Genomic DNA, 125,890 nt, shown 5'->3' with positions numbered 1-125,890 from the left:
CCGCAACTGGCCAAACACCACTGTACTTAACAGCTAACAAACAGCTCTTTTCTATAATCTAGCACCAGAGACGTTCATTCACACAGAGTCATTCGTCAGAGTATAGCTGTCAGTTTGTTCATTTTTTTATATGGGTTTAGGTTTTTATTTTGTTGTTTTTGGCGAGAATACTAAAGATGATTAAGACTTGCGATTCAACATGTGCAAGAAAAATCGATCCAGGGGTAGGTTGCATCTCATATTCACTTATCAATTTTAGAGCCTGTATTAGTTCTATGACTATTCAATCATATAGTGATTTATGCATTAAGACCTAATATAAACTGACTGTAATGTTTAGATTGGTATATATGCCTACCATCATATGTATATGTTCGGTATACTATAACAGCCTTGGTTATGATAGGTTTGCCTGGGACATTTGCTATTAGATTTTTGGAATTCACTGAGTATCGGTCTTACCTATGAAAAAATATAAAGTTAATAAAATAAAGTTAACATTTGAATAAGAACATGAATAAAACCCTTTTTCACTGATTTGCAGCTATTAACATTGAGAAACGCTGAGCGGTGGAAAATACGCTGCAAGCAACGTGTGACTGTGCTATTTGTTTTACCAGATCATAAAAAGTTGGCTTCTATCCAGCTCCTCAATAACATTTTACAAACAAAACTTATGTACAAGCATAGAAAGTCACTGTATAAATATTGAAAAAATAAATATTAACCACCAATATAATATCACAGCAATGTGCCCAGTTCCAATCACATAGTATGGGGACCTTTGAGCTTAGATTCTTTTTTACAATTGACATTAAAAACTATTATTAATTCCCTATTCTGATCCACTGACTTGTTTGAAATTTGAAACAAATACTGTGCGACTGCAGATTATTATTTTGCATCATTGGCATGTTAATTTGCTTACTACTATATCATAATAAAAGAAGAAAGGAGGAAAGACACAGAGGCTGTCTGTGCTAGGTTTTTTTCTGTTTGCCTCAGAGCTTTGCTGTGGGTGACCCAAATTCAAGATTGACGGGTGTTGGCTTGCAGTGCACAGAAAAAGTAAATAAGGGCAGCAACAGTATCCGAACTCTAGTGAGTATTAAAACACTACCTATATCAGTCAGAGTACTGAATAGTGAAAGTGATGAAACACTCACTTGTTGTGGCACGTTATTGGAGATATCAGCACTGGGGAATGGACAGCTCCCTACACACAGGCCAGGCCTGTCTTGCTTATTTGCTGTTGTGTGTGTGTGTGTGTGTATGTGTGTGTGTGTGTGTGTGTGTGTTGTGTGTATGTGTGTTGTGTGTGTGTGTGAGCTGAGTGAGTGACGAGAGAGTGATCAAACCTGACCTGTTTCCATCTGTTTGTGTGTGTGCATGGCTATGAGCTGATCAGCCCACACTTTGTGCGCAACTTGCTGTTATGTGTTGTACCTTTGCATGTTCATTGTAGTGTGTGTGAAAGAGAGTGAAAGAAGAGAAAACTTGTTGAGCACTATGTATATGAAATTTTTTCCAAGGTTTACTTGAAGATATTATGAAAATTCACAGTAAAGCTCCTTGGAGGAGAATTCAGCAAACATAAAACCCATGCTGGTTGGACACTGTACAGTACCATAAATAAGGCAACCCCCTGTCTCCATAGAGGACATTTATACAAAAAATTAGATATGAATAAATAACTATATTATATATTGTATAAATGGTAATTTCTCACTAAAGTAAATATTCACAGATAATGTATCAGATTAAACACATATTTTTAAAATACATCACTACATAAAAATATCCAATCTTTGCAGTACAATATTTCATTTGCTTACAGCATTTATTAAACTTTGTCATGGTTATGTTTAGGCACTCACAGCACTTGGGTAAGGTTAGAGAAAGATTGTGCTGGTTTAATGTTTCCTATGTGGACTGTTTCCATAATTTATGACAATAAGTTGATAAAATGCTTATGCAAAAAAGTAAAAGCAAGAAAACCACACCAAAGAATTAGAGCTGAGATGATTAGTCGATTATCAATTAGTCATTCAGCAAAAAATGAATCTTTACTACCTTAATACTAGATTAATTGTTCTATAGTCAATAAATTGCAGAAATGCCAATTCCACCTTCTCAAATGTGACAGTATGCCTATATGTATTTTCACGGTTTCACTATGATTCTGCTGATCTTTGTCTGGATTGCTGGTTGGACAAAAGGCAATTTGAAAGATGTCACCCTCTGCGTAATTTAATACACGTTTTCTGTTTTAAAAAACAAAGCAATTATTCATTGATTCATTGAAAAAATAATCTGCAGATTTATCATAGTAATCGTTAGTGGCAGGCCTATTCATAGTCTTTACAATACTGATCGTACATTTCACTCAGCTGTTTGCTGTCAAACTGCATTTTGACAATTGGACATCTGATCAGTTGAGTCTGAAGCAGGGAGTCCGTGCTCCGAGTCAAGAGTTGTTTAGATAGTTGTGTGCCGAGCGTGAAGCAGAGGAGGGGAGATTTTCTTCATCTCTCTCCGTAGCTTTAAAGTAGTGAATATCAAAGTTTTATCACCAGACATTCTCCTAATCAACAGCAAGCAAAGTGACAACATAATCAGAAGAAGACAGATGTCTAGATACAGCTGAGTAGAACATCCTTCAGTTCAACCTGATCAAACTGTCATCTCTCACAGCCTGAGTTAATCTGTGTGGGCTGAGAACATCTGTTCACCAGTGGTGTGACTCTATCTCTCCCTCTCTCATTATACATAGAGTATCACAGTAGAAGTCACATAGAGTAGACAGGAAATGTACTATATGGCAGTGCGGTGCTGATGAATAGGTGGAGCGCAGTGAGAGGATTGTCGTACCTAAGCTTTGGGTGTTTAAGATGACATATCATATTATCCCCCTGTCCCCCTTAATGTGCTTTTCTATTTTAATTCCTGTCATCATCACAGCTCAGAACATCAAATAAAAGCGTGTCTGCGTGTGTGCGCACATTCATGCCAGTGTGTTTGAGTACGCAGACCAGGTGTGCGTAAGCTCATTTCTGTGCATATTTGTGCGAGTATATGCATGTGTTTAAGTGTCTTGCTCTCATGGTGTGTGTGTGTGTGTGTGTGTGTGTGTGTGTGTGTGTGTGTGTGTGTGTGTGTGTGTGTGTGTGTTTGTGCGATGCTGTCGCTCAGTCTGACAGGTATACTGTAGTGTTGAGGAGGAGAGGCTGGCACACACTGACATGCAGCAGCGCTCTCTTCCACCGCGTCCTTGCCCATTCAACCCAGGCTGACAGTGAGCTGCCTCACACATGGCCTGGGCCTCATGCATATGGAGGAGGGCAGTGAGAGGGAAAACAAGAATAACAACTACCCATGTTTGTGTGTATATGTGTGTGCATTTCACACAGGTGTATGTTCGTAGTACATATCAGAGCCAACCACTTGATAGAATATGGTTGTTTATCTTCATATGCCTCTCTGGTCTGGGATTAATGCATTCCTCCCTCTCTCCTCTCCTCTCCTCAGTTAATCCCTCAATTTTTCTTCACGACTCTGGGCCTCACAGGGGCCTTCCTCTACCTGATCCGCCTGGCAAGGGGGCCTCATGTCACGTAAGTCTTTCTGTTGTTACTACACTTGTAGCCATTGTAATAATCTTCCATCTTGCTTTTGACAATATGTGCATTTACAGAATGTGTAGCTGAATCCAAACATTGAACGATTGAAGCCATTCATCATTTGATCATAAAACTTTCAATATAGCCAAAAAGGTTGGGTTCTGATAGCTGGGTCCATTTTGGATCTGGGTCCATGTTGGCAATGAAACTGGACTCACTGAGCTTAGAGGCAAATGATTAGAAAAAGCACAGGCAGAACATGTTACTATTCTGTGATGCACAGTGCACAAACATTTCTTTACTGCAATTTATTTCTTATTTATTGCCCAACACAGCCAACAAATATATCTGTGATGAGTTCAAATGCGCAGATAATTTCAGCCTGCTGACTTAATAGTTCATTCCACTTCAATCCATTACAAATGTTGAAAGTGAAACCCTACAGATACGGGATTCAGATTTGATAAAAATGCTGTCCATCACCCATACACACAAGTGCACTGAATTTGATACTGTCATCAAAATAAAGCTTTTTTTTGACAGCTACATGTTGAATTAAAGTTTACAACAAAACGCAGCTGGCTGTATGTAAATGTCATAATTGAGAATGACAATTTGCACCAACACCACTGAACTCAGTGAACTCACATACAGTAAATGTGCACTGCTCATGTCCTATTTTGGGCCACATAGAACCACTTGTTCTAAGGGTCAGCCATAAAGCCTGACCTCATCACCAGCTGGTGATGAGTGCTGTGGTCAGTGGCTGCCTCTCTCTCTCAGACACTGTCTAGTGTTTGTGGTAATGGAGAGAGAGAGAGAGAGAGAGAGAGAGAGGGGAGGTGGGGGACGTGCTCGCTCTGCCATCAGTCTCTCGGTCTCTTTGTTTGTGCTTTGGCGGCGAGACGCGCTGCCACAGGGGGAAGAGGAGGAGGGAAGGACAGTCGCTGTGGAGCGCTGTGAAATCCAGACTTTGGTTAATGAACACAGGAGCACTGCCAAGTCACTGGGCTGAGTTCACCTCATCTCATAATCACCTCTCTTTTTCCCATCTTTTGTCTCCATCCAGCATTGATGTATTTATCTCCTTTTGTCTCCGTCCTTCTGTTCCTTTCGCCTCCTACTTGTTTACATATCGGCCCGTTTTTCTCCATATCTCTTTTTTCTCTGCATCTGCTCTTTGACGTCATCACGTATGCCTCTCTCATATGTGTCCTTGTCTTTTCTCTTCCCTCATTCGTCTCCTCTTTATTCTCCATGCCCTGAATCTTTCCACTTTTGCAGCTTCTGGGACAAGAAGAATAACCCAGAGCCCTGGAACAAGCTCGACCCAACCTACCAGTACAAGGTGACTATTCCCGCCACACAGTGTATGGCCGCCCTCCCTGCTCACATCAATCAAGTTTGTCAGAAAACTTCTCTAGATGAGAATGACATAATTTCACTGAAAACCTCACATTCATCATGAGCTTAAAATATAAAAGATTTAGACAAACCAGTGCTGGCAAACTAATGTCAGATCAAAATGGTAGCTTTCTGGCTTTCTCCACATCTGTTCAAACAAAGGAAAACAAAGTGTCTTTCAAAAACAAATTAAGGCAGATGGAACCAGGAGCTTTTAGTGGTGGGTGGTAATTTGCCTTACCTCTTGAACAAGGCCAGAGCCCCAGACAAACTAATGAAAATATTAATAACAACCCTGACCCAAAATAGAGGAGAAAAACAACCAACTGACAGGCCCCAGTAGAGGAGATCTGGATGATGTGTTTTTCAGAGAAAAGAGCGTTTTCTGAGGGTTTCAAGGCTGTGTTGCTTGCCAGTGGAATGAAAGTCGCTGCAGACAAAAGGTCAGGACATGGCATGTTTAATTCTCGATAGCAAGGCAAAGGTCTCACATCGAAATTCCACTGAAGTCCAAACAACGATCATAATGAGGAGGGGGAAGCGGGAGAGAGAGAGAGAGGAAAGAGAGAAGGGGGTAGGCGAGAGTTTTAATGGCAGACCAATCAAGGAGAATACATGAGGAGAAAATAATCACTGCCAGTGCAAAAAATGTGTGTTTTTCATGGTTGGAGGGCTGTGATGTATGCAGAACACATGCATGCAGTCACATAATGTATTTATTATCCATGACATATGCAAACTGTTGTCCTAAAAGACTCACAAGACAAAAATCTGCAAAATAAATCAGCTAGAAAGAATCAAGTGAGTCTGTGTTTGCACATCCTCACCCATTTTTTTTTTTTTTTTTTTTTTTTTTTTTCAGCGTGCTCTCCTAAAGACAGCACTGATGAATTTAATTTAAGCAAAACAGATTTAAATGTATTCCTCCTGCCTTCTACAGTTTGTGGCCATCAACACAGACTACAAGAACCTGAAGAAAGAGGGCCCTGACTTCTAAAGGTCCTCCAGGTAACTCCAGGGGCACCAAGTTTGGCAGGACCTCCTGCTGTCGCCTCGCTGATGTGAAATGACTTCCTGTACATTTCTTCAGTCTCACCTCATGCCCCGCTACAGCAACTCTGAATTAATACTATGAATAAAAACAATTAAAAATCATAAAAGAGAGTGTTGTTTATATGCTTCTTATTTTCTAGTCATCACAAAACATGTTCCCTTGGGCTGCAGTAATACAGTGATAATGATGATCATCTGTGTTAATATTTTCTGTTCTTTCTTGTATGAAGCCCTCAGCTGGAAGGTCAAAGGGTGGGGTGTGACATTGAAAATCAACTTTAAAGCTAATGGTGATCCACGGCTTCTTTCTTAAAATCTGCACTAATCAATATTTTATTTTGGCAATGGATCAAATTTCTACAGTGATGTGAAAGGAGTCTCTCACAGTGATGAACCCAGAGGATTATTACCTGTTTTTGCCATTCCCCTGAACTCTACAGACTTGTTTAAGCGTCTTTCAGATTATTGTTTTGCTTTTCAAACCTGAAACTTTGCTGTTTCGATTCATTCTCTTTTCTCTCATCAACCTCATTTCCAGTTGCAGGAGGCAGTTTTTTTTTTTGAAAAAAAAAAAAAAAAAAAAAAAAAAAGGGTCTGATAAACTCATTGTACACCACCTGCCACAAGTGGCAGATAGACAATGTGAGCTGGTAAAACACAGTGAATAATTCAACTTGGTTGAGCAGATGTGTCATCACGTCGCATCAAAATGGACTATTACAACAAAAACTGTAGAATAAAAAACATTTACTACCACATCTGCAACAACAACTGCTATCCTAACGAAAAAGAAGTCAATGTGTACGTCAGGCAAAGACTATGTAAGTGTTTGGAGAGAACTGGGATGGTACAGTAAAACAATCCAGGGAAAGGATTAAGATAAAATAAGGACCTCAACACATACAGCAGAGCAAACTGCAAAACAACACAAAGATGCAACACACTTCATGGTGTGCCAGGTCACCGTCCAGGACATACTTGCCCAGGCTTGTCAAATACAAGGGAGACGTGAAGGAAAATCTCACACCAAAGTCTCACAAGTTCTTAACAATGAAGGTTATGGGTTGTGGTTAGAGAAAGTGTCAGGTCAGGGGTTGTTAAGTTCATGTATTGGATGAAACAGTAGAGGACACAGGCATCCGGGTTAAGGACAACCTCTCTACTTATTATGCCACCCATGTTGCTACACTAAAAAAAAAAAAAAAAAAGTGCGTGACATTACTATGCATATGATGAAAAGCCAATATTTGTGGGTGACTGTGTTAATGAACTCATGAACGCTCAACAAAACCAAACTCTTGCTTTTAATTTCCAAGGGAGAAACATTATTTACTGAGCTCATCACATCACAAATCCAGCACTGCTGGGACAAGTAAGTCACACATGCACACATGCTGAGACATGAAGATGAAGAGGACCAAAATAGAAATTAATCATAAGAGATGAATATTTGTGTGGGTCATAAAGTTCTTTTCAACCAGTTTTCAGGCCCAGAAAGATGTGGTCCAAGGAGACATATCACTCAACTGTTTGATCACTGCTCGTTTGGAAAGACCAAAACATTATTTTCACTTAGGTGTGGAGCGGGAAAATGACAGACTCAGAAGCAGTAGTTCCTCCAAATATACCTCCTACTGGCATAATTTTCCCATGTTGGAGCATTCATTGAATGATGAATGTTTGTGTCTGTGTGCACCTGTGTGTGTATATATCTCTGCTTTCACTCAGTATCACTAGACACCCGACAACAACATAATATCCCACACTAATGGCACACAAACTGTCTGAATGTCGGACCCCTGAGTTCTCCTAATATACTCCTTAATAGACAATCTAGGTTCCAGACCCTGCATGGGTCCATTTATGTGTGTGTGCGTTTGCTCCCCTTAAACAGCAATATGCTTCCTGCAACACTGTGGTGACCTGCCCAGTGGGTATTGTCTGTTGCTGGGTGGTGATTTGTGTGTATGTGTATGTGTGTGTGTGTGTGTGTGTGTGTGTGTGTGTGTGTGTGTGTGTGTGTGTGTGTGTGTGTGTGTGTGTGTGTGTGTGTGTGTGTGTGTGTGTGTGTGTGTGTGTCAGATGCGCAAAACCTGCTGACAGGTAATCAGCCGGGCCAAAGCATCACACTGGGGCATAATCACAAGGTCACACACACACGTACGCACACAGAGGAGGTTATTATAGAACCTGAACAGCTTCACAGGTCGTTGTGATTGCACTGCCTCAGTGTGTTAGTATCAGTACAAAACTTTAAGGCCGAGGGTGACACACGCTAGAAGATCACCGTCAAACAATTTACCAATTAGGATAAAAGCTTCTACAATGTAGCGAGATTTTGTTTCTTATGTTGTCTCTTTTTTTATGCCATTCACATTCTGCCCATTTTTTTCCAACACTTCAAATATGACTGTTTTCTAAAACCTGAACACGCTGTCCCTTCTCAAATTTCTTTATCCAATAACATGTTGTCGTTGCCTGCTTTTAGTAATCTTTCCAACTGTACAAGAACAGTAAAATAGACCTATAAAGCTATAAATTACTACATTCATGACTTCAGCAATTAGTGACTGTGTAAGTCTCCTCCAAAATGAAACATAAAAGCAGACATCCAATCCCAATCAAGCCTCAGTAGGCAACAAAGTATGGCAGTGTGTGATTAAGAATTTTCACAAACACAGGCTGGTTTGTTGTTTTTCTACCTCAGAAGTTGAAGTGAGACAACTTTCTCAACAAACAGATACTTGAGCGCTTGTCGTTAAGAGGCTGAAGGAGGGAGGGAGATTGAGAGAGACCATCTCCTCCTCGATTACATCCTCTCTGATGAGCAAGAGTAGATATTTTTAGATGAGGATTAATTTTAATGGGTGAGATAAGAAGTGAATCGTGGGTGGAGGAGGGACGAATAAATAAGTAAATAGGACATGCCGCAAAACAGGAGGCAACGGTGGCAGCGCGAGGGTAGAGTGGCTGTTGTTGCGAGGCCCTGGGCAGATCCACTGATCCAGTGGAGATAGTGAGGCCTTTCATCCTTTAATGTTTTCTGCCTGAGCTGGAACGTCAAAATCAGAAGAGCAAACCAGTGTTTGTCCACATCTTCAAATGGAGCGACCTTTCACAAGGGTGAGGTTGTTAGGTTAGATGGTGCCCTCCACCCCCCTACTTTTACTAGTTTTAGTCGTTCCCAACTAAATTTTGTATGAAAAACATGAAATCCATGTGCTGATCAACTGATGACAGATTCACAGCAAGAAAAGCTGCAGTAAAGGTAATAGTACCTGGGTTGAGTATGTTTCAGGGTTAAAAAAAGAAAGATAAAAAAAGAGTTAATTTGATAAGCATGATATCTACATAATTCTTCCGACATTATCTCAGATGTTTCCCAACAGACAGTAGAGTGGTTCACAAATGAGTCCTAAAACCCAGAAATAAGTTAAATGTTTGCAACTTCAGTTCCCGAAGTCAATAGGTTTTTTGGTTAGATGCCTGAAATAAGGTCTGTGGTTAACACAAGCTCAAGAGGTTTTCACATTTTATTCTACAACATTAAATACATCAGTAACCAGTTGTGATTTTTTTAAGCTTTAATGTCTCTTTAAAAAAGCCATTTGCTAACAAGTGGCTAATTGAGACTACAGAGGTTGTCAGGGACATGCTTTTGCAAACCATTACTAACTTTGTTCTTTTACTTTTTTTTTTTTTTTGTAGAAGTAAGCACACTAAAACAAACTACAAGTTGGAAGCTTAGAGGTGGTAACGTTGAATTCATGCGACCCTGGTGTAATTCGTTTATAGCCCAACAGCTTTTTACTTCTGGTGATTGTATTTAGGCTTCAAAAATCCAAAAAAAAAAAAAGTGGTGTTCATTTGGGAAGATTATCATGCTGAACATGCACTTTTGTTCGTCACAGATTTTATTTTCTACAATGATTCAAAGACCAATGGAAAATTTTAATTGGCTTTTTGTCGAGGGAACCAGGGTGATGCTAACATCATCAGCAGCACTCTGTTGTGAAGAATTAAGTTTCATTTTCACAATGTAAGAGAACTCCTTTTTTTAAAACATCAAAGGGACATCTTGGTGGCTAGGGATTTACATATGGGCGTAATGGATGTAATCGCAACATCCTCTACAGAGAGCCAAACTGAGAGCAGAGTTCAGGGTTTCTGTTCCAGAAGGGGTTGGGCCAGCTCATATATATATGTATATAAAATAATAAATAGAGTATAGGCATACAGGTTGCACAACATAATGACAAGGAGATCTTCTATTCTCAACTTTCTAATTAATCTGTAAATATTGACACAGGCAGGTTCTTGCAAAAGTTTTCTGTTGACGAGGCACAGAAATAACTTGATTTGTGATGCTTCCCTGCCAGGGATAGACACCCCAGCAGCAATTTCTGTTTACACTGTCCCATTGCAGATGTTCTGAATATTATTTTGCGGGTTAGTCTAGAGAGAATTCATAGTGAAGTTTATTTCAAAAAATTCTGCATCTTTGAAGTGAGACATCAGCTAATTTAACAAACTTTTGGTGTTAAAATAGTTTAACAACACAAAGTATTCTGTAGTTGTAAAATCAATTTAAACATGAAACTAATAGATAAGAACATATTAATTAAAAGATTAGTTAAAATACAGCTGGTGTAGCCATTGGCTACATGTTTTTGTATTCTAGTCTTTCTGTGTTATAAGAATGTTGACAAGTTTTAGTTGAGTAGTTTTATTTAAAATTTAAAAAGGAATGCTGAGGTGACCAATACAGATTGCTAAACCACGCCACAAGCGAATGAGAAAACAGACAACAGCACACATCCCACTAAAAATATGACAATGTACAAGGCAACATCCTGCCTATATGAATTCCTAAATATGCCAGCGGCATGTTTATAATATACAGCATGAGAATAGCTCGCACTGTGTGAAAAGCAGGACAAAGAATTATGCTGCATTGGCAGTCTGGTTCCTAGAATCCCTCATCGCTTCAGGAGCAAGGAGAGTTTCCATTGAGTTAGAGCAGGTGAAAAAAAAATACAGGTTTCAGTTATTGGTTCCCTGCTGCAGGTTTACTGCAGCTGTGGAAAAAAAATGTTTGTTTACTCAAGGTGCAGTTAAAAGAAGAAAATATGTGTAGAAAATAGGTATAACTGACTCTTTCAGACACACATGCACAGTCTCACTGCCTACATCTCTCTCTCTCACACACACACCTTCCTGGATTGCAGATCTGGGACACTGTTTAGGACAATTAATTGATGATGAAAAGATTTGGTTGTCCTCCTGAGTATCATGAGTGTCATTAATTCAGCTAATAGAAACAAAGAGAGGAACACATCCTCTCTGTCAAATAAAAACTGTCTTGCTTTGGCAGCTAAAATGATGCTAATATAGTTTTTGATTCGATGAAAATGTAATACATACAGACGTAAAGAAAATGTATTAAACTGACCCAAATATTACATACATTGGGTCAATTAAATGGACCGAACCCCACAACATTACGCAAAATAAAAGCTAAAGCTGCAACAACGTTAAATTAAAGAAAGTAACAAAACAGACTTTTATTCACAGCAGGTATTTTACTTGTCAACACAGGTGTCTATAGCATTAAGGGCCCTGTTCTATTCAAGTGTTGCACAAAGCCCCAACAGTGTGACCTGAAACTGAAACAGCTAAATGGGATGCAGCCATCATTCATTTGCTTTTCATACCGTGACATGTCAAAATGTCTTCTGTGAGAAAGGCCTGTTGAAAACACGATGGTATTGCTTTCAGTTGTTTAGCAGGTATGCACTTCCTTTTTTTGATGACATCTAGCTGCTCTTACGATGAAGTTTGGATTCACTTATGAATGTAATTTATCAATGGTATAAATAAAGTTTACATTTTTGCTTGGAACACTCAAATCTATTCAAAGAAGAAATAAAACATTCTTCCTGTTCTAAATAAAACGTTGATTTAATAAAGCACACCCTTTCTCACTTCAGTACGTTCACAGGTTTTGCTGCTACAGCCTTACTTGGTCCGGTATGACCACTAGCTTATGGAGGCTAATTCGATATTTAAGCAAAAACCACTATTGTGGCCACAGTGGCCACTGGAAGATATACAGTAGTTACAAAGGCTCACTTTAACTACTGCACACACAGAACCACAACCAACACAGGTGATTTTAATTTGGGCTAATTATATCTCTTGGACTGTGTGGGCGTGTGCAGACAGTTCTGTTCTTCTGATTGACATCTCCCTAATTTGTTTATGTTAGATAATGTTAGATTTGTTGCACCTGGTAGGACATGAGATATTACACCATTATCTTTCTTATTACCTAATGGAGTAACAGCATCACAGCTTCACCACTCTCAAAACCAAACAGCCAGACAAGGTGACACACATGCAGGTGTGCATGGACGTTAATATGTAAATGTTAACGTTTTCGTGCACCCTCAGAATTTGTGTTTCATTTGAATCATTGCTTTATTTTTGGTATGCCTCACTGTGCAGGTTTGGCCAACCTTACAGTAGATAGTGTTACATTTTATTATTGTTATTAGCAGTAGAAGTGGCAGCAGGTGCAGTAGTATGAAAGGATTAGGAGTGGGGTTAGGATTATTGTACAGACAGACAACAGCCATACACACTGAAGTGATGTCTCTTAGACTGAGGAACACTCATGTTTCATTATGGGGTAATTACAGCGCATTAGTGTGGCTTGGATGTCTCAATATGACTTGGTACATCATTACATCCAGACAGACAGTTCCTCCTGTCTATATTTAGATGTTTTTACTATCATATCAACTTCTGCCAGGTTTAATTATGTCAGGTATTGAAGTGACAGAGGTACATGCATGCACACTGTATCCACACACACACACAACACACTCAAGAATGCACGCACACACACACACACTGATATACACACGCACACACAGATAAGACAGACTGAAGATACATTTCTAATTAATTGCTGACATTGTCATTTATCCCTCTCCTCATTAAATAGACATGATTTATTGTCAGATCAGCTACCAAGGGAACTGAATTTTATCATCTTTTTCATTTGAAACAGTGTGTGTGTGTGTGTGTGTGTGTGTGTGTGTGTGTGTGTGTGTGTGTGTGTGTGTGTGTGTGTGTGTGTGTGTGTGTGTGTGTGTGTGTGTGTGTGTCTGCTACAGCACAGGGCAGATCAGAGGGGAGTTTTAAGGCTTTGATATATGACCAGCATTATGAGGAAATGTACCAGATGGGTAATACTGTGTACAATTATGACAATTATAACTGAAGAGTACTTTTTCATTGCACTTTTTCTTGCTTATGGACCCATTCATTCTACAGAGTGATTTTACAATCCGTTCTGCTACTAAAAGATATCGTTCATCTGTGTTGCTTCTGAGGAATGGAAACAAAATTGTGTTAACACCGCCACAGGGTAAAGAGAAAGCTCCATTATATAAATGACCGGCAAAAAAAACTAGCAAGGGATCCTTAAAATTCCACATTCTGATGCATCTCCAACTGCGCTGCTCATGAACGTTGCTCACATGTTCATTCACATATGTAGCTTCTCAAAGCAGTTTCCATTATCAGCGTTATTCAAGGAAGCGTCATTGTCTTCTGCTTGAGTGTTGTGCCCAGCCGGATATGAAATTCAATTAAACTTTTGCATAGTGTTCAGTGACAACAAATTCACAGTGGGAATAATTCAATAATGCTGCACAATCACCCAGTGGCAGAAGGGGCTTTGGGGTGCATATCCACACAGACTTCATCACCCTGAGCCTGTCAGATCTATATTTACTGCAGGACAGCAACTTCAAGATTAATCTGTCCTTTTTTACACCATTACATGCATCATCTGAAGCCCAGTATAGTGACAGAGTGTAGGGATAATTTGCTTTACTTAAAATGACCACTGAGGGGCTTCTACTGAACTATAGGCACTGATGCGAGCTTACAATAAAAAGGTCCGGCTTTTCCAGTAAACAATAGAGCTGCAACGTTTAGTCAATTAATCAATTAGTGGACTGACAGAAAGTTAAGCAACTGCTCAAATTCATGATTACATTTTATTAACAAAATAATTAATCAAGAAAATAATTGGCAGCTTAATCAGTAATGAAAATAATCATTAGCTGCAGCCCTTAACAGTATCTCCAAATTATTTTCAGCTCACCAAACATTATTGCTGCATAGGCCGTTGATCCACTTTCATTTTAAACACCACCAAAATATGGCATATATAACAGACTGCATAATTCCACAGAGGGAAACATCTAAACCCAGTTACCATTAGTCTCTTAAAATAAGTCTCTTTAGCTATGCCCTGGCGATACATAGATGAATGCTCCACCTAGTGCTCAAAGGTGTTAATGCACACAAATTTCACACAAATATATTCATACAACTGAAATGGCTCCAACAAAGGGTAAGTACAGATTTGATGTTTAGCATGTAGGCTCTGACTGCAAGCATGCAGGGTTGACAGAGATGTAAATGTCCAGGCATGCCACTAATAAACTTAAATCTATGACTACTGCCATGTGGCCATTCCTCAATACAGCACCTTCATTATATACTACTTGTCTAGTATTTAGTGAATTGAGTTGGATACATTTAAACAGCAATACACCTGATATTTCAGCAGCATGGCAAAACATTGCAACAGATAATCATTTATTTATGCATGTTAAATTGAAAAAAAAAAAAAAATTGGAGCAACCCTCTTATGAAATGTTATGTGGCATTGATGAGCAGCAGAAAAACAGCAGTAGTTAAGGTTCAGGATGAATGTGTCTGCAGCAGCAACATAGACCACAGCGAAATAAGCGTTAGATTCAAGTATGACATAAAGAAGACAACACCAAAGCAAGCGATCGCATAAAACACAATGCTTTCAGTTGAAATATTTCTCAAGAGATGCCCCATGAAGCCAATATTGCAGAGTACATGCATGGTCTGTTTGCAAGAAAAAGTCATGTTTGAAAGGCTAAGGTCTATATTACTTGACATATGGTTTACAGTAAGCCCACACAATGAAACTCAACAAAATAAGTGCAACAGCAGCAGCACCATGGGGAATTATGCCACAATTCAGCCTATTAACACTCTGTACTGCAACATTAAACTAGGTACCAACCAACAAAGGAAACAACCTCTACTTCACCCAGAGAGTATGTCGAAATGAACACAAAGGCAAATACTGCACATGCATTTGTCAGCTGCAGATCAAACATACAACCAGCAAACATCACTGACAGCAGATCACTCTCAGGAATAAAACAGCCAGAAAGGTAGACGGCAGATGAAACCAAGCATACAAAGACAAAATGGACAGAGCCAAGACATGACCATGACAGGTATGTAAGCACAGGTAGCAATCACTTACCCTGTTGAAGCAGTGATCTCTGACATCTTAGCAGACAGTGAATCCGTTAGAAGGAGTCGCATCCGTCTTAAGTTGTCCAGTGCAACTCTTTTGAGCGACAGCTGAATCCCATTATCCATCTGAAAGTAATTGAACAGAGCCACTGGTTAGCAGCGGTTAGCAGCAGCTAGCAGCAACATACAACCAGCAAACATCACTGACAGCAGATCTATCAGCAATAAAGCAGCCAGAAAGGTAGACAGCAGATGAAACCAAGCACACCAAACTAAATGGACAGAGCCAAGACATGATCGTGATAGGTGTGTTAGCACAGGTAGCAATCGCTTACCAAGTTGAAGCAATGATCTCTGACATTTTAGCAGACAGTAATTACTTTAGAAAGAGTCGCATTCGTCTTAAATTGTCCAGTGCAAGGACACTGTAAGCGGCAGCTGAATCCTATTATCCATCTAAAAGTAATTGAGCAGAGTCACTGATTAGCAGCAGCAGCTAGCAACGCTATGTATGCGCTCACGAGGCCGTCACCATTATACATTATACTGTATTATCTGACTGTTGGTAGGTTAGCCTGTTTATGAAATGCTGCATGTGCAAGTGTTGGCGGTGGTAGTATATGAAGAAGTGCTGCAGCAGTAACCTAACAGATACTGTGAGGCAGCAGTCAAACAGAGGCAAGTAGTGAGCAGGGGGTTTAAATATCCCGCCCAGATCAGAAAGGGTGCGTTGGATTTGGGTTGCAGCTATAGGAGTAAGTCACGTGTGAATGCAGCGCCAACAAGAACTAGCTCTGAACTAGCTTGCAGGGCTCATTGTGTTTTTATACGGACCTGCAAGGACAATTGATGCAAGCACTGGACCCTGTAAAGAAAATATGACTTAATTTGGATAATGATTTCTAAATCCTTTATTGGCTTTATTTTAACTACTTGTTCCTTCACTTGCCAGTAGGACACATTTTGTTTTCCAAACCCTGACAGATGAACTAGAACCCCACTACTAAATCCATTGAAAGCAAAGGTAATCCTTATCAATATTGTACATATCTAGTTAAATGATTTGTTACTACTCACAATTTCAAAAAATATAACAAACGTGTCCCCACAGTCCAGATAACCATTTTGACAGAATGAGATCTTCTGACTGACTTTGTTTTTTAAAACTTTGCTGGTTAAGACAGTATGTGAGAGGTGATGTATTAATGATATCACTTACACAACATAAATTAATGGATTTTATTAGGATTCAGCTAGTAAAATAAAAATGTTATGTAAAAGACAGTTAGTTCAAACTTGATGTACAATAGCTGGCAACATATCAGAGATGAAAACAGACAGACAGTGGATTTATGAACACTGGTAAAATACTTAATGGTTTATTTTAGCAAAGTCTACTTTATTGGCTGTCAAAAAACTTACTTTAGAAGCAATGTTCTGTGCAAAGTAATAAAGTATCACACCATTTCTAACATCCTTTTTCTCCATTGTGCTGCAAGACCATTTCACAAACAGAAATCTTCCTCACTGATGCAGTGATAATGACAACAGTACCAATTGGTGAACCAGGTACACAACAAAATGCAGTGAAAATGTTTTATCAAATCTAGCTGCTTCACAGTTTCCATCACTGAACACTTGGGTGAAATAAATGACACTTAAATCAGACAGACTGCAATTCAAATCATCTTTCTTCCAGAGCAATATATTATATTGATACTAGTATTGGACACCTTAACATGTAAAATGATGGCAGTTACATAGTTAACTCTTTTTAAATAATATATAGAAAAGTATATACTCTTTGTAAACACACATAAAGTGAAGTATGAAATCATCCAAGCTGATATTTCTGATATCAATCCAGTTGGTTATTCATCTGTCATAACAAAATACAGAGCAATTAAAATCAGACATCTATGATATACTGGAAGAAAAAAGGATGATGCAATCACAATAGTGTCAAAAGACAACATAGCTAGATTTTCACATGGGTTAGGCATATTATATTGAATGAAGCTGAAGATATTTGGTTCTTGTTTATACACGGTGTGAAATGTGTTTTTAAACAATTTATGTGACCACAGTTTATAGTGTTGCTATATTAGACTATAGTATATCAAAAGATGTTGAGATTACTTGTATAATCAGACTTGGACCCTTACCCTTTGGAGATAAGCTCCACAAATCTATACAAAGTTAAAGAGGTTAACTTTCAGAAATTACATTTTGAGTGAATTTCTGATGTTCAACAAAATTCCCCCCACAACACTGTCAGAACAACCCTTCACATCATGAAGTTTCCTTGTGTACCTGGTTTCATAAACAGAGAATGTAAGTAGAAAAACTATCATGCACACATCTTCATGTGAATATAATAATCTCCATTAGTGACTTTAGTTAAGACTCTTTACAGCATTAAGACTCTTCAGCGTAACTTATTATAATAACTAATTATACATCAATCAAATCACACAGTCTGTGACACCAATGACAGTTGGTGGTGTTACATTTGACGAGTTATTTCTTCCTCCCACACACCCACATTAAAGAAATGGTATATCTTTACACATACGATAGAAAATAAGATCTTCGGCTCTAAAGAAAAACTGTATCATATTTCATTGTTTCTTTACCTCAATATGGAGGCCTGTTTTTACAAGAATATATTGACTGATGATTGCAAAGAAGTAGAAAAAATGTAGTTTCCCAGATCTGATTGGAAAAAAGGGAACTCAAGATATATCCCAATGTACAGGCACCAACCACATGAGATTTTTTCCCTCTCCTTACACACTTCTGCTAGCCGGCTTTCTACCACCTGGCTTTCAGCCCCCTGACTCCATACTGACTGGCTTAATGATCATGGAAGCCTGGCATAGGAAAGGGCCTGGCATAAGCTTCAACTCTGTGCCGAAGTTCAGCGATGCGAGCAACAGTCTCTGGGTCCTGAAGAAGGAAGTTCTTGAAGTCCTGGAGCTTTGCTGGAGAAGACAATGGAAAAGAGAGGAAGAATGCTCAGTTCTCCATTTTTAGCTTTGTATGTTTGATCACCACAGGGCCTTTTCACTTCTTATTTTTCCATATCCAACATTTTAACATACAACATATTGTACCTTTCTAATAAATACATAGTTTAAAACTGAACAAAAAGACCAAAAAATTGGGACGCATGTTCTTGCCAACCACCTGGCTACATTTTAATCCGTATCCCCTCTCACATAAGGCTTACCTGTCTTTTTCTTGACATCCAAGGCAATCTTGAAGCCCTCATCCATGAACTCAACAACTTGCACAAAGTCTGCTTCTTTGAACTGTCTGGAGGTCAGGGCTGGAGCACCTGGGACACAGAAGAACACAAATCCCACAGCTTGAAATAAAAGTAAAGTAAAGATCTGCAATTTCTTCCTTTTACTTTTACATTTCATCTGATTGTTATTCATTTTCTTGCTTTTTTTTTTCTACTAAGGAACCATATGGTCTTTGGAAAAAAGCCCAACCCTGGAGCGTCTTGAAATTTAAGTAATGAATCTACACAGACTCCAGATGTGTCAAACCTACACAGATGCTGATAACCGATGGGTCACAAAGGTGCAGTCCAAATGAGAACGTAATAAGCGCAGAGCATTGTACTGTAGGTAAAATATCTCGCAGAGCATTGTACTGTAGGTAAAATATCTCGCCTTAAGATAAAGCTAAAAACGTGGCAGTGTAGATGTGGAGCTCTTGAACTTCCTGGAAGATGATTAAAAAGCCAAACATGCTTAATTAATCATGATTTGCTCAGTGCTTGTGGCTTAATTGGTGGCTGACTAATTTCCATATGCAGAACTACATTTTGAAAAACTAAGTAAAACTGATCAAGTGAAGAGGATGTTAACTGCAAAGTAAATTTAACAAAAAAAAAAAAAACCTTCACCTTGTACTTAGAACACAAAATGCTGAGCAACTGACCAACATACTAAGACTAATTACCCCAACAGAGTGTAAATATCTGTTAGTTTTTGTTTTTTTTAAGATTTAAAAGTGGTTAAATATACAAATCCACACAATTTTCCAGTTTTTTATGTGGTTTCTGATCATACCCTTAATAAGTATGACAGGAAGTCAAGCAAAATGTAGTATAATATGAAGCTGGTCCTTACCTAGCCTGAGGCCACCTGGAGTCAGGGCGCTCTTGTCCCCAGGGCAGGTGTTCTTATTGGCAGTGATTGACACAAGCTCCAGCACCCTTTCAGCTCGAGCTCCATCAATGCCCTTAGGCCGCAGGTCCACCAGGACCAGGTGGTTGTCGGTTCCACCTGAAATATTCAGCATTCCTAGTAAAAACTTTTGAAGAGCAGGAAAGTCCGAGGCTTCGTGGACACCAACTTCACTTTTAAATCTTTGATCAGACAATCTCAGCTTTAGTTCAACATGGCTGAGGTAATGTTTCTAGATTTGATAACTTTCTGATATGAAATGAATATGATATGTATTGTCAGGGCCTCAAATGCTTCACATCTTCACCTTTCTCATACATTTGTCCATTTTTAGCTAAAACTAACAGTCAAATGCAACATTCCTGCAGTTCATGGTCTGTTGTACTGTATTGCATTATACAGGTGTTTCTATCATTTTGTCCACCCTTTTTACATCAGTGAGGGAAGGCTAAATAACAGAAACACATCTCTGCATAATGCAGTGCAGTTCAACAATATCACAAACTATATACTCCAAAATTATCACACAGTTGAATTAACACCTCTCTGAAACAGTTTCAATAAAAACTAAACATTACAACCTTCATGACGTTAGCATTTATTGCAGGAGTGTTGTATTAGACTGCATTAATTTTAGTCTATAAATTTAGATGGCTGAAAATGCTTAAGTCTTCCTTTAGCACACATATTTTTACAAGTGTTTTATTTGACTGTAACATTAGAAAACACTCTTTTCCTGTTTTCTTTTCAGAGAAATCTACAAAAGGATTAAAAAACAGGGAGTATGCGCACAATGCAGTGTAAGCAAAGGACAAGTCTATCTTTTTTAGAGTATCAAGTGAATACTACATACATTAAAAAAAAAAAAAAAAAAAGCTTAGGCCAGCGTATTAAATGCAGAACAAGATTCAAGTATTCACTCACAACCAGAAAGTGACCATTTTCATCTGGTTTCATTTTCTTGACTGACGAGGCAGTTACACTGACATTACCCAATTTGCACATCATGAATTTAAATGCATTTCTCTTTTTTTTCTCTTTTTTTTCCTGCCATGTAATTTGCATTTTGTGACAGGACATTTCTCTTTATTGACGTATGTTTCTCCGCTGTTTATACTAGTGACTTAAAAAAAAGAAAGCTTGAATACAAGTTAATATACCTGATACCAAGGTGTAGCCTTTACTGAGAAGAGCTGCAGCCATAGCCCTGGCATTCTTTAGTACCTGGTTGATATACTCCTTGAACATGGGAGACTGTGCCTGGTGACACACAAATGATAGAGTGCTGAGCTGGATACAAGCATTGATGTTAGAGTTAGCTTTTTTGTCAAGAAATGAGCCAAGAGATATCAAGAAAACAATTTACTACAATATAAACATCATGGTATTTCTTTAAATTCAAAAGTCTATTTCATTTGCATCTTAGGAAAGAAATGTTGAATAATTTCCTTTGATAACTGATCAAATAACCTGAAAAAATGATTGACCATTGGTTAGAAGTACAGTAGGCACAGCCCCATTATAGTGATTAAAAGCTACGTAAGTTGGTAAAAGTGAAACACATCGCAGTTCCATCCTCTTGAACAGATTACATTTCAGTAGCCGTCTAGCACAGCATTAAGATCCACACGGTTCACACTGGGTCAAGTTGTGCCAAAGCATCTCCTTGGTAAGATTTTGTTCCACTGTAAAATTTGATTCACCACTTGTCAGGTTCTTATTAGAAAATAACCAGGGTAATAAGTGTTACGTCAATATGAATAAACTGAATTACTTTTACATTGAAATTGGGTATTAGCGTGTTGTGCTGACCTGTCTGAGTGCTACAGCCACACCAGCGATGGCATGGTTATGAGGTCCACCCTGCAGAGAGGGGAAGACAGAGAAGTTGACCTTGTCTTCGAGGTCGTACATGATCTCCTTCCCCTTCTTGTCCACTGAGCGAACACCCTTACGGTAGAAGATGAGGCCAGCCCTGGACAAAATACAATAATTTACTGACACAGCATTTTTACCATTTTATTTTTCTTGAAACCCAAACAAGGTTTCATCCCTGGTAATGTAATTTGTCCCTGCCGGGTCTGTCCTTCTTACCTGGCTCCTCGGAGCGATTTGTGCGTGGTAGAGGTGACCAGGTCAGCGTGTTCAAAGGGAGAGGGGATGGCTTGGGCTGCCACCAGGCCACTGATATGGGCCATGTCAGCGAGCATGTAGGCCTTAATGTCAGTGCACAGCTGAGAGACAAAGGAAGCAAACACAAAATTAGGATTCAAATTTATACCTTATGGGAGGAAATTTTAAATAACTTTTCAGTACGAGACCCAAAATTATGACATTACTCTGCGATATCTGTGAACTGCAGCGGTGAGACATTTTTTTTGTAAGCTGGACTCTATGATTGTAAGGTTAAAGTGCTGTCTGAGATTAATTTGAAGATGTCTGCATCAATAAAAGTTCGGTGAAGTTATTCTTTATATTTGGTTACAAATCCTTTGCAGTCATGACCTGCCTGAAGTCTACAACCTCTACCAGAACATTTCAGCCCTCTTCACTTCCAGCTTGCTTCAGGAGATTTTCTGCCTTAAGTTTGATCTTCAGCAAGTGAGACATAAGCTCAGTTGGACTGAAGCCAGGTGACTGACTTGGCAAGCCAAGAACATTCCACTGTTTGGCCATGAAAACCTCTTCAATTACCTTTTCAGTTTACTCAGTATTTTTTAAAGTGGGAGACTATGTACAAAAAGAGACAAGTCCTACACTGTTAATCCAATATAGATATGAACACAATGAACCGCCCAGCTGAAAGTCAGCACTTTAGCCTTTGTCACTATCTAATTTCAAACATAATGTCCTGGAATAGAGTGGAAATGTGTCACTGCAAATATTTATGAACTGCACTGTATTTGCATAAGCAGTGTTTTGATATACAGATTTCTACCACAAACTACTACAGTTACAAATAAATCTAAACTATGTGATTGAACTTGCCTCAATCTGTGTCATCAGTGACCCTACTTTGCTTTTCATGTGACTGTGCTAAGTATATGTTCAAATGTGAGTAATACATTTACAACCCCTCTACAGTTAAGTTGATAACTAACTCTACATCTGTTAGCAGTACCTATCTTCTCAAAAGGCAGATATTTCAAATGTGAGCTTGTGTAATTATTCCTCTGCAGTCTTCAGAGGCCAGAAATATTACAGCATAATTCAATAAATCCTTGATGCGTCTTGCCAGCATCTATTGAAAAAGGTGCAAACAATAAATAGCTTGCTAACATGCAAATGACTCGCTGGCGAATGATCAGAGCGGTAAACAATCTTTTTAGTGCTCCAATTAATATGCATTATCATGACAATCTCCCTTCCTCTATCTAAACTGGATCAGCACATGTTTATTAGATTAAAACGCAGGGGAGATGGCAGGGTTACTGGAGGGGGTAAAGAACACAAGAGGGTGACGTGCAGTAGCCAATCAATACCGATAGTAAATCAAGTTTCTGACGTGGGGGAAGAAAAAGAAGCCTGCTTCAATCTAGGTAACACAACATTGAAAATCTGGAGTGAAGCCCGGCCCAGCAGATTCTGCCATAAAACAGTGAACAGTTCCACAGAGACATGCCAGGGGGAAAATATGGCCCCACTTCAGGCCTAGTGGCAAAGTCGTTATGGTGCTTAATAAAAACACAGCTCTGTAATGGTGGGACACTCCATCTGATGGTACTAGCTAAAGTGGGGCTCTGCAACAAAGGGAAGCAGTCATGGAGTGAATGAAGTGAGTCAGCGGGTGGGTATAACAAAACAGATAAAGAGGCCTCTTGTGCACTGTCAAAGAGAGCAGTGAAGTGTGCGGTTAAAAGTTGGTGCTGTGTATGTGTGAGTCAGAGCGAGTGTCCATGTTTCGTTTGGTTGAGTAGGCAAGAGAGGAAGACAGCATCTGTGTTGTCGTGTGTGAGGGTGAAAGACCCTATAAAAATTGGCTCGTGTTTTTGGAAATGTTGAAGTTGAATGCTAGGTATTTAGACAGACATCACTACTCAGGGACAGAAATTAGAAGAGATATGTTTGGAAGTAATCCTGGCCAGGTCTGACTATGGGAAGCAGGTGACATTTGAAATGGAAAAGGTTGACTGAGTTTTGAATAAGAGAACAAAGCTGGTCTGTCCTTCCTAATGTACGATGAGAAGTAGAGAAGACAGGCTGCAGATAGAATTGAATATACAGAGTTCTCCATGCACCTTCTTGACGCGGCCGTAGTCAATGAGGCGGGCATAGGCGCTGGTGCCAGCAATGATGAGCTTGGGCCGGAACAGCTTGGCCGTCATCTCCATCTGGTCGTAGTCTATGAGTCCTGTTGCAGTCTGCAGAGAGGGAGACAGATTGAGGAGAGAGAAAAGAGGCAGAGCGAGAGGAATGAATAAAGAGGAAATGGAGAAGGAATATGAGAATATTAGAGGGAGAGTAAGGGTCAGGAGGAAAAAAAAGGAACACGAGAGGATGAAAAAAAAAATTGTCATATCTTGAGGATCAAGAGAAAACATATCAGTACGGAAGAGAGATTTTTTCCATTTGAAACTCATTTGAAGTAGCAGCATTTGAAGTACTTTGGCTACCTTAAAAGGGGACGGAATTTATCTAAAGGAGACATTGCAACCTATCATATCATGGAGGAATATGGAGCAATTGCAGTAATTGCAATTGCACCCCTACTTATCCTAATTCAACCTTTCAGGGGATCTACTTGACTGGTGTGATGAGGCCGGACAGATTAGAGGTTGGTTTGGAGACTTTTCCTGCTCTTTCCATTGAACTGAGCAATTTGAGAGACATGTTAGCCAATCCATTGTTCAGTGAATGCACTTCAGAGTCGCATGAAATGGAGTCAAGCTGGACCAGTCAAATGACCAGTCCGTCCCTGTGCCTGAATTTCAAGTTGTATAACCCTTCCTCCTCCAAGCATCAGAAAACAGACACAATGCAGGAAAGGGAAAAAGCAAGATGGAGCAGAAAAACAAAGTGAGAGACAAAAGGGATGGATAATAAGGAAGACGCCGACGTGAAAAAGAAGAGAGAAAAGGAGGAGGCAAAGCTTTATTTAGACAACCTGATAATCTCCCATCTCCAGAGCACATCTATGGATGGCCCCTCACTCCATCAAGCTGCTCATTGTGAAGACAGAGCCAGTGGTGCTGGCCAGCCTGTCGATTTCCCATTATCTCTCTCGCAGAGGGGTCCTGCCAGCCCATACATCAGCAGGTCTGGACATGCAGAATCTCATGGCCATCCATCAGCCGCTACCCACACTACCACACAACTATGACCCAAGAAATAAAATACTACACACTCGTGTACAATGACGATCTTATCTACATGTTAACCTGAAAAATTACTTGTCACATCTGAGTGGCTCGGGAAGCAACGATCTTCATGCAGGTGGAAAGCAACACTTCAGTTGTTTTACGTGGTTTACTAACGGGACTGTATGATTACATTGTGAGAAGAGAGGCCATACATCAGCCAAAACCCTTGACTTTAAGTCTTTCTGTTGTCAAGGACCTGCAAGCAAGCATCTGATGGGCTGATGTTTCCTTGAGTTAGACACTGAATCCCTACCTACACTGCTTTGTGTCCTCCCTCTGGGGGCAGGAATGGAAACAGGATTTCCTACTATGGGATCACAGTTACTTTTTCATCTTTTTTTATGTTCATTTCAATGAATATACTGTTATTAATTTGTTATTGCGGATGAAGGACAAGGTCAAAAATATTTGTCCTTTAAATTTAGATATTTGTGCTTGTTGAAGAAGAGTTCTTACTCGTTATTTTACTCAATGCCTGCTACAGTAGGTTTCAAAAACTTGCACAATTTGATAAAAAATAACCAATTTTGCTCAAGGTCTTCACATTTGATATCTACTGAATAAGCTGGCTGAAACTGTTGTGTAATCTATGACCAACATAATGTATATATACATACACACACATACATATATATTGTGGTAGTGTGGCTACACACTGTTCTTCATCCAATCTAACAGTTTTCTCCCATTCACTATTACAGTAAAGAGTCTTAGGAAAATTCCACCTGCAGCATCAGACACCACTTACACAGCATACTGTACAATATATTATTGTGCAAACATTCACACAATGTGACACAATTGCTGGTCACAGAGAACAACTGACCCTGAAAACCTCTCATCTGACATTAGAGGAAAATCTAAAATGTATGAGTATACATAACATTTATTAGGTACCAGCATCTGCTGCACAGCTTTCATAACACTATGACATACTTTTATTGCTGTTGTCCTTTTCCCGTCAATTTTCTTCATCATTTCTAAGAAACCTGATGGTGTATTGCTGGTATTGGAGTGTCCTCTTGTTAGTTGTTAGTAGTAGATATCAGCAGTAGGGGTCTCTACTTACATTTAGTTTGTAGGGCATGGACTCAAAATAGATCGAGGTTGCCGAGATCCTCTTTACATCAGACATGTAGCCATGGGTCAGACTGCGTTGACAAAAAGGAACAGAAAAACAGGCAAGCACAAACAGTCAGTTAAATTACTTTGCAAACACCCTGATTTAGAAATGTGCAGGAAAAGAAAAATTATGTCGTTTTTTAAAATTAATTTTTCAGGTCCAAGTGATACACTTGCGTTGACCAACAAAGAAACTGGAGCAGCACAGAAAAGTGGGAGGGGAGACAAAATAAGTGACAGGGCGATGATTAAGAATAAAACATAAGCTGCATTGACTACTGACTGTCCTCCGTCGGGCAGGTCCAGGCCCATGATGCGGTCGTGGGGGTTGAGCACAGCGGTGTAAACAGCAAAGTTGGCAGGTGAGCCAGAGTAAGGCTGGACATTGACGCCCCACAGAGCTGGGTCAAGGTCAAAAGCCTCCAAGGCTCGCTTCTGACACAGGAGCTCAATTTGGTCAACCACTTCTGCTCCACCGTAGTATCTGTGGATGTGTGGGTCAGGGGGGTTTCAGAAAAAGAATGAATGGAAACAAAAACTCCTATGAATGAAAATACACCCCAAGGCCATTATTAACAGATGCATCACTCCTCCAATTTACCTGCTAGAATAACCATAGGATTTCAGTTTAGGTCAATCTCAACAATGCCTGTTACCTTTCATACATTTGATAGAAATGGCAGTGTATCTAGGGTCAAGATAAATGTTGAGACCGACATCAGATCTGGGACATCTAGGTGAAAAGCTCATCAAAGCTTTTCAGAAGAATTACAGATGAAGGAGCAACAGATGGCTACTGTGCAAGCCACTCATTCTGTGAGATAATCCTTTTTGGATCATTACATTAAAGAGTAAAACGGCACTTGAGTAGGATGTGGGAAGAAAATAAAAATTAAACATATTCACAGGGAGGGAGATTTATAGTAGGCTTGTATTTCAGGCATCAAATGCATCAAATGAGAGGCATTAAAAAACATATCAGCTCTCTGTTTGCTGCTGATAAATGTGAATTATCTGAGGGAAATAATAGAAAACAGGAAAACTGAAAATAGAAAACGTGCAACTATCAGCCTGGCACCAAATTCTTCCAATGTATCCCCTCAGGAATTTTCTTTGGCAAGGCAAAGCGTGTGGATTATTAGCTGTGTGGTTGGCATGTACTTTACAGTAATAGGGCAAGCTAGAGAACACAGGATATATCAGTGTATGTCTATGTGTGTTCATTTGTGCCCATTTGTGACAAATATCCTAAAGCAGAGAATATCAACCACATTAATAAGCTGGGGTGTGGCTGAATAAACACTCACCTTCTCCCTGGGTAGCCCTCAGAGTATTTGTTGTTCAAACAGGAGCCCTGAGCTTCCAGAGCTGCTCGACTGCAGAAATTCTGTGGTGGGAACACACACACACACACACACGAGCAAACACACACTCAGATCAATGGCGTGAGTGGACAGAAGGGACAAGGACGGCAAATTAAAGTCTGTTAAGTGATAGTGAGAAATCCCCCTCCAGCTAAAGGCAATCATTACAGTATTGAACCTCTGGACTTCCATAGACTAACAGTCTGCACTTCACAATGCTTATCGCCTTGCTGCTGGAGGATACAAGATAATGTAATAAACTTTTCTGCACATGCTGAGATAGATTGGTGTGGCCTTTTTTTAATCATTTTGTAATGTGTTTTTGAAGAAAAACAAATTTCTGTGTGTATGCTTTCTTGCAAAAGAGTAAAATTATCCCCAAAAAGTTTTATATCTTGCCCATGTGCTGGAAGATGAAAAAGAGATGTTAAAAAATAATTCTGTTTATTAACAATACCAATAACTGATATAGGACTCAGTCACCAACACATTTTATTATGCTGATTTCAGTAGGCTCGTTCCTTTGATTTATTTTACTGGATTTACTCTGCTATATTACCAATTACGGACCAATTACAATCTGACCACTGAATCTTGATCACATTTCTGTATTTCCACTAGAGCTACAACAATTAGTTGATCAATCGATAAGTAGGACAATTGTAACATATATTTTGATAAACCACTTTGTCACAAAGTCCCTTTTAGCACAAGTACTAAACATTCTCTTGTACTAGCTTTTCAAATGTGATGATTTTCAGTTTATGTCCACCTTATGTGAAAGTAAACCTCAACACCTTTGGGTTTTAGACTGGTGGTTGGAAAAAACAAGAAATTTGAAGACAACTCTTATTTCAACTAATACCTTACAACTTTCTGTTCATCTAGTACTTGCCATTTTCCCACCTACAGCTTTGATGGTATCCCCCTGATTAAAACAATACCTTTCTTTAAATTTCCTCTGAGGTTTTATCTTTTTCTTTTTGGGGAAGTTAAGTGTTTCTGTTGGTTGAAAATTTTAAAGGCTTTTATGGGTATTTATCCTGGAGATGAAGAGAGGTTGTCCAGCTGGTGTCCAAACCTTCCAGCCACACTGACACTCCTCTCTTCATAGATTTTATACAAACAATAATAGGACATTGTACAGAATATCATAATAAAGAATGGAAGGAAAGGCTATCTTAAAACTGCAGTTTTTCATTCAGATTTTAAAGTAAGCCTTCTCTTGGCAATGTGTTAATGTTTAGATACACATGCACTCTACGGGGAAAAAAGATTAAAATACGATTAAAAAAAATTACCATATTAGATAATCACAGATTCTGATTGGGATCGGGGGAAATGTGTTTGGGACTGCGGGTTTGTAAAGCCTGATACAGTGTAAGTGTAACTTGAAACAACAACCTGTTACATATACAAATGTGTGCAGCCCCAACTGCGTAGCTGACAATGGATGCCACTTTTGGTATGACCTCCTGACATAACACTGTACTGTATATTATCACACTGGCCAGTAATAGGGTCTTACAGATAGCACACACAAACACCTACAGTCTCCACTCTCTCCCTCGTTGGAGTGGTGGTGTTTGTGTGTGTGTGTGTTGTGTGTGTAGTTATGCTAATGCTTCACCTGGGAGCCAAGAGAAGATCAAGGGAGATAACAGCTCCAGTAACAGCTTTCTGCCGCGTCCGTCTGTCATGCTGACGACTGTGCATATATTAGAAAAGGAAATGCATTTGCCTCTCAGTGTCTTGAAGTGTGTATGTTCGCGAGTGTGTGTGCGTACGTGTGGGAAAATGTATGTCTGCCTGCCTGAGCTGTACTGTGATGTGCCTTGCAGAGTGAGGTGGGGAGGAGGCAGAATGAAGATATCAGCTTTATCTCACACTAGAGTGGTCAGGCTTTGTGCTGAGAGGGGGCTGATATACTCCACTGAACAACTACTGTGGCAAAGAAGAAAAAGGAGGAGAGAGAAAGAACAATGCAAGATAAAACCTTGTCTGCTCTTTTGAATAGTAAAATTTCGCATTTCACACCATCCAGCCTTGGAGTGAAAACAAAGAGTTACACAAATGTGCTGCAAGTCATTCAAGCCAAAAATAACTTACAGCACACTGTGCACAGTTGGTCAGTGGCTGAATAATGAATGAATAGTGAGGTTGATTTGAACTTGTTCTTTTTTAAAGCAACTATTTTACCTTAAAATAACAGCTTCAAAATCATTTCGATGGTACACTGATTTGTAATAGGGAAAATTGCACCCCTTTCATCTACACTCCCCCTGAACATGAGTTCTATATGTAACTTGGGTTAAGTGGGTACAACAACCTGCCAGAAATATGTAACACTTTACGGCACTACAATACACACCACCAACTATGGGCCTTCAGCTATCTAAGCTAGCTCAATATTCTCAGTACAGACATCATGGCAGAGGTGAAGAGACTATAGCGCCTAGCATCTACATTTTAGCACATAACTGCTATGGGCTCAGATGTTTTCAGATGAGCTGAATGCTGACTTGAAATGAGTGGACAGCGTGACTGCTGGTTTGTACTGAGATGATGATTTTGCTTTTGCTGCCTGAGCAATTTTGGTTAGGTTTGGGTTTCTGTACATGAGTTGATAGCTTCTAAGAGTACACTGCTTCCAGTACCCTTAACCACTTGGACTCAGAGCCCAACAGAATTTAATGTATAAAGTGTTCTGTAATTGCCACTTGTGGCTGCAGAGGCCGCTGTTGCCGCTGCTTCTCAAAAGTTACACAGTGTTGCTTTTGTCTAAGTTAATTATATCTGTTTTATGATTTGTATGTTTGAGCCACAAAGAAACAGTTTTACTTAAAAAAAAAAAAAAAAAAAAAGGGAATTTACTGCTATAAACCACTGAAACATATAGCCAGATGTTTTAGGAAAAGATATGACCAAAATAGTAATTCATATTTTCAGCATATGATTCTTAACTGCAACACCTATATCCTTCATTGTACTTGATGTGCTGTACATGTGTCTGTATTTATCTACAGTATGAATGCTAATAAACCACTGATAAAGGCAAATGGCAAATAATACAAGAATAATAGATATCCATCAGGCTAGCAGGTCTATTTATTCATCCATTGGAATTAGTGTTTACATTAATTGTCTTTCCTTAAAAATAAGCCGACTCCATAAATACAAAATGCTTTAAGATAGGTCAATATATTCTGGTAAAGGCTGACTGAATGAAAAAAATCTTTCATTTTTTAAATCAAAGTATCTGCCACTATGGCCTGACTGAAATCAGACTTAATAAATCTGGATTCCCCATTTCTTTTGCAGCCCACTCTTCCTCTCTCTCCACTGTAAATTGTTAAATTAAGCACAATGACTGCAAAAACAGTAAAAAAAACAAAACAACAAAAAAAAAACACAGTGATTAAAAAAAGAACAAAATCAATTGTAGATTTGAAAGATGTTTTACCTCAGATGCAATTAGTTCTAAGCCACGGCACTGCCTGTCCTTCTCTTTCAGCAGCAGATCCCACATCTCGGGGTCGTCCTGAGCCAGGCTCTCCTGGCCTGTCCAAGGACGGTCTTCATCCACTGTACGTGTAGCAGCATGAGACTGTTGCCCACGTACACTGAGACGAACTGGGGCTCTCTGGCACAGTGGCTGTGGTCGGAAGAGAAATCGAGAGGGTTAGGTTGGGGTTTGATGAAAGAAGGGGGGAATACAGAAAAAGGAACACTGGGTCATTGCATCATATGTGGGGTAATTTTTTTTTTTCAGACAAACCTGCAGATTGTGCTTTGACCAAACTCTTGCTACTGTAATGCAAATTACCACAGCTTTAATAAAAAAAATATACCATAAAATACCATGAAATTAGTTGGACTACAGTAAATGTTGCATCTGCAAGATTTTTGGTGCCATCAGTAACATTAAGGGAGGAAGAAATGAACACAATGTGTGTCATGTGAATGTGAAGATGAAAGTAGTTGGGGCTCTTCCCTTAAAAGAGGGATGGGCACATAAAAGACAGGTTACACTAAAAATAATTTATCTACATAATGTATCTGATCATTTTACATACTTGAAGTGACACCCTGATTTTTCCTATATAAATAAAGGCACATTTTTTAGTCTCTTACCCTTCTCTGTTGCTCACACACTGCAATATGTAGCCTGGTATAATTAGAAGCTGGCGTGTTTGCATGATATCAATAATCAGCATGGTTGTTCAATTATGCCTCTATCAGCACTTCTACAAACTGGGGGACTGACTTTTACAGCCTCAGTGTACCAAAGGAGGCATATAGAGAACAGATTCAGCACTTCCTGCTTATCTAATCTGGACTAGTGCTGGCAAGTTCTTCTGCTGCTGCCGCTGCTGCTGCAATGTGTGATCATGTGAGTGTGCAGAGTCCATATAATTTTCACTGGCTCTTTTTTTTGTCCAAGTTAAATATGAATCCTACCTTATACTGGAATCAGTCAACCCTATGTCTATGTGGCTTAGTATTACATCGTGAAGATGCTTAGCATAGACAATAATAAAATCTTAAAACTGCATGTGGGCCCTTCAGAGCACAAGTCCCAATCAACAGAGCACTGTGTGGGAGAAAACTCAGAGGTTAAAAAAATCCTTGACAGGTTGATTGCACTTAGAACAAATTTGCTCACTGCCGTCATTTAATCAACAATGATGATGACTTTGTGTTGAGATCAATCCCTTCTCAGCCAACCTATAGTTATCATCTGTACAGGTGTGCTGGGGTGTGAGGGACAACCTCCCTTTAATAGCACCATTAAAAAGCAATTAACACAATGCTCAGGACTGGCTGAGGACACCCATAAGACAAAAAAAAAATGCAATTCACACTTGTTCCATGTGGTATAAAAAATGTTTGGGCACTTAATCTTTTGAAGTGGCTTAATTGCACTGCAAATCTAATAAAGAAACTAAACATGAAATTTTAAGACAAAAGCAATGAATGTTAATGTTGGGCAGAATAATAAATGCTACACTAGATGGGGAATATTCTCTGCAAGCAAAAATGGCCAACCAGTCTTTTTATTTTACATCCACTGTTAAAAAACAGTTTAGAAGACCCCTTATTCTCAGAAGCAGCTTGAGGATAGTTTATCTACTCCATCGCTGTTTCTCCCGTCCTCTCTACTCTTCCTCTGGTCCTGGGAGTGGCAGAGGGGACATTGGCAGAGGGGACACTGGTGACACACCCGGGGAGGCGACTGGCACATTAATGGCCGATTTCTAACAATCTCTTCCTTGGCCTTCTGTCACCAGTGGCAGTGGTGATGGTGGAGAAAGGGAGAGGCCCCCACCCCCAGGGTTCTGGAAGAGATGAGAGCCTGGGGAGACAGGTCGGGCTGCCTCTGAGGACACGTTTCTCGCTGAGAAATCATACGGGTCATTAAATCTTGACGGGAACTGTCCTTCGCTGTCTGGGATTCTGCTGGGACACACCAGGGCCAGGGAAAGCAGCCACAGAAAAATCCAACATAAGACAACGCTGCCATAGTTATAGCGCAACTGATGACTGCAAAACAGACAAGGGTGCCGCTCCCTCCCTCTCCTCCGTGCCTCCACCCTGCTTTCCTTTTCCCATCCTCCTGTCCCTATCTTGTCACCCTACGCCACTAAGCACACTCAGCCAAGTAGCGCTCATGTGGCACTTTTATTAGTTCCTATTGCTATCCATATCACTTCCATGGCATCAAAATGGGACAGCTCTGGGCTTAAACAAACACCACACAGGTCGGTCCCTGTGGTCTACCTCTCCGCTTTCCTGCCTCATTTTGCAGCCCTGATCATTACAGGAGATTAATTAATAAACACAAGATAAACTGATCCAAGAAAAGTAAGAGCCAAGATACAAGCACCAAATATGTCACAGTGGGACTATTTTTAGGCGACAGATTACGCTGTCGTTTGAAGGTGAACTTGATGAAAACTCTGCTGTGAGAAAAGGGGCGGGATAGGCCACATCAACCTAGGTGCTGAGCACAAAATGATGGCAGAGTCACAGATGCGCTGTATCTGCGTGACAATAATAAGTTAATTGTTGGCAGTTTGCCTTTCCTGTCAAACATCTGTGCCCAAAGAACAATGGCAGAGAAGAAGAAACGGGAAGACAGAAAATCATTTCATTAATCCTAGTTCTGTATTATTTTTGCCCATTTCCTGAAGCAGCTCCCGAAGCGAGTCAATTTTACAGATGACTGCTGTCCATCAGTGGCTATACCCAACAACAATCAGCCTGGTAACACGAGGAAAACAGCAGGCTCTAGAGAGGAGACACAGTGAAGAAAAAAAAATATATGTAAGGTAGAAGAGAAGAAGTGTCAACAGGGCAACAGCATCCGTCAGTCTGACACGAAGTTGGCTCTTTCCCTGTCGCTGACTAATGGCAGGGCTGTCCGTTACAAATTGCCCTGTGATTCAGTCTGGATGACACTAGACTGAGAAATCTGGATAGGGTGAAGAGGCGTGAAGGGAAGGAGGCAGAGTCCAAAGCGACTCCACTCTATTCGGGTCAAAGGGTTGTCAGGGTGACAATCAGAGACTTAAGCGATGCCAGCAACAGAGCCAATCTTCAAGAGATGTAGGCAGTGGAACGATACATTTATGCTATAATTTTTCCACAACACTCGTGTGGTGAAGAAGAAGATGGTGAAAGAGCTCTACACTGGGCTTCCTGATGCCTCAGTAAGTCTCGATGCATGCTCTGGATTGTACTTGTCACACTGTCGAGGTAAAGCCTGGCTCAGGGCCTTTTTTGCGCATGGGCCCACAACCCACTCGCTGTCCCTGTCAAGTGCACAGTCTGTTAAATGAAAAGCAGAAATACATAACTGGATTTTACTTCAGTGTAATACCTTGCTAGGGTCACATAAAGGCACATTTGAGCCTAAATACAGTTAAGCTATTTTATTAAGTGTCTATTTGTGAGAACGAAAATCAATATATCTAGGTTATTAATTATATTATTCAATTATCACCAGTAAAAGGACAGAAAATCAGTTTATGTTGGTTTTCAATCCACTTTAACTCAGACAAAGATGGACAGGCCTGCAGCTGATGGTTGATTTCTTCAATTAAATTATTTTATTATTAATAATAAATAATTTTCTTCATTATTCAAGTAATAATTTTTCTAAAATGCCAGAAACTACTGAAAAACGCCCTGCATGATTCTCCATAGCCCAATGTCACATTCCAAACAATAAATATTCAATTTATAGCGACATAAAACAAAGATTAACAATACATCCTCACATTTGCAAACCTGGAACCTGCATGTGTTTGGCATTTATTTAAGTAAAATGATAATTTGTTAAATGCGGTTAAAAGGCTTGGAACATCCACAAGGTACATGCACTAGTAGTGTGAGGTGTCCCAAGACAATGGCAGATGTTTGTTTGATTGTTTGTTTGATGTGCGTTCAGGCTTGTCTTGACATGGGGAACACTTGAAATTTTAAAGATAGTGGCTGCCATGTTTCACCGAGTCAGGGTAGCTCCAAGCAACTTATAAACTTCACTCCTGAGAAAAAAAATGAAGCCATGAATCAGCGCTGACAAAGCTGTCTGTTCTGCTCCTGTTAAATGAATAAAACTGAACTTAAAAAGCTAAAGAATTCCTCTGCTGGGACATTGTTAGGTTAGTCTATGTCAAAAGTTGGGGTCTTTAAGCATTAAATTAAGTCTTTTGTGGTTTTGGTGTGGGAGGTGATGAAGCCAGACAGGCTGTCTTCAGGGTGTCATCTAAACCAGCTAAAGAGGTACATAAAAACAAAATGAAAACTTATCTCTGGGTGATATTGAACGTGCCAATGCCACTCTGTTGGTTGATGTTGGCAACATAGATAAAAAACATAAATCAGTTTCTCTCTTTGTGAGGGGAAATTTCGGGAAACAAAATGCACTTTCCACATTTAAAACCAAACTTTTTGTCCAGCATTGATACGTGGTAAAAAGCATACAATAACTGTCTCAATAGGCTAATAAGTTTCTCTCAGTGTAAATTTTTGCCAGTTTCCTAGTTAGATCACTGGCATGTTGACTTTCCACCTTGTCCAGTTGTGACAGGCCAAGACTTGACAGGCAATACCAGTGATACTCATTAAGTAGAAGCAGAAGGCTAAGAAACAGGTTAAAGCAGGGGAACCTCATCTCTCAATGTTGTAGCTTTTCTACATGCTTACAATGAAAAGGACTTGGAACTGACAATTCAACATTTTTAAGTGTTCAGAACAGTAAGAACTTCAATGTAAGGATGTTTGAACACTACTTCAGTTTTCTGTATGACCTCTGCCCTCCAGTTCTCCTAAACACAAGTGGTTTAAAAAAAAAGAAAAAAAAAAAGTTTGTGATGGATGTACAGATGTACTGCAGTCTGTGGAAATAGCAGTGGGCCATATGCTCTCCAATGTTTTCATGCTGCTGGACTGAATCTTAGCCCGTTCCCCATTCCTTTATTCCCCAGATGTTTCACTCAACTGTCAAATATAAAATCTGCTAAAAAATGTGAAATTACAAACGCTACATTCTGTGATAGCCACACTCAGTTTGCTGCACTGTTGTATTACAATTTAAATATGCCTTTATGAATTCAGGGGTTCTTCAAATGTTCAAAGGGGTGTGTTATACATTGAATCTAAGACTAAACACCTCCAAAAGACCTGTATTTGGAGAGAAGTTATCCTTATCTATTGGACTCTACAGGAGCAATAAACATCCATGCAATTCAAACATAATCTGCACCAGAACTAAGTTCTTCCCATAAAACAGGGCCTGATAAAAAATAGCTTACAGAAAAGTAGAGGAATTATTGAGAAATAAATGTTCTCATTCATAACTGAAAAACAATGTACTGTGAAATAACAGCTGAAAAGCAGCCTTGGTTCATTGCCCTTTGCACTGGGAGAAAGGTTTTCATAATGGGATTAGAAATGACTCTGAATTCTTAAATTGACTTAACTGGAATCTTAGGAATCTAATACCTGCAGGAACTGACCCATTTTATTGCAAACATCTCCATAATGACCAATGCAATCTGTTTTCCACAGATATTAATATCAACAGCAACAGATGAACGGCTGAACAGAAGTCACAAAAGCTGAGTTTTCCTGATAGCAAGCCATCTTGATGGACCAATCCTAAAACTGTCCTCTAAAGAAATTGAGGTCAACAGCAACAAGAAATGCACAGGGACTGAAATTGTTCTTTCACATACACAGAACATATGAGGACACCACATGTCTTGACTCAAAAGATGACAGTCTTGTGAGTCCTTCAGAAATTCAATGAAGATGCACAGTTAACCAATTAGCATCAATAGGAAAAGCATGCAAGCATGTGAACCACTCAGTTTAATGGGAAACTTCAAACACACTGACAGTGACTTATGAAACTAGGTCTGAATACATGCCACAAGATTTTTGGCACACACTTAGCATAGCCTAGTTGTTTCAGAGAAACGGCACAAAATTCACACCATCTCAAAAATGGGTCACTTAATTATGTTCAAAATCAGGCTATTAATAGCTCTCAACACCCCCTCCAAACACCTCCATCATCCTGATGTCTCCACTAATCGAACAACTTGTTTAATAAAAACGCTGACTAATTATGAAACTTTGGACTATGAAACTGAACTGAAATAATTGGGCAACTATTCAGTCATTCAAAATAAATGTGTCTTACAATCACTGTCACAGAGACACAGTAATTTCAAAAACATTCAAACATTTATTATAACAGATCCCATGCAATGTACAGTAATTATATCCTGAAATTAAATTACAACTTTGTAAAGCTTAAAATATTACTGACACCATGGCACAAGTATCAATTGAATTGTAAGGTATTATTTGAGGCTGTAGTCTGAGGTGGTCTTTATCATAATGTAATTGCATTTACTATTGAATTGTTACATGCTATACTGAAAGGTGTTTCAAATATTTTGCCCACCCCTTTAAAAGAAAGAGTAGACTTAATATGACAGTTTCAGCATTAGTTTTGTAGCTAATAAACTGACAGCTGAGAGTAAAAGGTATGTGGAATATGTAATATCTCTTATCTTAATAAAAAATTAAGATTACATTATCCTGCAGCTAACCCACAGTAATAAATACTTCAGCAGTCAAGGAGCTGCTGACACTGCAAAAACATGAGCTATTACTTCCAAAGTCTGGCAAAAATACAGCCTTATCTGTTACATAATTATCTGAAAGTTGGGAGTTAATATTTGCTTGGTGCTCATTTATGCCTCGTTTCGCACTTTGGACGTTATTGGGGGCAGGACTAGTCATTTCCAGTTAATATATCATTGTCTATTAACCTTCTCCTCCATTATCTACATAGGATCAAGACTGAGTGTGAAATGAAACCCCTGTTCAAAAGCAGCGTGTGTACAGTTGAGTAACTGTAACATTACTTAAACTGCGATTTTAGAGATGCAATGCTGTTTTATTACTACTTAAACAATCTGAGACCGATAGCTACATTGAAAGTGTTTCGTGATGCAGAAAAACGTAAATCATGTGTGTTGCTTCTTGCTATTTCCCCACATGATGAAACTGAGCAGTCGCGGTTGCATCATTGCGTGGACACAGCTGCAGCTGTGTAACGTGTGCTGACACCTAGCCTGCTAGCTTATCGGCTAGCTAACAACTACTGTCAATGTTTCACAGATTGACAGGACAGAAAACACAGCTAGCGACGAACTGCTGCAAATTGTCTTCTATTTAGTGACAACTGCACAGCTTGCTTAAGCACAAGTGGGCAACTTCACCCCCACGACTGTAGTAGAGGCTACTGACCAACATTAACGTTAAGCTAGCTAACAGTTCAACTGCAGAGAAACGTCACCTAAATTACCCAACTGAAAAAGACCGTGAAGAAAACAATGACTCAAAATTGTACCTAATGATATACCTACCCGTGTGAGTTGTCTCAGAGCGAAGGACAGCATGTTTCCAGTTCTCAGGCCAGAAGAAGGAGCAGCACAGACAAGAGAGACACACAGCTGACGAGGTCTGAGAGCGCTGTTTGAAGTTGTTGGCAACGGCTGGTTACGCTTATCCTGCCGAAAGGATTGATGGGAATCGTAGGCAGTTGAGAGGAAATTACACAAGCCAGGAGTGTACATACAATATCCATTACTACTGCCTCAGTTATTCATTTACTCACTCATCTTCTTACAGACTACAGTGAGAGACTGCAGCTTTCAGTGATCCATTATTATTATTAGTTTCTGAAATCATCCAACATCTCCATTTTCAAAATGATCAGCGAGTTTACAGTGGGTGTTGTGAATACAGACCATACCTCTCAACTTTAATAAAGCAAAAATATGCCAAATTTTATTTAATTTACTAATGTTAAACTGATCTATCTAGGACATGCATTCTATTTCAATGGATTAAATCCAGACCTCCAACTGTTAACCAGTGGTATGGAGAAATCTTTAAAGTTCTGTCACTAGAGCGTTTGAGTTCAGTTTTAAAGGGGAATGAGAGGTCTTTTGATAAGTTGTGGGTGCCTTTCCTAAACCTGTACAACAGACTTAGTACGCAGAGGATGTTGCAATGTAGACTGTTTCATTGATTTTGTTTCATTGCCCTAGCTGTGTATTCCCTGATTCATGTGAAATTTCTAAACTGTGAACAATCCAAGAATTGTCCATGTAAGGTCCCATGCTGCCCCATGCTTTTTTTCTCTCTCTCTCTCTCTCTTCTCTTCTCGTCTTCTTTTTCTTATCTCATTTGGTATATGTGATTTGCTCATATCTGCCATTTCTGTCACGTGTGTTCAGTGTTCTCTGTCTGTTCTAAAGACTTAATAAATATATATATATCTATATATATATAGATATATATATATATATATTTTTTTTTAAACTCATCTATAAATGCCTTAATAATCAGGCTCCAAAAGCAAAGTTACCACGTGGTTCCTCTCAGCTGTCTCAGCAACATGAGGTGTGTGCACCGGTGATTGTAAAGTGTCCTTTCATAAATCCTCATTCGGACAGACAGCTTTTTTTCTGTTTCTTTTACATGAGGAACTCTTTGCCCCCAGAAGTCAAACTGGATCATGACTGGGATCATTTTAATCTCTGATTGAAACAGTTTTTAAAGACGGATCAGTCATGTCGTCATGAATGATCTAGTGCTTGTTGTATTATGGTATTTTTATTGTATCATTGTTTGTTTGTGTTTTGTGCTGCTCTGTATGTATTTTAAAAGCCCATGTAGGTACAGGTATAGCAAATTAGCCTAGACTATAAACGCTGTGGTTTGTGTTATTGGTTCATTCTATATATTTGTCCCTATACAAATAATGTTAAAAAAATAAATAAAAATAGAGGAGCAATTGTTTGTCATGGATGATATACTGTGTGTTTAGTACAAACAAATAATAAATTGTTCATGGACACATAAAACTGCACTCTAATAGCCTTGCAGGGAAATCTTGAGGAGGAAAGTTAGTGAGTACTTTGCTTAGTAGTCAATTTGAACAGATTTAGTAAGAAGGTTAAGTGTCACTGTCAGCTCCTGGTGATTTGTTTGGGGACTTTGAATGTTAAATAGATATTTGCAATGCGAATAGACTGTAAATAAAGATGGACGTAGCCTTCGTGACGTCACCCATAGGTTTCTGAAGAACGGTTTTAAAGTTCAGAGTGGGCCGCTCCATCATCGCCAGTGCCCAACTCCACCTAAGTCCTGGCCAATCCAAAAATGGGCAAAGAGGGGGGGTGTGTGTGGAGCCAAGACTTAGGTGAATGCTGGTTTGTGGCAAGCATACGCTCTCCTGCCTGCCACTCAAAGCGGCATGATCTCAATTATGCATAACTTTATGCCTTAATAAAATTTAAAGGGGTTTGTTGTATACAAATTCAACCCAGTACAGTTGACACAAAGGAGGAATTAGCTCTAGAGACCAACGCTGTTTTTTTTACCAAGCTGTAAACATGTTTATTTCTGCTGTAAAGTTGGGAATTTTAACATGGGACTCTTTGGGTAAAGTGGCCATTCGAAGAACTGCAGTCTATAGCACTTCCATGGCTTCATTTTAGCCCTGGAGTTTGTCGCTTGGTAGCACCTGATCAATGCGTCAAGTGATCCTATATTGCCATGTAATATACAATCTTTAATATGAGCATTGTCTCTGTGTAGTTTATTTCTTAGTTTATTAGATGTTTTTGTTGAAATTCTGGGAAACATACCTGGACAAACAGGCACAGACAGATAATCATAATCACACACACATAAACAAACATGCAATCACATTTAGGGTCACGCACAAAGGATCCACAAAAACTTGTCTGGTGATTCTTCACCGAACAGCTGTAGAGCATCTGTGTAACAAAGAGGGGAACTCCAGTGAATCTGGGTTGCAGCAACTCCATCAATCTCCGTGGCGCGACTTTCCACAGCAACTTGTGTAAGATACATGGACATCCCTGGACCTTCATCTGAATGTCATTGATCAAGAGCATAATAGGGTATTGAGCCAGAGTGAGATGAAGATTCAGTCAGCATTGACTGTGTATTATCTAATGAAATTCTGAGCACCGTTATCTTTAGAAAAAGTGGGCAGAGCAAAGAGCCAAAGACTCTGTGCTGGAAGAGGAAAAAGGGAGTCTGTGATCAAGGAAGAAAAAGAGTTAGTCTGAGATAGTCTGAAGCTGAGGTGGGCGATTCGAGGTGTGTTTGTTTAATTCAATCAAAGAGAAGATTGGTGAGTTAATTGAACTGATTAAATACTAGCTGAATATTTTTTTAGCAATGGTGTCACTATCCTGCATTATCCGTCCATAAGCTCATATTTTTAGTATGAAGAAAGCTAAAATAAAGTAAATATTATTACGTGGCTGAGATTATAACAGTGGCAGCAGTGATACAGCAGTCAATAAAATGTGAGGAAGCCTCTTGGAGGTTTAGGTGCAGCTGAAAAAATGTTTGCTCAGGTGTGCAATACTTCCTTTGCTTGCATGATCACACAAACAGAAATCTGTCAGTCACATTACTTCTAATACAAGAGTTATTTTTCTTTTCAGTTTCAGGGTATATGTAATTAAAATCATATCAGATACCTCCTTAGGATTCTATTACTGTACATACCAACTCCCTCAAAAAGCGTCAAACATTATCATCATCATAAGAATGTTTCACAGTTAGTTTTTCATGTTGAAATTCAATACATACCCAACTTTCCTTCAATATTTCAGAAAATTAAAATTACATATCTTCACAGAAAGCTTGGGCATCCATTCCTAATCAGAGTGAAATGTAACTTAATTCATAATAGTGTCCTTGCTGAGTTAGATAATGTGAATATGCTGCACAGCTTGTGCCTTGCAATTGTGCTCCTAGCTCTGAACGAACACAGTCACCCAGTAAAAGACAGACAGACAGTTTAAGAGATTTTAATGTGCTTTTTCATACAGTATATTGTATGCATATCCAGCATAGCATTTCTCATACATATAACTCTCTTATATCCAGGGTTTGAAACGTAGAGCTGAGAGGATGATTAACAGTCAGTCTACCATAACATTACATATGCCATACATTGATGGCACAGCACAGCTGCCTCAGAGGTTCACTTTGTACTCAGAGGGCATAATACTGATTCCAGCTGTCTTCAACCGAATTCTCCAACTGCAAAAAGTAATAACACTGAGAAACAAATATCTAAAAACAATAAGTGTGCTGAGGTTGAGTACATTATTTACAGAAAAAAACAAACAAAACAAATACAAAGTTGGAAAATAAGTCAGAGAAATCAGCCATATCCTAACCATCCATAACTCTGATTATACTTGATTTAAATCCACAATTCACAGCAGTTTAGAGGCAAAAAAAACTGTCCCCTGCATCTTCACCGTAATCAATATGACTATGACTTCCATCAATATCATTATTATCATCATCATTGTCATTAACATTGTCTCTTTATTCTCTTCTCGGTTCAGTCTCACTTATTTACCCAAAGTAAGGGTGCTCACTTTGGAAGTTGTAGTCCGGACACACTTTTTGAACCAGCTTGTAATCGATGCTAAAGAAAGAGATGAAAATGCAGATCACCTTGAAGGGTTTGGCACAGAGCCAGGCAGCGTGGGACTGGGTGTGCTCCGTGAAGCAGGTCTGAGACGGATCGTACAGGCAGGGTTTGGGCTTCTTGGATCTGTTGGTTTTCTCATACTCCACTCGACAGTTAAATGTCTTTGACTCTTTGGGGTCGATGGTGGACTGCTGGGTCTCCTGGATCTGGACGTCCTGCTGGGTGTGGGGGTGCAGTTGCTGCTGCTGGAGGACCTCAAACTCCACCACTTTGGTCGGTGGCACGATACTGACCGAAACATTCCCCAGGCTGGACGAGTTGTGGCGGAAGTAAACAGTGAACGTACCATTGATGTGGTCCACGATCTTCCCCGTCACCAACAAGCTGAACTTCATGGTCTTAACGTTGAAGTAGAAGTCTCCCCAGCCGAAGATCTTCTTGGTCTTCATGGCTGTCTTTAGTGAGGGCTTGCGCTTAGAGCGGTAGCCTGTCTGGTCCAGAAGCAGGGACTGGTTCCGGCTCGAGTCGTACGGGTTAAAGAAACTGTAAGTGGGTGGCTTGGATTTCATGGGTGTCTGGTCGATGGAGGTGGAGAAGATACGGGTTTGGTACGGAGGCTTAACTACTCCTCCTGTCGTTCCTCCAACTGTACCTCCATGCCCCATGCCATATGGAAGAGTCTTCATCACCGACCCCACTGGGCCAAGGTCTGAGAAGTCCACCTGCTTCTCCAACCCTTGGACCTGAGGAAGAGAGAAACAGGAAGAGGAAGAGGGAAACTTAATTGACAACATGCCAAAGGCTATTAAATTTGTCAGCATCATCATTTCGGTAAATGCCAAAAAACCCCACATAAAATCAGGTGTAAGTGATGAATTCACGTGTCCATCAGAAGCAAATGAGGAAACAGTATGATATTGTTATAGAGTAAAAAATGTCCTTGTATGGAGGAGGGTCAGGGTGGATAGATAGGTCAACAAAACTTTAAACTTTGCCAAGGGAAACCCCATGTTTGTTTTCCATCTCCTACTCACAGTTAATGTTGGTTTGTTTTAACTTTGAGACAACGGCAGAACTTTAATCATCCACTGACCATAACCATTATTGTAATAATGACAACACAGGATCCCTAACCTTGCCAATATGGTCATTTTCACCCAAATCGTGATCTTTGCCTTTCTGTAACCATGTTGTTTTTGTGCTGAAACCTAACCAAACCTTATCCATAGCATTGTAAAATCATAAAATGGATTTATTGTTACAGTGATTTGTAACAGTTTTGGAAGGCACTGACAAATGATGTTATCCTGTCTGAATGGGGCATCATTCTGGAGGGCTTCATCCAGAGGACTTGTTGTCTTCTACAGTTACATCTAATCTTAACTCAATACATTTTTCCTGGGGGCAAAACACAATGTAAAGCTGGGCAAACAGTGCACGTTTTTTATTAATCTTGCATGTTACGTTAAATTGCACTGTATGTTTTAATTCTGCCTTTCTGCACAAACATGACTTCTATACTTTGTCAAGACAGTTAGCCACAACATGTAAAATCCAACATTTATAACATTAAAATAAGCTCCAAGTCCAATCCAATACTGCAACAGTCGGGACAAAACCTAATATGCAGAGAAAATTCCATTATGTCCCATTTAATTTCACACACGTTGTTATAATTTTAAATGCTGTATAGGTCACTCTTCTGCAGAGATCTTTTTTACCTCACATGATTTTTATTTCCGCGAGCATCCAAGTTGTTAGATGTTGCCATGTTTCATCTCTTGAATTCAGGAAAACAAAACCATCTATTTTTATTAACACACTTTAATTTTGTTGTCACTGTTGCTTTGGAGAGAAAAACAACTCTGCATGTAAGGTAATGGATGCAAGCCTTTGTTTGTTCAGACAGCTTTCTGCCTTTAATCCACAGCCTAGGTGGTTATTCACAGGGCTGATTGACTGGAAATCTTCCTCTCCTCTCTTTCATGTCTCATCAATCACATCACAGCCATGCTTCCATCCATATGCATATATGTGCACACACACTTTAAAACAGACACACACTCAAGTGCACAGACACATCCGCACATGCAGACTTCAAGCTTGAAACTGTCATGAAGTGACAGGAAGAAGTATTACAACCATTCGCAGGGGTTACATGTGCTTCCCCTGAGGATGCTTTTGGATGGAGTTTAAAACTATTCTCCAAGTGGATAAACAAGCCAAAAAAAATAAATAAATAAAAAAATAAAACCTAAATGAAAAGCATTTCAAAACAAGAACAGGATCAGATTTTTGTGTCTACTCATACAAGGACAGTTTCTGTCTCCTTTCATTCCTATCCAGGGCAGTGGAACGGACAGGTTTGTGCCAAAGCTCTCCTCATCTTTCATCAATCACTGAACCTAATAACAACTCCACATTGCTATTCGCAGAGGCAACAGTGCACTCAATACAGCTCCTAGTCATTCAATTAATGTACCTATTTCTGTTGGCCATTCATTAACATGCCCGTAGAGCTGATTTCTAAGTAGATTGATTGAGGAGAAAATAACTTAAAATTTATTGACCACTGGAGGAATAAATTACCAAAAAAAGCACAGAAGGTGTTGATAAATGACTAACGACTAGAATAATGACCAATGAAGATTTTTAACAGACAATGACTCCCTTTGTTTTGGTGACAGAAGGCCTATGCAGTGGTCTTGCAATTTTGAGCCCAAGAATTGGTGATGCGAGCTGACTTTGACAGGTAGGAATAAGCCACAGAAAAACATGAGAATACGTACAGCAACAAACAGAGTGCACAGTGCATGCAAGATGGGGACTTCCTGTGAATGCGCTGTCAGCAGTGCTGTCAGCTAGCTCCATGTGTTGCCATCTGTCAGGCTAACACTCTGCTGGTGCAGTCCTAATCACTTCTCAAGCTGATGGCACGGAGCTCGAACTAGCACCATCATCATAATCCTTAACCATCTTCAGCAGCAACATCACGCCATGAACCTCAATCTAACCTTCAGGGTCAACTGTATGAAGCTCAAAAATGATTTTGTGTTGGGGTCTGAGGTCGACACGAGTCTTTTCGAAGGGGGGGGGGGCAACTGTACACAGTCAGCAACTTTAAAAACCATTGATTGAGTGGAAAAAGATGAGTGTGGAGAGAGGGCTTCTTCTTCTGTAGTGCGAAAGTAATAAAATGCCAACAGAAACCAATAAATAGATGGACTTTCTATTAGCATAAATATGAAATTTTTTCTGCTTGACAGTAAATCCATTTAAAGGGTGAGGATTTGTTAGAAGAAATATCAGATATTTTCTCTTGACATGAAATCCATAAGCTATAGACTTTTTGCAAAACAGCGGATGTTCGCTATAAGGTCATATCAGGCTGCTGCAACCAGCGACAGATTGACGGTTTGAAAAATACAGCTTCACCCTTTTCTTCCTCCTCAGCCTCTATTCAGGTAGGTTACAATGAGTGAGAGGTAAGTTTTGCTGGAATAGCCAGGGGGATGTTGTCGGGGCAACGGAGAGGTAATGAAATACACACTGGAGCATGCACACAAACAAACATAGTAGACTCAATACATTCACACAGTGAGTAACTCAATTACAGAAGCTTGTAGGTTTACAGTTGAAAGGAACTTACACACTAAAATGTGGCAATTGCAATTCATCAGTCAGCCTCAAATTAAAATTTCAATACTACCATGATCATAAGTTCAAGAATAACAGTAAAAGACATTATGTCTTTTGGTCAATGGTATTAACCAAAGCATATTTTAGTCCCATACGGGCATACATCGGTGACTTTAGTGTAAGAGACTAAAAAGATACTGTATGCTGTGTCTATAAGCCCTGGACTCAAACTCCCAAAACGCCACGACTGTGAGGGAATAATTGTGGTGTAGGTGGTTCAGTTTAACCAGTTAAAGTATCAACAGAGTATTTATCACTTTGAAACACAGATTACAGAGGCTGCAAGGCTGCAGACTTCAGAATCAGCAACACCCGAATCCTTACTGGTAAATACAGAGGGATTGGATGGCAGTCAGAGCTCTCTAACCTTTGCACTGACAGCTGTCTGGGAGATGAGTATCACATTTTAAGAATGCAAGGATAATTAAAAATAAGGGTAAAATAAAGCACCCAATTTTTGTTATCACAGTGGCATGAACCAAAAGTTATCTATAAATTGGGTGCCTTCTTGAAACACCTTTTACATTGGATTCAGTCGTTTTTGTTCCATGTCATTCCTGCAGTGTGCCATTATCTTGTCGTTATTGTATGTTGCTTGCAGTCCATGCCATGAAATTGCTGACTCGAGTCATTTACAAGACTCAGAGTCTGCAGCCATGCTAGAAACTGTACTGTGAGGTTATAGTCAGGCACAGCTGTGTTTTGCGGTAAATGCTGACATCGGCATCAGGGCGATCCATCCCAATAATTGTTGAGAGACATTTTACTCAAAACCACAAATGTCAACCTCACGGTACCGCAGGAAGAAAAGTCAGGGGATCACCATCATTGTCTGGGAAACATCTATTTCTGCACAGAATAGTTAGCGGATAGGGAAGATGCTAAGATATTTAACAGGATGAGTGAAAAATTTGACCTGCTGGTGGCGCTGGGGAAGAAATCAGGGGATCACCAAAGTCATTACGATTCATCCCCTGGAGACAACAAGTGACTGTACAAAATTTCATGCAATCTATCGCTGAGGTATTTCGGCTTGGATCAAAGTGGTGAACCAACCAACCAACTGACATTTCCCTCCCTATCGAGCCACACAGTTAACATGGCTAAAAATCAGACTCTGAATACGATGTGGTAAAATCAGCCATGAGAGTATGAAATTGCTGGTGAAAATCTGTTTTATACAAAGCACTTTACAAACCACTGAAGTTACACACCACAAGGCTCTACCGTTCCACTGTCTACTATTCATTAAATGTGAACCAGTCATGCCGAGGAAAACACCTTTTGAAATGTTTTTCTCATAACGCAGGAAACCAGGTTGAATTCGCTTTTCAACCCATTCAGCCGAAAATAAATGACTTAAAAGTAAATGTCAGTAGAAACTTGACTTGAGGGGATGTTAAAAGTTCCCCTGTTGTGTCAATAAAGTGCTTCCAGCCTGCAAAGGTCTACTGCAAAGCTTTACGCATGTCAACATGGCATTAATGTTTCCTCCATTCAGAAATGAGATTCCTGTCTGGTAGGATGCTGGAAGAAATCATAGAGGGGGATAGAATAAGTATTGTGGTGGACTTATACATATGTATGATAACAGGCAACTCAATAACAGCACAATCATAGAAAGAACAATCAGATTACAGAGCTTGGGAGATAGAGGGAGATAGTGAGGAAAATGTTATTAGTGGAGAAGTGAGATGAAGGGAGGAGAGAGTAAGGAGATCTTGTACATTTTCTAGGAAAGGGGAACATGAATCATTCTTAACTTCATTTTGAGATTCATATGAGCAAAAAGCATCCTTAGTTGCTCCTTAGATGGGAGGCCTATAACCTATCTGGAAGTACATACAAGAATGAAATGTAGGGATTGTTCAATGAGGAGATTATGAGTGCAGCTCAGACTTGGAGAGAAAAGTGAAAGAAAAAAAAGAAAGAAGATGAGACACACATACAGGCAGATAGGGAGGGGTTTAAAGAGAGAAAGTGGAAGACAAGACTGAGCGGTGAGGGGCTTCACACTAACTTAATAAATAAGAGAAGGTCAGATGAGCTGTAGAATTGACTGCTGAAACCTGATATATCACATGCCACCACAATTAAGATCTCTTTTCATCATTAAGGAGGCTCTTGGATCAATGGTAGCACCACTGCCTCTGCTCTCTCTTGTCTTTCACACCCTCTCCGTCTATCGGGTATCTGGTCTTCCGTCTACAGTTCACTCGCTCTCACATTCATCCACAACTTCCACACCTCCTTCATAGCGATAGTATTTGAAAGGAGATGGAACTCGCTCTCCAGCCCACATCTGACTCCTGACTCCTGCCTCCTGTGTCTTGCCTCCTGCCCTCCCATCCCTCCCCCTCCAGGACTGATGAGAAGATGAGAGCTCCTTGTCTTGGAGCTCTCTCCCAGGCTTGTTCCTTTGTTTAATTGGAGTTTTATTGGTGACAATCAATCCATTTCTATCTGCGCTCCAGGCTGCATTGATCTGCTGTCACAGAGAAGAGTCAAATGTACAGTTCCACTCCCACTGCACTACTGATACCAGCTACTGATAGTTTTTCTTTCAACTTTCTGTTTCTACTACTTTAGAGCTTGTTGTGATTAGAAGCCGGCTCACCTCATATTTCCTCTAGAAGAGTAAGAGATCCTGCAAAGTACACTAATTCGGGCTAAGATGTTGTGAAGCTGAATACACATCAGTTTTTACTTTCAAGTCCGTGTTTACTTTAAATGCTCCTTCACCATTTCTGAGAGAGGTAAATGTCATGAATCTCCTCGAGGTGCTTTTGGAATGCTGAACATCTTAAGGGTAAAATGTTGTCTCATTGTGGTACTGAACATCAAAGATTAATTTGTAAAAGAAATACAGCCACAGCATTTATACTGCAGTATGAGTTGTGTTGAAAATCCTTTCATTTCAACTATCCATTTCACTTCCATATCAGGTGTTTAAATGACCCTCAAATCCATGAATAACTTACAATAACTGAGCAAGTGAAAGCGAGAGTTTTATTTAGGCTAGTGAAATTTCCACAATTTCCATGATGTAGTTTCTGTTCATTGGGTTGTGATGACCAGTGCACACTATTGCTCCTTTTTGCAGATAAGTGTGAAGTGGATGTGATGAGGGTCACTGCAGTTTGCTGCTGGAAAACAATGGAACTATCCCATCAGGTTTGGAGAGGGTTGCTCCCACAAGTGAAGGGGTCTTTGGTGACATTTGAGAGTAAGATGGAGATAAAAGACCAACAGGTAGACTGCGGTGATTATGATCTACATTTCTGGTCATGAGCTGTAGGAACTGAATGAAAGGAGAATGTATTTATGGATAAAAATCTGCTGAAATCACACAGTAAAACTTCTGGTGGACAGAGTGCTGGACCCAAAAGCAGACTCAAGATGCAGAACAGGTAGGTTTGAAAAGGATCTTTACTTGGGGATCAGCAAAGAGCAATCAGAATCAGCAGGCAGCAGGACACTAGCAACAGGTCGTCTAATCAAGGAAACAGGTTTCAGGTAGGTAACAGGTACAGGCAAGAGGCAGAAAGGAATACTAAGATGTAGAAATGTAGACAAACTGGCTAAGACTAATAACAAACTGCAGACCTCACTGTGTGGAACTCACTGGAATCATTTCTTTAAGGTAAAACGAAGCTGACAAACTGTATTTAATGTGGACTGGTCATGTCATGGCAGATACCCACTAAGGTGACTTATTGGTTACCAAATAAGTAAATGGACTGCATTTATATAGCAGCTCTGTAGTCTTAACAACCACTCATAGTGCTTTATACTGCTCTAGACTACAGGTCACATTCACCCATTCATACACACTGCGCTTTTTCAGCGTTGGCAGATTTGGGGTTCAGTATCTGGCTTGAGGACACTTGAGGAGCCGAGGATTGACCCAGCAACTTTCACATTAGTAGACGATCTGCTCTGCCCCCTGAGATACAGTCGCTCCCAAAGTTGGCACTAATACTGATGTGGTGTATCAGATTGGTGGATACCCGCTGATGTTGGTGTTGGATATTTCCGCGCTCATCCTTATGGACAGGGTGCAGACTTCAGACATTGAGAAGGAACTTGGTGGCGCTGCTACTTCCATTGAAAGGATCCAGTTGAGGTGCTTTGGGTATTTACGGTTGTTGTAACATCATGTAACACCTCAGGGCAGACCTATAGGTCTCATCCCAGAGATTACAAATCCCACTCGCAACATGAACACAGTATGATCCCGCTGGGGAGGAAATGGCTGAAAGGAAGAATGTCTGGGCTACTTTGCTTAGCCTGCTGCCACTATGACCTGGAGCTGAATAAGTAATGAAAATGGGTGGATGGATATCTTTGGGCAAAGCTGTCAACAGACACATTTAATGTGACAGAAGTTGAACCTTTTCCTGTTCAGGCCAGTGATGTGCAATGACTTATGCTGATAAGCAAGCACAGCCGAAGAATCAACTACAGAAAAGAAGGAGAGCATCCTTCTGAACTGCCAGTACAATATATAGAGGAAAGTATAGAGGAAAAATCACTTCTATGGTAATCTTCAAAATATTTACCATTAACTGACAATGACATATTGCAGCAACAATGCAGTATCCTGTATTTTCCTGCCTCAATATGCTTTTTCCATCCTCTCAAGCTTACTGCAGATCTTGCACAGAGAACTCTACATCTTGATTAACAGACAGGCAAAGATATTAATATGATAACTGAAAAGCAGGACAGAATTAAAATGCTTAGGTATTATGTTACATGGTTAACTGTAAATATGTAAATTGAAAAAAACGTCTGCGAAAACCTTTGCAAAAGGAGTTATTAAAGTTGCTCCACAATGCACTCCTTGTCCTTGTTGTCACACATGTTGACGGAAGTGATTGTAGACGACTTCTACCGATGTGAGAGGATGAATCCAGTGTCATTTGCTCATTTACTTGCTACAGTTGCCTCGTAATGCTTAGGAAGAGAATCTGTTGAGGTTATTTTCTAATGCGCAAGGAAAGTTTCCACACTCATCTGCACATGTGTATAATAATGCATACAATATCGTAACTGATCTCAGAACAGTGGAAGCTGAGTCAAGGGCAGCTTGACAAGCACATTTATCTGACCAGCTATAGCTAAAGCTAGTCCCCTGTCAGCGATCCCTGAATCATACACAATGTGCAAGCATCCAAAAAATGCTGCTCGTCCCTCTGCTTGACAAGCCCCATCCCTTGTCAACGGGACACGCCAACAAACATGACGGAGCAATAGATGCAGCGGCTGGTGGTCAAGTTGGCTTCCAATGACAACAGCCTACTGCGGCTACAAGAGGGCAGTAAATTACAAGATGGCTGCAAACAGGCAATATCTGATCCTTAATCGGGCAGAATGCTGTTCTGAGATGTAAGGAGAGATTATCACTTCCACTTCATTATCGTTCTAATTGATGTCTATTTTTAGCTTTAGCTGGTCAAGCTCTGCTTGCTTTGCTTGTCCTGGTGACACGCCTCAGCAAAGTTCTCATTGCTGCTGTAAAGATGGAACTAATTTGTGAGGCAAATAAGAAAGAGAAGCTGAACTGAACATATTTAGGTGCTGGTAGCGTAGTGCTGTGGCTCAGACATGTCCAATTTTTACCAGCAGTGACTCCACTCTGTTTTGACAACGATCATATAACAAAAAAAGGAACTTTTCTTCCTCCCTCCAAAAAACGGAGAACTGAAAATGACATTTAATTACAAAAAGCAAAATAAAGCCAGGAGGAAAAAAGATAAACCAGTAGGGGGAGAAATAGAGAGAGCGAGAGAGAGAGAGAGAGAGAGAGAGAAAGAGAGAGAGAGAGAGAGAGCGAGAGAAGGGGCAGTAAAAGCGATTTCGCAGTCCAGTGGTGTCGCTGGATTATCATGAAAATGAAAGCTACTGAGTCAGGGAGTATCAGGGAGCAAGGAAATGGAGCCGGGACAGATAACACAGTAAGGGAGAAGAAGAAAACGAATAAGAGAACGAGTGTAGAGAAAGCAGAGAGCTCTGTAAGACAATATGAGGTGAAAGTGCGAGGAAAGAAAGAAAAGGTAAAAAGACAATATATATACGACACACAGTAAGATTATGAGTGCAATAAGACAAAAATGAGAATCACTTCACCCCATAGAGAATAATCAGAGGTTTCTTGAGAAGTAATATCTGTAATATTGTTTCAAGAAGACCAGCTCAGCTCTGAAATGATTTTTGTTAAAGAAGGGATAAAGTCCTCTTCCCATGTATCAGGCCAACTTTAAGTATTCTGAGTGATCATGAGCAAAAGTTTCACTTAAAAGAATCATTACTTTTTGAGTAAGCCAACATCTTGTAGCATATACAGCAAATAAAATGATATTAAAGTGTTGTTTGGATCCAGCATCTACTGAAGAAATAAAAAAAAGAGGGAGTAAGAGATAAAACAAGGAAATAAAGAAAAATAAAGAAAGGAAGTGAGACAGTACTCTGCCATTTGATGTCTACATAAGAGGATTTATGAAGGTATTGTGTGCTGGCTTAAGTGTTATATGCTGACAATATTGCAAAATATTGCAGATGCCTCTAAAATTGGACTGACGGGGAAATGTAGAAATCCTTGTGGCGTGCAATGAAACACATGTTTTTCTGCATTTTTCTCTGCTGAGTTTTTGCATCTTAAATTAACCCTGGAGAGAAAAAAAAACGCTTGGAAAATATTGCAATTATTGTTAAAGCTAGATCAACTTTTTTTTTTTTAGATTACTAGATATATACCACTCTCATATCTGTCTGGCAAATGTAAGGCCCCAGTAGGCAGCTGATTAGCATAATTAAGCATAGAGTACCTATTCCTTTAAACCTCTTTTATCTGCACACATAGCTCTGCCCAGAGAGTAAGCAGCGCAGCTACAGTAGCTACAGGATTCAGAAACTCCTCGCCACCGTCTCACAGTCCCTTTGACCATCATTCATTAAGATCACAGTAGTAAAATTTTACACTGGTCTGTTTCCAACATATTCTGAACTGATCTTGAGCTGTTTCATTGAGCTGTAAACTACTTCAATGCACATGAGGATCGCAGTGAAGTGAGTCACGGCTCTAAAAAGGAACAAGTCCAGCCACAATCATAAACTGGAGAGTTAGTGGCATTACATGTTTTTTGCTAATTTGTGGGAAAAATGAGTACTAACGCACTGCATCTGTAGCACAAGGGAATAAAAGAAGGCTACATATTCATACAGGCTACTACTACTGTTTTTGTAAACACTTTTTTAAGTCAAGTTTAGATTATGGGACAATGTAAGATATTTACCCAAAGGTCTGCATAGTGAGTAGAAACCACTGCAAAATGAACATAGAGTGCTAACATCATCACAGGCAGCCTTGTGTGTGGGAGTTTTCATTCATGTCCGTTTAAACAGTGCTGCCAAAGCCAAATCAGTGAAAACATTTTTCAAATTTAACCAGATGATAAATCCAAAGTGAAACAGCAGAACCTTTAGACAGTCCTCCAAGGAACTTTGTTTTTTTTATCTATTTGTTTGGACTTTAAGAAAGAAAACTATTATAAAAGATTTGATATGTACATAAATACATCCACATATATATTCAGATGCACTTACGCCTACATATACTCACATATACTGTAAGTGAGTAAAAAGTCAACAACAGCTTGCGCAGCAGAGGTAAAATGTATTAAAAGAAAGTATTAAAATATATAAACAACCACTACATTATGGTGTTTTTATGCATACTGGATAATGATTTGAGGGGAGATGATAAAAGCAAAACAGCAGACAGCCAAGAGCTGGATTTACTTATAGTCCTACTCTGGGTAAACACGAATGCCTGTCACAATGTAGGCTATGTTAATCTAACAAAATGTAAAATCTCAGTGGCACTGGCCACGTTGGGATTAGTGAAGTATAGGTATTTGAATTGTAACTATGTCGGTGGTGTGGGATACTTTTACCATAATGAGATCTGCAGTGGAGCAACCTAACTCAGGGGAAATCAGCCAAAAATCTGGGACAATCCAACTGCAGTTGCACAAACCACTGCATAAAATAAGAGTTATTAATTAACAAGACTTCAAACCAGTCATGCAACCATCTGAGAGATTAGACAAGACCTGTTGCTGAAGCCATCCTCACACCTTGCATGCAGTTAGCAAAAGACGTTCATGGGAACATAAGGGCTTTATAGAAATTTAAAGCTGCCAGCAAGAGAATCTGCATAATTTCCGACTGACCTGATGCTATTTTCAATATTTATTCATTAGGAAAATGTGACAAAAAAGTATAATTTAATATAAAATGTCATCACTTTATCCTATCAGATTCGATCCTATTATCCATTTTATCCTATTAGACATTTGTGTTAATTTGTGTCCTGATTAGCGTGTCTTGTGGAGTCACCTTGACCTTTGAACACATCAGTTCATCTTTGAGTCCAAGAGGCCAAAAAGGTGTTTTGTAAGATCAAAGTGACCTTGACCTTTGACCAACAAAATATAATCAGTTTATCTTTGAGAACATAAAAGAAAAAAAAAGAAAATACATATCAGCACACAAACATCACATAAGATAATTTTGACTCTAAACACTATATACCATATATCCTCCAATATGAAAGGTGTTAAACAAAATAAGTCTTCCTTCAATTACATGTTATTGGCACCTACTTCCGACTTTTATATAATTCAAAAAATGATCCCAAACCTGGTAAAATATTCCTCTGTTAAGGCATGAGCTTAAGTCTGACTCTTCCAGTGGCGAAGAATAATTCTAGCTGCAGTGACGAAGCCTCAACCAAATTCTGCTTTAGATTTTCCTGGTAGTAACTTTGATCTGTCTCTGTATCCTGGTACACAAAGTTGGGGAGATACTGGATTTTTCAAGCCATCCACACAGTTTTCCAATTACTTCTTTCTAGAAAGGAAAAATGAAAGAACTACCTCTATTTTACATTTCCAACACTTTCAAAGGCCAAGATATACAGTCAACCTTTTCTGGTATCAGTGGCTAAAAGCCCCATGTATAACATATACCTGATAGCCTGGTGGGTGAGGAGAGTGGTCCAGTCTTGTTGTTATATTACTCAAGACCATTTAATGAAATCTCACTGGTTAAAAATAGTACCTGTGAATGATCTTATAATTTGTAAATTTATCTCAGGCATCCCTAATGGACCATCCTGTATTTGTTGGTTTTCCATGCATTTTCCTCAATGTTACAATTTAGATCTTCCCACACCACTCCCCTTCTCCTGGTTTGATGCCTGTGGCCCTGATGCTACTTCTTAAATTGAGTTTCCTCCAAAATAATCCCCCTTCTTTGTTCACTAACCTCTTGAAACGAGGAAAACATCTTATCCTTACACAGATCTCCAATCCAATTCAAATTCCTCTCCAGCCAGGATTTCCATAAAAAAAGTTCTCTTTCCTATTTTAATGGATGGATTATTCTAAATAGAAGGAGTGCTCTTGTCTGTATTGGGATATCCCAAGTGTCTTATGTAACTTCGCCCACACTCCTCTGGACCGCTCTCCTCACCCACCAGACTACCAGGTGTATGAATTTTAGGGGACACACGGGTTTCTAGGCACTGAGACCAGAAAATGTTGATGTTGTTGTCTGTCTCGTCCTTCTGAAAGTAAGATTCATATCAACTTCCCAAACTATAGGAATCATGACCTTGGAAGAGTCAGTAATGGTTGAGATGACATGAAACAATGAGGTTGTAGCCATTCATGTTGTTTGAATAACTCCACCGGTCACTATGTGAAACAAGTATTACTGCAGAATATCATTATTTTATCAGTATGAATGACAAAACATTTAAAATGTAGAAACTTTGCAATTAAATTTGCAAATTGTGGCCTGGTGAATGACTTGATTCTCCTTAATTGCAGTCCTGCAACTTGAATGAACTTTAATGACACTAATCTTATAATTTGTTTCGAAAACACTAATGTGCCAAGCCCTGCAATCAACGTGTCTAACATCTCTTTGTGCAGTCTGCTCAAAAGGTACACAAGGAGAAAGTTAATACAAACTGCAGTATACTTTATCTATAAAGCTTTCACTCTCAGGAGTCTGACTTCAGTGGCCATAGATCAACTGTGTGCAGTAGTCCTCCCTTGTTCCTCCTATCTCACTGATCACATTGGATCAGCATGCCAGAGTGTGTTTGCCCGGCTGGCTGGGTGGGCAGACTTCCCCACATGTCTCCAGTGACGCCACAGCAGTACCTGATCAATCACTAAAGGCAAGTCGTTGGGGAGCCATCTGAGAGAGGAAAGGAGGGGCAAAGGAGCGTGGAGGCATCGGTGGAGCGAGGGTGTCTCGTTTGCATGCGGGATGGCAGGCAATGCATCAAAAGATGACAACTCTCCCGGTCTTCCTTAAATAAGGGTGGTGAGACTCTTGCTGGCTGTGCCTTAACTTTAATCATTCATCTAAATAACTGTTGCAGAAGTCTGATACCGGAGGGGGCCGCAGCGGCAGACAGGGCTGCCATTGGTGCGGGGAATATGAGAACTGACGTGGTGCTCCTGGATTTCTCATTTGTAAACGTGTAAACATATATTTGACTCAGATTGCGAAAGCACAAAAGCGCTTGTCCTCATCAGCCCCAGCCCCCTCCTCTTCTCCCACTTTTTCCCTCTCTCATAGATTTATGTATTGAAAGAGTTTGAAATTCACTGAGGTTAGACTAAGCAAGAAAGGTTCGGAGGAGGTTCAGGGTACTGAGGCTCTGGCAGCATGAGCGACGAGTTGAGCAGCTAAGTGACAGTGATTGATGCCCTCTGTATTTTGCAACTTATCAAGCGTATATACACACACTCAAGTCTGCAAACACATAAACAGCAGAAACATTTGAGATAAATAAAGAATCAAATAAACACAAGGCACTGGCAAAGAAGAAGAAGAAGCAGAGGGAAGAAGAAAAAAAAAAACTATCTGCATAATGAATAGAAGAGATGGAGAGAAGGAGGGAGAGGAGAGGCAGAGATTCCCAGCGGGTGAAACTGAAGCCTGGGAGACGTCAGTTGGGGAGGGATACAGGGACACATGGGCCTGTGACGACTCCGACAAGTCACCCAGGCGGCAAAATAAAGCCCGGCTTCCTCAGATTTGTTTCCAGTGCTCATCAGTAGGAGAGCTGGATGACGGATGGACTGGCACTGAGCGCAACGCGAGCGTGTCAAAGTTACTCACCATAATAAAGACCTTCTCTTTTTCCCTCTATTTGCTTCCCTTTTTTTTCCAGCCACCTGCGGTCCCACTGCCTACAACCCATTTCATTTCATTTCAATCTGCCGTGGTTTGTGTCTTGTGCTTTGTCCTATGTGCTTTTGCCTAATAACAAGCATTTACATACGAGAGACTGGTTATTGAGGTTTGTACATTTCCATGTTTATCTTCAAGTACAATGCAACAAGATTTTTTTTTTTGTTCTCTTTCTTGCTTAATCCCTTCCTTCCCTCCTTCCTTGGAAAAAACTATGACGTGTTTGTTGCTTTCTTCATTTCTTTCATCCGTCATCCTTCTACATCTCCTCATTCCTCCATCCTTCCTTCACTTCCTCTCAATGATTGATTAAACAAAAACCTACATCCTTAATTGCTTTATTTCCTTCCTCAGTCCTTCCACTCATCAACCCATCCAGGAGATGAATAGAATTATGACTTGCTCCTGATCCTCCTTCCTTCTTCCCTTGCTTAATTTCTTTCTTCCTTTTTTCTTGTTCTTTCCTCCTCCCTCTATACTTCTGTTATCTCCTCCCTCTGTCGCTCTATCTCTCCTTCCTTCAGTCAATTGAAGGATTGTGTCTTCGTTCATTTTCTGAGCTCTCCATCCTTCCTCGCTTTCTTTCCTCCTTCCTGGTATCCCTTCATTTCTTGACCTTTCCATACACTCAGCCATCCATGACTACGACACGACCAGAGTTGCAACTACCTTCATCTCTCCCATCCCTTTCTTCCTGTCACGGTTCTTCGAGAAGGAACCTAAGAGCACAACTAAAGAGTCTTTACTTTAAAAAAAAAAAAACAACAAAGTGCAAAGGGTCGTGCTGAGGCAAAATTAAAAAAACAAAAACAAAACAAAGGCAAGATCCAAAATGTGACCAGGATCAAAACAGGCAGGGCAAAGAGCAGAGCCCTGGAAAGCTAAGGCACATGGCACAAAGACAATCTGGCAGAGAGCAAGTGGAAACAGGCCGGTATACTAGGGAGCTAATGAGGGAATGGGGAACAGCTGAGCAGGTGAATGGGGAGGAGGAGCAGGTCAGGTGATTCAACTGGCAGGAAATAATAATAATATAATAATAATAATAATAATAACTTTATTTATATGGCACTTATCTTGACAAAGTTACAAAGTGCTCAACAGAGAAATAAAACCAGATAGAAGCGAGGGACAAAGAGCCTGAGGATAGCAAAAGTGAAAACAATAAAATTAACAAGAGCACAGCATACATAATTTCTTCCACCCCTCATGCTTAACTCCATTCTTCCATTCTCCCACTTTCCTTTCTTCCTACTGTCACAGCTCCAGCCTCCCAGTTCCTCTCCGTGGTTTGAGAGTCAGTCAGCTTTTGGGCTGTAATAGGATGATTCGACAAAGATGAAAAGACTAAGCGTTTCCATGTCTGCTCCTCCCCTGCTGTGAAGGATGCTCTCTGTGCGTCTGAGGCCTAAGCCGAGCGGGGCTGACTGGGGATGAGCGGGGGCAAAGCTCAAACCTACGAGGGGATACACGACTCACCAGCTTGGGGCTGGCTGTCTTCACCGGGGCTGATGGCAGAGTTAATTGGAGAGAAAACTGTGGGAGGTGCCACTGAGTAAAACCCCTCAGAGATGCTGGCAGCAGGGCACAACGACATTCCCCTGTTCACTTCAAGGTTATGCACACACACAAAAACACACACCTGCTAACGAGGCCGAAGTGACAAGGTTGCTGTAGCATTATTTGCATAGAGAGCACAAGATCAGCTCCAGTGTGGCTCTGTTCTTTAAGATGAATTTGATTAAAATGAAGGGAAAATTATACATGATAGTGATGAAAATGAGACAAAACACATACATTTGAGCACATAATGTATATAACTCTTTTTTTTCCCCCTCTCTTGTCTTTTGGATGCCTTTGCCAGTGTATAAATCACCCAGCTTCAAGGACGCAGCATTGGGACCCCTAACTGGGATCTTTCACATCCACCATCTGGATGCGGAAAACCAGAGTGCTGACCAGCGGCCGTGCTCTCATTCTGTTCCTCAGGACGAGCCGCAAGATGGGAGTGGGAGGGGTGGGTGGGTGTAAACTGTAGATAGAATCCTAATCAATCCAACGACTGCTTAGTGTGTACTAGACTTCATATAAAATCCTCTCTGGAGATGAGGAGGAGTGGAATGGGGCAGCAATGATATTTCAAGAGGGAATGAGAGAGAGAGAGAGAGAGAGAGAGAGAGAGAGAGAGAGAGAGAGAGAGAGAGGCTAGTACAGACAAAAAGAAAGAGAGAGAAGCTGTCAGTGTCTCTGCTCATCCAGAACTGTCCGAAGCATTCATTCACACTCTCCCTCCCTCTCTCTTTCCCCTTCGCTCATCCTCCTCCAGAGGCCGCGGTCTTCCATCATTCGACTTGCTTTCACACTCTGAGACCCAATATCAAAGTAGATATGAAAAGAAATGAGAAACACAGCATTGTCTTTCCACAGACACTTGTGTTCGCCACAGTTATTTGTGTCATGCTATCCACTGGTGTAAGTAAACCTATATCTCTCTGGGCTGTCTGTCCGCCTGCCCGCTGTCTTTCCATCAGGCCGAAAACATTACTGAGGACAGCAGTATTCCTCTTTCACTCCCTCTGAACCAAACAGGACAGTCACTTTGTTTCAGCTCAGGTCATCTCACCAGCAGGGTGCTGCCCAGCAGCTGATCACTTGGTCACTGTCAACACCCAGATGTGCACGCACATCGGTTAACACACATGGACATCATCCTTGACCAGAGATGTCCACATACATACTGCACAGTCAAATAAACACATCTGTGCACCCTATGGAAAGATGCATTCTCCCTGTTATTCCTGCATCTACTCTACTATCTACTAATCCCAGTGTATAGAATTTAAAATTGGTGTAAATGATGAAATCTTTGGAAATACAAAGGAACATACAACATACAAAATGTCTGAGGATAAAATAAAAACCAGGTAGTTATGTCTGTTTTTCCTAAAGCTGAGAATTAAAAATCCAACAATTACATACCTAAGTTACTTTATCATGGCGGAATATCCTGTAAATCTATTAATGCTAAAGCAATCCTGCTTATTGATCTTCAACACCACTTGCTATCACCAGAGATTATAAAAGATAATCCTGTTTTATTACAACTTGAGTCATCTTTGCAGCTTTGGCACCTGTTTCTATTGACTATAATAACATTGCACTCGCCATGTTAACTGTTGAGAATAACCAAACCAATGCTAGATTTCCTAGTCCAAATCCAATAATATATCAGATATCTGTCCATGCATAGTAATCAGATTATCTAAATTATTTTGGAGGTAAGATTTAAAGTTAGTTAGCTAATAATCTCTCATTGCACTGGATACAGTGTAACAAGTACAGCAAGCATCAAAGATGAACCAAGAATGATGTTGACATATAGTTGTAATAAAGCAGAATTATCCTTTAAGTGGACTGCTTGCTATAAACAATAAGGAAGAATCTGAAGATGCTTAGCAGACTCACTATAATGGGCAACCCTACATCTGTGTGACTCCTGCAAACAGAACAAGCTTCTCCGGTACAGAGCAAGTGTAGCAGACGATTTGTATAAAAGAAAATGTGGCACTGCCATGATAGCTACATTTGTATTACTGACCTGCTCTCATTCACACTGCTTGTGTTGATTCAACAGTGATAAAAGGCTCTGGACAGACCAAGACTTGTGACTAATAGTCCACCAGGATCTGTGGTTCAATTACTGTGTGGGGCTGCTCTCCTCTGTCCCTGGGCTAAACGCTTTACTGGAATAGCTTCAGTAAACACACACACACACAAACACACAGTGAAGCGCACGCCAGATCCCACGCACAAACAAACACACACACACATACACTCGCAGCCTTTATAAATGTGATGTCACTGACCAAAGGATATCAACGCTGATACATTTCTCTCCCTCGTTTTTCCCCTTAAAGACATGTCCAGAAGAAACATATTGGAAGATTGGATATTGGCACTATCTAAATGAATGTTTTAAGGCCCCGGGGAGGCTCACTGCACCGTCTGGGTCTTTAAAAATCAGGGGACAGCTGATGAAAAGCCCGGCTGAAGCAGTTTATCCGCAATGAGTGAGAAAACACAGGAAATGAACAGTGACCTGTGAAGTCAATCCTAGCTCTTTCACAGAACTCTTTTGACAGTTAGTGGGTGGGAATTTTAACCATTTTCAGCTGAATTCATAGTTTCACTCGGCTGGCAACTGGTCTTTTGTGAATTCCAATCCAAGGACGCATAATGTGAATCTTGAGCAAACAAACTAGATTTATTGAAAGATGCCAATGACACTATGTTCTGTGTAGCACAGCCTCCTTTTGGACAATATGTGCTTAAAAGGAAAAACATCTTATATCAACAGAACTGACTCGGCCTTGGCATTCACAGCAGCAAACATGATGGACGCGACAGAAGTATGACTAGAATTTTCTTGTGCTCCCCTACTGGTGCAGCCAGACTTACCATGACAAAAGTGAACTCACTCACTCGTGCGCACACACAAACGCCCACACGGTGTAAACACAAGATGGGTCTAAAGATCTGGCGCGTTTCCAGAGCAGATGGGTGGGTTGGGTAGGGGAGTGGGGTGAGCCTGGTGGGTGGGGTGGGGGGGTGGGGGTGCAGGAGAGCGTCAATCTGTCATTTCTAACAAGCCAGGAGACTTGGAGCCAGGGCAGGTCACAGGCCATACACACACACGCACGCATACACACACACACACGCACACACACACACACACGCACGCCCGCTCCGCGTCCTTACGTATGCGTCACATTCCAACTGTGGCATTCCTGCTAATTAGAACACAAATTAATGATCCAAGCCAGTGAGACAGGCTGCCTCCCCCTGCCTCTAGTCAACATTTAGCCTTCCTCCCAGTTGCATCTTCCTCTGCTTTGGCTTGTCATTCTTTTGCTCTTCTCCTTCTCTCTTCTTCTTCTTTTTTTTTTTTTTGTTTAAATCTTTTTTCCCTTTGTCTCTTTATGCACATTCTCCTCCTCCAAGACAGAGGAGAGAAGCACTCTAGGAATGGTGTACAAACACAATCTTTATTAATATGTCAAATAAAAATAAGGCATGATTTGCATACTACAATTTTGTTGCTATGAAACTATAGACAAACCCTGGTTGTAAGTGAAAGCCGCCACAGAACTGTACACGACGCTATAATGAATGCAAAGGCTTTTTCTTTTTAAAGATGTTTGCTAAGATATATGCTTAAACTTTATAATGAAATTTTGTCAAGTTTTAACAGGCAGATGTCTTTTCTGTTTTCTGTGCTTTCCGTGTGAGCTGCCATGCTGAAAATCTCTTCCTGGCTTGATACTGTCTCTTGTTTTCCTGGCTGACATTCCACTTCTACAGCATTGTATCTTTCCTGTGTTTATTAATTGATGCATTTCTTCTGGTTATGATGGAAGAAATCAGTCTGATGATTTTTAATCATAAGTTAGCAAGTCATTTCTGCAGGATTTAACTAGCTACTCCACACAGCACTTTGACATCCAGACTGGAAAAGGTCAGACAGAGGTTGTGATGTTACATTAATGTTTTTTTTTTTTTCAGTAAGAAGGCAGTGTTATAATTAATTTCAGACTAGCGCTTTGAGAGAGAATAACTTCTACATTCACACAGACTACCTTCAACTGCTATAGGGGTAGACTTTTGACTCTGTTTTTAAATTTTCATGATGCTACCAGGTGTAAAGAAACTATTAGTGAAGCTAGCCATGTAGTTAAATTACAGCTGCCCCTGCATCCTTTGTCACTCTTACATTATTTTCCCCGTAGTGTGAAGTCAGTCAGTGCATAACATGAAGGAACGGTGAAGAATCGGGTGTGTAACTTGCAGAATAAGTGCTGGTAGTTCCCCCAGAGCTGCGGTGCTGAATAAATTGCTTGTTCTGTGATTGTATCTGTTATTCTTTCGGGAAGAACAGTGATAAATTCTTCTGGGGCAAAGTCAAAGAAAACAACAACAAACTCAATCTGGCAGTGTTCCTCAGCGGTCCAGGACACGTTGCCCACGATGCATCGGTGGAGGGCTGACCTTGAGTGCTAGGCATTAAGGTCAGGAAGCATCATTAGTCCTGCTTCCCCACTGCAAGGCTAAGAATAGGAGCACACGAACAAGATCACTCGGTCATCATACGTCCGTACGTCTTCCCGTTCTTGCTTTATTCTTACTCTGATTCATTATTTTTGATCAGGGCTTTGCTGGAAAGAATAAAACAATTAAATATCCTACTGGAGTACATGTGGGTTTAAGTGGGATTAAATGAGCAGCAGAACAGCTCTGAATTGAGTATCATGATCTACACTGCCAAATCAATATGCAACATGTATCGTATTCATTGTCTCTCTTTACTTTAATCCTCCAATCAACTAACTTAAACAAATTACTTTCTTTTTTGTATTTTTTTACTCAGGCTGTTTCTACTAGATGATACTACAAGTACAGGTTCATTTTTTTTTTAGCATTCATTGCCACATGCAGCATACACTTATTGTTACTGTTAGATTGTCTCCTCATGGCACATCTTAATACAAAAAAAAAAAAAATCTCCCTGAAGTAGTTTGTCAGTGACTAGTAAGTATGCCTGTTTTGATTTATTCAAATACATAAATGCACCCTGCTCGTTTGAGGAAAGTGTGCTGGAAAATCACACCTTACATGACAAGGAAAGAACATGTTTTTTTTTTAAGCACATACAAATCACCTGCCAGTAAAAGCCCCACACCCTGCATCTCTGTTTCCTTCTCTTCAGTCCCTGTTGGGGCTCTGGCTCACAATCAATACCTTTCACTGCTAAACCAATCTGCAATAATAAAGGCATTACAGACAGGGAAAAATAACACCAAATCTTATTAAATATGGGGAGATGGTCTCTTCCTTTCTATGTCTTCCTGTCTCTTGTTGCCTAGGTGAACAGGAAGCCGCCCCATTGGACAGATTGCAGTGGCTGGCTTGATCCCTAAATGTTCTGCCATGATCAACAGGCTCAGGATCAGGGCTGGTATTGTGGGTTACAGGTAGAGTTTGGAGCTTAGCATTCTGCTCACCTCTCCTACCCGCTATGTATATTTCACAGGATTGTCTTTTATATTCAGTCTGAGGCTCAGTGGAGCACTCATCTTTATTTCATTTTGTGGCATTTTTTAATTTTAGCTGAGATTTTTTTTTCTCTTTTTTTTTTTGCAACCTCCACTTTTCCACTCCCTCCATCCTTCCTGACAACCCCCTCTGCTGACTGAATCAGTAATGACATTATGCTTCTTGCACTCAGAAGCTTTCAGCCACACAAACACTAACTTCTAGCAGTCTGATTTCTGTACCGCGTCAGGAAAAGGGAAAGAGTCACATTGTGAACATTCATGTGCCAATTATTTTGTCTCACGATGAGTAAAGATCTACAAACCAGACATTGTGGCAACTCTGTCACATTAGTGTACAGTCACAAATATAATTCAGAAATTATATTTCATGGGGAAATTACACGAAAGGATGGTCATTTATTAAAAGCTCAGTTCACCCAAATCAAACAACCTGAATATATTTGTCGACATATTCCTAGAGGTGCTTATCCATGCAAACATTATTAACAAATAAAACAAAAACTGTTGGCTAGACTGTTGGATGGGACATATTCTTCTAGCATTCAAATCTTTTAAGTAAAAGTGTCAATGCCACTCTGTAAAGACACTTAATTTCAAGTAAAAGTCCATTTTGTTTGCAAAATACCCACTATAGCAAAATGGCCAGTTCTATTACCATATCATCATATTATATCCTAGTTTTGGATAATTATGACTGGTGCATTAACATGGAAGCAGCATTTTTATGTTGTAGCTAGCCAAGGTTGAGAAAATGCTAGTTACTTTATGTACTGTTGGGTAATTTACTGTGTCACTGAATCAATTTTAAATGGATAAAACAGCATTTTTTTTCTAATGAATTTACACTCAATAACCCACAATCACAAAGTGCAAATATGTTTTAGAATTTTATTTTGCAAATTTATTAAAGATTCAAAAGTGAAAACTATCACTCTCAATCTCTCATTTTCTTTTTTACTATGGGACTCCAAGTCGTGGTCAGTTGCAACCTATTTGCTTTTATCTTCCAGCTGTGTCTAGAACTTGACTGGAGTACACTTTTGGAAAAACTGAATTGATTGGACAGTTCAGAAAAGAACACACCTGTGTTTACAAGGTCCCACAATTCACACTGCCTGTCAGGACAAAACCTAAGCCATTATGTCCAAGGACTCTCTGTAGACCTCTGTGAGAACAAATTCTAAAGCTTTGAGTGTTCCCAACGTACGGCCAAACTGAACAAGAAAGGCCTTGGTCAGAGAGGTGACCAAGAACCCAACGGTAACTCTAACAGACCTTGGGAGAAATTTCCAGAAGGAAGACCAGTTCAGCAGCACGGCATGAATCAAGCCTTTATGTTGGAGTGACGAGACAGAGGCCACTTTGAGTAAAAGGTATATGGCAGCCTGTTTGGAGTTTGCAAAACAGCTCTGAGAGCATGGGGAAAAAAATTCTCTGGTCTGATGAGACAAAAATTGCACAACAATGATCCGAAGCATACAGTCAAGACAACACTGGGTTGGCTTCAGGACAAGTCTCTGCCCAGACTTACACCCCACAGAACATCTGTGGTGAGACCAGAAGATGGCAGTTCACAGACGCTTCCAATCTAACCTGACAGAATCTGAGAGGATCTGCCAGGACGAATGGGATAAACTGCCCAAATCCAGGTGTGCAAAGCTTGAAAAAACATATCCAAGCAGAGTCAAAGCTGTAACTGTTGCCAGGGGCGCTTCTACAAAGTACTGACTTAAGGGTCTGAATGTTTTTTTGTTTTTTTTGAGAGATTTCAGTTTAAATAAATTTGCAAACATTTTGAAAACATGTTTTTACTTTGTCATTATGGGTTATTGAGTGTAGACTGATGGGCAACAATGGTAATTTTAATTATTTAAAATTGAATCTACAACACAATGAAACAGATCTGAATACTTTCTCAAGACACTGTATGTAGTAACTACAGTAACAATAGCTGTCAGGTAAAAGGAGTGGAGTGAAAAATATATTATTATAATATATATATATATAAGTAGCATGAAATTAAATACTCAAGTGATGCATAAATACCTCAGAATTGTAAACCACATGTTGACAAAAAGCTAGACAAGTGAAATGAGGAATGAAAACCATGTTGCTTAACTCAAAGTATACAAATCATTTTCTTGTGTTATAGTCGTGTCTTTTCCACAGTGTAGACATCGACTTTTCTCGCACAAGTCTCAACTATCACGCTTTCCAGCTGTCTCAGAACAACTCAGAAGGACGACAGAGCTTCTCAGATCATCTCATTACAGTTGGCTTGGTCTCAATGGGGCAATTAACCCGCAAACACAACACTCTAAACACACTCTGTTGGTTTTGCCAATACACCCTCAAGTCAATACAGCGAGCAGCTCACTCTTTATTTACACATTTGTTTGTGGTCTTGGTAAAGCTGTTCACAGACCCTGTGGACTATCCCAATTAGCTGGTAATTGAAAACTAAAACTGAAACTGAGCCGTTTTGACAGTGCCAGTATTATTACAAATCCACACCAAGTCGATTTACTATAAAAGTGTAGCCAAAACTAAACGCACACTACTGTGTGTACAAGCTGCTGCACTGATCATCCTAAAATAGCGTTCAGAGAATTCTACAAAATAAATTGCTCCTCTGAGCTGTTTTAAATAACAGGATACAGTAAATGCACAAATAAGTACAAGTACTAAAGCTGTACAAAAAATCTGTTATATCATTGGTTATGTGGTCCTCCGCTGTTGCATAGTAACACATTAAAGCCTGGTTCATACTTCTGCATAGGACTGACGCAGATCCTACGCAAGTGGCCTAGGCTGTTGTGAACATTTATACTTGTGCGCTGGTGAGTCTGCGTCGCTCTGCAATTACACTGCGATAACGCTAGTTGGCGGTGGGGATCCCGTGCCACTGTGTGTGTACTTCAAACAACGGTGACTGAAACTGAGCGGATAATGTTGGAGTCGAAGCTAATAAGTGTTGAACACTTACTTTTACTGAAATTACCGCAATGCAGAAAAGAGAGAAGATGTCGGGGGATGTCAGTGCGTAAAAGTACTGAACTGATCGAGGCAGAAGTAGCGCAAGATTTCTAGAGTTGTTTTTCTGGAAGAGAGATACTGCCAAGATGACCACAGCTGAATCACAGTTGTTGCCGTCTGCGTCGCCGTAACGTGTAGTTCCATTTCTAGGGAGGAGTATGTCAGGCTGCGCCGTGGGCTATGGTGAAGGGTATGCGGCTATGCTTCATCTATAACGCACTTTATTTTGCATTTTAAATAAAAAACACCCATAAAAAACAGTGGACAAAGAAAATGAGTAAGCTAAATGAGCTAAAAATACCAGTGACTAAGTTCAAATTTATCCTATATGTAACATAAACATTATACAGTATTTGCCTGAACATGGTATATCTGACAAAAAAAACAAAAGCCTTATTCTATGGCAACTCCTTCAGAGGGCACAAGTCATCAATAACACTATGTGAGAAAAAAAGAGCAGGTGACTGAATTTAAATTAATGACACATTCCACAGATTAATCTGTCAGATAAACTGGTCACTGCAGAATATTAGTGAAACCACATGCGATGAAGAGTTAATTTTAAACAGTCTTACGGAGCACATCTTGGTGAGCTTGTAATACAATAAAAATGATTGAAAAATCAATAATTTAATCACACATTAAAGTATGAAAGATTTTACAGATAGCAGTGATGAGGTTTTGATTTGATTATTGGATTTTAACAGTAACCATATTCCATATTTATGAAGCCTAAATATAACAGGTCAATATTAAATATTTAGCATTGCTAAAAAAAAAAAAAAATTAACACATGTAGCTCAAAAGTATGCAGGCACTAATTTAGATTTATGAAATTTCACAGTCCCTCAAGAACACACTCATTTAATATCTTAGCGTCAGAGCTTTAAAAACTCAATTATGGATGTTGTACATCATCATTGATGATTTCTAACTATTCTAGTGTTTCCACACACAGACACATTCTCACGTCGTATCCTTATCTAAAACATCAAATCCACTTCACTGGCTTAATGAAGGATTTGCATTGCTTATTTTGCATACACTGAATTTTAGAGTTATGCCATTCTATTGTCTGCCAAATATTTGTCCAGCTTTTTCTGATGCCTCAAAATCAAAAGAAGAAAATATAATTTTCAAGCAGCTGTGTAGCACATGTACATGTAGCACTATTGCATGTAAATATGAAAAAAAAAAACATCTGAGGATTAAAGGATTGACATGTCTTTATCTGACATGACATTCAATCTGATCTATAAAACAAGTATGAAATTATTTGGCAACAGAATGTAATGTCTACAACACTGGAAATGTGAATGGGAAGGAGACACTGGGATTTGATATCTCAATAAAGAACAAGAATGAAATCATTAACTAAATCATTTGGCAACAGAATCTAATCTTTGCTACATCAGACGAGGTAAATGAAAATGGGAGGGTGGGATGATATCTCAATAAAGAACATTTGTTATCACACATGAAAATCAATTCTAACCAAAATAGAAATCATTGTGGAGGCAATGTGCATAAAGACACCAGCTTTGTTATAGGTAGGAGGGGTGCAAAAATATTAATGTGGTCTAAGACACAAACGCTGTTTAAAAACACACATTAAATTTCAAAGCCTTTTGTAATCTATGTCCTGTAAAAGATAATAACTGGAGCAGGTAGTGTACCTCGTATAAAAATGCAAAAAAAAAGGTGGGGGAGGAATGTGAATTACAGAATTGATATGGGTGACACAGCGGGCCTGTGGACTGTGGATTAAACATCAGAGAAAATTACAAAAAACATTCATCAGAAACATTCATTTGTAAATCTCATTTTAATCTCTATTTAGTGGATGTGGCAATCTCCAAATAATGCACATCCAGTTAGATACCAACAGCTAGGGCCTGATGAGATTTTGTAAGCTGTAATAAACCTTGAGGCACACAACTGCGTAGGAACAAAATTTGTGGACACATCGTTTTTTGATATTACTCTAAGGTTAAGTCCTCAAGTCGATCACAAGAGTGATGTTCAGCTAGTAAACTACACCATAAATTCTGGGTGTGTGTCGCTCTCGAACTGAGGGTTTACTCATTCAAGGTCTACATGGGGATTTTTGATACCAGACTACTGCACAGGTATATATATATATATATATATATATATATACACACACACAATAGTATGTTTTTTTAACCTCTTGGCAGTTCTATTTTACAAGGCAGCAAGGGGACTCAATCATTCACAGATATCTTTTTAATCTTTTTCTTTCTGTCCTTGTGTGTGGGCATGTGTTTGATTGATGTGGCCCAGCAGGCCAACAGGACACGATGCTGGCCTCCCAATACTCTGCTGTCTGATGTAGCAAGACATGAGATCACACTGGCCTCCTTATCTCGACTACAAGAAAACACCCAACCACAGAGAGTGACAGAGAAAAAATATATAAAGGAAATTAATATACCTAGAAAACAAGAAGAGTTGGGGCAACAGAAGAAGAGCAGAGGAGGTGAAGGGTGGAAGTGGTGAAGGACAGAAGGGAAAACTAAACAAGTCTGAGACTACAGCCGCACCAGCAGCTCTGAGAGGCTGTACTTTGGCACAGTGGTGCAATCACCATGGTCGTTCCCTTTTTCAATCAAAAATCAATATCCAAGTGATTTTAAAATGTATGTTTTTAATAGTGACAGGACGATATATAGACCCCAGGAAGACTAGCAAGCTGTGGACTGACAAAAGTTTTGTTGGGTACTGAAGAATAAGCAAAACACCATTTAGCATCTAAATCTTAATATGTACAGGTGAGCTTTTAAACTGCTAAAAGTGCTACATCTGAATAACGCCTGCAAACTAATTATTTCCCCCCATGGTGTATGTTTGTTCGACAGTGTGTTCAGCAAGCCAAGGTGTAACATGCTTGTAAAGAGGATCAGAAGATTATTAGCAAGAAAGCTAATCTGAATTATAGTTCACAATCTGACTCTCAGGTTTATCAGTGTTTGCGGTTTTTTTCTTTCCCTTGTTTTGGGTGTGTTTCATTAATTCATGAAATGGAGCTTTAACCTTTCTTTCTGTGTATTTTTGATTGCTTGATTTCTGGGACTGGTTGTTGTTCTTTGTGAGAATGAACTATGTATACTGTGCGCACACTGTATATGCACTCTTGTTCTTATTTGTCATGTGAAATGTCTGACGGAGGTCACTTGACTGATACGTGGCTATTAATTAAAGAAGTAAATAAATTACTTGGGCTCAATAGTTACTCACAGTGTCGCTGTCAGCGAGGATCGCTTCTTTCTGCAAATGTGTTTCCAGTGAAATTATGTGTTTGGTTACCGGCAAATCACTTCTGTTTATGTTGACAAACAAACAACAGAATTCTCGCTAAACAGACTTGGGAAATTGTTATGAAACCAAAATTATAAAATACACATAGCTCCCTTTTAGCACAAGATGTAATTTGTGGAATAAAAAAACCCACACAATTTTATTTCAATTTCAAGTGTCAAATTCAGTTAACATAAAAAATAGGGCATTGTGTTTATAACTGAAAGGTTTGCTACACAAAAGAGGATGAAATAAACAGTGTAGTGAGAACAGGATGGGTCACCTGGATCACAGAGCTCGCAAATGAACTTGATTCACTGAAGCGGCTGCTTTTTTCACTGCCTGACCTGCAGTTAGTTGAACTTGATACATTTACTCATGCAACATATTTCATATTTCTCAAGCAGAGACGCACTGAGAGTTTGAGGTTACCCTGTTGCCAACTCTGCTGCCCAAAGTCATAAGGATAGGAGGAAGAGTACGATCAGCATTCCCTGGTTGTCCCTTCAGGGATTACGCTGTTCTGCTGGTGCCCTCTTTGTTTATGCTGCATTACACTGTTCACACTTCTCCTCAGATGAACATACCGAACACAGCCCTCTGCAGTGAGATGGCCAGACTCTTGCTGTCTGTCTGTCGCTCTGTCTATCACTCCCTAACCCTCATTCTCTCTCTAGGTGCCACATTATGTCACTGTCACTGACTGGTCATGTCGCTACATGCAAGTTTGGGGCCTGGTCCAAGTGTTTGCCAAGGGGAGGGTGACATCTGGTGAGCAAAGTGAACTGAGGCTTCAGGAAACTGGTTCCATCTGTGGTTTTCAGACCACGATACACAGAAATGTATGTGTACGTGGTGATCCAACTGTTACTCAGAATGACGGGGACTGCAGTCTCAGCTAATTTTTTTAGTAAGGTTAGAGTCAGAATTTGCATCATAAATCTTAAATTAGTCATCCACCAGCTTTGATTCAAAATTGTTGAGTTCTTGTTGATTAATCTCACGAGCTCTTTGTAATGATATCATAATCTTGAAAACATTCACTGAGAATTAAACTGATTCTGTCCTTCCATGAGAATCCACGCCTTAATCACAACTCCACTGGACTATTGTGATCCTTTGTATTTAGGCCTTCCCCAATTCGTATGTCCCACGATCGCGACTAAAACTGAAAGGTGACAGAGCCTTTGCAGTTGCTGCTCAAAAATTATGGAACCAGTTGACATTAAAAATCAGATGTGCTCCCTCCATCTCTACTTTTAAATCTAGGCTAAAGACTTTTTAGCTTGTTAACCATTTAGTCCGTTGTCATGTTCATAACTGAAGAAAACAGTGAAGAGCAAATCTCCTTTTCTGTTTTTTTGTACAGTACATTTACTGTTTTCCTTATGTTTTCCTTTTTTTATACATTAAATTTGGTTGCTTTTATTTATTTTAATTGTCCTATGTACAGCACTTTGTGCAGCTGTACAGCTGTGTTTAAATGAGTCTACAAATAAAGTTGACTTAACTTGAGTCTGACCCTGGACGAATCAGTGAACCACAAGGATAGCCTTAGATTAGATTACGGTGTAAATGGTGCTCTGTTTTGAATTTCAACTGAGCACCACTCCCCCACCCCTCCTACTTCTGATCATATACACAACGGGCAGCTGTGGCTCAGGAGGTAGAGCGGGTCGTTCACTAATCACAGGGTTGGTGGTTTGATCCCCGGCTCCTCCTGTCCACATGTCGAAGTGTCCTTCGCCAACACGCTGAACGCCAGACCCACCCAGTTTACATGATCAATGGACGGGCCAGCATCTTGCATAGTAGTTCGGTGCCATCTGTGTGTGTGTGTGTGTGAGTGAGTAAGTGCTTTGGAAAAAAACACTATATAACTGTGCATTAATAAATTTAAAAAGTAAAACCAACCTTAAACACATTAGCGTTCTCTAATGTGCTGCTAATGGTTAAGGTTTGGTTAGGTGTATGAACTCAACTGTTTAGTTAAGGTAAAGTAAATGTTGTGGTCATGGTAAAAAGAACTACTTATACTGGTTAAGATGAAAGAGCAATCTGAAAAATGTTCTGGTGGTTTCATTCGTACCAAAAGCTTCAGCAGACGGAGTTTGTCCAGTTGTCATGGACTGATCAATGTTCAAATCTCCATTTAAGGACTACTTGGCCATGTTGGCTTAAAAGTTCAGGTAGAAAGTTCATTTTCTACAGTCTCTGCTGTCAAAGTAGGACATTTTTGTAAAGCAGCGTCAAACCACTTTGGTCGCTTATTCAAAAAAGAAAAGTCATGACACAGGTTGTTTTAGGTGTTGCAACAAATGACCAATGTTGTCATTTATCTGATGAGGACGATTTATTACGAGTCAAAACTTCATCTCGTGTCCCTCCTTTCAGGTTGTGAATGATCTGTCCACCGTTTAAGGTGGATCCAATCATCAGCGAGGGGATCCTGGTCTATGCAAGCAGACAATGCCTCTAATCCGAGCAAACACGCCGCGAGCCTTGTCAGACCACAGTGAGAAAACTGTGTGGGCTGGTTCTAAAAGACTACTCACTCATTAATAACTTCTTCACTGACAGCTACGGCTCTTAAATATAATCCTCATGTTCAGTATCTGTAATAATATCAAAAAGCATAAAGTGGTAAAAATGCATGTCAAGGTTCTCTAACACGCGCCGACAGTTAAGCTCTGCATGAGGAGTATAATGCAATTTGCTGGTGTGGGGGTAGATGTGAGAGGATTTTCTGATGTGCCCCTCTGCCCACACAGCCTCAAGTTCAGTTTGCTCTGCACTCCTCTCTTTCCTTAGACCTGACCTAGACTCCCTCCTCAGCAACCTCCTTTGGGCCAACTTGGACCAAGTTAAAGGAGGGAAAGTCTACCCTCACCGCCTCCACACACACACACACACACACACACACACACACACACAACACACACACACACACACACACACACACACACACACACACACACACTATTCCTTCCCTCTTGCCATCAACACCCCCCCTCCCCCATTCCTTTGCTTCTTCATTGCTTGGGCTAATTAACTAAAAACCAAGCAGTGATTCTATATAATTCAGCAGCGAGAACTGCCATGTCTTGATCCAGAAACACCCAGAGAGAAACACGGTGACTGGAGCCAGAATCCAGCAGGGGAGGAAAAAGGAAAAATAAAACACAACCCTCGTCTGCAGCAGCACAAGCGATCAGTGCACAAGGAGCTGGAAGCTGAAACCATGAAATTCTCCTCACATATTTTATTTCTTCAAGGGCTACATTTTAATCAGACACTGGCAAAGTAGTTGAGGGCTGGGCAAGACCAGTATCAAGGCGGCGGGGAGGGGAGGGGGAGAAGGGGGAGGGCAGGGTAGAGGAGGAAGTGGAAAGAGCGTGCAAGAGGAGAAATGGGGCGATGGGAGTGAAAGATAGAGGCTCGATTGTGAAGGTTTTGACAGGCAGGTGGCAGGTGAGAGAGGTGCGAGATGAAAGACGGTGAGGGAGAAAGACGGGGAAATAGACTGAGAGATCTGTGACCAAATGGTTCTGCAGTTCTGAGTGCTCGCTTCTCTGCTGAAATCTCCTGACCACTCTCCATTAAGCCTGAGTCCAGGAAACAATATATAAAGAAAGTTCTGACATGGGGAAAAACAATCTGCAGAAAACAAATCCCAAAAATAAATAAATAAATAAAATAACAGCTTCAACAAGCACATTGTCTTGCTTTCATCTCAATAATGCATCCCACGTAGTTCCTGAAATCCTGAAAGGACCGACAAGAATGCAAACAAGACTCCATTATTACATGTCCTATGAGAAGGAAAAAGAAACACATCAAATCCCTGAGATTCCTGTATGTCCAGCGGATTTCCACAGGATCTTTTATTTATTAAGATAGTGTGATTGCTGAGGTTCAGTGCATACTGAGGCTTACTGTACCAAGGGGATCACCATTCTTGCTAGGTTACCTATGATTTTTTTTTTTCCTCTCCCTCTCACCCTGCCACAGTTCTCCAATAAATTCAATGCATGTCTGAATTAATGCATTACAAGCCACGGTGGAGATATTAAAAAATGATAAAAACTAATCCCTCCTCCACAGTCCCATCTGTGGCAGGGTCCTCACGCTGAGCTGACCCTGAGCATTCTCTGCCGTCTGCACTGTGAGTTATGATATTTGGTGTCGCTCGGATTACACTTTAATAATTCATTACATGCACAAAATCCTATTCTATATATCTCCTCCAGGTGTGTCACTATTAATCACAAGACGATGTGAAAAGCCATGGCTAACTATGTGTGTTGTACTCATATACAAATATTGTGTGCATGTGTGGGGAAAAAAAACATGCATCTGCATCTACAGTATGTATAGAGGTAATTACAAATTGTGCCTATAAACAGCCACACACCGACACACACACACATAACCTGTCATTTCCTTAAGATTCTGCAAACAATACAATGCTCTGTATTGAGCCCGTTCTCAGTTCACATGCTTGTCTCTCGCACCAGTAGACACACGTAAACGCATGAGAATACACACCGCGATATCAAATAGCACAAGTATGAAGCACAGCATGTTTTCTCCCAGGGGGAGCTGAGACTGGGCAACACATTGACCACAGGCAGCGGCGTTATGCCATAACTGGTGGCCCCCGCCGAGAGCCGAGCTACTCATCATGCATGTATGAAACAAACACGTTGCCCATCATCAGGAGCCAAACGTCCCTTCTGATGTGATCTATTTCCAATGCTCGACTCTGCTCCTCGCAGCCAGGAAAAACAGAGGCAGAGTGGGAGAGAGAGAGAGAGAGAGAGAGATTAATACACTACTCACATCACGAAGATAACTGGGGACCACTCAAAGTAGAGCAACACCAGTCGAGCAATCTAAAGTAGGGCTGACCACTCCACACCCAGAATCTCCCTCTGCTGCTTTGTTTATTAAGTCATGCAAAAGAGGACAACAACAACAAAATGCTAATGGAGATTAAAATAGTTGAATAAAAAACTCCCCCTCTCAAAAAGAGAGAGAGGGAAAAAAAATGGAAGCAGTATTTTGATTGATGCCAGTATGACAAATATGATACCTGGGTTTATACCACCAAAACTCAACTTTCTTTCTGTATCCTACTTTGAGAAACATGTTTTTCTAGAAAACCCTGTTTTCCATTTAACATGACACACCGACATTCTCAAATGTTAAACTAGTCTAAAGAGTCTACAGTCGTACTAGCAGCTCTGTGAGGATGTGCCATCGCACAGCGGAGGTCTGAGCTCAATGGTAATGCTAGCATGGCATCATACTCACAATGATGGTGTTACCTTGCTAATGTTACCTTGCACTAATTAGCGCTAAACACAAGGTACAGCTGAGTCTGATGGGAATTAGTTGGGAAGTACTGAAAACAAATTTTGACCTGATGAAAAGGGATCACCCCAATACATGTTGCGTTGCGTTGCGTTGCGTTGCGTTGCGTTGCGTTGCGTTGCGTTGCGTTGCGTTGCGTTGCGTTGGTCTTTAGGAATCATCCTCTTGGGAATATGAAAATCTGTACAAAATTTCAATGGTAATCCATCCATTTGTTGTTCAGAAGTTTCAGTGTGATCACACCACTACCATTGCTGGAATCAATTAGTCGAACAGAAAGTTTGCCTAAATATAATACACTTTAAAACTGGCAAATTTTGTATTTAAACCAGGAACAATTGATCAATCAGTCTGATAGTAGACAAGATTATGAATCTGACATTTGACCCGACTCCTGCAGAAAACATGGAGGTCAAATATTTAAAACAATGCACTAAAACGTTTCTGAGTTTTCAGACATTGAAAATAAGTGAAATAATAGATGAAGTTATGGAGCTTCCCTCTGCTCTTCTCCTCTGTTCAGGACACTCCGCAAGTGATGGATGCTTGTCCTCCTGGCTGTCAGCGTTACAGGGCCACGACACATCCAGCTGTAATGTCCCTTCATCGGCTTCAGCTAAGTGTTCATTTTCTCCCCCCTCTGCCATTGTGGCTGTAATACCTCAGTGGTAATTGCAGTGTAATAAATACACAGGACAATCAAGCACTCATGTACCCTGCATTCCTTAATTTTATCTCTTCTTTGTATACATGTGTTAATGCGGGGGCTTGTGCATAATTCACATCTCCATTCTTTGCATGATTTTCTGTGTCATATATATTTATGGCAAACAGATCACAAGTAATATTCTCCAACTGGTTCCTTTTCAGGCGTTATCGTCTCCTCAGACAATCCCTGACAACTTGTCTTAGAGAGCAATTTCCATAAGGCTTGGTGAGTCACACACAATACTATTGTAATAATGGTAGCCCATTCATTGAGGTACGCATGGAGCATCAAAATGCTGTGTGAGTGTGTGTTCTGCAGTGTGGGCAGAGCTCTGTTCAAGACAGAAAGCAGGCCCAAGAGGAAAAATTATAGAAAAGGACAACGTTACAAAAACATGGAGTTTCACAGAATTAGAGTTCCTGTTTGCACTATCATCTCAGCCACATCAAAAATCTCCAACAATCTCCATCATCACCATTTACTCCTCCAGCGCCCAAGTTGGCAGTTACATAGAGGGCTTTGCCGGAGGCTGGATGGTGGCTCAGACCGGGAGACGCAAGACCCTCTTGGGGCTGAGGCAGCAGCTGTCCACAGGCCGTCTTCTCCAGATTATCCTGGCAGTGAAACCTGGGTCGCGTGGTCTGATGTGGAGCCCAGTGTTCTGCTTCAGTCTCTGTCTAACCATGTTTTCACTGTCGCTTTAGAACTAACTTTTCTACCTACAGGTCAGGGATATTTTGTGCTTTTGTAAAAGACCAATCCAACACTGCTCCCCTTTCTATATTTGTTTCCACAAATGAATTAAATGAGCAAAATGATTTTTTAACTCATGCCATAGTTCATAGTGGCGCACAGTGCCACAATGCCGAGGACAGGCATTGTGTTGGTTTATTTCAGATAGACAATCAGTGAAACTAACCTTATACTGTTCACCCATTTTGGCACAACATCAACTAAGATGTTGCCAGTCCATTCACTCTGTAGCAGAAATAACTGCTTTATGTTTGTAGTTCTTTATTCTAAAACAGAGAATATTCACTATTTTGTTATGTTTGTCACAGTTTTGGCACTGGAGTGCATATTATAGTTCCATTAAAATATTCAGGTTTAAAGTGGAGTACACCATATTAAATTCTCTATTTCTTGTCTGTTTACATTACAGTACATTTACTCAAGTACTGTACTGCAGTACAACTTTGATGCACTTGCACTTGACATTATATGTTACTTTTAACAGGCAAATATTTGACTATTATGTTATTTGACAGCGATAGCTAGTAGTTACTTTGCAGATTAAGATGTTTCAAACAAAACATACAGTTAACATATAAGATATGATGCTTTGTTTATAATTAAACTACCTGAGAATATATTAAATAGTAACAATGAGCAGTTCCATGAGTCTGCAACATCAAAATGCTGCTTACATGTAAATATACCTTTAATAATAATCCAGTAATATATACAATAATGTATCACTCTCAAAAAGGTCATACTGCATAATTACTTACTTTTCATACAAACACATTTTGCAGATAATAATACTTATAATGCCTCTGTATGAGTCTGTATGAGTGGGAAACCAAGCCCTGCATAACACCAGCATTCCCACATAAGCTGTCCAAAGAACGTGAAAAAATAATTCGACAGTATATGTGCAATATACTGTGCTTAATTAGCAAATTTTCCATCAAGTCAGTGTTACATGTGACAGATTTTACATGCAGGCATCACTGAGTGTTATATCTGAGGCTAGAACTCTCAGACTCATTTGTTCACACTGATTTTTAAATGACACAGAAAACATTTAATTCAGCCAGTAAAGGTAGTAAATCAGTAAACAAGAAACCAATGGCAGCGCATTCTGTTGTGTCTGTTGATGCCATAAACTGTCGCCATATGAAAGACACCGTTTACCACTCTATATTAACTTGAGCTTTTTGGAAGACCTCAAAAGCCTAGATGAGACAGGTAGGGGGCGTTTTATTCAAGTCGTCTGCTTCTGCTTCTCCGATTTCCATGTTTTTCTTTCCAACAAAAAAGCTTCAACCAACTGCCAACGTTATTTGCAGTTATGTGAAAGCCCTCCATCTGGCATTCACAACCCAGTCAATCCAAAGCAAAGCAAGACTAAAATTAAACAGAGAAATAACTCAATTTTATACACAACCCTGTTTTTTTGTACTGCAAGTACCTTGTGCTACTTATGAGGCATTTATTTCAACCTACCTGTGAAAAACAGCTAAGACGCGGTATAAACAGAGAGAAAATACTTAAAATTCGTAAATTTCTTATCTTTTAAAGTGACATAAAAACAAAGAAGCAGACTGCAGGAAATAAGCAACAACATCAATCATTCCACTGTAGAAGTGTGCATTATAGGAGATGGGACCACCAGGGTGGAGGTCCCAGTGGAACAATTACCTGCGCTTATGCGTTTACCAGACTCCCAGCATTTGTAAACAGGGCCTCAGGTTCAGACGTGTGCCAACTTCTGCTCAGTGATTTGCAGAGTCAGAGTACACAGCACAACTAATTTCATCCATTAACATTTATTGCTCTTATGGTGCAGATATTAAGTAGTGACCAGCCTGAGTGGTCTAACCTCTTGTTTTTGCTGGTATTTTTTTGTTAGTGGCAAGGAGGGTGATGTCAGCTGGTCAGTCTTTCCAACACTTTGGTCCAGACTGTAATATCTCAACAGCTATTGGGTGGATTGCCATGAAATTTTGGACATTCATGCTCCCCAGATAATGTATCATTTCATTGGTGACACCTGAACTTTTTCTTCCTACTACTCCATCAGGTCAAAATTTGAATTTATCAGATACTGATCATAACCAAATTCCTGCAAAACTGAAAGTTTGCCATTGGCCTCAGATATACTTTGTGTTTAGTGCTAAAATTAGCATGCTAACACACTAAACTAAGATGGTTAACATGGTAAACACTGTATCTGCAGACACCAACATGTCAGCATTGTCATTTGTGTGCATAACATTTAGCTCAAAGCACCGCTATGCCTATATGTTCCACCTCACAGAAATACTGAGGAAACACTGTAGATACTCAGTCTTTTTTCCTCCCACTTTCCTCCAATTAAAACTGCTTTCCCATCAACAAAAATTCAAACATTTTGCACAACAGTTCAGTCCAAAACGATGAATAGAGTGCGGAGACAATGCACCTAATGTTGGCTCAATAACAACTTCCTACTTAAAATTTAAACTCAGATCTCATCGAATCCAGTCTCACCCAAAACAATACAGACCATCTAAAGTTTAAATCCTAAAAAATACTAGATTTTTTTTCAAATATACTTTTTATATTCTCTGATCAACACTTAGCTGCATTATAGCTGATTGCAGCTATCACAGTACCAATTGTTTCTGTCATTTCTTATTCACAGAAATGCCAAATGGCCAACAGTGTTTCAGATGAAGAGAAAGAGCCTAATGTGTGTATCATATTTAGTGTCATTTCATAATATGAGCTGCCTGATTAGCCAATCTAACTGCCACTGATTTAATAAGCGAAGGACCACTTTTCATTACCAGAAAGTGAGTTGCATCGATAATGGTTGTGACAATCACCACTGAAAATCTAGATTGAATCTTTTTATTTTGCCATCAATAAAAATGAAAACCATACAGACTTTAGAAAGGTGAAATTGTACTTAAATCATAAATGAATGCGATTATACTGCATTAATATGTACAATGTGGAATTACTTTATTTCATTACCGCATCTATCTTCATCATCAACAAAGTATAACATCTAAATACACTAAAAACTGCTCTGGTGTCTAACATGAGCTCAGACAAACCTGTTTTTGACAGGTCAGTGGGCCCAGACTGAGACTACAAAGTAATTTGGGTCTTGATTTTAAGAAGTTTAGGGACCTCATCCTAAAATTAGCTCCAAAGCCAGTTTCTCATGTGGCAGTGAAAACACCACAGCCCCTGTTTTCCAGCTGTTTCCTGTGTGCCCAAAGAAGTGAGATCTGCCTCAGCCTTTACACCTGAGACACATCTGCTCTGCTTCACACTGGCTGGCTGAAGTAAGTAAGTAAATGAGGTAATGTGTCTGACAAATATTTATATATACATATATATATATATATGTATATATACACTGTATATGCAAGTGGATGGATGTGAAAAGTTATCACATCATCATGTACATGTTCTTCTCACCTTTACGTGAAACCTGTGATTTTTATGACATGTACTTTAGAAATAAATCCGCACTTGAACCTGTACTCCTGACTCCCTCTTCTCTTGTCTTTCTATGTGCAACAACCTCATTTAATTACAGTGAGGCTCCATGGGGCCAGAAGGAGGAGGAGGAGGAGGAGGAGGAGGAGGAAGAGAAGGAGGAGGAGGAGGAGTGGGCTGCAGATAAGATGCAACTACCTTCAGCTACACCACGCTACACGTGCATGACGTGTATGCTGTTTCCTCTGCACTGAACGTGACAGAAGATATAAAACCCTTGAAATTAATTAAGCCTGAAAACTGTTGTGTTACACAGTTTGAATGCAAATTGTCAAGCAGCGAGGACAGTCTCATAAAACACAACACACAAAGTAAGACTTAAGCAGTAAAATGTGTGAGTGCCATATACACATATAAAAACTACTGTAGCTCATTATCTGTGGCAGCAAACTCAGAGTGAGGATTAGTGGTGGAATGTAACTTTAGCACTGTGCGTTATAAAAATCACAATTGGAGTAAAATTAAATATTATATATATATTATGTATGTTTTTGTGTGCGTGTGTGTGTGCATAGAAATAAATTTACTATGCATGAATAGAAACTGAATCTCTGACCCAGGAACACCTTTACACATCACATCTGCATATCAAATATGAACAGGTGGCTCCGGCAGCAAAAGAACCAAACACCCGCAACAGGCCTGTTGAGCAGTGAGAGCAGCAGCAGCAGCAGCAGCAGCAGCAGCAGCAGCAGCAGCAGCAGCAGCAGCAGCAGCTCTGTCCATGCTCCTGAATATGTTCTGTGTTCCTCTTCCTTTGTGTCTTAAAATAATAGCACGGCCTTATCAATAATTTCAGACGTAACTCTCCCTTTCTTGGAACTTCAGGTGTAGTTGAGCTGTCAGTCAAACGGAGGGCGCACACATTGTTTGTAATTGAATTCCTGCACCATAGTTTTTATTTTTGTGCCTGATGTTTGCTTCCTTTATTATACCTCGATGATCTGCACATTGTAGAAAAAGTAGTGGGAGTAAGATGCAGTTATTATACATACCTGACTTTATCACTTCTAGTTTGAAAAAGAACATTTTAATTCAATTACAAAGAATGCGATTATCCGTTACATGTCAACGTCTTCAGTCTTACAATGAGCTGAATCACATGAACAGCAATGACAGATGCTCGTACAAAGCAGAACCTACACGTTTATAACGATGTTTCAAATTAGTTTAAGATCTACGACATCTACACACATTATATTAAATTCCCCCTCTCCTTAAGGCTAATACAAAGCCTGGGGTGGAACTGTTCACTGCACCAAGCAAGTGATGACTCATTTTGAAAGTAATGGGTTGTCAAAAATGGGGCACAGGGCTGTTGAAAGGGGAGAAAACAAAATTAATAAAAATGGATTGTTGCTTAACCTTAAGCAAAGTATGTTAGAATCCATTAAAAACACTGTATGAATTGGTGGCATTTTTTTTTTTTTTTTAGGTTAAATAATTGCTTTGATCTCTGGGTACAATTTCAGAGGCAATAGATATGGCAGTAATGTGATTGCTTCTGTCAGCATGATTCAACAGATTACATATCTAATCGGTTTGTTGAATAGAAAATATAATTTGCACAGATTACAGACCAGCGGTGCCTTCCTGGTTCGTTGAAACTGGGCCGTTTGACAGTTGAGATGATCCACAGACGGACAGATGGATGGACAAAAATACAGCGAGTGGGAGGGAAACACCATCTACCTGGTTTAATCCATGTTGGATAAAACAAAAAAACAAAAAAAACAAACATCTGATCCTGCTTTTTCTGATGGCTGTGACCCCCTCCCATCCAACCCCCCACCACTCCCCAACCCCCCATCCCCCCACCCCACCCCACTTTGGCGTGAATAAGTGCATAACATGTGGGCACGAACATGAAGCATAGAAAACACTCGTATACATTTTACTGGGACATAGAGAGACTAGTGAAATGCAGAGCTATGCAGAATATGAGAGACATGATTGCAAAGGAAGTAGGACTATATATAATGAAATTAAAGTGACTCAGTTGCTGTAATATCCCTGGGGTATATAGCTAGTTGTTTTATGGGGGGAGATAAGAGGATTTTGTCAGGTTGAGATGCCGGCTAATGCTATTGTTCCTACTGGGAGCATAAAACAGCAAAGAAGCTTTTCACACGTCTTTTCTTCTTTTGTAGTGCTGTTACTGTAGATATCGTTTCAAAGTACAAGGTGGAAAAAATTATAATACTGCAGCGTTAGACATCATAGGCACGAAACACAATTTGTTGGTTCTTTTTTTGTTTTGTTTTTTTATACAGAAATGTAAGAACCCACCCACAAAAAATGTTCTCATCCAAGTGTGTTAACACAATTTCACTTTTTGTAAAACATTTTGAAAATAAGCCATAAATGAAGTTCTACATTTTTAACACATTCACAAAATATAAATGATAGAGCCTTGAGACATCAGGAGAGCATCATTTCCATCCTTTACTCACTTTGCTTCCCCGTCTTCCATTGGAAACACTCACTTATGCACTCACAGATGTACTTAAACAAGCCTCTAAATTGCTCTAAATGACCACTGAGGGTGGGTTTCCTTCAAAGAGACCACCAAATTAAGTTAGAGAGATGGTTAATGTTACCGTCTCTTCTTTCCCCTCCGCTGACTTCTACTTTGCTCTTTTCCTATCCTCTCTTTCCTCCTTCCTCCTCTCTCTGTTTACCGAATTTATCACCTGCCGTCACTTCTTCACTGCCGCCTTTTACCTCTTCACTTCTTAATCCCTCAAGCTAATAGTGCTCCCAGGGATGTAACTTGTCAGATTATGTCAGCCAAATCACTGTGTCATCTACACCGCGGCATAGCCGCTGAAAACAAACAAGATTTTTATCCTCCCTCACTCCACAGAAGAAAGGAAAGAAAAAAAAGGATCTAACACAACTTCAAATGGCACATTACTGAAAAGCGTGGCTGATATAATCTAATACAAAGTCGATCCTAATACTTGAACCTGAGTTGCACTCTCATGCGGAAGATGCATGGCAATTCCACTTTGCAGGAGACATGATATGTATTCAATCTTCAGAAGAAGTGGAGGTGTTATTACCTGTCACAATACAACCTAACCCCAATCTGCCAGCAGTCAACTGGGTGTTTTAAAAAAAAAAAAAAAAAAAAAAAAAGGTTTATATCTCCCATCACTATTTCCTTTGTGTCTGGAGAGTATTCCGGCAACTGTGAGCCACCAAGCACAGCTGTTAACAGTGAAGGTGTTCACCCCTGAGATCTATACAGTCCTAACACTACGGTTTGACACTTGAATCTAGTGATGTTCGTCTGCTAATAAAACCTTTTTTACACTTCAGGGCTGATTTTTTTAAGCCTTGTAAAAAATAGCAGATTTTGAAAGTCTTGTCAAAACCTCTGCAACATTTTTACAGTGTTGCATATGTTTTTACTATATTTGAAGACATGGTGTTTTTTTTTTTTTTAAATGAGTGGGGATAAATAGATCCATAATGGAAGAGGAGCAGAAAAGGGAGGAAAGAAACAGGAAGGGGGGAAGCTGAAAGTGTCAGAGGTGAGGAAGAGGGAGGAGATGAGGAACATGGAGAAAGGTCATGTTTTTATTCTCTTTCATTTCTTGCTGAGGCCAAAGACATACTGAGTACAGATGGTGTGTATCTGCTGGGACAGACAGCGTTGCATTGTATTCTGTCGTATTGTATTGTATTGTATTCTGTTATGTGTTGAGGTCTAGATATAATATGTACATTATTACTGTCAGTGTAAAGCAATCAGGAAAACACACACATATAATGCGCAAACAGCCCAAGAAATGAGTGAGCGCGCGCATAAACGCACGCACGCACGCACGCATTTAACCAGAAATAATCAGCAGCTGCAGCAGCCAAAGTAGGCGAACAAACTCTTTGCCACAACGATGCCGAGATAATGAAACAAGCCACGGGCGTGTTTAACTTCTGAAGAGAAATGAGAGGAAGTTGCTGGGAGCGCACATAGATGAATAGATAAGGAGTCCTGCTTAACTGCATGGGAGTAAAGGGGAAACAGACAGCAGAGATCTGCGCGTTTGGAGATCGGGCAACAAAAAAAAAAAGAAAGAAAGAAAAGTCTCACACGCGTTTTTTTCAAACTGTTAAAACAAAATTGAGCCAGAGAAACACCTTTTGCAGTTTCTCCGTGGTCTGAACGGCTGTTACGAAGATATAACAACTTAAAATCAAGTTCCAGAGAACACAGCTTGAATGGAGATACCGATACGGCTCTGTCAAAAGAGACTATAAAACCACCAGGTCCTGCTGACTGTGATTTAGATACTATTCTCAATGTGAAACGTTAAAAATGTTATTGCATGGATCTTTTTTTTTTTTTTTTCCAGCGGTGTCATTTAAAGAAAACTGACCCTCTAAAAGGAGTGAGCAGGTGCTTCTTTCCAAACGCCCCCCCCCCCCCAACCCAGTCTCTATGGTTGCATATAAAAAGATATTTCTAGTGTTTTTTGGTTCATCAGAATGATAATAAACTCACCTTCCGTAGGATCCACTGGCAGAGGAGAACTATGGTCCAACCGAGAACCTGCATGTCACCTTCCTTATAGCGGACCACCCCGAAAAAAAACTACACGTCTCCCCGGCTGAACATAAAAAGACACACCGCGGAATCCAAGCAATCCAAGGGGCAGGCGACAAAGTAAAAAGTGTCAGAAAAGCAGGAAGAAAAAAAAAACGCACTTAAAGTTGCGTGTTTGTTCAGCGAGTGTCACGGTGGTTTCTACGGTCAAACTTTGAGCGGTGGCGGTTCAGTTGCTCCGGTCCGCCTCATGTGGCACATCCATGGTGTTTGTCTCCGCTCATGCCGGACGCTCTCGCTGGAAGTTTGTGCGGAGACCAAGTGAGTTTAGAGGAGTGAGGGCAGAGATGAGGGTATCATTGAAAGATCACCAGCGCTTCTTGTGTTTTTTGGGATGCTGACTGGTTGATTTGGAGAGGTGAGCTCTCTCTCTCTCTCTCTCTCTCACCCACCCCCTCTTGCTTTACCCCCCCTACCCCTCTCAATGCGCGCGTCACGGCGCACAAGCAGCTCTCGTCTTATTGGCAACCGCACTGACCACAACTGCATGTAGGTTTTTTTTTGTTTTTTTTGTCCTGTCGCTGTTTAGATGTTGAGATGACTCTTTACACTCTATAATAATCAGAGAGGAAGCTGTGGAGGATGATTTACACTTGTTTAAGTTGGTGTAGTGTAACCAAAGAAAGTAAGTGGCTTGCTTCAAATATGACTTTTAGATTCATCAAACGATCATTCAGTTCATTCGTCATTAGAGCTGAGACAGTCAGTTGATCAATCTATTGGTCAATTGACAGACAGCTACTATTTTGATAATTAAATCATTGAGTAAAACCATGCTCTGCTCCCATCTTGTCTGATGTGGGGATCATCTATAATAATACATTGAACATCTTTGGGTTTGTGCTTGTTGGTTGATGGTTGGTCGACTCCTTCTGCTATGACAATTCGTCATAGGCATTTTATTTCACATAGGATTGAATGATCTGCAGATTAAAGATGAATGAAAATAACTGTTGCAGCCTTATTTCTTACTTCCCATTGACACTTTAGCCTGAATTCTGCTTTAGTTTGTTATATTTTGTACAATACTGACTTCATCATTCCAATTATTAATAGCGAATAATTCATGTAAACCAGACCTGTGGCTGTATAATTTACATAAATTTAGAATTTTGAAATTTCACAGTGTTATCATTTGTATGTCGCTTTGGACAAAACATCTACCGGATGAGTAAATGCTACAGAAATAATTGTGAACTTCTTGAACTGGAGATTCCACACATACCAGCTTTAGTTAGTGTCACCTAACTTAACACTGACAGCACTCATATACGACCCTGCCTCACTTGCTTTGCTGGCAGCTAAAATTCTCCAGCAAATGGAAAAGGATCTTACACAGAAACATGAACCTTGACTGTTTTCGTTTAAACGGCTGCGTGTGATGGAGGCCAACAGCACACGCTAGCCAGACTATAAATTCACAGAAAAACAATTTTGAAATATTAATGTTGCATGGATATATTGGGGCAGCGTGGCCCCCACATCTCTCCCTGATGGCCAGTCCCAGCTGCTGCCTGCCTGACTGTGCCACCTTTAATATGAACTGATCTCGGATGCACGGTGTCTACTCGCCGTGCTGTCTGTGTGGAGATCAGTGGATCTGTCTGCTGGATTGTTAGTGTGTCTGTCTGACTGTGTAGTATTATATAATGCTGTCAATCAGTCATACACATCTGACTGAGTGACGGGCCGACCTCCCTTTGTATAAGCTTAATGTCTGTCTCGACTTTCTGCCAGTGTATGATGAAGCATGTCCCTTCTCTATAAATGTCTGTCTGAATGACTGACTGACCAACTAACTGTTTGTTTTTCCCAATGCCACTTTGTATATCTGTCTTTCTGTTTTTCCATCCGTTTCTCTAGTCTGTGGCTTTACTAAATATTTACAGCCAGTATACAGTTCAAATTCAGTGCACAAACCTTCTCTCTTCTTTTCCTCTCTCACCTAAGAGAATTAAATTTCTCTATGTTCTTTTCTCTTTCTGTACACATCTGCTGTAGATTTTATCTGTCCAGTGAATATAAACAACAGTTTTTGGCCCTGAACCCTGAGATAAAGGTTTCCTCTACACTTTCCTCTTCAGATATGAGACATTCTTGCTCACCTGTGGCATGTCCTCATACTTCTAGCAATGCATTTGCAAGGCCAATGTGTGTGTGTGTGTGTGTGTGTGTGTGTGTGTGTGTGTGTGTGGCTGCTGGCCACAAGTGCACATCATGCTGATAGGATAGGCTTAGAGGTGGTGAAGTGAGACAAGTATGTCACAGATGGAGAGGAGTGTCTGTGTAGAATGAGCTGCTTTGTGGTTGTGTGTGACTCTATAAGTTGTATATTAGCAATCTGTTATCACTCTTTGAAAAGCAGACTCACTGCAGTCTGTCTGTGGCTCTCGTCAGTGTGAGAGCGACGCAGCACTGCCTCCCTGCGAGGCAAAGAGTCACTGCAGGCAGAGAGAAGACTTGTGCACCGAGCACTGTGGCAGGAGGATTAAAACTAGTTCAGGGCTAGTTACAATATCACGTACAGTAAGTCTGCAAATGCCTGAGTGACCAAACTGCTGAAGAGCAAACAGCTGGTCAGACAGTTATTTCTAATAACATGCCTGTCAAAGCACAACCTCAACTGTGCAACCATCTTGCTCAAACTACTGTTTGGCCAAAACCAGGAGAGACCCACAATCCAAGATCAAGTGATGCTTATAAATTAAAATGTTATGCAACAGTGAAATAATACATTTCTAGACATATTCAGAGTGTTGTTTACCAGAGAATCAACTGATCCCATCTCCTAGAAATGATGTGTTTACATATTACAAATAAGTTTTGAGAGGAAATTCCTCTTGGATTATTTTTTTATGGCTTTTAATTGGTTGTGTTTAGGCACCTGAGGCACTTCCTTAAGATTAGGGAAAGTTAAAGGGTAAATATTAGAAAATACCAAAAAAAGAAAAAGAAAGTCAAAAGTGACTTGAAGCACAATGTGGGTTTTGTATTAGTATCTAATCTTTCCCTGCCCTCAAGTGTGTCTAACCACATGTGGGACAGAAGATGTGGGCCCTCGTCTGCAGTGTCAGAGTCGTAAGCTTTGACATCCACAGTGACTGCAACCACCTTCATACAACATGAAGGCAGCACAAAATTATAGCACTTTTCTTCATAATAAGAAAGAAATGACAATTACCTCAAAAAATATTTGGCTAAACAAATAAGAAGTGTCCATAGAGACATAATTTCAAAGGAGACCATGTTGGAATAAATCTATTACAATGTTTTGTGACACGAAAAATGTCACAAAGATGGAAAAACTAACACTACTTAATGTTTCCTCTATTATAAAGCATAAATTACTTCACAGTAAGTTACTCTTTTGTATTTCTGTCAATCTTTCAGCTGCTGTAAATCAGTGTGTTACACCCATTGCTTCATCTTCAGCAGACCATGAAACCCTGTCTATCAAACACAGCAGGTCTCAAAGAATGTGACCATTTCCCATTTCCATCACTGCCCTCCATTCAATCTACTGTCTGTGATTTGTATGGCCTCAGCACACTCTGTCCTCCTGTTTCCCCTAATTTTTTCCCCCCACTGTTGGAGAAGAGATGTTGGTGTGAGTGCAATTTCTGATCCACATTGAAAGTGGCAGGTGAATTTCGCCCAGCTGCTCCCCTTCTCTGTTCCACTTAGCGGCGACGCTCCTGCTCCGAGTCACTCGGTCGCCGCATGGTCATAGTAAATGAATGAACATGCTCTGAGCAAGAGCCGAGTGCATCTATTTTCACAAATATCATCCTTGCATCATTATTACTCTTTTTTCCTCCCTGAACATCAGGAGAAAGTTTGACCATTTCCAAAACTGCACGGTTAAAGGCTGCTCAAATTACAGTCAAGACTCCACAAGAAGAATTCCACACCCATTTAAGCATTTAACAGATTTAAAAAACTTTACCACTAATTCAATTTGATGGATTAAGCGAAAAGCATGTGTAGGAAAGTTAGTAAAGAAGGATGTGTGAGGAGGACAACAACGTGAGGATGATGGAGGGGGGGAGGAAAAAGCATGTAATTGCAACAGGAAAAATGAAGAAAGATCAAAAGGGGATGGAGAGGACGGGATGGTTGGTGTTGGCACAGGAGAAGAAGGTGGCAAAGGTGGACCAACATGGAGGAGGAGGAGGAGCAGGAGCAGGGTGTGGGACAGAAGAAGGGGATATCTTAAGGTGGAGAGAGGAAGGAACATAAGGAAGTGAAAAAATTAGGAAGTTGGGTTTATACTTGATGCAACGGGTTAACAAAACTCTCGCCATAGATACCTATGGTGTATAGTTAAGTGTTGGACTTTACTGATTAATAGCAGAACCACAATCTAGACTAATATATTGAACATGATCGATCAGTCTGTATCATGCTTTAATTATACTCTTGTAGCTTTGTTATCATTTTTGCATTTACTTGTGGACTACGCACATACAGAATTGGAGTAACATCCAAGTAATTTGTATTTCAACGTGTCTCATTACTGACAACTCTACCTCCTAGAAATTACATGTATATAGGATTAATTTGTTTTCCCAGTTACGTTGTGGTGAGAAATGTAATGGCTAACAGACTAAGTTTGTTCTAGTGAAGGAATCTCTACACTTTTGTTCTGCATAGTCACAGGGAGTCGGTGGATGGTGGTCTTTAGAGACCTGGGATTGCACCCTGAGTTCTGTGTGGGGTTAAGTTTAGGCAACAAAAGGACTTTGGTTAAGTTCAGTGAAAGACTGGATTAAAGGGGCTGTATGTAATTTTTCCCTGCGTTGGGTTCTTGCCAGGAGGGAAGTGGTGGTGATGGTCGCTTGCAAAGAGCTTCAGCTATTGTTGTGTTTACAAGACAAGAGCTTATAATACCCCTCTGAGCAGCGCTACTTCTTCAGGGCAGCCTGGAGGCTACAGTGACTCGCTATCGGAAAGTGGTGAGACGGGCTTGCTGGTTACAATGCTAACTTCAGTGGAAGAAAAGAAGTGATAGAAATAGAAGCAAAACAAGAACTGCCATTGCTTTCCACCACTGGGCGAGTAAAGGAATGAAGTTTGATGCTGAACTAGCAACATTTCATCTAGACTGGTCTGGTAACAGCTAATAATGCTAACGTTAGCTATGTAGCGATAGCAAAAACGTACATATAGCAGCTTTATATGTGAATAGCCATGTTGTGTGTCCTGCTTCAAGCTGCTGCTGGCTTTTAAACCAAGACCATGATCTTTTCCCTCACTTAGCCAAGTTCTATGAGTGTGTAAACATAACCATAAAACAGTTTAATAATGCTTTAAATGCTAGTCATAATATAGTAAGAGCTGATATTTTGGTGGGAAACAAATGAAATCCATATTTCGCTGATAATAAATGTAATCTTGGCGGCATTACCTTTACTCCAAAACAAATTTGTTGTTGTAAATTAGGTGTATGTAAATGTAATTTCTTGGAGACAGGGTTGTTTCTGAATAATCACTGTGTTTATGTACTTTTATTCACTATGATAGCAGCACTTCAGGGGAGCAGACCACTTGCAGTGGAAGAGACTTTGCTTTTTGTGTGTTTTTAAAACAATAATCACTGAGCCTTTTTAAAACCCGCTGTCAACAATCTCCGCAGGAAAAACACAAGCAGCCCAAGCTGACCAATCACAGGTCTCCATGTGGTATCTCTGTAGCTGTGACCCTGACCTATGGCGTTGCCCATGGTATGGGCTCAAATACTATGTTGTAACACACAGTATGAACAATAGGATGATGGCGGCAAAGCAGAGGGAGTGGAGGAGTAAAAGACGAAGGGACAGGAAGAGGTACGTAGGTGGGAAGAGGTGGAGGTGCAGAAAGCAGGGGAGGAAGAATATGAAACAAAATCAGCCTGACAAGGTAGAACAAAAACATACATACTACAACATAGTACATAAACCCAATCTCAGTGCCCACTAAAACATGCTCACACACGTCACATAAACAGTGTGTCTGTAGCAGTATGGACGTCACGTGTTAATGCACGCACACTAGTGCAGTAGAAACACTGCAATGATGAAGCAAGATTGGATGCAACTGCACAGTTAGGAAAACACTCAGAATCCATTACAGAAAAAAGTCCCTTATCTCCTCAGTGAGGTAAAACATTTATTGAAGATAATTATGAGTAATTGCAAGCATGCCTACATGGACAAAGGAAAAATATAATTAGCTGTGCCTTTGACATATTTTGAAAGTTGGAATTTTTAATTCTAAAAATAGAAAGCCGTGTAGTCACTCCAAGCATGACAGCAAAAAAAAAAAAAAGAGTGTGAGAAAGGATGAATGACAGATTCCTTGCCACTGCATGAGGAGCTCTGGTACATACACAATTACACTGCGCAGTCACGCATACGCACGCGGAGGCACACACCTGCTAACACATACATTGAATTGCCGATCCTAGGGTGCCTAACTCGGAGGTTAAAGAACACAATGACGAGAGGTCACCTGGCAGTAATGGAGCCTTTTGTGTGTGGAAATAGTCATTTCCCTGTGTAGTCTCGGGGTATCACAGCAATGATATGAAACCCTGTCATTTTGTTTCCCTTTCTATTGATTTCAGAAAGGAGAACGTGTGGAAAGGATAGAGGGTGAGAGAGGTACAGGAGAAGAGCACGAGCGATGTGCCTGTTGTGGGTGTCAGGACTATGCCATTGTCATTCAAATGTTTTGTTGCAGGAAGGGAATTTGAGAGGAGAATGGGAGATGAGCACTAATGGGAAGCAAAGGGAGAAGTGGAATAATTGGATTTGATTACGTCTGTCCGTCAGAACAGGACAGGACATAATATGCGGCTGGAATTATTGTGACAGCGTTACAATGTGGGTGACTCTTTGTGAAGTTGGTCCAGTGTGAAGAACTTTTGGAATGAGAATTGTCTCGAATTAGATTTTTTTTTTTTTAGCAGTGTGGCTGTTGGGATGGCAATGTCTGTCTGCCGGTCCAGACAGAAATATCTTAACAACTACTGGTTGAATTGCTGTGGGTATTTTTGCTTTTCAGTACTATAACATTTTGGTACAGACTTTCATTTTTTCCCTGGGATGAACTGTTATAACTTTGGTGATCTCTAACTCTCCATGTAGCATCACCTTGTGTTTAAAACTTGTTTAATACTATCTTTTTATTATACTATTATATTACTTTTATATTATATCATTATAACTATACTTTATATATACTCAAACCCCTGAAACTACAGATATTTCCATCAGCCTCACTTTGTGTGTAATGTTGATTACCTCAGGCAAGAATGTTATGTTTTCACCCATGTCAGTTTGTCTGTTTGTCAGCAGGATTAGGCAATTTTTGGTGGAGGGATGGTGCATGGGCCAGGGACAAACCCATAAAATTTTGGGGCAAATCTCGATCATTCACTATGAATTACATTTTTTCTCTGAGGTCTGTTGTATGTTGTTTGACATTGGCCTTGGCGGAGGTCTGCGCTATCTGAGTGCCCTTCTACTTAGCAAATTTTTTAATATGCTAACGCACTAAACTAATCTGTTGAACACAGTAAACATTATACCTGTGAAACATGAACATGTTAGAATTATCACTGTCAGCCTGTTAGCATTTAGCTCTTTGAGGGCATTAAGACCTTGCTTTATAACAAGCCAGGGGGCTGCACTGGTGTGGGTGTGTTGCTTCAGATACAGGTCCATCAGTAGTAGTAAAACTATGGAAAGTTGTTGCAGCTGCAATATTTTTATCTTTTGTTGTGACGATTGCCAGGGAAACAGTTGAAATTTACCATCCACATTACAAAGTAACGTATCAGGAGCATGAACCTGCACATATCTGACTGGCAACCACAGTGTTTTGGCCTGATGAAGTTGTGTTGCAGTCAGACAAAAAGTTGAGCAAGGTTAAATTTTTCTTATGGTTTTTGCTGCAACCATCCTTGTTGCCACCCCATCACCAAACTGGCTTCATTCAAATAAATGAGAGGTATGTGTTTTTTCACAGAGCTAAAGCTGGTCTGAACGTGGCCTTAGTCTAAATGTAAGTTAGTGAGAAAGGACTATACATCTATCTGTTTTAGTGATTGAAGTAATTCTAAACTTATTTTAGTATCTAGAGTATTTGTCTCCTCAATCGATAGACGTGGCAAAACTAAATCCTTAAAGAAATTAAGATTTGTGGTTAGATTTTGACGTATTATTTGTTTCGCTTTGATATAATTTTTGATAAAATCTTTCGAATTGTTGATGAATTCATACGGGGTCATGCAGGAGGAAGCCATTCTCTGAAGGTATATCTGCCATGACACAATTTACCAGCCAGTAGAAAACTGAGATTATTCCTACCAAGGTAATGAGATTGCCTTGCTCTATGCATTAAAAACCTTTTTCCAAGAATACAATTTAATCATTGATATTTCTTTTTCTCGTTCTGCTGAGAAGTTTACATGTTGTTGACTGATTAGTGATGCCAGAACATAGTTACTCCAAATTGGTAATTTCTTTGAATTTTGGCCAGACAATATTGACTTATTCCTTATAAATCCTTTAAAGGCATCCCACAAAATTCAAGCATCTAAGACAGAATCCTTATTAATATATAAAAATTCCTTTAGGGCTTCTCTAAATTGATCACAAAAGGTGTTAAATTTCCACAGAGTTGCACGATTAGGAATTGTATTAAGCATTATAGTACATACATTTGCATGGTGGTCTAATAATGACACATATACTATTTATGCATTTAAAATCGTATGCATCATTTGAGAAGAAGCTAACACCCAGTATAATATATCCTTAAAAAAAAAGTGTGGGAACTTCAAGAGTAAAATGTATAATCCATTTTGTGCGGGTTATCTGTCCACCATATATCTAAAAGGGCATATTCAGATGTCTAATTCTCTAGAGCACAACTGCATGGGAAGGTGATATTAGTCTTCGATGTTTTGCCTATAAGTATGCATCAAAAACCATATTGATGCAAACTGTGAGTACAAGTTTTGAAAATCATTGCACCTTATGTCAGTTGTCATAATGTTGCTGTGAACCCCTGCGAAAAATTTAGTTTTTTCAGTTTCCCTTGTTTACCATCGATACCATCAGAGGTCGTATAAAAGGCCTTAGGATGGCCATGAATAATGAAGGCTGATGCGTGGACTACTGATAAGACTTGGATACAAGCTGGGAACTGATCGATTTTGGCCTCGAGGCATGGGTGAATGTGTCTAATGCTGAAAGACCCTAAACACTCTGTGACCTCAGGTTACTTTGCTGATGTGGCCAAATGTATCTGATGAAGCACGACATCGAACCTACATGACAACATGCACATATTCCATGGCTTTAGTCACAGTGGGGCTAAAAACAAAAAGTCTGATGTGTAAATAAATCTTGAAAATCGCTTTGATCAAGCATAACCAGATTCCTCTGTCTTACTCTACCATGCACAGTTTCCACAGAGCTTAGATTTGATTTAAACTGTTTTAGGTGCATGTTGTCCAATGATACTGTCGAAAGTCTAATGATACAGGATCCTTATAATGGCATCACTTTCCTTCCCACACACTGAACTCACACATTCACATTTAGATAGATAGACAAAGTATCACATGCAAGCTGTTATTTCCAACATGAGGTCATCACTAATCAGAACAAAGGCAATACTTGTGAAACACACATGGACATTCAAGAGCACCGCAAGACTCAAATTTATTTGCAAATTCCGTCATTAGTCATTAGTGAAATGTGACGTCATAATTTGCCAGCTGCGTGTTAGCAGTGCATACAGTGAGTTTTGTGAGTCAGGAACAAAAAACATGACAAACATAAGACATGTCTATTCAAGAACCCACAGTTTACTGTATGGCAATTGGTTAGGCTCTGCTCTTTAAAGAAGCTCTCCCCAAACAGAGAGTGCACATGAATATAAATCCTTATACCTCATGGATGCAAATGCTCAGTTTGATTCCCAGCCAGCCAGACTCCTTGCTGCATATCATTTCCCAGCTCATTGTCCCATTTCCTGTTACTATACACTGTTCTGTCAAATAAAGGCATAAAATGCCTAAAAAAACAAACAAAAAAAAACTACAATATGCAAGCTCTGGGAAGGAGAGCTAGCATAAGGCTTCACAACAAAACACTCACTCCTCCCACCCCTCCCTCTCTCTGCTCCATCACGCTCCGCCCAGCCCTTCCCCTACATCTTCATCGTGTTTGCCGTCTTAGCTATTGCAGGACTCGGGAGCTTGCTAGCCTGAGAGTCAGCCATAGTGACATCTTCCAGCTGATAACACTAGCTTTAAACCTCGATGAGAGCGGTAGTTGACTAGAAGCAGGTTCATGTATTGATTGACAGCCACCCCTGACTTTGGTCTTCGCCGATTGGTTAGAAGGATGAGGCTTGCTAAAAACTTCAGTCCTGTCAGGCTGTTCAATGAGTTTGGCTCACAGAAGCATTTGAGTGCACCTCTTCACATTGAGATTCATTTTGGGGCATATTTTTACAAAAAAAGAAAAAACTCAACAAAAGTTTCATACTGTATCTTTAAATCAACAATACCACAGGCTGAGCATATATGAGGAGGTTGGGGTGGTGAGGAAGCAGTGCTGCTACCATCAGCAGAGTCACAGTGAGAAGTGTGTGGTTATAATAGCTGCACTGTACATCTGTGTGATTGCAAATTGATGTTAATAGTAAGCTGGTAGCCAAGCGGCTGACAAATAAGCCAGTGACACTGACGCATGACTTTAGCAGCTGGTGCCAACTTAAGAGTGACTTCAGTGAACTAACTCCATGCTCCGCAAACAACAGTGATCACGAGCAAACAAGTCATTGGCCTTTATGTTCTATATTCACATACACAGTTCCTTTGTTTATCTGGGCACCTTCTCACAAAGACTCATTTCTTTGAGTGAAAGCACCCCTGCCCTCAGTGCTCTACCACATACAAACACAAACACAAGACCAAAACACAGGAAGCATAAACACACAAATAGCTGGAGTCGCAGTCTACTGGAACCGGTTGCACTGCTGTTGTTGGGGTGTTGTTGTATGAGTAACCGTTGAAGATAAAAGCCCCTTTAAGCAACAATGGTTATAAATTACCAAAAATAATCTGGCAGCCAGGAAAGCATAGAGGGCCTGTCAGCACTCCACAACTCCCCATCTGTCACACACACACACACACACACACACACACACACACACACACACACACACACACACACACACACACATAATGTAACAGCAGCAGAATGCATCTGCTTCCAGCTCCTCTACCTCCCCCTTCATCCCCACCTTATTAAGATTCATATCCCCGAAAGGTGACTTCTTAGTCAGCCCCCCCACCCCCCCAGCCATCCCCCCACCCCACCTTGCCCCACAAGTTGCCTGGAGGTATAGGCGCAGTGACAGGTAGCTCTTCATTCCCCTGGGCACTGGGCAGGGGCGCAGAGGTGGAGGGGTGTGAGTGTGTGTGGGGAATTCAGGGTGGTATAGGTGACACAGAGCAGGATTATCAAGTCAAAGATGCCCCCTGTAGATAAGAAGTCTCTGGGGAAGAGTGCCTGTCTGAGAGCGCTGGGAGCTGAAGCCTCTCTCTCCCTCTCACTCGTCCTCTTACTAGCTGTTTTTACTCTTGCTCTCTTTCTGTCTGTCTCTTTTCTCTCTGGGCTTATCTACCTCTCACCTCCTACGGCTTGCCATTCTCTTTATCCTCTGACATGCATTCCCCCTCCTCCCGCTCTCTCTGGCATTCCTAACTCTGAGCACTCCTTCTGCACTCCAACAAATAAATCCAGCCACTTGACTCCTGATCCGCCATGCTGTTAAAGCAAATACTCAGTTCCCCATAGCAGCCATATGGGGGGGGGGGGGGCAAAGATTGCACTTATTTTTATTCCCCTTAGATTGTACCATTTTGTAAGAGGTTGAAAGTTCCCTCTTTGTTTGTCCTCCACTGGAGCTTGGCTGCCATTGTGTTTGCTCTGTTCTTTCCCATCATATTCACTCCAAACTCTTAAATCAGACAATTACACCCATTTCCACATCAAAAAGATTATGTATCTCATGTAGCTTTGCATTACCAGCACAGAAGAGGCTACATTTTGCTTTTAAGACTAATGCATGGACTATGCATGCAGTACTTGTCTGCCTATCTAACAGCAGTGCTGAGTCATGATTTTTCTTTTGCCTCTCCGTCTTATTTGCCCATCTTTTCTATCAGTTATGATAACATTGTACTTCTGTGTTTGCTCTCAGGAAACACTGACATGGCAAGGAATGAGCAGTCAACAATCAGACAGTTTAACCACACTTTCTAACACTTTCTAGGTAAAACTGAAAGTGAGTGCAGCAAAATATGTCTCTAATAATCCCTCATTGCACAGGAAAACCGGTCAAAGTTGAACCAGGAAGTTGGTCTGTAAACTGTGGTGGTTGTTTACAATGGACAGTCTGGATACATTTTCTACTTCCAATATTTATTATTTGTTCTAAGACCTTTTCACACAGTCACACAGACATCACCGGACCCTTGATATCTTCACTGGTGATGCCCTGCCAGGTCTGTGCTCTTCATTTTCACCTCTTGCCTCGATCAAGATGGCCAGGGCATCCTGGTGCTGCTGCTGACATCTTGGTCATCTTAATCGAAGTGGAAACATTCCCCATCACAGAAGGGGAGCACGTTGTAGTCTGGGTGGCCAAGGATTATTAGTGGTGTCCTGAGGTCACGACTACAAAATGACAGCCGAGGTGAAAATCTGTCTGTACAAGTTCCAGACACAAAGACCTTTAAGTTGCTGAGCTTGAAAGTGATGATCACTCGCCCACAGATTTCTTACATTTTAATTAAACCTTTTCACCGGAGATGATGGTTTCTTCAGGGAGTATAAGGACAGTGCACACAGAGCTTACACTGTGCATGTTGTGTTCAATTCAGTTTTTGTTCACAATCAGCTGATCCCAGTCTGTGAATTTTACTTTGTCATGTGCAACTGTTCCATTAAAGAAGTATGATTCATTTCTCTACACTGCTAGGTTTAAGTATTCAGTGACAGATACGCTCTGTGTCGGAACTAGTTTGTGTGTAGAAAACCATTTTAATTCAGTTATGCATAATTTTTATCTTTCATTAAGACCCTTGAAATAAAACTATGCTGCATTGGCACTTACAAACACATATTGCATCTGAAAACAAGGCTCTGTATAGTACTGCTCAAGGGCACTTCGGAGGAATGTGTCCGTCCACTACAGGCAGCAACTCCTTGGGACTAATGAGCTTGAGAATGGTGCCGGGAGCTGATGTGGTTGGGGCCATTCAGACAAGAGGAAGACCAAGCTGAGGGACTGAAGGCTCTGGTTGGTGGCACCAATCAGGTCAGGTGTTTAATGAGGTGATCCAAGCAGACAGGCAAGGCTAATACCTTCACACCAGACTGATTAGTGTGAACCTCTCCTGTAGGCTTCCAGCTAGAAGCAAGTCTAGGTGCCAACCTGGCCCTCATTATTACTCTTCAAGCGGGGAGGAAAGAGACTATTTTTAACCTGTTTTTTTCTACAGTCTAAATGTACTATTCATACGTACTGCAGGGCTTTTGTTATTTCAGTTTACTTTTCTGTGGTCGAGTAGATGTCATGTTCAATAACTCTAATCTACATATCTGTCCTGCCAAAACATGGAGCTACCATCTCTGGTTTGACAAAACATGACAATGAATGCTGAGCCATGACTGATGTGGTAAAATCATTTGTTTGAAACCTTTATAAAGTTTTGGTATTTTTGCTGAAAGTTAAGCTGGTTGAACTTTCAGAGGATTTCTGAAAGTGTCGAGCGATACCCTTTCTTTACTACACCATAGAGCAGGCTGACACTATATTTAAACATGAACAGGAATGTGTGGTGCTGCATAAACTGTAAAATAGCTTCATCTTCTTCATCTCACTCAACTAACTATGAAGTTTTTATTTCTCTATTGTCCAAATTAATTACTTTTTTGATTCTCATTTTGTTGAATTGTTTATTAAGCGAATATAGCTACTATTTATATATATATATATACAGTATACATATATATATATATATATATATATATATTGTCATAGCTCAGGTGAATGTGTCACTCTTCATACTGAAGTTAATATATATTCTACAACTGGCTACGCTGTTTCTATTATTGTACGGCTTTTTTGCATGTCCAATTTTTTAGTAGTGGCAGAAGTTTACCTCTATATTTTGTATGTAAGGGGCGCACCACTAGCTCACCTGCACGTCATCCCCTGTCTTTACCCTGCCTTTCCCATCACTATCCAGTGCTGTGCAGTTGCTGTCAAAAATAAAGGCATCACATAATTTCTGTGGATTTGTCAGCTGCACATTCTCTGCTGCCAATCTCCGGTTCTACCACATCCCAAAGTTGTTCCACTGGATTCAGACTGGGGACTGGGGAAGCCGCTGAAGTTCACTGAACTCAATTGTCATGTTTATGAAACCAGTTTGAGATGATTTTGCTGTGTGACATGGTGCATTATCATTCTGGCTGTTTGAGGATGCCAAATTGTGGCCATAATGGGATGCACATGGTCAGCAACAACACTCAGATAAGCTGTGACACTTAAGCAATGATTGATTGGTATTAAGGGCCCTCAAGTTTATCAAGGAAACAACCCCCACACCATTGCACCACCACCACCAGCCTGGACTGTTGACACAAGGCAGGATGGGTCCGTGGATTCATGCTGTTGATGTCAAACTCTGACCCTACCACCTGCGTGCCTCAGCAGAAATCAGGATTCATCAGACCAAGCAACGTTTTTTTTTTTTTTTAAGTCTTCAACTGTCAGTTTTGGGGATTTCTGTTCTTGTCTGACAGGAGTGGAGCCCAACATAGTGTCCTGTTGTTGAAGCCAATCCGCATTTTCGTTTTTTTTGCACCACTCTGCGCAAACTCCACAGACTGTTGTGTGTGAAACTCCCAGGAGATCAACAGTCGAAGAAATACTCGAACCAGCCCATCCGGCATCAACAATCATGCCACGGTCAGAGTCACAGAGATCATATTTGTTCCCTCATTCTGACGTTTGATGTGAACATTAACTGAAGCTCCTGACCTGTTTCTGCACAGATTTATGCACTGAACTGAACAACGAGTCATTTTGAGCAGCAAAGAGCAACTCACCTCAAGTTTTGAGCACTTACTTGTGAACCTAAATTCAGACAAAGTGCCACACTTACTAAGGTGATCTTTTGATCCTCCAAGTTGTGATTTATGTAGATTAGTGACCACAACTATATATATATATATATATATATATATATATATATATATATATACATACTCAGTGAATATACAAACAAATACTATCATTACATTTGAAAAGTAAGGAAAGAAAGTGGAACAGACAAAAGTTAAGAGTTCATGTAACAATAGTTGGTCACTCTGTCTTCTGGTAGAACTAATCAACAGCTTCAGAACAGCAGCTTTGACCTCTGCATGACAGCGTACTGGCTCAAAGGTCTACGTAATAACAACTTCTGTGTAAAGGGCCCTTGGCTGCCTGATGTATTGTGGTTGAAAAGAAAAAAAACACCCACTGCACATTTATGACAGAAAATGCAGCTAATGATGGTCCAGTGTTTGTCTTCTCACTATTTACAACAAAGGCTTTGAGCCCTCAACATCATATGGTACAAGCAATTAAATGTGTTTGCAAGCCACGAGCAGAAAGAAGCCTTTGACTGGAGAAGACGTTTTTTACACCATGAACTGCACACACCATTCAGAAAGACCAAAGAAGGAAAGTAAGGAACAAAATCGTCATTTGTATTTAGAACGAAATCTTATTATTTTTCCTCTTTTAAAACTAATTGCTACAGTCAGTCATCAGCTTCTTCCTGTAACACTGCAGTCAGTGCAGTGTGCATGTCATTGGCAAAGCGCCACACTGCACGGATCACGAATCTATCATGACTGACCTGAGATGGAAGCTTATTTAAAATGTGAAAGCTTTTGTTGCTAACAGCGCAGCCTTTGTACAGAGCAAGGACATGCACACAAAGACAGCACCAACCTACCAACAACCCTCAGTTCAAACACCCCTTCACTGCATGCATACAGTTCATTAGCATGCAATGTCCAAAGTGGGATGCAATGCACAGGTCCTGTCCTTCATTTTGAGATGTGGATGGAACACGGTATGGAAGGAGATGGCAGGTTAACAGGGATGAGTTGTGGCTCTTAATGAGCTCCTTGTTGGCTTCCTATCAGCACAGAGCTGGGTTCCACTTTTACATGGCAATCTGGGAGCTTATTAGAAGCCATTCCCTTTAAAACAATCACCCAGCAGCTCTCCTCCCGGTTTCTGTGTCTATATTTCCGAAGGTGTTACAAGTCATGCCTTCTGTTTCCCTCCACCCCAGCCTCACTCTGGTTTCTTTCACTCCTCACACGAGCCTCTTTCCACTCATCTTTCTACCCCTTCCCTGCGTCCACATCACCTGTTATTCAGGCATTTTGCTCAGTATTCAGATTCCCCTGGAGCCGAGTCAGATGGTGGTAGCGGTGGCCTCCCTGGGGAGCAGATCCACAGTCTGACATGTTAAAAAGGGATCAGAATGACAGGAAGTGAAGACGGGACGACAGCAGGCTGAAATACAGCAAGAGGCATATACAGTATACACCTCTACTGCTGAGAGGTGGTAAGAGATGGTGATAATGGAGAAAGAAATAAACTAGGTAGTTGTAATGTATTTGCAAACGAGAATAAATCAGAGAATTACGCATATCTAGAAACCTCCTCTCCAAAAAATGACAATCATATGTAACTTTTCTGTATTAAGGATTTATATCCAGGAGAACTTTTGTGCAAATGTAAGAAGTATGTGACGTGAGCAGATCACAGTCAAAAGTAGCGCAAATCGGCTGAATACTTAATGGTTTAATTATTTATTTCAGAGATGTGCATCCATATTGCTCAGTATGTTCAGCTAATCAACATTTAAAATTCAATATTTAATCAACAGTCAATGACAAGCCATTGCTTGCTATCTTGCATTAGTCCAGTTGTAACTAAAGAACTGCAAAACTAGAGGGTTGTTGTGGTGTTTTAAAATTATGTGCACCTTTGAGAAGTGCCATCATGTCTGGACTGGTCTCCACGGAGGTTGTTGCTGTAAAGTGCAAATTTCACGTCGTGCACGTGCATATCAACACATGTTAATGCAGAGAGCAGTTATCTTTTCCGAGCTGCAGTTTACAAACACAGTTGCCTGTTGGCGTTTATCAAACATAATAAATAGCTGTATTTCATTCTCACTTTTGTCAGGCACAAAGTCACAGAACACAGCCCTGGAAGCGGCTGATAAGCCAGACACAGACAAGAGCAAGAGAGGCATTGCCCAGCTACAGACAGACAAATGAGTGAGAGAGATGCATATCAGCTTAAAGTTACTGTTATTTGCTGACATCAACTTTGGAGATGAGAGAACAAGTTCACTTAATTGCTGCTCCCACAATTCACTCTCATGGTGTTTGACAAGAAGGAGAGTTACCCTTCATCCTGTCTTCGAAGTTGTAAACATTGACACCTGCTTTGAAACAAAGCAAGAGGCCCTTGTGTAATTTTCTGGGCCTTATGCAACTTGTATAGTGAGAGTTTAGGGCCAACCCCGGCTTTGTGTAACACCTCCCTCCATTCACTTTTATTTCCCTCCGGCTCTACACTGATCTCAAACATGGCCTCTCTGGAATCTGGTTACTGGAAATCTGTTGTAGCGACAGACAACTTTATTCCCTGAGTACTGTGTTTTTTTTTTTTTTTTTGGTGTGGTCTGCTATTTTGCTGTCCCACGAGCAGTTGGATGGTAGGTTTGTTCATTTCTGTGCGTTCAAAGGACAGATGTGGGATGTGTTAGCTTTGTCGGGGGCTGGAGGTGAGGCGAGGCAGCTAGCCTGCAGCAAAAGAGGAGGAATATGCCCTCTGGTAACGTCAGGAGGCAAATGGGTTTTGTTGTCAGTTGAAGGGTGCGTGAACTGTGGGAATGTGACTTCAGGGGCAACTTCAGGACTGCTCTATAAAGTCATCAAAGCTAAACTAGTTGTTTATGGTCAGTAAACATCTCAAAATCTTAATCTGTCTTCCTGGTAAACCGTAAGGTCTTGTTTTCTGTTGCTACATTTTTTAAAGGAGCTATTTGTAAGTTTTGCTATTGCTACATAGCCAATGTTAGCATTAATAGTTGTTTGCCTTGCCAGTCTAGAAGAAATCTTGCTAGTTCAGCATCAAACTTCATTCCTTTACTCCCCAAGTGCTGTCTCCAGCAGTGGAAAGCAATGGAAATGTTAACTCTTGTCTCTATCACATCTTTATTTCTACTGAAGTTAGCACGCTAACCGGCTAGCCCCAGCTTGTCTCATCACTTTTCAATAGCGTCTTACTGTAGTCTCCAATCTGCCTTGAAGAAGTTGCGCTGCTCAGCTATTATAATCTCTTGTCTTGTAAGCGCAACAATGACCAAAGCTCTTGTCAAGCGACAATCACCACCACCTGCTCCCGGCAAGAAAACACAAGAAAACTTTTACAAGTAGCCCCTTTAAATACAGAAGACATTTTGTTTGAGTGAAGCAGATTTTGAGTTGTTGGATGGCACCTTTGACATAGCTGTGTATTAGTAAAGTAATGAAATTATTTTGTCAGAAACTGATTACATTTTTATTGGGCCTAGTCACAGTAGCTGCTCACAACTATATTTTCTAAAAATGACTATTCCTAAGTGATTTTAATTGCTCACCCTTAATTCTACTTTAACCGTTGTCGCATACAAAAATGGAATATAGGGAAATGGAATATCCAACTGACAAAAATCGGCATGAAAAAATTTGCAGATACAATCAATCAAAATGAATATTGTTTTTGATACACTGAAGAAAAGCGTAAACCCTGATGGCGTTATGTTTCTCTTACATGTTTCACTTGCTAATGTGAAATCACAGGGGAAGTGAAGGAACAGGAAGTGTAAGTGAGAGAGAAATGAGACATTGGAAAGGAGAGGTGGAAGAGTACGTGAGAGACGAGAAATATGTTTTTTAATTAAATGTGGGTAAAAATCTGCGAAAGTACAGGTGCCACACAAAGCACAGTACTATGTCTTGGGTGCTCAGCACACTTTCTCAAACAAAGTACAAATAGACTACGCAGTACTTTACACCTGCTCTATGTTTTATCTGACACTGTTTAAACCAAGATTATCGTTTGATTCTGTGAAGAACAAGGAGTATGATAGTTGGAGAACGTCATGGGTTCGCTTGCTGTCTCATTGTGCCACTATGAAGGACGTCCTGTATTTCAAGTTGTTTGTCAGCACAGGGGCAAGGCTGGCTGTTTAAAGCGTGTGGCATAGTTTAATGAAATGTGTAGGCGGTGAACCGTTATCAAGGTTTGAGATGAAAAGGTGTTAATGGGCAGCTCAGCGTTTCTGTATGATATTAAAGAGCCATCCAACACCAATGAATGTGGAAACTGCAGGATGAATCAGATAATGATAAAGTGCCGACAGAAAAAAGATTTCCAAATAAAAGTGTAGGAAGGGCCAAAATTGTTACGAGGTGTATGTAAGTCAGAGTGACTTATGGTCATCACTGACATGTGTAGTGAGGACTGTTTTGGGATGGGCTACCATGGTGAAGAAGTAGCCTTATCCAGATCCTTTAACTTAAAGATAGTATATGTAATTTTTTCCAGACAATTAAATGTTCTGAAAATACTAGACCTATATATGTTTGCATACCTCGTGAAATCTCTTATTGTTCATATGAGGTAGCAAAAATGGAAATGAATGCAGAGTAAGAAGAAAAAGTGCCCGTGAATAGCATTGTTAAATAGGCCTACTTGATGTACTTGAATAGAATATGACTGTAGCAGTGTTACGTTCCACGCACTGGATGGCTACATAGCAGGTACATAGCAAATCAGGACAATCAAGGTCAGAATTAAGAAGTAACTTCACTTGTAATGTTTAAAGTCAGGGTTGTAATTTATTAAGAAAATTTGAATGTGGCACATCATCTGTTGAATAGCGCCGAGATACAACTGAAAACACTTGGCTACTCACACTCATACCAAGTTTGGACCCTTCACTGGTCTTCATTTGCTCCAGCCAAAACACTTCAAAGCTTCTCATCCCACATGATGAAGTGCATGTTCTTTCACTCTGTGGCCATATTCTTCAACAAACATACCGCACACAGCCAACAAAGGCAAACACATTCGTCAAGAGTGGGCCGTCAGCTCACTAAATTTACTTTCAAAATGCTGTCATGCTTGTGCAAATATTCGCAGATATTAAATGAGAGGCAAACTGTAGGTCGAGCATTGTTAACACGGGCCATGGTGGAAAACCTATTGTGAGTGGTATAATATTGTCACGTGGAATGCATTGATTTTGCTTTATAGATGTCGTGTAATTGAATTCATCCGCGTGGAGCCTTTGGACTCCTTTGTAGTTGGGTTAAGTTAAGGTCAATATAGTTGAGTAATGGATTTATGATAATCCCATTGTGTGAAGGGATTGATAAATCCCGTTGTGTAATTAATTTGTACTGAACGTGTTAAAGTAACACTGTCCCACGCTACAGGTCTCCACAACACATACCAGAATGTCAGAAAGGGGGGGGGGATTTCTATTTGCTTCACCTAAGGGTTTCTCTATTTTTACAATTAATATGAGCGTAATTTTTGGGGACCTTTTTCCATGCCTTGCTCATGGGCTAGTGTGTGAAAATGTGCTACTGAGATAGGTGATGTGAATGGTTGGGCTATAGGAATTATAACCTTGAACAGGTAATAGGAAACTGTGAAATCTGGTACTAGCGACGATACAGAGTGCCACACAGCAAAACTGAGGGCAGAAATTGTCTTGTTGATTATGACTTTTGTAGCTTTGTGTTGGAACCTAACTGTGTGTGGTGGACAAAACAATAAGCTCAAAATAAATATAGGAATTGTTCAATGTAACCTAGACTCGGTAGGTGTTTCCAGTCCAATGTAGCACTTTGCAAAATTAGCAAAAGGAGAACACCCATTTAATGGTACAATCTTTTCCAGTCCACGTGCTGTTATGCATAAGTAGTTACAAATTTGCTTCAATCAAAGTAAAGTAGCGGTGGGCGCTTATTTCCACTCATGGGTGCCATTTCAATCAAATTTAATGTAATGAATTATGGGACTGTTAACAGTCATTTTCCTCAGCAGTAGGTCAAATTAGTTTGCTGCTCCTGCTTCGGCGATTGAGAGTTTGATACTTTTTCTTTGTCAGGCCTGGTGGTAAGACTGAGATTTCTTACATTTGTTTCTGTTGTTCGGACGAAAGAAGACGTCAGCCTTTGGGCTGTAGGGAAAATTGAAACAGGGCAGATTTCACTATTTTCTGACATTTGTGATAGACAATGGTTAATTTAAGGAGATAATCAGCCGATTAAGTCGATAATGAATATGATGCGTTAGGGTTGCAGCTCTAATTCAAGTGTGAATATGTGCAGGGGCGTTTGGTATGGATTTGTCTACGGTTAATGTGTGATTCCTGACTTATTGAAGGTTAGGTTTCTTTTCATGCTCTATTAAAGAAATGAGAAGATAGAAACCCAAAAAAAAAAAAAAAGATAAAGAGAAGAGAAATAACAAAGGGAGAGGGGGTCTCCACCGTGCACAGAGCTGATCTGTGTGTATGAGGCATTGTGACGTTTCCCAGTGTGCTCAGATGTACGGAACGGCAACACCGTGTTTTAATGAGCCACTAATGGTGGCACTAATTGAAGTGGTGAGCTAATGTTCAATGTCATCATGGAACTGCCCATATACGGCACCAAAGGAGTTGGATCCATGGAGCAGGGGATATATTCAGTTTATAGCCCCTGGCTGAATCAGAGGCTAGCTGATCTCCTAGTCGTCCTCTCCCTGAAAATCACAGGCAAAGCTTCCTCTGGCCTCAAGATTTGAAATGCATGAATGTCATGATTACCATCAAGCAACTTGTCGATTTATTAAAAGTCAATAGTTCAGCATGAGAAGATATTGGGCTGTAAGGATGATCTCAGGCAGTACTCGACTGAGGGCCGCCGCTCGTGTAGATACAAAAACAGATAAATATGTTTTTTTTTTCAGCCAACACTGCTAATAATGGAGGCAGCTGTTTTGAAGCTTGGGCTGAAGGTTTCAGTGGAGTGTCCTGAAGGATTGTAAGGCAACGGACAGTGGTAGAGTTGGTAGGCTAGGGATGAAGACACAATCCTGTCAACCGCCCAAGGCTTTTTCCCCTTATCCCACTCTTTGCTGGATCATATAACCACAGCTGCTGTGTGTGGTGTGTGTGTGTGTGGGTGTGGTGTGTGTGTGTGTGTGTGTTGTGTGTGTGTGTGTGTGTGTGTGGTGTGGTTGTAGCTCCAACTGCATTTGGCTGTGACTGGGGGGGCGTTGCGGATGTGTGGTACTGTATATATAGTGTGTGCAGGACAATCACATGGCCATCTCACAGAGTTCCTGGTCCTTTTTTTTTTTTTGTTTTGTTTTTTTGGCTCTTCCGCTCCTCTTCTCTCTGTGTGCCTTTTCGGTGCTCCTCTTTGTTCTCCTCCCACAACGGGGTAGTGTTCTCAGGACCGGGGCAGCTTGCAAATGTAATATCAACAGGTGCCCAGTTGGGCAGAACAAACCAGATATTAACAGGAGCTTAAAAGAAGCGAGAGCAGGGACAAGAGTGGAAGAGGAGGAAGAGCCAAACACAAAAAAAAAAAAAAAAGGACCAGGAGCTCTGTGGAGATGGATGTGGAATGTGGCACACATATTATTAGCAGTTAAACACACATGCACGCCAGTCCACAGCAAATGCAAGGTTGGCTACAGCACACACACACACACACACACAGCAGGCACACAACACACACACAAACAGTGCAACAACACACTGACAGAGCAGCAGACACACACAGCAGAGCCTGTGTTATATGAATCCAGAAAGCGTGGGAATAATGGTAAAACGCCTGGGGGTGTGAGAGGATTGTGTCTCTCCTAGCTACAAGCTCTCACTGTTCCGGGTTGCCTTCAATCCTTCAGACGCACGTGCCACGTGAAACCTTCAGCCAAGCTTCAAACACTGCTCATTACAGCAGTGTGCTGAAAAAAAAAGTATTTAATCTGTTTTGTACGTACAGAGCGGGGCGTCAGTCGAGTTTACTGCTGAGATTCACTGTTAAGCAATATCTTCTGCATGCTGATGATGAATTTTAATAATGAACAAGTTGGCTTGATGGTAATCTACAGAATCTGCATTTCAGAATCTGAAGGGCATCAGAGAAGCTGTGTGATTCAGGGAGGATAGGAGAGTAGGCTAGGCCTCTGTTTGCAGCCAGGGGCTAATAAGCTGAATATTCCTTGCTGGCCAATGGGATCCAGACTCTTTGGTGCCGTATATGGCGAAGTTCATGAAGAGCATGAAATTAGCCCACGTTCAATTAGTGGCACCAGTTAGTGGGCTAACATTGAAACAGGTGTTGCCCGTCCGTAACATCTGGACCACTGGGAAAGCGTCACAATGTATACACGACAATCAAGCTCTGTGCACGGGTGGAGACCTCCTCCTTCTGTTATTTCTCTCTCTTATCTTGTTTTTTTTTTTTTGGTGTTCGTGATCGTCTCCTCTTTTCTTTAAGTAGAGATGAAAGAGAAAAACCTTAACCTTCATAAGAGGTCAGAATCAACGATTAACGTAGCGGATCCATACCGAGAAGCGCCCTGGCAATAGTGTGCACACGTGAATTGAGAGCTGCAAGCTAACGATCATCATTCATTTATCGATTGAATTCGGGCCTGATTATCTCCTTAATTAACCATTTTTGTCTACAAATATGTCAGAAAATAGTGAAATGCCTTGGGTTTTCAATTTCCCACGCGCAGGGACGTCTTCTCGTCGAAGACAGAAAGAAATGAAGGAATATTGCAGTTTACAGCAGGCCTGACAAAGAGAAAGGTATCAAAATCAACATGTCGCGGAAGGGCAGGGAAGCAGCAAGTGATTTGACCTTGAGCTGCTGAGGAAAAGATGGACTGTTAACAAGTTATTGCATTCATGGTAAAGATTGGTTGAAATGGCACATGAGTGGAGAATAGACGTCGCCACGGGGGCTATTTACTGTGAGTGAAAAGCAATTGTTAGTATTTTTGCATAACAGCGAGTGGGATGGAGAAGTGTACCTTAATGTGGTGTTTCCTTTATGCTAAGGTTTTGCGCGAAAGTGTCTACATTTGGATGGGAAACCCTACCGAGTTGTTAGTGGTTGCGCATTGAATAAATTTAATATTTATTTTGAGCTTTGTGTTTTTGCCACCACACAAGTTTAGGTCCAAACAAAGCTACAAAAGGGTCCTAATCAGAACAAAATTTCTGTCCTCAGTTTGCTGTGTGGCACTTGTATCGTGGCAGTTAACCAGAGTTAGGCAGTTTATACCGTTCAACGTGAAATTCATGTATGGCCCAACATCACAGTAGCAGTATCTCAGTAGAGCCTTTCACAACTAGCCCATGAAGGCAAGGGCATGGAAAGAAGGTGCCCGAAAAATAAACCTCATCGAAGTATGAATGGTAAAGAATAGAGAAACCTTAGGTGAGCAAAGTAGAAAGCCCCCCCCTTGTCTGACCATTTGGATGTGGTTGTTGAGACTGTAGGTGGGAAAGTGCTTATTTTTAAGCAGGTTAGTACAGAATTCTAATACACAAGGGAGTTTAAGATGCAAGCAATGGGATTGATCATAAATCCATTACTAATGATATGACGTAATGTAACGCGCAATTAAAAGGAGTCCAAAAGGTCCAGCGGAATGAATTCAGGATTACACGACCATTTAAGCAATCAAATGTGCATTTCAAGGGGAACAATATTGATAGGATCACAATAGTTTCCGAGCATGGCCCGTGTAAAAGAAGTGTGCGCTCACAGGTTTGCTCATCATTTATTATCTGGAATATTTGCACAGAGCACTGAAGCATTTGAAGTGAAATTTGGTGTGTGAAGCTGAGGCCACTTGAGGAATTGGGTGTTTGTGGTTGTGGTGTGGTGGGTGTTGATTTGGTTGAAATATGGGGGCCAACAAGAGAAGGGTGTGAAGACGATGAACTTCATGCAGTGGTGGGGATGGAGGAAGTTGAAGTGGTTTTGGCTGGAGCAAGATGAAGCCAGTGAAGGGAGTCAAACTGGTGGGTAAAGTGAGTGGTGCAGGTAGGCCAAGTTTTTGACAGTTTGTATGCGGGGCGTATTCAAAGATGATGTGCACCATTCGAATTTTAAGTGTTGAATGAGAATTACGAACAGCCTGGACTTAAGATTACAAGTGAAGTTACTGTCTTAATTCTGGGACCGTGTTGTGTCCTTGGATTTGTATGTACTGGTATGTAGCCAATCAGTGGGTGGGAAGTAACTACTGAGTATGAGTATCGTTGTTTATTCAAGTAACTCAAGGTAGGCCTAGTTAAATGGGCTATTGCAGGGGACTTTCTTTTAACTTGAGTATTCCATTTTTGCTCTTCATATGAAAATAAGAGTTTCACGAGGTATGAAAATATATAGGTCTAGTTATTTCAGACATTTAATTTGGAAAAATTACAAGTATTCATATCATTAAGGTAAAGGATCTGGATAGGCCCTACTTCCTCCACCACTGGTAGCGCATTCCCAAACAGTCCTCATATAGCACATTGAGCTGACAGCATGATGGACCAATAACGTCATCCCGGATTCGGTTTTAACGACAAGTAACACTGATATTAAACGCCATTTACCAATTGTTCCACTTCATGCTTAGTTTTTATTCCCAATAAACAATGGCTGCTAAACCTTTATGGTTTGCTAATAATAACAACTTACACTTTATCTCTTTTACTCAGAGTCGAGGTCAAATTATATTTTATGCAGCTATCTCGGGTTCACACATGCACGCATAGACAACAGCAATTACACTCTAACAAGTACATTATATGGTGTTGTAGGACGTAGTTATAAGAGCACCTTTAACCTGTACATCCATAGAACAGATAGAGACGACTGAGACTGCACGATTATTACACACTATCTCTCCATTTTCAAAACACTCACATTGTTTAAACTCAGGTTCATCCAGCTCACACATGTTCATTAAGACATAATGCAATAATTTCGTACAATATTGATTACTAAAACGGAGCCCACAATGTCGCTCAAGACGGCTCACAGCGAGACACTTCATCTGTGTGAAAAAGTCGAGCTCATCTTGCAAAGTATGCTATCGCGACTTCAGATAATCAGTGTCACTGATATGCGCGGAATGGATGTAACCAGGAATTGCGGAGACTGAAACTAAGCGTACGAGATAATAGATCGATAAGTGACTATGTCTGTTAGTCTCTCTCATCACTACAGAAACTCAAAGCAGGGTAACTCTAGGATTGCAAATGAAAGTGACGATGTGATAGTTGTCAGAGTTCAGATCAGAGACAATTAGAAGTCTATGGATCAGTAAGTCAGGAGTGCGTAGTCTTATTCCATAGTGCTATCCTAATTGTTTGAGAGTAAAGTAGTGGAGGCCTCTCACACCAAGACCATAGTAACTGTGCTTTGTGTGGCAAACAACTTTTTGATACAAATTGCGCGGGTAATGTGGAGTTCCTAAACCACACGCTCTCTATGAGATGGAGCTGTGTAACATTATTGAGCATAATGTCTACATGCACACCGTATCTCACACAACTGGTATAACACTCAGTCCACATACTCTACATTGTCCCATATTATTTCGCCATGCTTATTATTCTCTCTCGTTCACACATTATCATTCCTTTTCAGCTTTTCCTCGATGTTTGTCTCATGTGCATATTTACACGGCAATTTATGCGACAGTGAAATACGATGGAAAGTAATATCAATACGCGTCAAAATCTCAGAGGCAATATTTGACGACTATGTTTTCTCACCAGTGTCATAAAAGATACACATAATAGAGATCTAACATCTTCTTGATAGATGTTAGAGTATCCTGGCAAGAGATTTTTCATTCATGGGCGCGAATGATTTTGTTCTGTTATTGGATAGATTAGATAATTCAACGATTGGATTAACCTAGTATCTCTCATGTCTTGTAATGGGAATCAAGTTATATAGAGATAAGTTTCAGGGAGATTTAAGCAGGAGTGGTGTACAGGCATACATATAAATACTTAGCTCACGTACATGAGGTGAGCCTTATTTTAACTGATCAAGATAAATAAATAAATGGTGTGGATATGTAGCAAATCTACATCTGTGAGCTTATGAGGCACAAAATAATAATATATGTTAATCTCAGCTCCTTCTGAGACAGAATACATCATTATATATTATTACTGATTCCACCTACCAACAGCTAATAGTTAAATGCTATCATGGACTCTGCTGGACAGAACTGCGCAACAAGCTCAAAATCGCTGCTTGAGCGCAGAAGATAACCAGTGGTGGCTGCCACTGCATCCATGATTAGAGGAGGGAGCTTAATCCATATAGATAACACATTACAAAATATATATTGGTATTATTTCTTATATGATGGACTATTTCTTGGCTCAGGGAAAGCCAGAAAGGTGGGAGTGATAGATATATAGAGATATAGGGGCCGATAAAGTGGAGAAAGCAGAGAGTCATTATTGGTATAATTAGATATATCGCCCCTGAGCTGTAACATAGAACAAAGATTTATAGATTAACGCTAGAGACGCGCTAACTCTAATATCAAGGCAAATTTGGAGACTATACAAGTAATGAAACGACATACTTAGACAGTCAACAGTGACTAGAGAAGACCTGAGGGCTATGCGGTTTGGATGGCGTAATATACTATAATGTAGAGAAAACATTAGAGAGATGGTGATAGAGGACCAAAAGAGAACACATTAATCTACCACTATTGGTCATATTACTCACATATGGCTGTGTGATGAGTTTCTATCACTGTGGAGTGAGAAGATATAGGATAGGTTAGATGTCACTGATACTAAGGCAAGGATAATAGTTTCTTCAATGGAGACCATCTGGCGCTGGATGGGCACACTCACACATGACACCTACTATTCAAATAGCATTGCTTAACACTCATAGGAGGTCTCATGTTGATAGGCCTGTCTATGAAAATAATGCACAACAGTACACAAAATTAGCATGCCCCTTTAAAAAATGTACAGCTACACATGCTCAAACATTATACAATGAACTTTAGCATGCACGCGCTGTATTTGATAATCTCTAGCGCACAAGTAACAATCGTACTTTTATTATTAGGTAAAATGGGAGGGAGGAAATTAGCGTGAGAAAACACGACGGGCTTAATCCCCGTCCACATGGCTCGCAGGCACCCGACCCAGACGTCAAACCTAGGAGTATTTGTGTGAGATCTCAGGAATTGGGTAGAAGAGAATAATTGACAGACATATTATGAAGAGAGCAAGCGGGCACTGCGGCTCCCTAGAATAAGATGCCCTAGGGAGACGTGCGATCCACATTCCACTGAACCAATCTCACGATAGCACACCCTCTCCAAAGCTTGACAGTCACCAGCCTCGATAAGAGAGGAGAGGACTCACTTTCGTCGCTCACCGTGGACAGGCCATCTACTTATACAGTAGTAGAGGCAATAAGTGTCCCTCCTCTTCTTTGGACGGGTTGCACCAGCGCTAGCTTGCTGTCAGCGCGCGCTCTCCCAGTCACGCTTCGGCACGAGGCACAACATCAATTCCGTTCAGTCATCCACGAGCTCAAGACGTATGCAAAGCATAACCAGACGCACATATGTTATCACCTTTGAACGCACTACGCAAATGAATGCTCTAGATAGCGCTCTGCCGAATTGTGAATTGTGTCTTGATACTGGTGTTGAGAGACCTCTATCAGCACAATATATTATCGTCGAGGTCGACTCACACAAGAAAAAAAAACACAGGAGCGATGGGAATAAGTTGGTTTGGCTCGACATTACTGCATAGATTTGGTGGTTACCAATAACTCTAGTAAAGTCTATAATCAGTGATGAGTGGGTTCTGCGACCGAGTCATTGAGATTCTCAGTGTAGAGCCGGAGTGGAGTAATACATAGTGGAGTGGCCATTGCGAGCGAGCATGATTGTGTTGACGCTCGAGCCGAGCCAGTGAGGGTGGTTGGGTGCACCTAACAGACTCTCGACTTGCTCGAATATCCGGAGTTGCTCGCCCACAGATATAGGGGCCTGAGCAAAAACTTACAACACAAGAGGACCACTCTTACTTTTGTTTCAAAGCTCAGTGGTTGATGCCAAATGAGTGTTACCACAGCGGTCGATAGCTAACAGTGATGATACCGGTAAGCCTCGCGGCTTCTGTGGTTCAAACACGAAACGCAGAAGATTGAATTGGGGCGCACAGCAGCACATTAAACGCTGAAGGCTCTCGCTTGGACCTTCTCATCAGTATCGACAGAAACGCTACTGGAGGTGTGTACGACTGTACGAGAACTCAACAGTTACTTATACGATGCTTTTATAATATGCATGAGCATATGCATCTCTCTCACTCTCCATTTGTGCGCCCCCTCCTGCCGAGGCCTTCTCTGCTTTATGGCAGTTTCTCCTTTTGGGGTGTTTTTAAGTCGTCCCATGTTTTTGGTGGCGCGATGTGATTTGGTCTTCGGGTACTGGGTGACATTCTTGTCTTGTCTGGCTTCCATAAGATGTGCCAGAACGACGTTCCGCGCAGAAAGGGGTCATGATAAGTGAGGATTGGGAGTCTGCTATTCGTGTCTTTGTCCTAGTATCGAACACGTGAGAAAATACAATGGGCACTCACTCTCTTGAGTTATAAGTGCTTCGATGATTAGAACGCTCAAACGCCAGGATTCAAAACACTGTGTGTCAATGTACACACGTGCAGCCTTTTCGGTGAGAGATAAAGAGAGAACTGGCTACTCCTGCATTATACATGTTATGCATGAGTTGGCACAGTTAGATCAAAGACATCAGGAGAAGTTTTGACACTCTTCACCATGCAACAAATCCTCGCGAGTGAGACAAGTCCAGAGACATTGATGTGCACTTCATCAAAATGGTGGAGGGCATAGATAGTCTAGAAACACAACAAACAAATAGACAACCGCGTCTAGTTTTGCAGTTTACTTAAGTATGTATATCTATCCGGTACTTGAATGGCGAAGCAACGACAAGAGAACAATAGTGTGACGTGTGCTATGATGAACTGTTCGCACCTCTTATATTGAATTTTAAATGTTGATTAGCTGAACAGTACTGAGGCAAAGGTCATTGGGATGCATTCATATCTAGAAGACTCACCATAGAATGTGAAACCATTCACGCTGATAAGTTGTCGTGGCAGTACTGTCACGATTTGGTTTAAGTGTGCGCTAGAACTTCATTGACCTCGATTGATGAATGTCTACAAAGTTCCTACATAACTAGCTGATTCTTTGACATTGAGTCGCACACACACAAAAAAAGTATTATCCTGGTACTATAGAAAGCCTCCTAATGTTACAGGTATAGCAACTAATGTGCCACACATGAGGCGATTGTTCCTATGTGTATCCGGGAGACGGGAGAGTATTGTATTATGCCGCTCAATATTCTCTCTGATTTTCTCATATCCCTCTGCATTCTTAGCATCATAAACATTAAAGCGCGAGGAAACGACACTCGGAGGTATAAGTATATTCTTTCTCCACTTATGATCACCATCTCTTACACCCGGTCTCAGCACAATAAGCACGGATGCTCATTATAAACTGCCTGGTTACCAAGTCCTGCTCTGACATGGCATTGAGCGTATGAGAACTTTTAGTACGGAGGACACACTTGCACTCGATCGTACCCCAACACACCTGTCTTCTCACGATAAGTCACTGGTTGTCTATTATTCGCTAGTAGTTCCCTTTTTAACGACTTAATGATCAGGTGTATTTTCATTGAGAATCTGCTCCCCATCGAGGTTGCCAGAGTTGTCAATACTGGGAGCTCAGCCGATACGCGATCATGATCTAGCGAGAGCTCACGGAATCCGTGAGTGAGATAATACCGTGTAGAGAAGTGAGAGAGGTGATGTGGACGCGAGGGAAGTTGCTTGTGTATGATAGTATGAGTGACACAGAGAGTGTACTCGGTGTTGTTAGGAGTTGAGCTATAAGATGCCAACAGTGATCGCTGAGGCTGGAGGGTGTTGAGAGTGAAAGAGTATAAGGGTTTACATGTACAAATAAGTTATGGTAACAAGCACATCTTACGGAATATAATAGACACAAGGACATGAAAATGCTGTCGTCTGCGTAGCGATATATGCTGCTTGGGTTCGACCTATGTTTTACAGCGCACTATAGTCTTGCTTGAGAGAAAGGTCTCTTAGATTCGCCCAAAAGATATAGCATTAGTGTGATCTACCACATAATGCTGTCATGAGAGATTGAACGTACGAATAGATGGAAGCAAAATTTAGAAACAGAGACTCATTAAGAGCCACAACTCATGCGCCTCGCTATAGAACCCTGCCATCTCCTATCCACTACGGAGTAGATCTCCTCATACTCGATCTTCACCAGATATTGATGGAAGGACACGTGAACCTTTGTTGCTATGGCTTTACTTATTTAGTGCAGTACTACGTGCGAGCAAATAAGTTAGCAAGGAGGGTGCTCAAAATCGAAGTTGTGAGCGAAAGAGATGTAGTTGAAAGCTGCTCGAAAGCACGGATACAGATTTGTTGGCTAGGATTAAAAGTTGTCTGTCTTGTGTTAGCACAAATAGATAACTTTGTCTTCGTACTATTAAGAGCATAGCGCTTGTTAATGACGAAACAAAATTAATACAACAAAGGCTTTTTCTCAAATTTATAAAAGACTGTGTCTCGAGGGTGCCACTCCCCACCTGCATAGATTTCTAGATAAACACGAGGTGGCGAGTAGTAGGCGCAATATATGCCCACCTCGACATGCAACACTGCACTGACTGCAAGTGGTACAGGAAGAATTGCCATGCATCCGACCTGACTGTATGTCCAAATCATTATGCTATCATTTCAATAAGAGATGTAAAAATTCTTAATAAATGACTCTCTTTCCGCTTTCTCCTAACTAATTTACTTCTCAATGACGGGCATGTGTTTTGTGTTACACTTTGACTTCTCATCTCCATACTTGTATGGGTCTTTGTCTTGCAATGGTGTGTGCGAGGAATCTCTAGTAGATGGATAGTTGTCACAAAGATAGAAAACATCGTGGCTGCCTGGTGCACCATACATTCAGTAAAAAGCGATTTGTCCTATTACCTACTTCTGTTCTGATCTCTCGCCGCGCTTGAGCCTACTAGACACGATGGCTTTTCCAACGAGGACCTGGACCTTACAATTTTCTTTAACTGTCTTGCCTGCCTCTCATTACAGTGTTTTGCTGCTATTTCCTGGATGAGTGTGATTGGTAACGTATTGTGTGCGTAAGTAAACCTCTACTTACTGAGACGAGGCATGTCGAACGCGCAACTTGGAGCAGAGGCTCTACGACTTGGTAACATTAGTCTGAGAAAACATAAGGCGGACTATTACTCGACCCATTCATTACTGCATTTTCTGTCATAAATGGTGCAGTGGGTGTTTTTTTTCCAGTTATGTCAACAGGGGATCACCCTGACTTTCCAACAGCGGACCCACAATCCTGTGATACGGCTGGACCATGCCAAGTGGGGTGCTATGTAACTGAAGTTTCCTCTGGAACATGATAGAGTGGGTCCACCTATTATAAACTACGTAATTGTTTGTTCACTATATCGATATGACGTATCTAACACTTCTTGAGTGACTAGTATATATCTATCAGTACTATGTCATGCTGTATGGATGGTTCATCAATGCATGAGCTTCTTTGAGTAAGATGTACTGTTGACAACTGTCTGTTGTAATCATAATCGAACTATTCAAACTTCCAAGAAGACACGAGATGAGTTGATACATATAACTATAGGATTTTATCAATTATACATAAACTCTTCAAAATCTTTATTTATTGGCTCTGTTCCTAGCTATGTTTTATTCTTTTTATATTATTATCTATTATTATTGCTTCTTAATTGTCTTGCATTGTTTCTATCTATTATTTAACTCTGTTCTATCTCTAATTATATATTTTTATAGTGTACTATTCATTAATTCACCTTGATATCTTATATTTTTCCTTGCGGATCTGCTTATATTTGATTCAGCTATATATGGAATGTTGTGTTTTTTTAATTTTTATTTTACATTGGGCTTACTTTATTTTTTTTTGATTATTTTATTTATTTATTTATTTATTTCTTTAGTTTAATTTTATATTACTCTCTTTTTCCGTTTTCCACTTCATTGCTTGTATCTGGTTTAATTTTGTGTATGTCATTTGTTTTCGATACACATTTAACTATACATGTGTTTTTATATATAAATTTGTTGTCGCTTATTCTTCTCAGACAGATTTTTTTCTAGTCTATTGTCTTTCTGAGATTGTGTCACTATCTCATGATATCACTGTAAGACTATATTACAAAGAGATGATAAATATATTTAATTATTGATCTCTGTATATCACTGGAGTTATGTATAGGAATGTCTTATATGAGATATTTGAATTGTAGACTAACACCTTGAGGGATGCAAATCCCATTAAAATCTTGAAAAGTCCAAGCTTCCAAATAAAAGAACTATAATATATATAAGTGGTGGTCACTAATCTACTAATCACAACTTGCGAAGCATCAACAAAAGATCATCACATTAGAAAGATTTGGTGATAGCAATCTTGTATGTTAGTCACTAAGTAATTTATAAGGTTCACAAGTAAGCCAACCTTGGTCTGTATCGTGGTCAATAAGAAGTGTGCTTGTAGTAGGGAGTTGCTCTTTTGCTGTTGGTGTAGTGTGATAGTACCCTTGCGGCATTGTTATCCGAGTTGCTATTTCAGTGCTAAAAAAAATTTACTGCAAAGATCGTATTGTCATGACTTAACAGGTCAGGCCCAGCTTCAGTTACGTGCTTCGTGTCTCTTGTGGGTTCGCTCACTGGAGCAGAACTACGTCTTGATACGCAAACATGAGGGCGAGAGCAAAGAGATGAAGGGCTGACACAGCTCGCTCCCTGACTGACCTGAATCACCGATCCAAGAACACATGGCATAGTATTCGCAATCGAGCAGCACCAAGAGAGTGACATACGAGGACTGGTAAAGGTCGAGGTTCATATTAGACGATGCACCAGGCTCAACAAGAATTTCACAACTGCGAGTAGTGATATCCACACACATCACAACAGTCGGTCAACAGCGAGCACCAGTCATGACGCAGAGAGGTCGCGTGCAGCCAAAAACAACGAGGAGAGAGTGTACGAGCCAGAGGGAAGCGTGTTGAGGATCGAAACGCACAATGGACACTAGTAGGTTGAGAGGTGCTCACGACATGCGCCTGTACCAGACGAGACAGGAGAGCAGAGAAGATGCTCCCAATACTGACACAACGTTGAGACTCTCACAAAACAAACAGCGAAACAACAAACAGAGAGTGTCTTGCTTGGACATGGAAGGCAGATCAAGTGCAGATAACCAACTGTGAGGCGACCGCAGGATAGCGTAGTGCCAAGAAGTCTGGTTCGTAGCACGATCCAGCTGCGAGCTCATGGAAGAACAGAGACCCCTGCGATTTCGGCCATACGAACATCTCAATACGACATGTAACCGACGCGCATGCGATGGTGGTGTGCGCAATATGGTGCTGGCTAGGTCCTTGATTATTCACGTTGAAGAGGCTCGCTTCATTTATTCCTACATAATGCGAAGTGCATTAATGAATAGTCGTATCAGCTTTTGCGTGGAAGTTGTTGTCTGTTTCGCTGATCCTGGGATGGACAAGCCATGTCGCCATTCTCGATTCTCGAGAGGGCACATATTGGTGCTGACCACTGCGACTCTACCAAACACCTACTAGAAGGGAATACTAACAGACTAACCCCTCAAGAGCTACACACAGCCTAGATAAGCAGTTCTTTCACTAAACTGTTCAATTCATTATACAATAGGTACTTGTAAATTTAAAGTGATTATTGTTTAAAGAGAGTTTTTATTCTATGCGTAGAATTCGATATCGACGCTGCAATTACTCACCCATGTACCCTAGCATTAAGATTATCACAGTGGAACATATATCTTTTGAGGAATTGTTTGTGCCCAAAGCATTTTATACGGAGATTCACAAGAATGTGTCTAGCTTGACTCAACAGTACACTATGAAAAATTCAATGTGTGTGTAATGCCTCAATTATTTATTGCTATGAGAACGACGCAACACTTGCAACACATCACACTGGCACGGCGGTGCATGAGGAAACGATGCAGAGCTATAAAAGAGCTAGGGGAAGGAAGGCTGCAAGGTGTAAACGTTATGTGTGCGGCTCACCTCTTACATAACAAAATAATCGCTAGATAACTTCCTGCCACTAACTGCAAAAAACGTTTTTGAGAATACCAAAATAGAACGTAACACATACACCAGAACATGCGCTAGCCAGGATTATGTAAGAATCAATACTATTGGGAATCCAGACATCCTATTTACGTATTACTTAACAACGAATGAACATTCACCGTAAGCTATGCACACACAGAGGGATAGTAGGAAAAGCAAACGCTACAATCATGTATCATATATCTTGATCTCTATCACGTCGTTATACTTATTCACACAAGAGTATAGTATAGTACATCAGTCAGACTAAACTCGCCTATTAGACTACATTCCAACCTAAATGTAGACTAATCAAAAATGAGAATACTAATGTACTGGACAACTATGACTGAGAAGCATACAAAACTCATAGTTCAAGAGTTGATGTCCGAGCAGAGATAGAGGATAATGGATAGGTCTTACTTCAGATTAGGTGCAGTCACTTAAGTTATTATCGCACGTTCGAGTCACACAAAATAACGCACTCGTACAATAGAGTCCAATGTTGCTATAATTAGATCATAGATCGCCTGCTTCTACACTCTCGGATGTAGAACAAGATAAGCGTCTACCGACGACACTCCCTTCAGGAACATAACACTATCTCCACTGCACAGATATTCCAAGAGCACACCTTAATCCAATCAGCCCCAATAAATCACAAAAAGAGTATCTATCAAAGGGTGCGTCTAAACAAGAAGTGGTTACTGTGCAGTCAATGTCTGTTGTATGCTGATCACTAACATCATGACAGTTGATTTTAGCGATGTCGTGAATCATGTTTTTTGTCAAACGGATCGTAGTTGGCTAACGACTATCCTATTTGTAACTCTAATAGAGACTATGTAATGATATTAGTTACCCTGATCTTGACGATATACTATAAATGTAACTACTGGTAACTAATCTACTCGATATCTTATGGAGCTAAGTATCCAACCACAGAAATAACAAAGACATAGCTACGTATAAACGCTATCGATACCAGTCTAACCTTAAGCACTTAGTAACACATAGCAGAGAAAGAGTCATACACATATCACTATATGTCTCTTATCCCACCCCGCAGCGATAAGAGTAATTGAGATGTATTCTTTTTATCCGCGCCCCTCCAGGCCGACACTTTAGTACACTGCTTAGCATAAGCACTGGAGAAAGACGCTCGACCTATAAGGAATGATAGCATGTACAACGAATAAAACAAACTGAAGATAAGTAATCGAGACAATATAAGCTCTCTAATTCTCTAGCTGGCTATGATCACATCGTCTATGTTGATAATCACCTGATCCAGATTCGGGCCTATGCAAAAACCCATGAAACTCATTCAGTGCTCATCAGCTGCGATGCCGCGCGCACTTAGTTAGTAATTGGCTCTTCTAACACCACAGCAAAGCTCCGGGGGTCACCGGCAGGAGTTGTGTCCTCATCCGCCCCTGCACACTTTATACTACCAGAGGGACAGCCTTGATTAGCGCCTACGAGCCTGTAGTAGACCGTGACCTACCATTCATCAATGAACGCTCCGCCCCTCTTGCAGGACACAAGCTAACACAACAACACCAAACAGCAGCCACCCTAATTGTCTTTTTCAGATCCGTCTACTATCTCATCCTTTATGTAATAGTGTCCTGAATCGCTGCCCAGCGATAAGGTCTTCATTACTTAAAGTGATCTGACACTGAGAGGAGAATAAGAGGACCATTATGATTGGCAATAAGCCTAGATAGGATACAATATGGTTTTTTGCCTATCACACAACCGGATGAGCTTGTCCGACACAGAGCGTATGCATGTCACCATGCAAAGACACTTTATGCACACCACCTATACGCAGCGAACAGCACGAAACACGATACCAATACATCTTTAAATGGAAACACGTTGCACATGAAAGGTAATCTCACAGACTGGGATCACGCATCGAACTTAGATGAACCAACAAAACAACTGAGAATTGAACACAACATGCACACAGTGGTTCAACTCTGTGTTGCGGACTCGGTCCATTATACTGGCGGAACTGAAGAAGAACCATCATCTTCGAGAAGTAAAAACGCTTTAACACTATTACACAAAGTAAAGAGAAATCTTAGTGCGGACATGACCGTGAATCATCACCATCTCGCAAAGGCCAAACACACTATATGTAAGAAGAGTCCTTGCGTGCTCGGACTCAATTATGTAGCGATCACCCCCCAGCAAGTTCTGGACTTTTCCCTATCCTCTGGCTGTACGAGCTAAATTGAGCCAATGATTATGTCAGATCTGTGATCCTCCGAGAAGACAACACACACACTACCAATTCAATAAAATTCCTTGGCACATCCCCAGACTACATACGTATGGCTCCCAACTTCAGCATGTTGGGAGCACAAGTTTCCCAGCGCCGATCTTTAATGATCTGGATCCGAAAGTATTGAGTCAGGCAGCTAGCTAACACAGGAATGCCCTATGGCGCACATCATGAGTAACGACGGCAAAATAAAGAGGTGAAAATGAATTGAGCACACAGACTGGCAGGCGCATCACAGTGAACCAGTTTACGACAACAGGTCCAAGGTAGTGATTGTCGATGGTGTGACTAGGGTCTGAATATACGTATTAGAATGCAAAAATACATAGCATTCTTGTTAAATAGAGAAAATGGACTATCCAGACTGTCCATTGTATAAGAGCAACTGCATGTCTCAACCGACACACCGCTTTACAGACCACTTCCTGTTCAACTTTGACCGTTTTCCTGTGGATGAGGGAATTATTTAGAGACATGAACTTTTGCTCGCAATCTCTCCACGGTTTCAGTGATATAATACCTAGATAAGACTCGTTTCTATGAGAGAGGAGAGTTCGGTTATAACTGGAATGAAAATCTTGTTGGAGCGCGCAAGCTGAATCCACTTCGCGCATGTCAGTGTTTCCTGAGAGCAAACACAGAGTACAATGTTATACTAACTAGATAGAGACAAGATTGGGCAAATAAGACGGAGAGGCAAACAGAAAAATCGAGGGGTGACTCAAGCACTGGCTAGATTATGATACGCGCGACAACAAGTACTACCAGAACACGCTATTTTAGTAACCAATGCAGTGTAGTCTTAAAGACGGGGCATCAATATGTGGCCTGTTCTGTGCCTTGGAATGAATGCAAGAGCTACATGAGGAATCACTAAATCTGTTGGTGATAATGAGAAAATGGTGTATGATTGGCTGACGGTCTTAAAGAGATTTGAGAGTGAGAAATACATGAATTGAGAAAGACACAGAGCAAACAACACAATCGCAGTCCAAGCCGCAGTGGAAGACTAAACCGAAAGAGCAGTGATACTTTCAAACCGCTTTACAGAATATAAGTGACTCCAAGATCTAAGGGCGCACATATCAAATAAGTGCACTGGAGCCCTTTTGCCTCGCGCCTCGCTCCTCCCCACTATGCTGCTGCAAGGGGAACTTCGAGAAGTAATTATTTGTTTAACACGATGGGAGATGCAGAACGCGAAATGTGACCGGATCAGGAATCACAAGTGGCTGTGAATTTATCTTTAGTTGGGAGTTGCGAGAAGAGGAGTGCTGCGAGACGTTGAGAGAGGGCCAGAGTAGAGACGAGGAGGAGGGGGAATGCATGTACACGAGGATCAGCAAGAATGGCACAGCCGATGGTGTAGAGTGTACGATAAGACTACCAGATAACGATAAAGAAGACAGACCAGAAAAGAGAGCAAAGAGTAAAACACAGCTATTAAGTAGGACTGAAGTTGAGAGAGGAGAGAGAGGCTCAGCTCCACTGCTGCCCACGGCTGCTCTACAGAAGGCAATACATCCCCTAGAGACTATCTTTATTCTTAGCGAGGGGTATCTTGAACTTAGATTAATCCTGCTCTGTTCGTTCCATAATAGGACACCTCTCGAATTTTCCTTTATTCACGTAAGCCCACAACTCACACCCTCCACTCTCCAAACCTTCTGACACGCCCCTCACCAGTCGCCCAGTTGGGTATAGAATGAGAGTTCATACCATTCTTATCTGCGCACTCACAACCTCCCGCACTTGATCGGAGCAGTGTGAGAGGTGGGAGATTGGCTGGGAGAGATGGGGAGGCTGACATATAAAAGAATCACATTATCGAGGAGGATAATTGAGATTCTAATAGATGGTGGGCGATTTAGAAAGGGAGAGGTAGAGGAGCTGGAACCTGCAGAAGCTTCTGCTGAGAGCCCTAGTACACAAATATAGGTTGTGCTGTGTCTGGGTCGTGTACGTTGCTTCGGTGTGTTGTGCTAGTATGGTCCGTGTAGTGATGTGAGTGATGTGAGTGGTGTGTGCCTGTGTGTGTGTGTGTG

General features: G+C 40.5%; 3 protein-coding genes across 3 annotated transcripts in view; 1 reads left to right on the top strand and 2 right to left on the bottom strand.

The window, feature by feature from the left end:
- LOC111224007 (cytochrome c oxidase subunit NDUFA4-like) overlaps positions 1 to 6,181 on the top strand; it is a 9,257-nt gene extending 3,076 nt beyond the window's left edge. Inside the window, exons 2-4 of the mRNA XM_022748353.1 lie at positions 3,529 to 3,614; positions 4,905 to 4,968; positions 5,965 to 6,181. Coding sequence (XP_022604074.1) covers positions 3,529 to 3,614; positions 4,905 to 4,968; positions 5,965 to 6,021 — 207 coding nt within the window. The 3' untranslated portion in view covers positions 6,022 to 6,181. The remainder of the gene's footprint in view (positions 1 to 3,528; positions 3,615 to 4,904; positions 4,969 to 5,964) is intronic.
- Positions 6,182 to 16,686: 10,505 nt separating this feature from the next.
- shmt2 (serine hydroxymethyltransferase 2) lies at positions 16,687 to 38,568 on the bottom strand. The gene is made up of 12 exons (XM_022748352.1): positions 38,459 to 38,568; positions 30,973 to 31,164; positions 27,453 to 27,532; positions 26,429 to 26,629; positions 26,093 to 26,174; positions 23,902 to 24,024; positions 21,758 to 21,897; positions 21,476 to 21,638; positions 20,824 to 20,923; positions 19,607 to 19,762; positions 18,694 to 18,801; positions 16,687 to 18,445 (listed from the first exon to the last, which is right to left on the bottom strand). Exons 1-12 carry the CDS (start codon positions 38,489 to 38,491, stop codon positions 18,318 to 18,320), a joined length of 1,506 nt encoding a protein of 501 aa, XP_022604073.1. The 5' UTR covers positions 38,492 to 38,568; the 3' UTR covers positions 16,687 to 18,317.
- A 3,441-nt stretch (positions 38,569 to 42,009) lies between these two features.
- Positions 42,010 to 86,282, bottom strand: nxph4 (neurexophilin 4). Its single transcript, XM_022748326.1, has 2 exons — positions 85,910 to 86,282; positions 42,010 to 43,334 (listed from the first exon to the last, which is right to left on the bottom strand). The coding sequence occupies exons 1-2, from the start codon at positions 85,961 to 85,963 to the stop codon at positions 42,513 to 42,515; spliced, it is 876 nt and encodes a 291-aa protein (XP_022604047.1). The 5' UTR covers positions 85,964 to 86,282; the 3' UTR covers positions 42,010 to 42,512.
- Between the last annotated feature and the right edge of the window lie 39,608 nt (positions 86,283 to 125,890).

Source organism: Seriola dumerili, unplaced genomic scaffold (genome assembly GCF_002260705.1).
Source record: "Seriola dumerili isolate Sdu_G_001 unplaced genomic scaffold, Sdu_1.0 BDQW01000121.1, whole genome shotgun sequence".
Lineage (NCBI taxonomy): Eukaryota > Metazoa > Chordata > Actinopteri > Carangiformes > Carangidae > Seriola > Seriola dumerili.
The sequence above is the reverse complement of the archived record's forward strand: the minus strand, read 5'-3'. Positions and strand labels throughout refer to the sequence as shown.

Coding starts and splice junctions, on each gene's coding strand:
- nxph4 (XM_022748326.1), bottom strand. CDS start 85,963: ATGCAGGTTCTCGGTTGGACCATAGTTCTCCTCTGCCAGTGGATCCTA. Junction 43,335..85,909: donor GCCAGTGGATCCTACGGAAG/GTGAGTTTATTA, acceptor TCTCTTCCTCAG/GTCCAAGGGTTGGAGAAGCA.
- shmt2 (XM_022748352.1), bottom strand. CDS start 38,491: ATGCTGTCCTTCGCTCTGAGACAACTCACACGG. Junction 26,175..26,428: donor GACCTGCCCGACGGAGGACA/GTCAGTAGTCAA, acceptor TTGTCAACGCAG/TCTGACCCATGGCTACATGT. Junction 21,898..23,901: donor ACTACGGCCGCGTCAAGAAG/GTGCATGGAGAA, acceptor TTTGTCTCTCAG/CTGTGCACTGACATTAAGGC.